Source organism: Chanodichthys erythropterus, chromosome 10, assembly GCF_024489055.1.
Source record: "Chanodichthys erythropterus isolate Z2021 chromosome 10, ASM2448905v1, whole genome shotgun sequence".
Taxonomy (NCBI): domain Eukaryota; kingdom Metazoa; phylum Chordata; class Actinopteri; order Cypriniformes; family Xenocyprididae; genus Chanodichthys; species Chanodichthys erythropterus.
In genome coordinates, this window is record NC_090230.1 from 58,998,032 (window position 1) to 59,123,781 (window position 125,750).

At 36.2% G+C, this 125,750-nt stretch overlaps 5 protein-coding genes across 17 annotated transcripts; 1 reads left to right on the top strand and 4 right to left on the bottom strand.

Moving 5' to 3' along the window:
• Positions 1–5,140: 5,140 nt before the first annotated feature.
• Positions 5,141–13,405, bottom strand: dcp2 (decapping mRNA 2). The gene is made up of 11 exons (XM_067398399.1): positions 13,062–13,405; positions 11,187–11,338; positions 9,712–9,839; positions 9,525–9,623; positions 9,274–9,426; positions 9,058–9,170; positions 8,873–8,968; positions 7,892–8,024; positions 6,810–6,890; positions 6,668–6,719; positions 5,141–6,256 (listed from the first exon to the last, which is right to left on the bottom strand). Exons 1-11 carry the CDS (start codon positions 13,112–13,114, stop codon positions 6,117–6,119), a joined length of 1,200 nt encoding a protein of 399 aa, XP_067254500.1. The 5' UTR covers positions 13,115–13,405; the 3' UTR covers positions 5,141–6,116.
• Positions 13,406–13,695: 290 nt separating this feature from the next.
• On the top strand, positions 13,696–19,435 carry reep5 (receptor accessory protein 5). The gene is made up of 5 exons (XM_067398400.1): positions 13,696–13,964; positions 14,147–14,240; positions 17,341–17,479; positions 18,546–18,714; positions 18,928–19,435. Exons 1-5 carry the CDS (start codon positions 13,847–13,849, stop codon positions 18,975–18,977), a joined length of 570 nt encoding a protein of 189 aa, XP_067254501.1. The 5' UTR covers positions 13,696–13,846; the 3' UTR covers positions 18,978–19,435.
• A 706-nt stretch (positions 19,436–20,141) lies between these two features.
• Positions 20,142–49,154, bottom strand: chd1 (chromodomain helicase DNA binding protein 1). The gene is made up of 37 exons (XM_067398401.1): positions 48,902–49,154; positions 47,366–47,491; positions 45,691–45,883; positions 44,791–44,910; positions 44,633–44,685; positions 44,401–44,535; positions 42,805–43,070; positions 42,330–42,555; positions 42,147–42,247; positions 41,879–42,057; positions 41,665–41,789; positions 41,348–41,564; positions 41,160–41,249; positions 40,048–40,238; positions 39,702–39,890; positions 39,351–39,513; positions 37,971–38,123; positions 37,801–37,872; positions 36,899–37,048; positions 35,967–36,115; positions 33,708–33,804; positions 32,378–32,473; positions 32,088–32,264; positions 31,713–31,873; positions 31,319–31,360; positions 31,110–31,243; positions 30,835–30,973; positions 30,115–30,265; positions 29,845–29,967; positions 29,141–29,284; positions 27,730–27,999; positions 26,559–26,684; positions 24,914–25,092; positions 24,221–24,320; positions 24,017–24,068; positions 23,446–23,686; positions 20,142–21,636 (listed from the first exon to the last, which is right to left on the bottom strand). Exons 2-37 carry the CDS (start codon positions 47,416–47,418, stop codon positions 21,315–21,317), a joined length of 5,379 nt encoding a protein of 1,792 aa, XP_067254502.1. The 5' UTR covers positions 47,419–47,491; positions 48,902–49,154; the 3' UTR covers positions 20,142–21,314.
• Positions 49,155–53,663: 4,509 nt separating this feature from the next.
• On the bottom strand, positions 53,664–62,123 carry macir (macrophage immunometabolism regulator). 2 transcript variants are annotated; one of them, XM_067395733.1, is made up of 3 exons: positions 62,001–62,123; positions 56,640–57,327; positions 53,664–55,081 (listed from the first exon to the last, which is right to left on the bottom strand). In XM_067395733.1, the coding sequence occupies exon 2, from the start codon at positions 57,318–57,320 to the stop codon at positions 56,688–56,690; it is 633 nt and encodes a 210-aa protein (XP_067251834.1). In that variant the 5' UTR covers positions 57,321–57,327; positions 62,001–62,123; the 3' UTR covers positions 53,664–55,081; positions 56,640–56,687. The 2 variants fall into 2 exon arrangements, with proteins under 2 accessions (XP_067251834.1, XP_067251833.1); XM_067395732.1 differs by having other exon boundaries at positions 53,664–57,327.
• Positions 62,124–66,152: 4,029 nt separating this feature from the next.
• On the bottom strand, positions 66,153–110,127 carry ppip5k2 (diphosphoinositol pentakisphosphate kinase 2). 12 transcript variants are annotated; one of them, XM_067398412.1, is made up of 34 exons: positions 109,881–110,120; positions 105,148–105,208; positions 104,126–104,403; positions 100,916–101,111; positions 100,065–100,155; positions 98,695–98,780; positions 97,982–98,136; positions 96,721–96,822; positions 95,304–95,465; positions 94,760–94,881; positions 94,405–94,506; positions 93,345–93,431; positions 93,127–93,202; positions 92,900–93,009; positions 92,451–92,536; positions 92,004–92,129; positions 91,801–91,922; positions 91,441–91,623; positions 90,563–90,704; positions 89,846–90,069; positions 89,603–89,730; positions 89,089–89,203; positions 88,836–88,943; positions 88,377–88,493; positions 88,001–88,171; positions 82,867–82,908; positions 82,587–82,760; positions 79,632–79,704; positions 75,243–75,362; positions 70,616–70,678; positions 69,661–69,681; positions 68,235–68,378; positions 68,028–68,141; positions 66,153–67,071 (listed from the first exon to the last, which is right to left on the bottom strand). In XM_067398412.1, the coding sequence occupies exons 3-34, from the start codon at positions 104,285–104,287 to the stop codon at positions 66,797–66,799; spliced, it is 3,999 nt and encodes a 1,332-aa protein (XP_067254513.1). In that variant the 5' UTR covers positions 104,288–104,403; positions 105,148–105,208; positions 109,881–110,120; the 3' UTR covers positions 66,153–66,796. The 12 variants fall into 12 exon arrangements, 11 of the variants coding, with proteins under 11 accessions (XP_067254513.1, XP_067254508.1, XP_067254506.1 ...); XM_067398407.1 differs by lacking the exons at positions 69,661–69,681; positions 70,616–70,678; XM_067398405.1 differs by lacking the exon at positions 75,243–75,362 and having other exon boundaries at positions 91,801–92,129.
• Between the last annotated feature and the right edge of the window lie 15,623 nt (positions 110,128–125,750).

Here is a 125,750-nt window from a genome sequence, read left to right on the forward strand (position 1 = left end):
TTTTATTATGTTAGAATCTCATGCTCACAGATGACGTAGTCGTTGAGCGCCCTCAGGCGACTGTTGATTGCATTTGAATGAATAAGCTAACTATAGATGATTAACGAATATTTTTAAGTTGCTGTTTTCATACTTCTATAATATTTTTCAGTCAATATTAGATTACAGAAAGAACTATGAGTTTCATTTTTGTAGGTTTCAAAGTAACTTGAACGTAAAGTAATTAGTAATCTGATTACTTTTTAAATTCAGTAATCAGTAATGTAATCAAATTACAATTTTAATGTAGTAATTTGTAATTTGTAGTGGATTACTTTTTTTGAGTAACTTACCCAACACTGGTAAGTAGCTTTTTCGGGTTTTTGTACTTTTTTGAGAACAAATTTTTTTAAATCTGTAATTGTACTTGTACGTAAGTACAAATTAAGCTAAGTAATCTACTTTGATACTAGTACAATCACATTCCAATACTGAGTACGGCAACAGTTTGAATAGTCAAACCTTTGATCGACATATCAGTTAGCCAATAAAGAAATCCGATCAAAAGGACCAATGAAAACCCTGTTATTTTACCAGAGGCGCGTTCTCTTCTCATTCCCTCATCTGACCGACCGACAGCTAGTTTGAAACACACACGCCTCCACCTGCTGTCACTCTCATGTTTCAGTTACAGAGCCTGAATGTCAGCGCGAGATTGCAGGTCAGTTTCATTACAATATAAATATATGTTTCAGAATTGGGCATTTGTATGGTTTGTCTGTCTAACTGCATCACTACATTGCACAGACATTACAGGTCAGTTCTTTTTATCTAAATAAACAACATATTATATGGCTCTTAAAGGGTTAGTTCAACCAAAAATGAAATTTCTGTCATTAATTACTCCCCCACACACGTAAGACCTTCATTCATCTACAGAACACAAATTAAGATATATTTGATGTATTGTATTAGAAGAAGTTAGAAATTCCAGTATTGTGACCACTAATTCTTGCACTTTGTAAATAAGGTCAAAATGCTTTGTTTAAAGTAGTTATTTTCTACTTCGATCTATGATTTGATTGAATATGTTTTGATAATTCATTAGACCTAAATACCGGCTAAAAAGTAATTTGTAATTTTAGTACTTTGAGTATTTTGAGAAGAGTAATTTGTACTTTTACTCAAGTACTTTTTTTGACACCAGTACTTTTACTTGTACTTGAGTATTATTTCATCAATGTAACAGTATTTGTACTTAAATACAAATTTTCAGTACTCTTTCCATCACTGGCCATCGAGCCCCTCAAAGTAGATATTCATGGTCCGATATTACAATAGCTTTATAATCACATGATTCCACTGACGGGATAAGTCTGTTATCTATTAAAAAACAATCAATGCGTGTAAATGTTTGAAAAGAAAGAAAATGCTTTACCACATGAATTTAAAAAACACCAAGGGTCAGAATCAGCCAGTTTCTCCATACAAGACTGAATCACACGAGCAGATTTTGAGGGAGAATTATGCTTGAGAGAAGACGATCAAGGTCAATAAACATCTAAATAACTTGTCGTCATCCAAATTAGGGACGTAATGTTAACCAACAGAAGTGCAGTATTACCAATTCTCCCTGAGACAAATCTATGAGGGGCCGTATTGGCCATAATTATTGACAAGCATTAGCCTGACTTCGTCATACTCATATTCTAGGCAGAATGTGAGTCTGATACTGCTCCATTGCATTTGAATTATGGGGTGTGTCTTAACCGAACCAGTAAAAAAAAAAAAAAACTCTGCACTCAATTGGATAGACCTACAACCAATCAGAGCAACGCAGTAAGTGACGTATGTTGAACTTGTACTTAAACTTTTGCCGAATCCCGTTGGAAGGACGGCAAACACATCTTTCCCATCGACAAATGCCTTGATTGCGGTTCTTTGTTCGTCTTTTAAAATTAATGCGCTGTCGATTTCTTTTATTACAGACGTGATAGCGGAATCTAAACATCTTACTTCTCCAGCTGCGGTCATCGTTGGTGAAAACCAATTCAACCCAAGTGCTCTTTGATGACGTGGGTGGTTACGTAATCTCAGATAGCCTGTCCATCATCGATTAAAGCCCGCCCTGGCAATTTGATTGGCTCGGCCTTCTGGGAGCCGAGCATAATTAAGGTGCGTTCACGTGGCCTCGTAATTCCTGTAGTTACGAGATTCTAGCTTGTAAAAAGCGTTCACGTCCTCGTAGAGCTCGTAATTACAGCTTGTAAGCTGGGAGTTTTCTGAAAGCTCCCAGATATACCACGTGGCCGCTGTACCACCTGACAGCTGTAGATTCATTTAGTCGTTGACAGTGCTGCCATGGAAACGCATAATTCCCAGTTCAAGGACCAAAAGGACGTGAACAGCTCCGAATATAACGTCACGTGTTGTCATTTCAAGATTCCGGTAAATACGAGGTGACGTGAACGCAGCTTTACTCCACAATGGATCGAGTCCAGACCGAACTTCCCGTCCAAAAAATTTTGTGGGCGGGGTTCGGGCTGGCACCCAGGCTAGACAAGCATCTTAAACACTAGTGAAACGAAAAACATTAATCCAAGAGACTCATCTTAAAACTAAAGAACATCAGTTATTAAAAAGAAGATGGGTTTACCAGTCCACATTTCAGGGCAAAACCAAAGGCACAACAATCCTTATACACAAATCAGTGCCCTTTGTATGTTCATATGTTAAAACGGATCCAAATGGCAGATTTGTATGAGTCAAGTCAAGTCAAGTCACCTTTATTTACAATGTAGATTGTGTCAAAGCAGCTGTACATTGATAACTTGTACATTATTTTGGATGCACAGCAGCTCTTAAAGAATAGTGTCAATGCAGGCAGATCAAAGCACATATCAAATGTCGACAGCGGCAAGGAACCCAAACTCCAACAGGTGACATCAGGTGGCAAACAAGTGGCAGATAGGTGTTCAAATGGAGAAAAAAACCTTGGGAGAAACCAGGCTTAGTCAGGGGGCCAGTTCTCCTCTGGTGAACAGTGCTTTGTTACGATTCAGGTAGCTATCATAAGTCCAATAGGATCGCAACATTCAAAGTATTTATTTCAGTTCCATCCAGTTGAGGATCATATTCATCACGCCGGTATGGACGGTTGTTGAGGAGCTGCGCCACTGGTTGTCGTGTTAATGAGACCTTCACAGTGGATGATCTAGTTGACTCAATCTCTGCTGATACTTCAGGGCTGTGTTGTGGTCGTGTCAAGGCGCAGGTCCTTGGTCTCACCTGGATACGGCCCGAATCCGGTTGACTACGGTAAACCTCGGGATAAACAGAAAGACTAATATTATGCCATTAATATATGCCATTCTTCTTCTGATGTAACGAGTACATCTGGTGTTATAGGAAGTGTTCTCGGTTCCGGCTGACCTAATTTATGCAGCCTAATAATCCTTTAACGGATTTGAAAATATAAATTGATAATGTGTTATGTGTATGCCAGGTTAAAGAAATGCGTTTTTAGTCTAGATTTAAACTGACAGAGTGTGTCTGCTTCCCGAACAATGCTAGGAAGATTGTTCCAAAGTTTAGGTGCCAAATAGGAGAAGGATCTACGGTTGATTTTGATATTCTAAGTATTATCAGCTGGCCTGAATTCTGAGATCGCAATAAACGTGAAGGACTATAATGCATTAAGAGCTCACTCAGGTACTGGGGAGCTAAACCATTTAGTGCTTTGTAAGTAATTAGCAAGATTTTAAAATCTATACAGTGTTTAACAGGAAGCCAATGCAGTGTTGACAGAACTGGGCTAATATGGTCATACTTCCTAGTTCTAGTAAGAACTCTAGCTGCTGCATTTTGTACATGAGGGGCCATATAGGCCATAATTATTGAAAAGCCTCTTACAAACACTAGTGAAACGAAAAACATTAATCAACCATAGTAAAATTCATTCATACACAATACTGAAAAAGACTAATAAACACTAGTGTAAACATTGATCAACCTTAGTAAAATTCATTCATACGCATTACTGAAAAAGCCTCTTACCAACACTTGTGAAAACATTCATCAACCTCAGTGAAATTCATTTATACACGTTACTGAAATGAGAAAAGTTTTCAATAGATGATGAGAGCTTATTTCACTTGAAAAGGAAACTGTGGCCTCACTTCCATTAAATTTGGCACGTCTCACAAACTCTTTTAGGCAAGGTGGATAGTCGTTACAGTTGTAAAGCCATTCACATCGAAAGTGGGATGAAACAGTGCACTGTTATAGAGCTTGCGCCGCCCGTTCAGTGGCGATACGTGATAGTGAACACTTTCTTTTTTCATCTTTTCTCATTTTAGTAATGCACATAAATGAATTTTACTAAGGTTGATGAATGTTTTCACTAGTGTTTATAAGTCTTTTTCAGTGATGCGTATGAATGAATTTCCCTATGGTTGATTGTTTTTCATTTCACTAGTGTTTATAAAAGGCTTTTCAATAATTATGTCCTATACGGCCTCTCATAGCAATGAGGTTCATTCTTGTGTGTTACGTAGCACGTCTGAGACTCCGCAAGAACAAATGGTCATTTGTTTTTGCACATCATGCATATACGGTTGAGCTTGTTTATGTTTGCTGATCTTTATTTATGTGAATAACTGCCTAATTTCAATCTGTTCATCATATAAAGCAATCATGTCACTTCAGAAAAGTTGGACTAATCCACTCAATCCATATGGTTGTAATTTCTTTATGAACATTTTGAAGCAACAAAGCGGTAATTGCATAGACTGTCAATGGAGGAACAGAAAGCTCTGATTTCATCAAAAAGATCGCCATTTGTGTTTCGAAGATGAACAAAAGTCTTACGGGTTTTGAGTGACATGGGTGAGAAAATGATGACATTTATTGGGAGAAGGGACTAACACTTTACTGTACTGACGTATGTATATATTTTATAACTCCTAATATTTCATGCGCCATAAACAATATACTATATAATGCATACTCACAGATGAGCCTACTTAAAAAAAAAATAAAAAATCTGATTATGGTAGAAATAAGTATTACTGACAAAAATAATCCTTGCTTCATTTGTTGAAAAAGGAATATTTTTCTGAATGTGGAAAGGCAAAACAGACCATCACTCTTTAAGAAAGTGTCTTTATTTACCAAAAAATGAGAAGGAAAAAAACTAAACAAAAAAAAACAATACAGACCATGGATATTGTGGTTAACAAATCATGTTGCATAATTGTAAAGCGACTTACCACAAATGTCAGTGCCATTTCATAGAGAAAATATTTATATTGTATTGTAAACATGGGGGGTGGGGAAAACCTGGGAAGTAGTTAAAGCATAATAAAAATACAAATGAACAGAAAACAAAAGGCTCCATGGCACAGAAAACAAAACAACAGAAGATATCATTTCAGGGAAACATGGACGAAATGTGATTTATCAAAAAGCAAAATCCAATACGTATCAATGTCAAGCCAAGCAGACATTTACTGACTGGACTTGATAAAGTATATAGTGCTTGAATGGTTTTTTTACTGCTTTTGCACAGGTAGAAACGTCAACCCTATCTGTACAGTACCAGTCATGTGACATTCTAAAAGCAAGTTTTCTGAGCAGCTTCTTATACTTGCAAGGTTGTAAGTTTAACACAGCAAAAACAGCAAACAACAAATACTGAGATGACTTCAGCCATAAAAATTCAACACACAGCTGGACCGATTATTATTGTAACATTTGTTCACAATGAAACAAGAGTACAATTTGGACTTCAGGGGCTCTGAACCAAAGTACTGATAAGTGTGTTTTAGACAAACCATTTTCTTAACAGATCACTTAGATCAAGTTTACCAAGAACAACTTCTTTATTGACAAGAAGTTTAATGCCCCCATGATTGGGCACAAGTTTTCGGATAAAATATTAAGTCTACAAAGAAATCAAGCTAACAGCATTCCAGATCCAGATAAATAGGAACTGACCATTTGTGTGTAAAAAGGAATATTTTGATTATTCTTTAATCTTGGTCCAACACACAATGCCTCTCCAATAACAGGTTTACAGGGCAGAAGATTCATTTGTAGATCCAAAGCAAATTCTTTTAAAAACCAGAGACAGAACTTCAGGACTCAAAGCAAGATTTCATGATGGCCTCTCTGTCGAATTTGAAGCTGAGAAAGGATCGTGAGGAAAGGATGTATTCATATTCTTCATAACACAATTCTTCCTGTCCATTATAGCCACAGACATCAACAGCTGCATCTGGGAAAACAATTGACGTTTGACAGTCAGATTAATGCAACTTTTTTGTACTATTTGATGAATAAACTAAAGGTGCATCACATTAGCAAAATTTCTTTGTCAAAGAGACCAAGTGTAGTGAAGTAGCTTTCTGTTGGACAACATGGTGAATCCATGTGACTAACTTGAACTCATTATGAAATCTGCATTGGGGAAATCATTCTACTGAAATGTTTGGATTTCACCCGCCGATGGTAAATGTGACCACCGCTTTACTCTCATGCATAACAAAATCTTCAAACATTCATAAGCTCTGATTACATATGGGATATTTTGCTTTTGATGAAATACAATTCATTTGATTTAGCAATATAACAACACCATAAACCTAATCCCTATTGCATCACTGTTTTTAAAAGCTTATTAAAATACCTGTGTCAAAGTTATCCTGTAGTCGTCTTGGCTGAAGTTTCTTGTCATCTTTCTGTAAGACAGTATATTGTTACACAACTATAACTGTTACTCTTATGTACAGAAATAGTAAGTGCAACCATAGCAACATGGAAAAACTCGCCTGCTGCTGACTGACACCATTAGCTTGTTTTTTCAGGGTTGGAGACTCTTGGTGTTTCTTGCCATTGCCTTTCACATGATTCTGCAATGAAATACCAGAATCAATCTCTGAATCAGCAATAAACAGACTGATGAGTCTGTCTGTGCTGCTGTCAGCATCTGATCACATCAGCTCACTGAGTCTGACACACAACAGACAGTATTAGGTCAACCATCTTAGAAGAAAATAAACTGTGAAACAGAGCAGCTTATCTGAGCTGTACATTTGTGCTGTGCTTTAGTGTGCTTTTACGGGAAGAGTGCATCCACAACAGTGTTACACCTTCATGACTAGCAAAGCAAAATTCTCTTGTACATTTACAGCCCTTTGTTTTATGCAATTGTAAGTTGTATAATTATGTTTATTTTGTGACCCTGGAGCACAAAACCAGAAATTGAGATTTATACAAGCTGAATAAATAAGCTTTCCATTTATGTATGGTTTGTTAGGGGTCCTTTAGTGGCTCTGCCCTCTCCCATCAGTAGTTTTATATTCCTCCATAATTTTTAATTTGATTAAGCTTTATGCAATGCTTCATGGGATTGTAGTTCTGTCCTTCACTAAAGCAGTTAAGTACACAGTCTTGTACCTTTGTATGTTTGTCCAATTTTCAAAATATTTTGCTTCAAATCAATTTGTAATGTTGTGATTGTCCTTGTAGCTGGCTGGCTTGGTTCATGGCTTATAACTCTTTAACGAAAACTTTTTTTAAATCTCTATGGGAAAAATGAAAAAAAAAAAAAAAGAACTTCCGGAACCAGAGCCGTAAATATATTTGTGCAGCTTTTAGTGGGCAGAAATGCTTGAAGTTAATTAGACATCAGAGTGATTAAAAAAAAAAAAAAAAAAAAAAAAAAAAACTATGAGAAAATTAAGAGAGTGATGTGTTATATTATATATATATATAATATATAATATATATATATATATATATATATATATATATATATATATATATATATATATATATATATTAAAGCTATTAAAAGTGCAATAGCATTTTTTATTTATGTACATGATTTTTTTATGAAGTGAACACCTACCTTGGGTTTAAGCATGTCTGCTAACTCACTCTGTAAGGTTTGTCCAAAGGTTTTCTGTTGTTTCTGCTTTGACCAGCTGTCACCTGACACTGGAGATGCTTCCACCAACATCTGAGATCTTCTTGGCTTTGAGCTGAGCAGAGGAGCAAAAACAAAAATTAGTCCATGTCATCATTTCAACAATCATCTGACTGCTCAATTTAACAGCATGCAGTAACATCAAGTCAAGTCACCTTTATTTCTATAGCACTTCATATAATACAGATTGTTTTTAAAGCAGCTTTACAGTGATAAGCAGGAAAATAATGATCAATGATGGAAACAGTTCAATTCTGCTGTAAAGCATCTCTAAAAAGATGATATTCAGTTGAAATCATTTTAGTGTTTATTCAGTTCTGTTCAATAACTGTGTTAAGAACATCAATTATGAAATGAGTTCAATTAATCTATAACGCAGCTCTGGAGAAAATCAATGATGTCATCGTCCAGCTCAATACTAATTACATCTTCAACAGTGTAACTGGATTACTAATTACTCATACAATACAAGGATAGACATGAAACTACTCTTAAAGCAGGACTCTTTTTAATTACAGTAATTACTTAGTAATGCATTATACCCAACGCAGATCATAATGCATATTGCATACATAGTTGATTATTTTCATATCAAGTCAGTAGGCTTTCTGAACGGCTATTCAGTCTTAAGGAACCCCACATAATAAGCCTTCAGTAGGTTATCTATTCAACAAATAAATAAGTAAAATTACAATAAATAGGCTGCTGTCTCGTATTTGATGATTGTGTGCCTCTTTAAATGCACAGCCACTAACATATTAAACTGATTAGTCGTTTTTGGACAACTAGTCGATCAGTCCACCCTACTATAGTGGGTAGGCAGCATAACTCTAATGCACTATTAGCTCTTCATGCAAAATATAAAATATTTGCAGACATTAAATATAGCAAGAATAATCGCACCGGAATGGTTTGCATGGTGTGCTGCCATTGGACGCAAAATCCTCATCACTGCTTGTTGACTCTCCTTTGTGTTTGGCAATCCACTCTCTAAGCTGCCTGTAGACGAGCACATCACACCTCAGTTATACACTTCAGTCAAACAAAAACACTTTAGATGTTCATTAATGATGTAATAGAAGATGTACCTCATAAACGGAATAGCCATAAAAAACTTGTTAGGAGCCAGTCCGAGCTTGGATTTAGGGGTCATATCGTTCCTGTGGCAAGGCAGTTTATCCACCGGGAACCATTCAATGTTCTATCAGGAATCAACAGAGCAGAGAAATTCAATGGATGCTTTGTACAATCAAACAAATGTGCTTGTATACAGGCAAAAGAAAAGCATCCAAATGTATATACACCCTTATTTCTTTTCTGGTCTTGGGGTTAAACTTGGTGTCTTTAGGAACTCCCGGTATAATGTACAATCGAGCCAGTTGATCTGAAATTCTCTGCTCAATATATGTCTTTTTGCAGATACGATCTCGGATATCAAAGCCCGTCTCCTCTAAAACCTGCATAGAAAACAGAACATTAACATAGTTTTCATTACACTGACTTCTAAATTTATCAAATCAACATTTTTATTTTCATAGTCAGGAAAACGGCATACTTCTCTCACAGCGCAGTCATGGAAAGCCTCATCTTCATTGACTTTCCCTTTAGGAAAACCCCAGCCAGACTTGGCCAGATAACCCTGGACCATCAACACCTTCAGGTACAAATACAGCTTCAATAAGCAACCGTCTTTCAAAGTCACATAGCATAGATCATGATGCTTCTAGCAGCTGTGTACTTACATTGTCAAGTGTTTCATCTAGAATAATGGCACCAAATGTAGGCACACCCATCTTATACTCTTTCCACTGCTCTAAAACCTTCTGAACATCCTCTCCATGGGGCAGCAGGAATGGACAGTGATTAAAAAGTGACCATAATGTTAAGGAGACACACAGAGAGAAACAAACCGTGTCATCTAAAAAACCTGTATGACATTCCCAAAATGTGGACTACTCAGTAAATACTCAATGACATTTAATATTTTGGATTTTTATCACTATTTATGTTTGTCTTTTTTCACTAATTATCTCTCTCTAATTGTTGTCTTATTTAGACACTTTTTTGGCATGGGAGATGAAAGGGAATTTTTTTATGACACTTTTTATTTCTTCGAGGTGGTTGTGCATTTTGTCTTGCCCTAAACTCAATTTTAGATACTTTAAAGACTTTCTTAATAAAATTAAAAGTCTTCTGATAAGTCCATTGAGGTACAGCAGGATTTGAATCCAGATAGCAGAGGACACATTTCTCACATATATACTCACTTATAAACAGGACAGACCTGAGGATCCTAGATTAAAAACTCCAGTCGACTTGACTTGGTAAGAGACTTAGACCAACAAGATCATGTGTTCTGTCAACTGTTTGCTTTGTTTTTCTGAATTGTGCAGCACTCTGGGTCCACTTCTATTGCTTTTACATGAGCTACAAATGTATTTGTGTGTTGGGATTTGTGGATCTCCAGTGTGATATTCTGCTCAAAGAAATGTGTAATACAGCCACTCTGTGTTCATTCATGAGGCAGCTTGTGCCGTTTGGTGCGAGCAATTATTTAATCACACAAGTTTGTTTAAACAACAAATCACCACCATTTATAATTATACTCAGACCATTTCAAGTTTTTCTGATGCCTGATAATACTATTTTGCCTTTGATCAAGGCGGCACCTGCTGAATAGTCTCATCAGTTCAAAAAGTCTTCAGAAAATTGTGCATTTAAGTCCGATTCACACATTAAGAACTTTAACTATAAAGAACTATAACAATTAATATATCTGTGTCCACACCAAATGCAAGAAAACAATCTGTTTATTAAGCCACAGTTTTCTCATCTGCCACCTTAAATGAGCCAATTCATTGGGTCCTGCAAGTTGATTCTGATTGGCTGTCAATGTTTTTTTTGTTCATCAATTATTTCACTGATATCACTCCTCTCTATCATTATCGTTATTGCAGTGGTGTGGACTTCCCTATTCTCGTGGTATTAGAACAACTGTTAAACTACTATTTAATTATTGTCTATGTTGTGAACAGGCCTAGTCTGGTTAATGATGGGGATTGTTCATTTAGTCTTTCTGCAGTGCCAAAAACCGGGCCTACCCCCTTTCCAAGGCTACTGACCACTCAAAACCAAAACTCAGTCAAACTCAGTACTCTCTCTGGCCCAAGTACACTTTCATTAGGAATATTAATTAAAAAAAATCTCTTTAGGATATCAGCCTTGGCAAAGTCTCTTATCCCACACTGAGGTAATCCTGGTGAATTCTGTAGGCAGAAGTCCAGGTAAAACCAATGGGCAAGCTCAATCTGGAAGCAAACTCTGATGGCATTGTCCCTCTCCTCGCTGGGGATGTGAAGAATGAAGCGACTACAAGACAGAAAACAACATCATACGCACAGAAAATACTGAAAACATGAAGCCCACATCATGAGTCAACAACAGCACATTTAATAACGATATATGTTCATTTCAATGGACTAATTGCACTAAGCTTTGTGACATACTTCCAATTTTAAATAATGAGGCATGCTACTTTTCTGAAGAACTCAAACATCTAACAGATCTAAGAAAAAGATTAAAAGTCACTATGAAATCAAAATGGACTTGTTTATGGAATACTGCAGCATTTATTATAAATGATTTATGTGCACACATTTTCTTTCATATGCTCATCTTGAATCTTAATAACTTTCCCTCCCTCTTGCAGCAAAATATTTTCTTATCTCTGATGATGTGTTTACTGGCACGAGGGCAGGACAACCTGTCGCTCACATGAGATCCACCAATGGCAAACCACAACCATCCAATCAATTGAGTATGAGGTCTCTGCAGAACAAAAGTGGGCGTTTTTGAATTTGTGGGTGTTTTCAAACTGGTGGATGTTTATATATCATGCAATGAAAATTATCCCATTCACCTCGTCCCCACCCCTAAAACCCTACCCACACTCTGACGTGGGCAAATCAGGTAACGCTCTCAAAACACCTCTCTGTTTATGGCCTCGCCCATCAATCATTAATGTCCTGCAGAGACCTGTACTTGAATCAATTCCTAATGGACAAAATCAAGCCCCGCTCTACATTTGTTCTTGTTCCAGAAGATATTTCACGCAGATATAACGTTATGTCACAATATAGGGAACAAAAGACTATGGCAACTTCTACGTCATGCCGACTTTAAAAAGTAATAATAATCTGCACTCTCATGATCTACCTTAGGGGGTAATAATTTGGCAGGGGTCAGAATTCAGCACAATATCAGCATATGATCAGCTAAGGACAATGGAAACAGATGGAAAACCTGATTTCCCATCATTCAATATGACTACACAATTAATAACAATAATAATCATAATAATTACTATTAATCAAATAGTAATTAATCAAATATTTAGTTTGTTTATAATGCTGTAACAGGTGTTGTGCCGAATTCCTAATCCCGACAAATTATTACCCCCCTAGTATAGGTAGGTTTAGGATTAGGTGTGGTGGAGGGTTTAGGATTAGGTGTGGTGGAGGGGTTAGGATTAGGTAATCAGGTAGCGACTTCAATGAGGGGGTAATAATTTGGCAGGGAGTCGAAATTCGGCACAATACCGGAAACGCGGTTGTACCAAGTAGAACACGGAAGTAGTTCTACGTAGTTAGTGAATTGACCATTTAGTTCAAAATGTTAGAAAATATCAGCAACAATAGCTATTAGCATCCTCTTCATCAGACGGTTGACTTTAGAATTTGATGTTGCTCCCCACCTTTGGAGTCAAAATACCACCGACTTGGCACGCGTCCAAAGCTGCAGCATCTGACTGGTAACGCGCATGTGAAACACAAATATGCTGCAGACTCAGAACGCGGCGCGCCAAAGATGGACAAAACTACAGCGGGCTCGGGAGGTGTCTACGACACCCCAAACGCTGCTTATGACAGCATTGTAATAGGTTTTGCAACACAGCCTTTATAAATACAACTAATCAGCTAAGTCCATTATCTAGATTTACGAATTAGTCGACCAAATAAATAAGTAAGTGCATATTAAACGTATAGGTGCTTTTAAACACACAGGCAGGTGTGAATATATGTTCTCGGTTTACCTGCAAAGGTCATCCAGTAAGCCGTTGGGAATCTCCCCTCTTTTTGTCTCCATGTTAAGGGTAAAAACATCCCGAACAAGCAAAACTAGTGCGTTAAAAAACAGCGCAAAGCTAGTACACTTGCGTGCTTCGCATTTATAATATGTGGCTAAATAGCATGGTTTTGTACTATTCAAACACTAACGATAAAAAGCAAGAAGTGTTGTGAATTTGTAACGACGACACTGATGCTAACATGCTAACTAGCTAAAAATATGAACAACACTCGAAATCAGGCGGGACCAGAAGCGCGTGAACTCTTCGCCGGAAACTCTTGACCAATCACAATCACTCTCTACATGATGAGCATCATCAAGAAGCCAATCACAGTGAAGTTTACAGAGCGATTAAGCAGTTTGTCTGATTGGTGGTCTGTTTGAAGAAGATTGTATTACAAAGATCATGCTATGTGGTTATAACATTAAACACCTTATCAAAATTGTAATAAAGGATAACTTCGATGTATTCGACCTTTCGTGCAGTCAGTGCCACCACGAATAGATATATACTACACGTATTTTTAGTGTAACGTTAATACTTAATTTTAAATGTTAAATAGTGAAAAGCCGTTCTTTCGCACTGCTGTCATTTTACACCGTTACGAAGGGTGTGGTCGCGGAAGTGCCGCCGTGACGTCACACCCTCAGCGTGCAAAGTCACACTGAACTGAGAGCAGCAGGAGTTAAGCTGCTGTTCATGATTTATATTTGATACTATAATTAAGCAGTCATAAATACAGACAAATCATGGCGTTCGCGCTAAAAGAACGTTTCGACAAGTTCCTTAACGAGAAGAATGTCATGACGGACGTGTTGGCGAAGATAGAGGCGAAGACTGGAGTGAGCAGGTCCTACATCGCGTATGGTGAGTAAACCAGAAACACATGTATGCTCGTAATGTCGGACACATTAGACCAGGGGAAAACAACCGCTTTACCAGTTTAATCTGTCGCTTTAATGCTGTTTAACCAATAACCTTTTCACATAAGGTAATAGATCAAAACATTGACAGATGATAGTAGGCTGATGTTGTCTTTTGTCTTGCAGCTCTCATCGCGTTCATTGCAGTTTATCTGGTGATCGGATACGGCGCTTCTCTTCTTTGTAATCTCATTGGATTCGTCTATCCTGCGTACATATCGTGAGTTAAAACAGTAATTGATCTTTCTGTTCATCCTGGCATCACACGGAAGGTGATTGCGTCATCAAAGCGGTTACGGGGCACTGACGTCATCACAGCAGTTGTCGTCGGCGCGCATCTAGTACGCAGCAGGAAGTGTACACCGAAAATCACATAACGTTAAACATTTTCAAAACCTTAATTTTTTCAAATGATTATTGTCGAATATCTGATTACATTGTTGTGATATATCTTTATGCACATCTTTACTCGATTAAATCAATGGGATGTGTGAATAAGTCTGTTCTACTCACTTTGGTCCATAAACTCAAAAAATATAACTATATTTGATTAACCAAATAATTTAAACAGACGTCTTACAGTGACCAAAAAGGAGTAAGCAGAAGCTATTGCTTATCAGGCCTATACTCACAATGTCAAGTTTTATATTAATTCAGTCTCTCATTAAGTATTTTAGTGTCTGTCCATCCAATAAACATCTCAACCAACAGAATATGGCTATTCAACAATGTATTATCACCAGCTCCTGTCATTCAACAAAATGTAAATTTAATATAATAACAAATGTAATATATTTCCATGTCTGATTCACTGATCAAATGTAGGCTAAACGTATGTAGGGGGAAAACAAATCATGTTAAGGAATGTATAAATGAGCTGAAATTTATGGTAGTTTATTTTCTCTTGCAACTTAATTTCTATTATATAAAAGCAATATCACACTCACAATATGTTGTTCTGAATATCAGCATGGCTGAAATTTTTAAGCTTATAAAGAGGTCATAAAACTAATCCATATGAATCAAGCAGCTTAATCAAAGTCTTCTAAAGAGACAAGATCATTATATGATGAACAGATTTAATTAGGCTTTTACTGAGATATAAACGTTGGTCAGCGGCAGCGCACATGCGTAAAGCACATCAAATATGGTCAAGGGAAGCTCCAGTGTGGTTTGTCCTGGTGTGTCAGGCATGCACGGTTTCTTTCACTGGTTATCTCACAAAACAAAATGCTTTTCAGGGTGATTCAAGAACGTAAACATTTCAAAGAATAGAACTTTCAATCCATTAAACATGCCGTTATGAATGTAATTGTAAACCGGATTATGAAAATGAGTTTGAATTCAGAATCTTGTATTATCATCAAGTGCAGATCGGCAGTTTAGGGTTGAGCATGCCAAACCACAGAAGCCCTCGTGACTCCTGTGTCTCGGTTCTGCTGCTCACTTGAACTCTTACTCAGTGAAGCCTACTGTATCATATTCGACACGCAAATCTCTCTAAATGATCAACATAAAACTTTGCTGGAAAACCTGTTTTACTTAATCTACTACATGCCTTCTGTTGTGTCATTGATAGTTTATCATTTTTTAGCAAGTAAAAGTCTTTTAGTAATTGTACAAATGCCCACCTTCATCTCGTTGTTCACGTGTCTTTTTGATGTGAAATCTTTACTGATTTTTATCAAGTAAACATAAGAATAACTTTTATATTTTTAGTGGTATTTCAAGATGAATATTTTCTGGGTCAAAGCAGCTTATGTTTACTTGATTATCATATATATTTTTTAGAAACATTGTGTTCAAATGTATCAAACATAATTCTTGCCTTTTTGAGGAAGGTTTATTTGTTCATCTCTCAGTCATTGTATTTAATTTGCATTATATGTTTTAAAAATACAGAGCCTTGATCATAAAACTAAGCATTTACATATCATCTTACAAAGATATTATTGGTGGATGTAGAGTGGCGACCGATATGTGCATTTTATGTAAGTAATTATACTGTTATAAAGATCTCATTGATTTACATTATAAACATCAGAAATTTATCTTTTTTCAATGCTTTTTCAAGCATTTTGCTTAGTTTGTTCCACTGAATATTTTCCCCTCCTCGAGTTTGAGCTCCTTATACTCACTATGTCATTCTACACTGCCACACACCATCAATTAGGGTTAGAAGAACTGTTGCCAAACATATATATTATGCTAGAAACATAATAATCACTGCAATTATGGTCCAATCATGGACTCTTAAAGGATTAGTTCACCCAAAAATGAAAATTCTGTCATTAATTACTCACCCTCATGTCGTTCCACAACCATGAGACCGTTGTTAATGTTCGGAACACAAATTAAGATATTTTTGATAAAATCCAGTGGCTCAGTGAGGCCTGCATTGCCATCAAGATAATTAATACTTTCAGATGCCCAGAAAGCTACTAAAGACCTATTTAAAACAGTTCATGTGACTACAGTGGTTCAACCTTAATGTTATGAAGCGATGAGAATACTTTTTGTGCGCCAAAAAAACAAAATAACGACTTTATTTTATGTCATAAGCGTTTTGAAATGTCAATAGTTCACCACTGGGGGGCGTGACTTTGCAGTTTGAAACACTACAAACCACTGATTCAAAACAAAAGATTTGTAAAGCTTCAAAGCTTCGTGGACTAGATATTGTTAAATAAAGTCGTTATTTTGTTTTCTTGGTGCATAAAAAGTATTGTCATCGCTTCATAACATTAAGGTTGAACCACTGTAGTCACATGAACTGTTTTAAATATGTCATTTGTAACTTTCTGGGCATCTGACAGGCCTCACTGAGCCATCGGATTTTATCAAAAAATATCTTAATTTGTGTTCTGAAGATGAACAAAGGTCTTACTGGTGTTGAACGACACGGGGGTGAGTAATTAATGACAGAATTTTCATTTTTGGGTGAACTAACCCTTTTGCCTATTTAAATCCAAACAGCGGCTTTTCTTTGTTGTGCTGCAGCGTACATTAGCTATAAAAGCATGTCACTTTATGATAAACTATTTTTTTGTCTAAAGGTTCTGTAAACTGTTCCATTTAAAACCAGATTATTATTTCATATGTCAGACTTTAATACAGGGTTAAAATATTAGTTATCAGTTTCACTGGTCTTCTCATAAAACTAAGACAGAGAAGCAACTATCTGAAGCTCTAAATGATCAAATTCTTTATCTTCTGTCTGTTATCTAATATTAGTAAATCTCAAATGAAAAGCAGCTTGTAGAGGAAGCACACTACATGTGCGCATGTCCGATTGTGTGTGACTCTTCATGTATTTGCAGAATCAAAGCCATCGAGAGTGCAACCAAAGACGACGACACCAAATGGCTGACCTACTGGGTGGTTTATGGTGTGTTCAGCGTCGCCGAGTTCTTCGCTGACATCTTCCTCTCCTGGTTCCCATTCTACTTTTTGGGAAAGGTATTGGACAGCACATGATGTTATTGTTAGCTACAATTCATTTATTTTTTTGTAATAAGAACATGTTGTAGTCCTGTCACATCAGTTGTTGATTTAGTTTGCTAATTATCATTTTGGGCAGATATCTGCTGGGCTTTTGTACAGTAACATACTGACAACACTGTTAAAGTTTGCATGAAATGGAAGATGGCGACCAACTTTACAGCCATATTTGATTTCATGCCAACTTTAATTTTAATAATTTAATACATTTCTGTGCTAGACGTGCACATTCATGAGACTCCAACTCATCTTAAAAAAGCATAAAGCAAAACTAAGAAACTAATTTTGACTGTCATCTGACAACCAGAGTTCCGGTCCGGTGATGTTCAACTCAATGAAAAGAAAGTACACGGATACTTTTTTGGGGGTTTTAGGCATTGTATTTCATGTCATGTTTTTATCAAGAGTCTCATGAGGTCGGTCAGCCCAGGGCCAGTATGAAAAGACACAAAGAGTGAAATGTTTGATTCATGTTAAAGGACACTGAATACAAGGAAAGCCTAAACAAAAGCACAACGCCTCCCAAAGTCTCCTTTAACTGGCTAAGGTGCTGTTTACACAGGACACACTCCTGCAGACCAAACGGCAAGATGGAGTCCAGTGGACACTGAAAGCAGGCGTTGCTGTAATTTTTACAAATCTAAAAATTAAAATTAAAATTACACTGAAGATACAAAAAAGTATTGTTTCTAGACCAAGTGGTGCAAAGCTTATAATAAGAGAATAAGTAATCATGAAGTTATAAGAGGAAAGGAAGTTTTTGAATTGGTTGTTGGTGTTGGACTGAGTTTATAGATTCCAGACTTGTCAAATTTGATCATTTCCCTATTAACAGTTCACAAACACTAAGATATCTTACTATGTAAGATAGATGTACAAACATAAAAACATCTGTGTGAATGGACAGTGGACAAAACCATGAATAAATATTTTTGTATTAAAGTCTTGTAATAGTGCTTAGTGTTTGATTTCTAATGTGGAATAGAACGTAATGGCGTTTTGTTTTTTTTGTGTGTGTCTCTAGTGTGCCTTCTTGGTTTGGTGCATGGCTCCCACTCCATCAAATGGTTCTGTTCTGCTCTACACAAGAATCATTCGCCCCTTCTTCTTAAAGAATGAAGCCAAGATTGACAATGTGATGAAAGACATCCAGGATAAAGCAACAGAGGCTGCAGATAAGTTTAAAGATGAAGGTGAAAACCAGTTGCATTTCATATCTTTGCCAGTTGTTTGCTTCTGATTTGAGGAATAGCAATCAGATGCTTTCAGATTACATCATAAATGATCTTCCCTAACGCATTTCATCAGTGATTTGATTAATATGTCCAAGAATGACTAGCAGGTTTTCGTTAGAAAGCAGTTATGCACGGATTGGTAATCCAGTCTTTTTTTCTTTTTTCTTGCAGCCAAGAAAGCTACTGCCAACCTTATATTTGAGGAGAAGAAGAACTACTAAAAACAGCCATTTCACCTGCTTCTTATCCTACAGGATGACACTTGCCTGAATAAATGTTGCCTTTATATGCTCTTATTTTTGAAAACTGGAAGTGGGCTGATTATTGTTACTGTCTTTATACTGTGGCAGCCATATTAGATGGTATCAGACAGCTCCAGAGCTGACAATCCCAAGTTGTTTATGCAGGTAAGGCATATATCATGTTAGAGAAATCGAGTGACGCTCACCCTGCAATGCTTCAGTCTCAGTAAACATCCTTATCTTTCCTGTAGATGTCCTTGGCTTCTATTAATAGGTCATCCAATAGGTTTCTTGCATCTTATGGTCATTTAATATATTCATTCTAAGATGTATTTATGTGATAAGATTTGTTGAAAATGCCTATTTTGAGAATATCAGTGGAACTGTAAGCATATGAATTATGCATTTGACATCAAATAAACTATTGAAATCCACAATTGATTGACGTGATTCTTAAATTCCTTTTCTTCCTCTTGAAAGCATGTAGTTTTTGGTTTGTGCGTGTAAATTGGTGTCATCAGAAACCTCACTGTGCACATACAGCATAACATCTGGAGGCATGCATCTAGTGTGAGGGCAGAAGACGCTACTCAAGTTTAAAAGCGAATAGTTGTTCAGAGCAGAGCCTGCAGATGTCACAACTCCATGCTGTTCACATGCATCAAACAGGTGGGTTCAGGGTCACCTGTATGACCTGCTTCTTCGGGGGAGATTCTGAAATGTGCACAACCATGGACAATTTACTATCCCATGAGGCCATGACAGGATTTGCGAATGATAGTGAAGCAACACAACTGAGGCTAGTAGGTCACATGACAGTGATAACATGGCAAATGTTACTTAATTTGCTGGCTTCTACTCAATTTCCTGGCATTACAAATGCATCATGCAACAAAAAACGTTTACTCTGAGCATTGTGGCATCAGCAGCAACTAAGTGAAAAAATCTGTTTAAAAAGGTTTGTTTTTGGAAAATCTTTGCAAAGTCTATTCATTGGCATAGACGAATACCAGCCCACCTCACTGTCAAACGCTTTTGAAGAATGATTCAACCACGTATCTTCCCAAAACTATTTTGAAAATGACTGCATAAGAACTAGTAGAAAGCACACTAAATTACATTAAAGCCAGATTACAGGTGAAAACAGTGATTTGAGTTTAATGACTTTATAAACAATTATATAAAACAATTACTTTAAAAATCCATGCATTTTCAGTGTAAATTTGGATTTGAAATATAGGAGATGATCTATATACATCAGTATGTCCTGTAACAGCATTCTGACTTACTCGGGCCAGTCACCAGAAAAACACTCGGGCTGCATAGAAAAGAGTACATTATTGCCAACATTTATAGAAAACAAGAGGAAAGATTATCATGGAAATGTTCTAATGAGAGCTCATAAGTGCCTCTAGCTATGATCGATCCTTTCATGTCCTTTTTTTAATACACCGTTTGTATTTTATGACATGATGCCATTATAAAGTGAGGCTACTTCACTTACAAATAGAGATAAACCAAAGAGATCAACAAACAAAACGTTCCTACAGAATGAATATACATGGAATATTTACCCCACTCCATTTTGATTCAATTTAAAAAGGTCAAAAAAAAAGGAAGAGAGAAAATAGCCTGAGTCAATGGGGAAATAGTTAAAAAAATACCAGCCTGAGAAAAGCCCATTTGATTTACTTTATACAATAATTTACAGTAGTACAATGTGAAAAAGTGACATTATCTGATGCGCACTAAAAATAGTCCAGATTATTTTACAGCCGAGACAGATTTAAATAATTCAAGCATGATGGAAAGAAAAATTACAGATAAAAATTGGCAAAATGGTCACAAAACACTGTAAACGAGGTACTTTGGAAGGTGAACCCCAGTCCTTCAGAACAGAAACCCTTGACATCCTCTAGCTGATAAAGACGACACGCGGATGTAGCGTCCTTTCACTCAACACTTCTTAAATAAGCTGCGTCGCATTCATTTACGGCTGTACGTCAGGATCCAGTGTCGCACGAGAGAGTGAAACATGGATTCGTCTGTTTCAAAGTAAAAAACAAAAACAAAAAAGGAAAGTAGTCAATTTATAAAAATAATAATTAAAAAAAATTACTCTGCAGCACCTACGAAAGAATGCAGCCAACTCTTAAATACAAAAATATGTGTAAATCTGTGTTTCCTCCAAGGTGAGTAGGAAAGGGTGGCACTCCCAGAGCCCCAGTGCAGCGGCCAACAGTCCCCTAAGGCATTTCCTGTGTGTCGTGTGTCTATGGCTAATCAGGAAAGAGTGGAGCGGAGGGAGAGAGGGCGTTATGTCTTGCGGCTGCTCCAGACCTGTTCGGGTGTGCTTTTGTGGTCGGACGAGTACTCAAAGGGCGAGCGGTGTCCGAGCGGCGAGCGCTGGTCTCGGGGCGAGCGCGGGCCGCTCCCTGACAGCCGGTGCTCCATCTGCCAGTCCGAATGGTAGCGGTAGTCCCGGGACGATTTGTGATGCGTATAGTCGGAGCCGGGCCGGTGCTCAGAGTGAAAGCGGTGTTCGGAGTGCGTTCGGTCCTTGGAGTTGCTTTCTGATCGGTGCTCTCTGCTGGAGCGGTGCTCGTCCAGCTTCCTGTGCTTGCTGTCACTGTAGTACCTGCAAAACGAGTCATTCAGACACATGTTATGACATGAAGATGATGATGATGATGATGATACAACCAAGCTGGACGCAAGACATTTTACTGATACAACAAAACCTGAAATTCTCACACTAATTTAAAGATGCTGAAATAAAATGTATATTTATTTTACTTCATATTTATTTACCAAGTTAGAAATAATTTTAAAATGACTATGAAAAATTGATAAAATCTAAAATAAACAGACATACTTTTGATGGAATCATCTTGATTCTGTAATCCTATTATAGTATTTTTCACAGATAAAAGACATTTTGGTACCACTTTACAAAAACATACATTCGTTAACATTATTTATCTACATTAGTTCACATACTAATAATGAACTGCACTTATACTTTATTATTCTTTGTTAATGTTAATTTCAACATTTACTAATACATTATTCATAAATCTTGTTAACATTAGTTAATGCACTGTGAACATGAATAAACAAACTACTGTATTTACTAATTTTCGTTAACGTTAATGTATTGCTCATGGTTAATTCAAGTTTAGTTAAACATCCGTTAATGTATGAACTAAGAATCTTATTGTAAAGTGTTACTGAAATTTTGAAAAACATGAATAAAAAGGAATTAAACAATGTGACCAAGAGGGCACTCAGTAATCTGGTAAGTTTGTGTGCACTTGGAAGATAAGGCAACATTCATTTTACATACAGTACACAATCAAAATGACATGAATATGGTGTAGCGGCCACCAGGATAAAGTGCTGCATAGTTTGAAATCAAGGGTTTAAAAAGGTGCGTTAATGCCATGTTGGAATTATCAGAATTAAATAGAACTCAATTACAAATTAAATTCTGAGCTCCGACTTGTACCACGTGACGGCTGCAGATTCATAATGCCGTTGTCATAGAAATGCATAATTCCGAGTCCAAGAACAGCTCAGAGTAGAATGTCACAAACAACGCTCATCTCGTAGTTACGGTAAATACGACATGGCATGAACACAGCAAAAGTTTGTGGATCATGCGTCTACAGTGGCAGCTGAACCATTCTGTCCGCATTCAATTCGCACAGACCTCACGTCACGCACAGGCTACAAATACACACTTGAGAAGATCTCACAGCTGAGTTCCACAAAGTCTGCAAGGTCTGTGCAATTAAATGATTATTAGATATTTAGGACTTGGTTAAATTAATTTGAGTGTGAGTGTTTGCTGAATACTGACAGTACACAAGAAAATATTATAGCATTTTCCTTTCTATAACTAATAATACTTTCGTATACCATATACTTTAACAGTTTAATTAATGTATTAGATAGGATTGTTTAATAGACAGTAAACTAAAGATGGCAGAGAATGGCCACGCTGTGTACTCGGGCATTCTCAGCACTGTCAAAAACGTCTCACTTCATCAGAAGAACTAACAAACAGAAAATCTAATCGGCCAATGCAGACGTCAAATTTAGGCAAGGCGATATATCGGTCAACCACCATTACCAACCATCTACAACAGAGGATCTCAAACTTTTTAACTTCAAGGCCTCATTTTTCATAGTTAAGTCAGTAGTCAAGTAAAGCGTGGCCATGTTGAACTAATTTGTTCCATTGCTTTAATTTGATTCAATTTTATGATTTACCTAAATGAGGAAACAAATTAAGTCATAGGAATGAATTCTTCATTTGTGGCCACTATTTACTTCCACATGTCATGTACAGGGCTCTCTTACAAATCACATTTGGAAAAAGATAGATCTGTAAACAATGACTGTAAGGGCAAAAAAATAAAAAATAAAATAAAAGTTTAATGACCTGCTGTCCTGTCGCTCTCCTCTTTCTCCGTACTGGTCTCTCTCTCTCTCTCGCTCTCGATGGTCTTTGCCGTTGCTGAAGGAGGAGTAGGGTCTCTTCCTGGAGTCTGAGCTCTTCCTGTACAGGTCGGCAGGGTGACGTTCTTTGCTGTGTTCATGGTAGCGAGATGAATGATGTCTGTCAGAGCTGTAGCTGTCTCTGCTGCTGTCATCCTGCTGTGACTCCTTTATCCGCTCAACATCTGAAAAAAACAACACCATTCAACTTTACATGGATTTACAGAAATGTGACATCATCCATATTCAATTCAAGTTATGTAACAGAAGTATTGACCGATCTTTTCTTCTGTATGACGACACATGATTTAAAACAGATTATCGATAAAGACAAAAATGTTGGGTGGGGTTTAGGTTATATCCATCGGTTGTTGATTAGAAGGCAGATCTGAACGCGAGCTAGCAGTCGATTATAAGAAAGAGGCGGGGTTTAAACAGACTAAACCATCTGACAGGTGTATAAATGCATAGATGTTAATTACCAATTAAATAGACACAACAGAGAGCAGACATACCTGCGTGTTTAAAGCTTTGTGTATTTACAGTGCTAGTGTTCTGCTCCATTGCCTGAAATGAAACGAGCATCATAAACCTCAAATTACAATATTTCAATAATAATAACAACATGAAGTAATTTATTCAAGCATTACAGCATACAAGACTAATTCAGCAAAATCATCCAAACATAACACGCTCTTAAAATATTAACGCGTTCATACCTGAGCATTTTCTTGTCTTTTCTTGATGGCGTGCTTATACAGTTTATGCAGTTTCCTTGCATCAAATTCAGTGAATTTCGAAACAAATATCCACAGATTTCTGGAATATGGGAACAATCAAGATGTTGATAAACTCAATATGACCTTCATTTATATACTGTGCATTAGAGCTGCACGATTTTTTAATGACTTTCTCTAAGACTTCACTTGTTTCATTACTGGATGAATTAGTGTTTTTTTTTTTATTAATATCTTGAATGAATGATTCAATGACAAATATATTTGAACAGTCTCTTGATGCCACCTACTGGTCGATACAATCTTTATTTGAAGTGCCAAGTTACTCTCAAATGGTGATTTGCTCTATTTTGATCACTGTAGATATTAGTGATTATATCTGGAATATCTGTGATAATCTGAATTATTGTAATACAAATGACGCTGTGTGGTTGAAAAGACTGTTTGTGAAGCTGTTTGATGCCTATATATGACAACAGCTATCTGGCTCAGCAGTAGCACCAACACAGATCTGAATGTTTGCGGTGATCATACTTGTCAAAGATTTAACTGCCAGCCGAATCTTTGTCATTTAAGAATAAGATCGAGTGGGTGTTTGAATAGAGATTGTGATCTTTTAATGATTAATCGTGCAGCTCTACTGTGCATGTTAGGCTCATGGTAAAATGACCGTACTTCCTCCACTGTTTGATCTGTTCGGGGTTGGTGTATTCTCTCAGACACTCAGTGATATGATCTCCTATTTTGATCAGGCATTGCCGCGTATGTTCCAGCTGCTCTCGCTCAGATAGCCCCTTCTCTGGACGATCCAACTGCTTCAGTGCTGCCTTCACAGGTCTCATGCGCTCCTTACACTGAAAAATACAGACACACATGCTTTATTACAGGACAATCATCTACATCAGTAGCATTTAGAAAATGGGACATCAGCTTCTGTTCTAAAAACTAGTGTTTCGCCTACTTGGATATACAAACTGCCCACCTTTAGGCAAAATCTGCCATTTGTTTGCCGTCTTATTAGGGTGTATTCACACTAATTTGGTTGGATTAAAATTAATTCTGGTGTGATTGCTCTGTTAGTGCGGTTTATTTGAAAATGTGCGAACGAGAGCGTGAAATGTGTATGAGAGTCCAAAGCAAAACATGGTCTTGCACTTTTACATACGATGAGTGGAAGGGAAATATTAGATACATTTATTACACTATATTCAACAATGGCTTGTTTCACACATCATACATTACGCCATTTCTATGACATTGCTCATGTATAGAAGGTTCTAGTTTCGGTTTTCAATCCGATCAAGTGTTTACATGTTCTATCGAACCGATTAGAAAAGCTTTCAGCCACACTTTACTATGCGAATGAAATTTCAATCAGATTTCACCAATTCATTCTGATTGACGTAGCTGAGCTGACTTTTTTTAAAGGAACACTCCACTTTTTTTGAAAATAGGCTAATTTTCCAACTCCCCTAGAGTTAAACAGTTGAGTTTTACAGTTTTCGAATCCATTCAGCCGATCTCCGGTTCTGGCGGTACCACTTCTAGCATAGCTTAGCATAGTTCATTGAATCTGATTAGACCGTTAGCATTGCGCTCTTCTGTAGTTACATCGTGTACTAAGACCGGCAGAAAATGAAAAGTTGCGATTTTCTAGGCTGATATGGCTAGGAACTATACTCTCATTCCAGCGTAATAATCAAGGAACTTTGCTGCTGTATCATGGCTGCAGCAGGCGCAATGATATTACGCAGCGTCTCTCACAAACGTCTCCATGGTTGCAAGGCACGTTCCCTGTGCAAGCAGGGGCTCACAGGCGCTGTGTAATATCATTGCACTGCTGCAGCCATGATACAGCAGCAAAGTTCCTTGATTATTACGCTGGAATGAGAGTATAGTTCCTAGCCATATCAGCCTAGAAAAATCACAACTTTTCATTTTCTGCCGGTCTTAGTACACGATTTAACTACAGAAGAGTCAAGGTTTAAATAGGAAAAATATCAAAACTCTTTGGTCATTTTTAAGCGCGATGCTAACGGTCTAATCAGATTCAATGAACTATGCTAAGCTATGCTAAAAGTGGTACCGCCAGAACCGGAGATGGGCTGAATGGATTCGAAAACGGTAAAACTCAACTGTTTAACTCTAGGGGAGTTGGAAAATTAGCCTATTTTCAAAAAAAGTGGAGTGTTCCTTTAAATTTCATTAGGGTCCATGTAAACGCAGCTAGTAGCTTTGGATTTCCTGAGGAAAGGTTTGGATCAGATGTAAATATGAGCATGGCTTCTCGGTTCTTCAGAATCCAGCCCATCAAACTCACCACGCTGAAGGTTTTCTGGTCCAGTTCTTCAGACTCCTCAGACAGAGGAATTGCATCTCCTCCTGTGGGCGTGTGCACAGGGGTGTCAGCCTTCTTTTCCCGCACTTCTGCTTTCACCTCTACAGCCTGAGAATAGAGTCAATGGCTGGTTGAATACATGCACATGTTGTATCCAACACTATAGCTGGATACAAAGATCTTAAAACATAGCAAGCTGCCTGGAAAAGCATTTTTGAACCTCGGATATTTGACTTCTGAAGGATTTTGGACTGTTTTTACTAAAATCTGTCAAAGGTCTGTAATACTTATCGATTCAGAATAGAAGAGGGTCTGACAGAAGTCTCCTCACCAATTGTCATGGGAAGTTTGCTGAAATACCACTGTGTCTATGTCTATACATATCTCTACTGCTATAAAACATTTACAGAGATATGATTATAAACCAGAATTGCCACAGAATAACACTAGGATTAAAGTTGTCAAAAGTACTGACTTCAGTACCAATCGGTACTGAAATTTAAAACATGACCGTTTGAGCGCTGTTGAGCGGATTCACAAACACCTCTGATTGGCCACTGTTTTCACGCACTCATTGGATGTCTGTGATTGGCTACAATGATCAACGCACAGGAGCGTTTGAAAGCACACAGAAGTGTGAGTTTGAAAGCATTTTGAAAGCGGGAGTGTTTGAAAGCAGCTGCCTTTTAGTGGACTGGTCCGTGATAGACACCTGCTTTCAAACGCTCCTGTGTATATCTGTGTAAGTGTAAGTAGTCATCAATGACACTCTTCACTGAGCAATGTTTTTGAAGCCAACACTGACATATCCGATGAGCACTTCAACACAATGGCCAATCAGAGGTGTTTATGAATCTTCTCAAAAGGGCTCAAAGTGTCACATTTTTAAAATTTCAGTACCGACTTGTTACCGAAGTACTTTTGACAACTCTAAATGAGCAACTAATGAGAGACCACATGTGTTTGATCTAGTGAGACAAAGAGCGTTGTAAATGTGGACATTCAATCAAAAAAATACAAATAGGCTATAACTGAACTTTGAATGGGCCTTTTATTTCCAAAAAAATTTCTCTAGATAGGCAGCTCACTAGGTTTCAAAATAAGGCTATAATTTAAGGGTGTGTTAGAGTTGTGTTATTATAAATATTGTGACCTCTGCAGGAGATTCTTCCTCTCGATGTACAGGCTCTGGCTTCAGCTCCTTCTCTTTGGGTTCCCTCTCTTTGCTGTCACGGCCCTCCTCTTTCTTCTCCTTCTTAATCTCTTTCTTAACCACTTTCTCTGGTACATCCTTCTCAACTGGCTCTTTATCCTCAAACTCATCCTCATCAGACTCTTCCTCGTCCTCCTCCTCTTCCTCCTCTTTTACTGCCCGCTCTGACACGCGTGCTCTTCTGTTGGGTGGCTTCACTGGAGGAGTTTCCTGCAAGACGACAGAAAACACATTAGTACTGGTAATGCATTTAACTTCCAGAATGTGATGCATTCCAAAAAGAAACAGAATACACTGTTGCAAATAATGATTTTCCAAGCTTGTTTATGTCATTAGGAAAGTTGTTTCAGAGACGGAGAAAGTCCTTGTGCACAACAGATCAGGTGACGTTAATTTATCCAAGTAAATATGGCCAATTTGGTTTTTATGTTGTTAAATCTTCAGAATAAGTAGCACACTATGAATTTGCTACATAGACTGTAGGAAAAAAGGCAGGAAGTAGAGATATGGGCATCATTTAGAATATCTCCACCACTTTTTGTGAAGGCTGTTTTTTTTCCTAAAGCTTATTGAAATGGTTTATAGTAGGATGTATCAGACCTCATTGACACAAGTGTGCATCATTCAGCCCAAAAATAAAAATAAAAATTTCTGCATTGGGAAATCATGCTGTAAAAGGCAGTACTGCCCTTCTCGACAGTGTCAATATATATATATATATATATATATATATATATATATAATATATATATATATATATATATATATATATATATATATTATATATATATATATAATATATAATATATAATATATAATATATAATATATAATATATAATATATAATATATATATATATATATATATATATATATATATATATATATATATATATATATATATATATATATATATATATATATATATAAATATAAAATAATATATAATATAATATAATATAATATATATAATATATAAATATAATATATATAATATATATAATATATATATATACATTCAAATGACATTTTAAAATCAAAATAATTACATTCCATAGTTTAAGAAGATTCAATAAATGAATGTTCTTTAAATGTTCATTATGGGATTATGGGATAAAGTTTTGGGTAAGGTCACCAATGTAATTTCTTAGCAATTCCTACTCAATTAAGAACAATTTACTATTTATAGACGTTTTCACGAGTTTAAGATTTATGAATGTCCATTACTTTTCCAGGTCTAGAAAACTCACTTTTAAAAATTCCTTAATATATATCCAGACTTTGCAAGACTGAGAATCCTAGTACCTAAGTGAAAATTCATCTCAATAGCAGGTATATCAGCTCACACAAACCTTCTCCTCTTCCTCTTTCTCATCCTCTTCTTCAGAGCTCTTATCCGATGGCGGTGCAGAGGACAGACTGTTTGTCACATCATCAATCTTCGGTTTTACAGCTTTATTCTTTTTGCCCCGTGGTTTTCTCTTGCGTGAATTTGCCTATAGAGCAGACGAAACATCAGTGTCTGTCTGAACAGCTCATACATTCCTTCATTTGCTCTTTAGTGCTTTATTACAATGTTATTGCATATTTCACTTGCTTTCTTAAAAAAAAAATTGTATGCTTTAGCTAAAAGGGGTGACAATGATTTCAAAAAGTTTGGGAACAACTGCAATAAACAAATATGAATGATTAACTGTGCTTGTGAGATCTTATGAATTTGTAATTAATCACTGAAAAGTCACAGTTAATGTACCGGATATAGACTGCACTGAACAAACTCAGTGATTTTCATCAATTGTGAACAAAGACTTTGACGCTTTTGTCACTTTGCAGAATACCGCCTGTCGTTTAAATTGCTTTAAGTGAACCAAATGATATATTGTCGTATGTGTGCAGACCTGCAAACTCCTCAGAGTAAAAAAGGTGACAGTGTCGCAGGGGGTGGGGGGTGCGATTCACATAAATGACCCAAATGACCAAGAAAAAGGTGATTGTCACCTAAAAGTGACAAGTTTGCAGGTCTGTGTGTGGATTGAATTTAATCTCTGCGACTCACCGTGCCAGCCTGTTTCTGTGCTTCCTTCTTAGCGAGGTCTTTGCTCAGTAATTTGATGAGGTAGTCAGCTCGTGTCTGCAGCTGTTTGGCCTGTGGTTTCTTGTCAGGATCATCTGGAAGGAGCTGCAACAAGTTTTGTAACAAGTTATCATTTAAATGCGTTATCATTTATATTGAAAGTTATTTAAATCACTAAAACAAAAAGAACCCAAAAATTTAACAGGGCATATTGGTCAAACACCACAATGGTTTCTCTATGTGTTTCTGTACCTTATGTGTGAGGTTGAGGTCTGGGTCCATCTTAATCATTTCCCAGCTTCCATATCCATACTCATAGATTCCAATAAGCAGGCTGGAGTCATCCTCTTTACCCCACTCAATGTCAAAATGAGCTGCCTTTGAGTGGCATGGGATTATATACCTTTACATATTAGAAAAAAAAGATTAACATCTTATCTAATAAGACATTTTTCTGTCTTCACATTCACTGTATTCATAATTTGTTCTAAAATGTATTCTAAATTATGCATCAGAGAGCATCATGTTTGTAAAGTGTGAAAGAAAAGTGTGCGGAATGCCCCCATATGGACATGGTTTGGGTGTGATTTATGTAAATTACTTGGGGCACGTAGTCGTTCATTTAGAATACTCAGAATTCATCAACATTAAGTGTTGTGAATTAGGTGAAAAGTTGTGGTCAGAAATTCAAATGTAAATATAACTGCGTACACTGTTCGTATTTTTTAGAGAATGAGACCCATTGTTTTTTTGCCTTTTCACAGAACCAAGATGTGCTGTTGTTGAATTACATGTGCGAGCTGTCTGATGTGCCAGCCGTTAGTCTGTGTTGCATAGCATGTTCATTATTTTGTGGGTGGAACAATGAAGGGAGGGGCTGTGTTTTTGGTTGTCAATGTCAAATATCAACAGTGTTTCCCAGAAATTGCTTACTGCATCTGTCATGACATACTGCATCTTTTTTTTTTTTACCTCTTCCTCTCCTCTGGGTCAGCAGGAATGGCCTTGTGTAATGGTGCCAGCTCCTCCTCATGAGAGATCACCAGCTTAGCATTGACTTGAACCCCAGAGATCCTGAAAGTGGGTCCCTTCACCTTCCCTCGCCTGCCTCCTGATATGAACCAGCAAAGAATATAATTAAGACAGGCCTTGGATTCCCCCCTCAGATGCTTCATATGGGGGCAAATTTAATCAATTTAGTTGGGACACTTGAGGGATCAGTGAATGTTGTTTTCTGATGCTCTTGCCTGAGGTTCTTTCAGGTCCACAGGGGTTCTCCCTTAGCGTTCTCAAACAGCCGTTGTGTACGGTCTCAGCCAGCCGCCGCAGATCATGCTCCGATTTATCCACCAATTCAGCATCACGAGCGATAGCATCCAGCCTGTGATACAGCGACAGTCACATCAATGATAGAGGCCCAACCAATAACATCTGAAGTGATGAAAAAGTTACTTACCTTTCTAAAGGCCCACCAAATTTTTTGTAACTTTTGATAAATCTGTGTGGGAAACAAAAAACATTGGTCACTCAAAAATTAATATACTTGAATTTAAGGACTTAAATTATAGCTGTATCATTTTCAGACTGTTTGGAATTTTCTTTGTAAAGAAAGAAAAAATTTATATTATATAATTATATATATATATTATATATATATATATATGTGAAGAAAAACAATTAAACTTCACAGCAAATTCTCACTGTATTTATTATTTAATACAAAAAAAAAAACTTTATTTCCACTGACTTCCCAAAAGTGACTATACTGTAATATACACTACCATTAACAAACAGCTTATATCGCCCACCCCTAGTGCTGAAATTAATAAACTGAGCATCAGCGGCTCTACCTGCGTATCTCAGCATCAGTGAAACCTTTAATGTTCTCTCTTGGAATAGTTCGAGGTCTTCCTCGTTTCTTGGGCCTCTTTCTGTCGGAGACCGAATCGCTGTCTGAACCAGAGTATCGTCTGTTCCGGCTGCGTCTGCCCTCATTCCCATTAAAGTTGATCTGTCATTACAAAACAAACAAGTAGATAGATAAAGTACAAAGAACTTAAGGTGTATGTTGCTATGGGAGTCATTTATCTTTAATCATTCATCAACACGGTTTACATTATGAGTTATATACATAAAATGAACAAAGCATTTAACAATCTTCCAAAGTAATTACACAAACAGACATTTGTTTACTGGCATCGTTAAACCGTGTATGATTGGCTAACCTGTTTAGCACATTTCCTCATGCGGGGCAGTAAATAGATCTCTGCAAGCTCTTTTTGTCGCTCCTCCTCCTCAAGTCTCCTCCGCTGTTCTTCTGGGATAATGTCATCCCAGTTCTTAACATTCCGCTCCGTGTCCATGTCAATTTCCTCATCCTCCATCATGGAGAAATTCGCCACCTGCATGATGGAGCAAGCATTTAATAGTGTGTTAATGGTGTGACTGACAGCCTCTAGAGAAGGTCCAGCATGCATGCGGAATAATTATTTGCAGTAAGTTTTAAAGTGCACACCTTAAATTGTGAGAGGAGCTCTTCTCCTACAGTCGATGGTCCAGGATCATTCTCTCTGGTCTCTGCTCTTTTCAGGATTTCATCAATATCCATCTCCTACCAAATCAACAAATATCATCACACACAAGTAGCTGCACAGAAGCCCACATTACTACTATAGATAGGAAACTTTAGGCACCTCACGATCCAATCCCAAAATAATTCAACTACATCTTATTAATTTATTGATTCATTAGTTTACCAACTTTCCCCCAGTTTCACAAACAAGGCTTAAGCAAGCCCTAGACTAAAATGCATGTTTGAGCCGTTTTATCTGAACGCAACTTGTACTGACAGATCTTAAAATATGTCAGAGCCATTGTTTTGTCTCAAGATGCACATATGTAATGTTTTTTTCTAGCATACGTTTATAAAAGCTGCTTAAATGCCCTAATTGAACTAAAAGCTTAATCCTGACATAGGCTAAGCCATATCTGTGAAACCGGGCCTTTAAATCTTAAATTTATGTGTGCATAATTATTTAATTATGTAAAATACTTTAATTACAAATTAAAAAAACTATGTTCACAATTGTCAGCTAGCTAAAGAGATTCAAAACATACAAGCAAAGAGTAAATAATAAAGATGAACAAAGAAACAAATAAGGAATAACTTTTCATGCTGTTTGATTACTGACAGCGGGAGATCCAATAGGCCGCGTTAACACAAATGCACATATCTATTTTGACAAATCAAATGTTTTGTCCTGTCTGTTTAATCCCTTAAGACATAACTGTTTGCATTAAGCTCACATCTTGAAAGCCCTTTGAGATGCAAGTGCATTAAACCGCTTACAAGGTGGAGTTGTATAATCGCTTTTCACTAGCACACATGAGCATTTGAAAGCAGCAGTCTGTCGGAAAGTGAGTTTTGTATTTAAATATATAGACCTACTACATTCCAAACAGCATAAATGATGCCTTTGAAGAACATTTTGAGGGGAAAATGCTGAAATACTGGCAGGCGAGAGACCTCACATAAGCGTAACATCAAGCAAAGCGCATTTCTCTCAGTACATATCCTGTGCAATGAAGCCTGCGATTGCCCTTGTAATTCGCTTTAACCTTTCAAACTTTATAGAAGATTATTTTATAGAAGGTTTGTATGTGTGTGTCTGTGTGAAAGCAAACAATACCGCTGTTTCTAGTGCACACAACAGCATTGTGTATGAGGTTAAAAACGAAATTTAGAATCATTGAAGACAGAATCACTGTGCATCAGACAACAGATTTTTTTTTCTCCCACCCCTAGTCCACATGCTGATGAGCATCTCTGCGTTAACCCCACAGACCTGAGGTTCCTGCTCCTCTCCTTCCTGCTCTTTGAAAAGTTCTTCAGCACCAAACTTCAGGATGGCTGACAGTTCCTCCTTGTTGAATGGAGTGGAACTGCAGAGGAATCAGACAACAATAATGATATTAATTATATGTATACACTACACACACACACACACATCAGAATTTCCACTAAGAAAATATATGGGCTGAATATAATGATTATTTTGATAAAACACTAATATAATGATTAAAACTATTGACTATGAGTGATTCTTTAATTTTGAGTTCTTAATCATATGGCATATTTAATAATAATATAAAAAAAATGTTTTACAGAACAATCAATACTAATTCAATGGCTGTCTTTTGTTCTTTGCTTTAAATAGTTAAACCATAGAGGAAAACTGCAGCAAGACCTAAATCTTCCGTTTTAAAGCTTGTAAAACACACAGAAGCTTAACATACCAGAGTTAATAAAATATAACATATGATATAGTAAAACATGACCAAGAGTGCCATTTTCCCTAATATCAGCATGATTGCAAATAAGACATTGATTTTATACAACTGTTCAATAAACAAGTGTGTAATATTAGGGGAAGTGGCATTAATTTTAGACACAATATTGACCATTTTAACCAACCAAAAGAGTTCCTAACAAAGCCACTGTTAGCCAATGAAACATTCATAAAGCCAGTGGTTGCGTCGAGAATCGCAGACTGAGTAGGTACTTATTTTGAATAATTAAATTATTAAAAAAGTTCTATTTAGTATGAATGTGTGTAGCATGAATGTAATCCAGATGTACTAAATTTACCATGTCACTGTCATGTGACCTTAACAGTATTAGCTTCTTCACTTCACTGCCATTCGCAAATCCTCTCCAGTGGTGGTCATCTGGGTACTTTTTGCCTACTCTCTTATGAGTACTGTGAATTCGGAAACAATACTCATATATTGTTTTTCACCTACTATATAGTAGGGAAACATGCTATTTCAGATGTAGCCAGTCACTGCATGAATCGGCACTTTTGAAAGAATTGGGTGAATGAATGACTCCATGAATCACTCATTAATATGCCACCACCTACTGGCGGTTTTGTTTCATATTTAAAAGTAAAACTGCGTTTCACTTCCGTTACCTCACACTGGGCCCATGCTTGGGACGGCCCTAAGCACATATCAAGGCTTAATGGTGAGCCCAGTGCGCATAAATATATTATATATTTATATATACATACATACACACATATATATATATTTGTTCAAACAGTCATTAGGCATAGTGAGGAGATGTTTGCTGTATGTGACAAACAATGTTTTGGCCTAAAAACAAGTGACATAACTTAGATCACCTTAAACTTCTTAAGATTTAGATTTCTCTGATCTACATGTGCATTTTAAGATGTTTGAAGGCCAAAAAAATTGGAGAATAACAGCTTTAAAATCTCTCCTTGTCATCTCCATCACTCTCTTTTTTCCCCCTCAGTCTCTATCTTTGTCTCTTCCCCTTATAAATCTGAGCTTTGACCAAGTCTTTTCACTTTCAGCTGTGTCAATATAAAAATATAGAAAGTAAACATAGGGTCAACTGATATTTGAATGTTTTATGTTTTATTAATCATTTTCTTAGACAAGTTAGCTTTCCTATAGCCTTCTGTAAATTAACTAATATTACTAAATTAATTCACAATATGTGCATTTATTATTAAATATATGATGAAAACAGCTTTGTTATTGTTTCTTGACCCCTCACTTTGACGGTTAGGCTATTACAAATTACACAAATCACGTAATTTCTAACTATTCAAAAAGGCGAAATCAGACTAAAGTTATCATTTTCCTTCCCTGATTATTTTTGTCGGTCGTTTAACATTTCAAGCATAAAACAGTTATCAAGAAATGGGTAGTTTAGCTACTTGCGTCTTATCTCGCATTTTATGACCACTAACTGAAGCTTTGTGCTGGAATTTGTGCTCAGCCGCTTCCGTGAACAAAGCCCACCTAGTTTGATCTGACTGGTCATCTCATTTTAATATTGACGACCGCTGACAGCTCAGACGAGAAGGTCGGTTATCTTGGTGCTGTGCAATATCCTTGCAGCACTAGACTAAATTATTAGGAAATTATTTAACAACCTTCATCAGCAACAAAATGTCAGATGACCTACATAGGTCTGGGTGTAAATAATATAATTAACACGTTAAATCGTCAGCCCTAATATTTACATTAAATTATTTTGCCATTTAGGTAAATTATATTGGCAGCTGTACCTTGAAGGAGCAGCACCCGTATGAAGGACTGTCTTTCCCGTGGTGTCCATCCTCTGAATCACCAAGTGATCCAACACCATTTTCTTCTTGGCTCTCTCAATAATGTCCTCCTCAACTGAGCCCTTTGTCACCAGACGGTATATATTCACCTGAAAGAGATTAAATAGCAGACATTACGGTAGAGGACTAGACTAAGTTATAAAGAATAAATGTAGAATAGGCATGTGACTATATCAAAGGTTTATCACCACAATTGCTAAAGGTTTTATAACAGCACACAATATTATCATGGCACCAATATTTTTTCATATTACAAAAAGAACTTTAAACATTTTGTTTTAAGCAAGCATACATGGAGTAAATTTATAATAAAATATCTAGAATTATTCAACGTATTACAATGTGTCCATGATGAACAACACTGTGCATGTTCATTACTGTGATATATATTGTATTATTAAATACCAGCACGTCTAGTGTAGACTAGAGGTGTAACAATACAGTCATGTCATGATTCAATACAAATCACGATGAACTCCCAATACTATACTATCATGATATTATAAGCCAAAATAAAGGTTTATTATTTTTATTATTATTATTATTATTACTACAATATTATTATTAAAATAATATTACACTATTATCAGGAACCAGAAATATTCCCCCATTGCATTATTATATATTATATTCAAATTTTATAGTAGTTTAATGTAGTAATGTCACTGAAACTGTTAAATAATTTTTTCACTGTGAAGGGTTAGTTGATCTATACATTTATTTAAATTCTGCATTTACACACATGTTGTTTTCGCGAATCATGCAAGCATTTAAACGTCCGTGTTTACTACAGTATGTGTGTATAAAGCCACCGCGTCTCTTCAGAAGACTAATGTACAGCATGTAATGTAATGTGTGGAGGCAATGTTGACCTGTTTTTTCTGACCAATCCTGTGAGCTCTGGCCTGGGCCTGCAGGTCATTCTGAGGGTTCCAGTCAGAGTCAAAAATGACCACCGTATCTGCAGAGGCCAGATTAATGCCTAGACCACCCGCTCGCGTGGACAACAAGAAGCAGAAATCCTGCAAAGTCATAAAGACAATGTCATACACATACAGAGACATATACAGGCATACAAACATAATAGAATTAAATTCTTAAAACATAGAACTAAAAAATGAATTATGAAGACTCATAGGCTATGTTCCACGAGTCTAAAAAAAACTAAATGCTATTTTTAAATTGCTTACTGGCTCGTCCGGTAAAGCATTTATGTACCAGTTCATGTCAGTTAATCAGTTTAATTTTAAAATCTGCATCCATAGTTTTAATTTAATCACAATTTCTGCAAAGATATTTGTGGTTTTTTTTAAATCACACTTTATTTATTAATGCATATTTGAAGAATAAATATATGAGCCTTTATGGCATTCATTTAAATGATATTACTTATAGGGCTGTCAATTTAACACGTTAATTTGGCGTGATTCACATACACATGTAATTAATTAACTATATTAAAAATTTTAAATCGATTGACAGCGCCAATTATTAATCACAAATGCATAAGAGTATATTTAACATGTTCGTATTAGTTTACCTAAATATCCTTTATTTATATACAAAATGTAATTTGACAGAATAAGTGTAATGCCTAATATATTATTTTACTAATTATAAATTGTTCCAGAAATCAAATTGTGACCCAATTTTTGTGACTTCACAACACATTGCAATCATAATGTAATACAAAGTCAAAATTTAAAAAAGTAAAGTAAAAATCAATGCCAGTACAAATATTTACACTGTTAATAACCAGTGATTTTACACATACCTCAGAGCCATCAGCATTAAAGTGATCCAATGCCTGCTTCCTCATCTCACCCTTTATGGAACCATCCAGTCGCTGCAAACACAAACGCTTTCATAAGTCACAACTGAGCCACAAACACTGCGGTTAACTCCGCATGACTCCAAATAGCAGTGAGTGAGATGTGCCATCACCTGGAATAAGAACTGCCGGTACTTTAGGTACTCCGCTAGGATGTCCAGCATCCGAACCATTTGGGAGAAGATGAGCACACGGTGCCCTCGTTCCTTTAGCCGAACCAGCAGTTTATCCAGAAGAACCAGCTTCCCACTATTGCGAATAAGGTGCTGCAGACAATATATCAGTTCAGTCTGTATGTAATCACTGCTGAAAGCCTCCTTGTTAGGAGCCACTGCCCTAATGCGGCATTCTTTCAAATGCACAAATAAATTTTACATGTCTACAGGAAAAACATACATGGTAACTTCTACGTATAGGAAGACATCTGCATACTCACCAGTTAACATTTCTGGTTTTAGCACAAAAAAAATTAATTTTACTCTGCAAATGTCACTTTGGGGGTTTCGAAAGTATATGAACTTGTTAAAGTTTTTGTAAAAAATTTAGACATTGTGCTCTCTTACTACACAAATCATCAAGGAATAAATCATCTCTTCTGCGTTGATGATATTTTATCTATGTCATTTGTGACCTTTAACAATGTCATGTCAAAATAGGGTTATATTTTTTTAAATATATAAAATGTTTATATTTATATAACCATGGACATTGTCTTGGACATTCTGTTGTACAATAGAGTACCCCAGGGATGACGTGTTTTTGTAGGCTAACCCGGACATTTTTCCCATAGACTTTTGGAAAATCGCAGAAAATAAGCTCTGTGTTTAACAAAGGGTTATGACACTTACACGTTTTGTCTATCAAGTTAATCTTTACAAGTTAACACAACATTTATAGATTATGAAGCCTAAATAAAGTCATCAGATATAAAAGGCTAACAGTAGGCTATAAACGGACTACAGCTCACCATGGTCGTGGATCAACGTCGTCACCACCAAGCTTCCTCAAACTTTATTTAGAAAACAACATTATTTATAAACATGTTCGCTGATTATGATCTGTGCTGTTATGAATACTTATCCACTTTTTCATAAAAAATGCTGTCCAAATGTCCCGTTTTTTATTATGACGTCTAAAGTCCCCGCCAAAGGAAGTAGTCCCTTTTAGCAATTTGTTAGCAACCGCCGATTTTAAGACACAGTAAAAGTTTAAAAAAAATCACAAGTGGGTTATAACTGGTGTGTTTTATGTCACAGATCAAAACGTGAAAGTATTTAGAGGCTTTGTTAACCACAGACCTTATTTCAGGTGATTTAGCAAAAACCCATTCAAAAAACCCATAGACTTTATGGCGTTGGAACCGGAAGTCCTAAAATGCTAACTCGCTTCCGGGTTTTGCCTACAAAAATGCGTCATCCCTGAGGCACTCGATTTCAACTAATGAATTATTGCTTCCCATGTGGAAGGTGGCAGCACTTCAGATGAAAACACACCTGTAGGCCTTCTTGTCTGTTGTAGAACTCGTTGTCATCAGGGGGTTTAATGAGGTAGCAGTGGTTACAGCATTTCTTCAACTCCATCATGATGTTGAGGAAGCCTGACGTGCTTCCTTTAGTGCCTTTACTCAGGGCTTTATAGTTTCTTGTCAATATCCACCTAAACAAAAAAATGTAATTGATTAATATATTTTACTTATCAGATATTTGGTGGATAAGTGAACAACAAATGAACAACAAGACCATGAATACAGTAAAATGTGGTTCCATGCCTTCTTTTAAAAGCTCATGTTTGTGCATCTATGCACGGTCTCTCTTCACTGTAGAGATTGCGTGTGGTTCTCTTACTTGTAGTATTGTTTCTGAACAGCGCTCATCTCTACCCTGAGGATCTGCTCCACCTTGGCAGGCAAAGATTTCTCCACATCTTTCTTCACTCTGCGCAGCAGGAAAGGCTCCAGCTCTTTATGAAGGCTGGTATAGCCTGAGTCTCTGCCCTTCCCATGTTCCTCTTCAAACAGCTCCCACGAGTGAAATCTACCAACATGCCAGTTTATATCAACCCTTCACATTCAGTGACATCTGACTATTACATTGCATTAAACCAATACAAGAATGTGGTCAGCTCAATAAAGCTACTGCTACAATTTTTAACAATAAAAAGAGCAGACTGATACAACAAGAGCACACCTACTTTTCAGGCATAATAAAGTGTAGAAGAGACCATAGCTCTTTGAGTGAGTTCTGGAGGGGTGTGCCAGTGATCAGGAGCCTGTGGTTGGACTTGAACTCCATCATAGTCTTGTAGAGAAGAGAGTCATCGTTCTTAAGCCGATGGGCCTCGTCGACACCAATGAACGCCCAGCTGACATTTCCTAAAAATGACTGCAAAAGAAAATACAGCAATGAGCATGCTGGTCTGCTAAAATACACAATCCTCTCTCGTTTACACACCTAACAAATGTCATATGTATTAAAGAATAGGGCTGGGTATTGCCCACAATATATTGTGTTATATATTATATTTTACATAATAGATGATGTGACCGCTCAAATCTAATAATTCTAATAAATCTAGTAATTCACTCATTTCAGATAAGTGTTTTCTGTTAATATTTTTTCCAAGTAAAAATTTAATGAAATGATAATTGAGAAAAAGCACAAGCCAGTTGTCAAGCGATTAAAATTTTATCTAATTACATGATGTGGCGATTAATTAATCACAATTTAATTACACATCAGTTTTGGCTGAGAAATTACTCCCAAAAGATAATTTGAAGTCATTTTTGTGTAAAACATGAAATATCAGATGACCTACATTGGTCCGGGGTGGAGCAAGTGTGTTAAATGTGTTAAATGTTAATGGCTATTTTTTACCTAGCACAGTGTGTTAACATTTAACTTATATCTGTTAATTTGAGGAAAAAATAAAGCCTTTAAATTTCAGGTGTAGCATAAATGTAATGAATTGTTTTTTGTTTTTGTTTTTAAATGAGAGAACAGTATTGTATTACACTAATAACTCTGCACTGCCTATTCAACGGTTTTCAACAAATATGCCTATATTATCTATATATTAATTCAGCAAAAAGTATGTCACAAATATAAGCACTATTTCTCAGCTCATTTAGCACTGGATGTGACTTTTGGAATAACAGATTGGGTATTTCAAATGGACTGAGCATATACACAATGTTTTCTGAGAGTTTCTTAGTTTAAGACTAGCCTTTATTACAAAATATGCATTTAAGTCGCTGTCCACATATACCCTTCCCCTGCAAATAGGGCTTTTGATTTGAACGGTACCTTATCCTTCAGCAGAATTTCATATGTAGTAAGCAGAATGTTGAACTTCAGTCGCTTGGTCTGCGGATGCATCCATTCATGTGTCCGGATCTGAAGAATGAACAGTAAAATCTTCAGATTCAATTACACTTCTTGTTTGCAAGAAATCTATGATTTGCTCACACCCTTGCATTTTTTAAACCCCATACCATATTTCTGCTGTTGATGTCTCCCAGGTACACCACAACATTCATCTGAGGAGCCCAGAGATGGATCTCCCTCTGCCAGGATGTGAGGGTAGACAGAGGCACCACCAGAAGAAAGGGCCCGTAAAGCTGGTGGTCATTGAACATGTAATTGAGGAAACTGATGGTCTGGATGGTTTTGCCCAGACCCATCTCATCTGCCAAAATACAACTGTTTCCCCTAGGAAAGCAGAAGAGCAGAAGTGATGAAGAAACTCAAAACATTCAGGACTCATTGAAACTGGGGTTATGTCTACTAGGAATAAACAAAACTAGCGTACTTGCACCAGGAATGGGCCATCCAGTTCAGACTGTCCAACTGATAATCTCGCAGTTCTAAGCCATCTCCACCAATGTAGAGAGGCTGCTTCTTCATGGGTACAAACCGTGGTCTCTGTTTTAAAACCTGAAGGAAATCAAACAGTTAACTGGTTGAATAGTTCCTGGTTTCATTGACTTTCTCAGATGACGGTTTACAGTGTAGACTGCGGTTACCTTGCAGTCTCTGAAGGGGATGGATTTGCTTTGGTTCCGGCACATGTATTCATCGATGCATTTTTGAAACTTTCTAGCAATAAGAGCACCGTCTTCCCAACTGCACTCAGAGTATGGCAGCCCCTGCCATTTACAAAGGTAATCTGGATAACCTGCGGCAGACTTTTGATTTGAATGCCCTGCAAGATTAAGGCAACATTGAAGGTAAATAAACAGTCACAAGTCAGAACAATCAAAAGCAAAGAAAATGGGGTCAGAATTCTCTTACCAATAATTCTTTCCACAATTTGATATTGAGAATGCAAGTCATCCATGAGTTCTTGCTGACAGTTGAAGTACTCCACATCCTCAGGTGAGGCTGCTTTGAGCCTGTGGATGGCAGCGCAAGAAAACAAAATTAACATCTAAAGCCACATTGCCAACAGGAAATAATTTCTGTAAGCGTTCATACCATTTCTTCTTCTCCTGCTCTTTTTTCTTGAAGTTGTCCAGTTTCTTCATGCCCTTGACATTCTGTTGTTTGAGCGTCTCCTCTGTCTCCCAGGTGTTGTGAATGTGGGACCAGTTCTTCCATTTGATCAAGTATTGCACCTCTCCTGGCTGTCTGTTGTGGTCAAAGTTGGCATTGGGGTCTCCATCTGCCTCTACGGCATACACTGTGGTTACAGCCCCCGTTGCTGTTAAGGAACAAAAAACATTTCAACAAAAGTAGTGGTGTTTTATATCCCTTCTAAACTTCCCCCCAATCTGATTTGCATTGTCATGTTTCACTTTGTGCCAAAAGAAACACACTAAACACGCAATAACTCTGAAACCTGTGTGGATATAGTTACACATCAAACAGACTGAACACTTGTCACATACAAAAGCTTGTACAATGCTAGTTTACAATACAGCATTTCAATTTTCAGCACCGCTATTCTCACCTCCTTTTCGACCTATTCTCATTTCCATGACTCTCTCCAGTGTCTCAAACTCGTCCTCCTCTGGTGGCGGGACGTCCTCTCCACACACCTCCACCAGGTCATCAGAATCAGTCTTCAGTTCCTCATCTTCTTTGTAGCTCACATTGACTGTGGCCTGCCGCCGAGGCCCCGCTAGTGCTTTTTTATAATCGTCCTCATCATCTGAGGAGGAGCGGGAGGGCTTCTTCTTGGGAGCTTTGTTATTTCTCCCATTCCTGGCATTGGCCCTGAGAGATGAAAAGAGATCTGATCAGTAATGGAATGTTTACTTAAAAGAAAATTAAACAACAAAATAGCCATAAGCACCAATCATTAGGGTCCAAGCATATGTCAAAAGAACACTACCAAAACAACAAATGTAGAAAACATGGATTTTCCCTTTTTTTATTATGATTATAGTTCCACACACAGGATTTTCTTCAGTTATAGTGCCATCTTGCATCAATAAAATTACATTTGGCTGGCATAAAATACTTTTTTTTAAAAGTTGAAGTCAAATCTCAGAAAAATATATTTGCTCTTATCTTCCAAATAACACCCTCAATATGCTTAGACACTAAATTAAACTGAGTTTGGCAAGTGTTAAAATCAATTACTCAGGGGCCATGCCCAAAAATTAAATTAGCTTATACCTTTGAAAAATGATCCCGCTGCTGTGCTGTCTGTGTTTTTAATGTTAACCACACAAAAAAAAAGTAAAAAAAAGTAAAAAAAAAAAAAAAAAAAAAAAAAAAACAGCTTTTGAGCAAGCTAGTTGTTAAGCAAGTTAGTGGATTTTTGGTATCAAAATTGGAATAGAGGATTGTGAATTTTCTCTAGTATCTAAAATATTGGTGTCATAACTGACTGTTTATGTTTCATGGCTGGTAAAAATTGTTTTGGTAGGTGTTAGTTTTATGCCCCGGGTATACGTATTATAACAATATTGAAATGAGTAAAAAAAAAAAAAAATTCTGGATTTTTTTTTTTTAATTATTTATCATTTTAAATTAGTTTTTTTTGTATTAAACTCAATTTAATCAATGATAATAAATGATAATCAATGAAGTCAATAAAAAAATAACCATATTATTGAAAGTAACTATATTATTCTTTATTCAGTTCTACGCAACAATCAGATTTAACATTTGTTTTTTGACCAATTATCCAAAAAATTTATAGTTCTACAAAGTTATTATTATCAGAGCATGTGTGCAAAGTGTAGTGGGGAGTGGATCATTGAAGGAGAGGGTTGCGTCATTTTACCAGCGCAGCTATACCTCACCATGTTACAGCAGCACAGGAGGGCTATTGCAAACAGAAACAATTTTACTACTAAATAGAAATTTCATGTTGGCGAGTTATTTGAGCGGACTTTGCTTTTGTGATGAGCGGTACATGAGTGGAGCATTTATATTTTTCTCTTTCAGCCAAACACCGAAAATGCTGTTTTCGGTGGCCGGAATTTCGGTGCATCCCTAAATAAAAAGTCACTGTTTTGGTCAATAGTTTCGACCCTTCAAAACCATTTTCAGGTAGCCTATATTTTGGTGCATCACTACAAGGTGAAAACTGTACTTGTTTGAAGGTTTTCTGCTCTTGACTTTGTGACTGGGCTCATAGTCTGACACCGACTCGTCACTGTTCTCCTCTGCTGAAGAGTCCGATGAGCCACTTCCTGAACCCGATCCCGAGTCAGAGTCCGATCCAGACCTACACACAGAACACAAGCATAAATGTTAACCAAATAACTTGTAAACTCATGTTTACTAATGCAGATGGCTTCCACACCAAACAGACATTGACTCACCCTTTACTCCTGCTCTTTGAGTCATCATCTGACTCATCACTACTGGAAGAGTCCTGCAGGTAATAACACAGAAGAACGAATTATAAACGAGAGGGATTTGGGATCTTGCAAATCTATGATGCTTTTTATGGAGTTCATTTTAAGTCAGCATGCAGTACCTCATCTGAGCCAGTGTTTGAAGAGCTCTGCGGTTGGATCTGCTGCTGTTGCTGTAGCTGTTGCTTCCTGATCATGGCTGACCTTTGTACTGTCAGGATACTAGGGTTGGACTTCCAAAACTACAGTATTGAAACAAGGATATTTTCAAACATTTGGAACGTTGTGTTCCAAAACCAAGACAGTGCCTACATTTTAAAGAATCACAGGTGCTCTAAATGCAAAAGCTGTGAATGATAATGAGGACAATATTGAGAAATGTTTATTCTAAAAGTACACTTAAGTAGAACTCAAAAACGTTTGTATTAAGATTACTGGACTACATCACAACACACTATCACAAAACTTTACTGAAATCAAATCACGAGTGGAGTCTGTGTACTTTGCGAGAGAAACACTATTTGTGCAAGCATGGGAATTAGGGCTTTAACAACTAATTGATCAAATCTATAAACTAATTAAAATAAGTGACAATGAATTTAATAAATTATTCAGGTTTGTGTGTAGTGCATGGAAAATCTTCGCCAGCTCCATTACTTTACAGTAGTGAAAACATTTGTAAACAGCAGAACAATCTTACAGGCAGAAATGGAAGTCTTTTAAACTAAAAACCATCATGACTCTATAAAACTATAACAAAAACGTAAAATGTCTCTTATTTTAACAGAACACAGAAATGACAGTAACATGCTACTATGTTCAGAGGAATTAATGTTTGTTCCTGCAGATAATTCAATTTACAAATCAGTTACCATTTAGTTTATAGTAAAGCCTTCATAAATTTAACATGCATGTCAATTTGCACTCTGTTTGGAGGATAGCATTGGCAGGATGTGGAATAAATGGATTTTAAAGCATCATTTAGCACTGACAACTTCACACAGAAGCTTTATGAAGCTTACCGCTGCTCCATCAATTTTGTTGTCTTGATCATTCTTTTCCTTGGATTTCTCGGAGTCCGAGTCTGATTGGCTTCCAGAATCCGAGCCACTTCCTGAGTCACTGCTCCCTGATTGGCTACTGCTAGAACTGCTACTGCTTGAACTTGAGCCTGAGGCAGAACCCGATCCTGACCCAGACTCATCATCTGAATTACTGAGACACAAACAAACGTGTACATGAGTTAATTCCTCTAATACACCATATGCTTTGCTTGATTCCAAACTATGATGTAATGAACTATATGTGACCATAAATAATAGTGAACAGATTAAGTGAAAGCATTTATTATTATTAGACAATATAATTATCATGAAACATTTCTAGGATTCATAATTCACCCAAAAATGTGAAGTCGGTCATCAATTATTCCTCCCCACAAAGTTCCAAACTTATGGTTTTTGCACAATTAAACATGTCGACATGTCAATAACACCTAAATTAGTAAATAGTATTAATATTTTTATGGCAGTTAATGCTCATCCAACAAAATAACACAGGCTTGTATAGTTTACAGGTGAAATCAGGACTAGGTACTAGAAATCCTAGTTGACTAATTGGGTAAATTTTTTGAACATTAAATATTTTGGTTACACTTTACAATAAGGTTCATTAGTTCACATTAGTTAACATGAACTAATAATGAACAGCACCTATACAGCATTTATTAATCTTTGTTAATTTCAACATTTACTAATACATTATTAAAATCTTGTTAACATTAGTTAATGCACTGTGAACGAACATGAACAAACCATGAACTGGAAATTCATTACCTAACGTTACCGAAGATTAGTAAATACAGTAACAAATGTATTGCTCATGGTTAGTTCATGTTAGTTAATACATTAATGTTTAACTAATGAACCTTATTGTAAAGTGTTACCTATATTTTTACAAAAGCTACGCTAAAATTACTGTCATGTTGAAAAATATATACTTACAGTAACAGAAGTTTTATCATGCCTTACATAACCTTAACCCTAACAGTCTTCGCACACAGGAAAATGTCATCTCATAAAGCAAACAAAGAATCATGCTTCATTATTCAGTGATAATTTAAGCCTATATAGCTTTTCAGATCTAGAAAAACAGACTACAGTTAAAAAACTGAAATCATGGACAACTGACAAGCACAAGTCTGGAGAAACAGGCGATGTGTTTATTAATTCAGAAAGAGTGGAGAAACATGCGTTACTGATAACTAACGATAATGGCGTTACCAGCCATTAGTCAGGCATGCCAATCAACTCCTGGTATGCAGATTAGTTACATGTAATGGTTCATTTTGATGCTATGTGACAACAAACAGTTTGGAATGCTGATGTAAATGTCTGCTGTCAAACACAGTGTCTGCATCGGATGTTAGCGGTACATTAAACGTAAATGGCTCAGATTACAATCAATGAAGCTGTCTTTACTGCAAGGGTGTCTTTTCTGAAGCCAGATAGCATGAATAAACATCCAGTTTAAACATCCACAGTACAGATAAAGAAGCTAAAATATTCTACCTAATATTCTACCTCGAAAATAAAATGGGCTGGAATACGAATGTGAGCAAATGACAATTTTCATTTACAGGCAAAACTATTCCTTTAATGTTTTTTTTAACATGGAAATGACATGTATTCTGATTACCTGGACTCTCCGCTGCTGTTGCTGACACTTTCATCCTCACTGCGTGCATCCATCTCAATCAAATATTAAAGATGAATCCCTGATGAGATCCGTGCAGTCTGCGTGCGCCACTTCAGAGCAGCTCACCTGAAAAGACATTAAGGATGTGATTAGAACACAAGCTCATACATGACAGGTTCCTATCAAAGTGACTTATCTTATGTTTGACAGAAAACAGAGACTAATCTAAATCAGTCTGAGAATCTGAGATGACCAAAACACTGCTGCTGAAACAATTTAAGAGCTGGTTTTCAGAAACGTTACAAATGTAACAAATAGAAATGTCTTTGTATCTTGTTTGCAAAAAAGTAAAAAAATTGGCAACATTTGTTTGCATATGATGTGAATTATTTGTTTATTCTTCAGTATTTTAGTCCTGATATTGCTGGAATAAACGATAACACCAAGTGCTTCTTAGAAAGGGTTACTTCACTTCCTCTCAACAAAACACTTAACTTTGTCTTTATAGTTAATTGGCATACACTAGTGACAAACCACATGTTTTGTCACCAATCAAAATCCACCGATTAGTCGTACAGAACTTTCTCTTTTATGTAAAGCAAAATCTTAAACATTACCTAATGAATGAAAGTGATAAGTGTGATGTTGACCGCAGAGGCCTCTAAGGGTCAGGCCTAAAAAGCCGCGGACTCTCCTGCGCTGTATGGCCATCTGAAGCAGCGCCATCCTCGGGCACAGGCGCGCATTACTGTCGGGTCACCTTTATGTTCAGCGCCGTTTACAAATATCTGTTGTCATGAAGTTTAGCCGGCTTTAAAATTCAGTTACCCCACATAAATACATATTTTGGGACTATGTTTTGATCGTTTGCCCCACTTGTCGCGCTGGATTGGCGCTACATTTCAAATCTTTCATCAGTGTCTTTCTGTTGTAGCAAGGCTAAATTAGCTTAGCATGCTAAAGCTAAGCGAGAAGCGCGTGTTAGCTATTTGGCTACCGGTCGCTAACACATTCACGCTATTGGAGCACAATGTATACATCTAATCTTAATAAGATCAATTATATACCAGTCTTCAGACCCTGTTTAGAAAGTATCTTCCCAGTTTAACATATTATTTGTTTGTTTAGCCAGTTATTCTCACGCGTGCTAAGCTAGATGAGCAGCTTCACTCAACTGGAGTTTGATTTTATGGGACATTCTGCTTTGAATTCAGCTGGCTTGTCTTAAGCCCTTAAAACAAACAGTTACGATAATGAACTCTTGTGCTCTGTCTCATGATCGGACGTGCGCGCTGAAATGCAGGTGTTTTCAGTGTAATATTGTCTGATCATCATGCTGTTGTTGATTCCCGCACTGCGTTTCTGTAGATCCGCCGCTCGGTTTGTTTTCATTAGCCCTCAAAACAGCATAATACAGCACCACGAACAGTATACAGACATATACCAATGAATACCCGACCACGATTGGTTTCTCAACTACGTCCATCACGTTCTGCACACAAGTGCAGTCATATTGAAGGTGTTTTGATCTGTTACCTGTCTGCCTGTGTGCGCGCTGCTCTCGGGGACTCTTTCGGATGATCGCCGCTGTCGCTCGAGAACTCCACAAAAACACTCTTATACTTTGTTCTGAGAAATGAGTTTCTGAGTTTTCCCCCTCCACGGTCAGGAGTGCCTTGGGATTAAATGCTAAACAGTTTTTGTGTATTCCATGTGCCGGGAAACAGATGGGATAGCAGGCATATTTCAGCTGTAAATCCTACACCAGCCGGTCTCCGCCATGACGCGCTCAAGCACACACAGAGAGAGAGAGAGAGAAACCCCGGGCTGTGACGTCACCCACAGGCGGCCGCTCTCTCCCGCGGAACAGCGGCATCAATGTGTTATATAAGAAAACATCTTTTGGGATACATACTTGGAAAATAAGTTTGGTTGTTCCCTTTTCTTTTTTGGATATCTATAAAAAATTCGAGAATTACATTTGAAACAAATTCATAGCATATTTGTCTGTAATACACTTTATCAACATTTATGGACATTTTGTTTAGATGAGACAGAAAATATAATACATCTTTTTGAAATAACATTTGGAAGGATTAATCATGTTTTTGTTTATATATATATATATATATATATATATATATATATATATATATATATATATATATATATATAATTATTATTATTATTATTATTATTATTATTATTATTATTATGTTTTTTTTTTAATGTATATGTTAATTTTATGGTGAATCTTATGATTTAGATGAAAGAAATAGAAGCAATTAAACCATGTTTTAAGGTCTTTATGGTTGAATTCTTTATGTTTGGGAGCCACCAACCACCTTTTGGTTTTTATTATGGTTTATCAGCACATTCTAAGGTACAAAGATTTTGGTAGTTCAAGTAGATATTGTATTACTTAATAAAATGTATATGTCGTAAAATATAGAGGCTTTGATATGCCATCCCTCCATATTATATACTTCTGTCAATCACAGCTGTCAGGTTTTTTTTTTTTTTTTACTGTGAATTTGACCTTTTTTTTTTTTTATTATTATGAACATTTCACATCTGATAAAATGTAGAGTATGTTTTTAATTATTTACATTAACATTTTAAAAACAGTGCACAATGGGCAAACATTGTCTTGTCCAGAAACGTTTCACAGTATTCACTGCATCATCTTGTATATTATTATATTGTATTGGTTAAACTCATTTTTTATACACATGCCATATATATATATTTTTTATATAGTTTAGTAATTTCTTCATTTTTTAATCATACAAATAAAAAATAACATAAAACACAAAAATAATAAAATTTAAAATCAATGTTTGTGTAACTGGAATGTTGCTAAACAAACATTACTTTGTGTTTTTGACTTTTAAGTTTAGCAAATTTTACAATGTAAAAAAAAGTTTTAAATTTTTAAGTACAATCAACTTGGCTGTATAAGCAATTTCATCTTAAATTAAACTGACTTAAGTTGAATCTTGTAAAACTTATAGAAAAAAGTTGAAAATTACTTATTTTGATGAGTTGAAATATTGTAAAAACATGCTGTCATGCTTTATTTAGCATATTTTTTAAGTTTGTAGTGATATTGTGGATTTGTCTTGCTGATATTGCAAGACGAATGCCATGTTTAAAATTGAGAGTAGTGTCTGTCACGCTTGTCAAACTTCATTTGCATCCTAACATAATAACAAAATCATGAAACAAAACAAAACAAAGCCCTGGAGACGCAGACAGAAGTGAGCATCACATTATCTCCGGGGTCTCTGCACACACTATTGTCATTCATATGAGTCAAATGGCTCATGATTTGACCTACATTTCATTTGGGCTGTGTCCGAAATAGCATACTCTCTTGAGTAGGTACTTATTTTGAGTAATTACTTCACCACCTCTAAAAAAGTAAGTTCTATAGCCTATGTATGTATGTATGTATGTGTTTGTAGTATGAAAGTAATCTGGACATACTACATTCGTCATGTTGTCATTATCATGTGACCTACCAGCATCAGTTGCGTTGCTTCATTGCCATTCACAAACCCTCTCCCGTGGCCTCATGGGAAGTGTCCAGACATACTTCTTTTCTCACATAGGCCCTCTATGTTTTTCACCCACTACATAGTAGGGAAGTATGCGATTTTGGATGCAGCCTTGTTCTTCGTATGGCTCAGAGTGATAGCATATTGCTATTGTTCCTTTGAGGAAGCTTTTATACTGTAACTACTCCAGCAGGTCATTTGAAATTATGAATAAATGTATGTATTGTCTAAGCTTCATTTCTCATATTCTGCACATGACCAATTGATAAATTATATTTTTTACCAAGTAGGTTACAACAGGAATCAGATGTACATCCAACAATAGAAAAGAATAGATAGCCTATATTGCAATGTTAAAGACTCCAATTTCTCCATTGTTCCTTTTTTTCCTCAAAGATTCCATTCGTTTCCAACAGAGCGTATCCACTCATGGAGAGAAATCCGCTCAAGCCATAACGTTTCATATTAAATAGTAAGCGCCCTCATCAATGCGATACCAATGATGACAACATGCCTGCTCACATTCATAAACTTTCTGTAGCTTTTTTTTTCGGAAGATGACAGCAAGGCATCATTCCACACAAATGAATGCGGAACCGCATACTACTCTTCTGATTTCTGCCGGTCAAAGTAGTAACTAGTAAGAGTAGTATACTAGTCTATAGGGTTCGTTTCCTCAGAAGAAGAGCGCGACTGTAAAGGTTGCATTCCATATCAGTAGAGCGACATCTAGCGGATGATATCATTTTCGAGTAAATCTTTTATTGTATTTACATTAGACAACATCTTATTTTTAGAAAAGCATGTACATAAAATATCCTCACACTCTTACTACTAATATATATATAAATTATCCTAGATATATATCTAGGACCAGCACTGTATTTGTATTTAAGTCCATATCATTCATTATCTGTGATGCAATCGGAAACTAGATTTAAAGCTGTCCAGCCAGGTAGGCTATCCATTTAAGCTAAGAATTTGTTCAGCAACATAATTCAATACGATTTCTTTGCCTCATGATAGTGGTGGTAGCGAACCAGAATTGCACTTAGGCTATGTTCTGTATGTGTTTATAATGAGGGGCTGTATAGGCAATAATTATTGAAAAGCTTCGAACAATCATTGTGAAATGAGAGCACAGATTGATTCATTTATACGCATTTATTTGAACGCTCTGTTTTAAGGTGCGTGTCCGCTGGGAGACTTCAGTGTAAAAGCCCACTGCTGTGATTGGCTGACATGTTTGCAATATGAAATAGCTAAGTCTCGAAAACTTTTAACACGTTTTTCATATTACAGCTCTCAAGGTTAACTAATTGTGAAAAGTTTTGATTAAAGCATTACATTTAAGTCTATGACATTATGCCCCGGTTTCACAGACAAGGCTCAAAGCTAGTTCTTGACTAAAATGCATGTTTGAGCTTTATTAACTGAAAATAACTTGCACTGATATATCTTAAAATATGTCAGAGCCAATGTTTGGTCTCAAGATTCACACCGGTAATGTTTTTTTCTTTTCTCGAGTACATTTATAAAAGCTACTTAAATACCCTAACTGAACTAAGGCCTAATCCTGGCTTAGTCTAAGCCCTGTCTGTGAAACCAGGCTTATATTTAGACTGTGGCATGAAAGGTTGCAGTTATGAACACTGTAGTCCTACTGTGACCGGATAACTACGAAGAGGCCAGAAGTAAATTTCAGATAACACTGTTCTCATTGATTAAGAACAAATTTATGCATTTGGCAGAAGCTTTTATCCCAAGTGACTTGCATTGCATTTATATATAAATATTTTTTTATATATATACTTTCCTTGGGAACACAATGCAGGAAATACACAATGCAAAGAACAGTGTTTTATTAATATCAAATGAAACTCAAACTTTGACAAAAACAAAAGTTAAACTTTGACAGAAACATTGCAGAGGGTAAAATAACATTAAGCATTAAACATGTTCAGAATAGAAGATAACGTAACAATATTACATGTGCATTCAAGTATTCTAAGACAAACTAAGACATGCCTTCTGGATAAATAATGTACTTTCTTATTGAAGGCACTGCAGCCAGTAGTGGTTTCTAACACATTTTTATTCATTATGATGATGTTAAAATCTACAAGTGCTAAAATCAATTACGTTGTATCCCTCTAGGCAGGAGAATTTCTTTAAATTATTATTAATAATATTACATTTTTGACAAAAAGAGAATACAACAGTTCAACATTTTCAGTGCATGACAGGTTTTCAAGCTTAAGTTTTTACCCTTATTGGCTCTGAAATATCACAGAGGGTGTATGAACATGTCTTGCTTAGAATTCCACTATTCCACAAAAAAATAAAATAAATAATAATAAAATAAAATCTATTCCTAAAAATGAGTTGCCAGCTTTTTCAAATGTTTTTCACTTATCAGTCTTCCATGGTAAAAGGCCGCAGCAGGACAGCCAATCACGAGCCTGCCTGCAGGAAAACAAACCGCTCACTTTTTGGTACTTTGGACATGACTGGGTCAGAGAGAAACTACTTCAGATGGAATGATGACAGCTGTCTGAAGGCTGACCAAAAGAAATGTAAATACAAAAGTGGAAAACAGAATTAGTGGTGTTTTAAAAAGCTGTTCACTTGAAAACTCACCTTATAAGTAGTAGGCCTATTATTGTTAAATATTATAAATAGACTGAAACAGGCTTGATCTTTCACTTTATGTTAAGCACTGTATATGCTTTGCTGTGTAGATAAAAAAAAAAAAAAAAAAAAAAAAAACGACACTGTTCCAAAAGTGTAATGTCACTAATTCATTTTTTCACAGTAGTCCAAAGAATTCATAGAACATGAAAACTATGCCATTAGGAAATGAAACAACAACAAAACTATTAATTAGGCTTGAATTAAAACCAATATTTAAAAAAAAAAAAAAAAAAAAAAAAAAACTTTTGGAAATACTGTAATAAAATATCACCAACACATCACAATTAATAAATATATAATGAATGAATCTAAGGTGCTTTTTAGAGCATATTCCATTGATGGTTAGCTGAATGTACAGTAACGGTAAAACATTAGGATAGATCAATTAGATTAAATGTCAGACAACCTAAAGACAAAAAAACAAACAAAAAAAAAACTATAAAATACAGTCTGAAATGTTTAGGGTGAAATCTAGCAATTCAGTTCAATGCATTCATTTAAAATCACAGGAAAAAGATAAAGAAAAAATATGAAGGAGGGTTAGAAAAAGGGAGTTCTGAAAAGTATCAAACAACTAGCAAAGATCTAGCAAAGATCCTAAAGAAACATGATCCCGACAGAAGGATTCAAATGTCTGGAACTAATATATCTTCCATCATGATAAAGATATAAAAAAACTCAAAAAAGCAAATGGATACATATTAAACATTGTGTTCAAAATGAAGAAATAAGATCCCATAAACTGTTACTAGTGCTTATTGGGTGATACGGTGAAAGATTGTCTGTTGTTCAAAAATTATTTATCAAGTTCCCCCTGGACTTTGGTTTTATAGCAATGTTATCTACTATGTGCTCCATGAAGGGGTCAGGCAAAAAAAGAAAGAGAAATAAAAAGTAAATGACAAGTGTCACAACCTTCATTAACAAACATTTTTCCTTTCAGATAATAATATAGTATTCAGTGTAAGACGGTCCAGTGAGTCTCCTGTAAAATATCGATTAAAGAAATGAAAAGGCAATTAATGGTTTCTATATGCTAATGTGAGCTTGGCTTCTCTAAAGACAAGCCTCTCCTTCACAAAGCCTATCAGAGTGTGTATTAAAGAACATCCGGACTGCGTAACAGTCAAGATCCTCACCTGACACGAGTTACTAATGTTAGCACAATAACACAAGCTTGTGACTTGATGTTGAGGGGGAACATATGACTAAATGCATTTTTGCAGTACAGCCATTTTCACACTTGATTTCCAATGGTATATTTTTTTTTACGCACACACACACACACACACACACACACACTAGGAATTAGGTAATTAAGACACAATTTATTGCTAATCTTAAAAAACCTCACCATGACAATGAATGTATGCCCTGTAACACACACTTTTACAATGATTCATTGCGGGGATAAAGGATTCATTCTCATGTCATTTTTTACTCACCCTCATGTCTTTCCAAACTGAAAAAGGAGGGAGAAAAAAAGGTTAATGCAGTTATTTTTCATACAAAGTCAGTTCATAGTGACAATGTCTGTCACTAGGGCTGGGGCAATACATCGATACAGGATACAAAGAATCTGGAGCGATTCTGATATTTTCAGATGTATCGCGATTCTCTCTCCAATCGATTCTGAGCTTAGTTTTTAACAGCAGACGTGCTTTAGAAACACATGTACTCTGATTGCTTCCAGTTTCTTTACACACACCACTTAAATTTAAAATAATCGTTCATAAAGTTTGAAAAAATTGAAGTGAATTACAAGGGTGTTTGCAGTGGGCTGTTTAATCTAACGTCAAAAGCATTCTGAGCCAAGGTGCAAGTGTATTATTTAGCCACTTACAACACAGTTCTCTTCTTCGTGAGCATTTGAGTGTGCGGTTAAAAACTAGCATAGAGCGCCATCTGCTGTTATAACTAAGCTCAGAACTGATTAGAGAAAAAAAAACATCAGAATCATTGTACTGGGAATCGAGAATTGATGTATTGCCCCAGTCCTCTGTCTCTATGACACTAGTTCCATAAACATAATAGGGCTGCACAATTCCATGAAAAATGTAATTGCGATTCTTCTAATAACTGAGATTGCGATTTAAAATGTGATTTATAAAAACATGTCCAGGTTTGACGTACTTGTTTGTAGGGCTGCATATTTTAGCCATAAATTACAAAATTATAATGTTTATGGCTGTCTTAATTCCGTTTCAAAAATTAAACCATCAAGTTTTCTTTGGGCAGAAAACTACAGGGAGCCCTCAAAATTACTCTTTTGTTGACAACAGCTTCTCATTACAAGTTTGTGAAGATGGTTGGCTCATGTTGTTGTTCCCAAACGCATGTTAAAGTGACTCAAACTCAGAGCAGATGCAGAAAACATAAGATCATGATCTGCTCCTGTGTAAATAAACGCAGTGCCACGCTTCACTCTGAAACACACATATACAGATATTTATTTAATTAAATCGCAGCCTTTGTGATTTGACAATCGCACTAAGTCATATCGCGATTTTGGTTTTATTTCGATTAGTCGTGCAGCCATATAAGTAGTCTGACTACGCTACAACTCTATATCGATACTACAACTTTAATTTCAAGTCTTCCAAATATCTTGATAGTTTTGTGTGACAGACTGAAATCGATGTCTTTTTTTTGCTGGACACATATGAAATTTCAGAGCTTTAGCATCAATAACAAATTTTGGCCTTTTCCCCACACAAAGCTACGTCTTTAGCACACTTTGAATATAGCACACGATCCATATGGATGTGACAGCCGTGGTCACCACTAACTGTTCTTGTATAAAATGAGCTTTTTTTTGTTACATAGAAACAAAAAATAACAGTGTGAAAGAGCATGAGGATGAGTACATAAGGACAGAATTAGTCTTTTTGGATGAACTATTTCTTTAAATTTTCCCCTAACTGGGCCTCGCGGTGTTTCCTCACACTTCTGGTTAACAAAGAAGATTAGTGGTCTATTTATGGCGTAGTGGGGAAGAGTGGTAAAAATCAAGGCCCTACGTTGCAGCCGGGCGGATGAGCGTTGAAGTGCTGGGCATCTGAGGGGACTCATGTCTTGTTGCGGGTGAACACGCGCTCGCCCCGTAAATTCAGATGCTGCAGCTGGTACTGCAGTACTTCAGTGTCCGCCGGCTCCCTGAGGCTCATCTTGTCTAGGTTGAGGTAGTCCAGGGACTTGGAGTGCACCCGTTTGCCCTTCAACAGGCAGAGGGGCAGTGGGCCATGTAAAGCCTTTCCGGGCTCCCCGCTCACTAGAGATTTCAAGCAGCCGTCGCCTGAGCTGGGCATGCGCCGCCTCCTACGTCCGTTGATGGCCGGGATGTCATATGGTTGATAGTAGCGGCTTTTGGCTTTGCAAATCCGTGAGGCTCGGTGCAGACTTACATCCACAGGCTTTTTGATGGGGCTGGGCAAGGCCTCTGTGTTGCTGTTGTCAGGACTAGACCACTTCTGGGCTAATTTAAGAAGCTCCTCACCAGTGGTGAAGCCCACTAGATAGTTGGAGTTCATGTGAAGGATTTGGTATCCTGAGACAGTACTTTTAATTGGGGAGCAGGGAGTACTGGAGCATCGGGGTTTGTCGGGTTCAGGCTTCAGGGTGGTTTTGACCTCAGCGGCAGACAGAACGGATATGGGTGCCCTGGACGTTCCACTGGCATCCATTTCCATCTTTAGTGACATGACCTGGCTGAAACAGAGAGGAATAAATAATATACATTATGTAACAAATTATGTTAGTACTTTTAGTACTAACACTGCTCCGGGTGTGTGTTCACGGTGTGTGTATGTTCACTGCTGTGTGTTTGCACTTGGATGGGTTAAATGCAGAGCACAAATTCCAAGTATGGGTCACTATACTTGGCCACATGTCACTTCACTTCACTTCACTTCACTTTACTTTTTAGTACTTTTAACAATACATATCCTTTCATGCAGCTTTACAGAAAGTTGTACTCTTTTGTAGATGATGCCTTAGTGCTTTTAACCAAAGAGCAAGTTTTAGGACTGGACAATATGACCAATTATAACATCGTAAAATGATACGAGATGAGTGATCCTCTGTATTTAGATCTAGCTATATTGTATTTTTAATGTTGTCTAGCACACATATCAGTGCAGCAGTGACTCGAATATTCAAAAGCAATTAAGAGATTTAAATGTTTGTTGGTTTTGTTCAAAGTGAAAGTAAACAATTCTCACAAAGTATTAATAAAAATATAATGAGTGAAAAGTCTGATGCTCAAATATAAGCTGGGAGAAAGTAATTAAAGGATTAGTTGACTTTAAAATGATTATTACCCCAAGCTTTACTTACCCTCAAGCCATCCTAGGTATATAGGACTTTCTACCGCCCTCCGTATTCTACTTACAAAGAAAGTGTAAAACTCTCACAGTTCAAAACGCTTATGCTACGTCCTATGCCTTCCGTATTCAAATTACGAAAAAATACGTTGAATACGGAAGACGGTCTGGCGGAAGCTAGATATTTTACTTTATAACTTGATAAATATGGATATTATTCTTACACAAATGCATCGCTTCACTTCAGAAGGCCTTTATTAACCACTAGGAGTCGTGTGGAGTATATTTTGTTTTGGATGGATGCACTTTCTTGAGCTTTATACTCGTTGGACCCATTCACTGCCATTATAAAGCTTGGATGCATCAGGATATTTATTAATATTTTTCTGATTGTGTTCATCAGAAAGAAGATAGTCCTATACACCTAGGATGGCTTGAGGGTGAGTAAAGCTTGGGGTAATTTTCATTTTAAAGTGGACTAATCCTTTAAGGGATTTAGATAATGGTCCATTCAAGTTGTAAGCGAGAGTAAACAATTCTCACCATCAATGAAGATACAATTCGGTTGTCTTAAGAGAAAAGTAGCTGGTTGTCAAAGAGTCTGATGTGAATTCAACATTCCCCAAATAATAATTTGAATTACAATATGATAAACATTTAAACCTAGGGCTGGGTGATAATACATTGTAGCGACAATACAAAATGTCAATTTATCTGGTGCTAGGGCTGGGCAATATGGGCAAAAAATTATTATTTTTAGGCTAACCATCGATATACATACATATACATATATATAAATAAATATACATATATATATATAAATATATATATATACATATATATATATATATATATATATATATATATATATATATATATATATATATATATGTATTTTCTACTTTTTCTATTTGGATAAAAAAGCTCATTTTTTTCTGTATTTATTTATTTTAAAAAATCATTTGACATCCTGCCCAATGCAGTCATACAAGCAATGTTTTTGGTGCTACTCTTCCGTAGTTATGATTGATAAAAATGTCTTTGAACTAGAGTTGCGTATATCTCTTAACCTCCTCACACTAGAGCTTTATTTAGGGCGACTATTGTGTTGTTGTGTCTACACTACAGTAGTTTGTTGTTGTTCCATCTCAGCTGTTTCTTTTTCGGGCCAGGACAGTGTCGCCACCTTGTGTACAACCTATTTAGTACAAAAAAAATTCACGCGTTCTGTGCGTACAGAGTATGAAAGAGTAAGAAAAAAAACTGACAGTGCTGTGCTTATGGTGAAATTTACATCACATGCACAGTGCACATACACTAGCATACATGTAAAAGCCAAAGTCAGCTGATAGCTGACACTGCAGGCAAATGAATGGGGCTGGGGCTCAAACTGAGTTTAAATGAATGTTTGCGAAACGTCCACAGAAGCTGACTGTGATAGTCATAGGCAAATGCTGATCAAGAAAATCCAAAAATCTACAAATTACAAATCATATGGAGCTGGGAAGTTAAACAATGTTTAGATATTAACGCAGTTAATTTGAGTGGTTGCATCTGTCCCCTGATTCAGTAGTGACAAACCACGCACAAATATGAAATCTATAGATAGCTAAGACTGGGTCTTGATATTAAAACATTGAAGGATAATTCCAAATGCTGACTGTCATTATGACAGAAAGAAAACCATATAGGAGGAATGAAGCCTGGTTTATACTCGCCAGGTCCGCATGAGTGTGACATCATCGCGGTGTGGGTGGTCGTCCTTGTAAAGTACACAAAACCCCATTTCACGGGGTGGTGTGCACAGCATTTTTTGTAACTTTGCGAGTGGCTCTGCTTCTGAAGATGCACGATTTTGAGGAGATTCTGGCTGAGCAGGTACGAATGTACCAGCATCTTACCAGCACCCAGTTTGCGCTTGTCTAAGTTCCTTACTTACATTCACAAAATGATCCTACACTATCAGAAATAAGCCCTTTTATTGCAAATAAAGATCCATGTTTAATAAAAATGTTCATGAAATTAAATGAAAATGTTTAATTAAATTAGAAAATATTTAAGAAATTGTTGTTTGAAATGTAGTTTTATACATGTTTTCATATCCATATATTTTGTTCTAATATCACAAGTAATAATCTCAAGGTTTACTTGGTTTTACACAATTCTTTAATTCTTTTGTAGTGTGGGTTTGGTGAAGTGTAATAATAATAAAAAAAAAAAAACATCACGTGTGTACCTTTATTTCTCACTGCTGCTTCCTGATGGTTTAAAGGACAATTACTCCTAGTCGCCATATAATAATACAACGACGATTGTGTCAAGTATAAATGCCTCATCCGTTTGGAGACATGCCAGTGACATGGCAAAAGATATCTAACAGGACTTTGGCAAGCATAAAGATTAAACAAATTTGAAGGGGACTTTGTGTCTCTGCAGATGTCGATGCGGGAAGGATGGAGGCTGCGGTGGGTCAGGTACAAAAACACAAGGCCCACTTCGGCTTTCTTCAGGTGACACTGGCAGTCCTGCAGCGGACAAATTAAGCCCTTATTACAGCTCTAAAGTCTGCCAGATATTTGAGAGATCATGCATATTAGGCATATGTTTTACACCAGATACATTTTATTCTGAACTATACTCTACAAAATAAAATAAATATTATGCAAACTGAACAAATTTAATTGCAGCAACTTGTGTTCTTAACTATCTTTAAATTGGGCTGAATAGTGCAACATTCCTATTTTTACTACAATAATAAAAAAAACAAAACAACAACAACAACCAAACACTTTAGAACAGGTAGTCTACACATTCACTATTCACTTATTAACATGCATATTACTAGCATATTGGCTGTTTATTACTACTCCTAAAACACAAATGAATGCCTTATTCTGCATGACCCTATTCTAGATCCCTTAACCCTACCCCATACCTAAACTTAACCACAACTACTTTACTTTCTATCAAAAAGTAATTATTAAGGGTTTATTGAGGGAAAACTCCTAGTTAATAGCAAATATGTGTCCCTAATCTAAAGTGTGACCAAAAAATCGAATAAAAAAGAACACATTTAAGATCATATTTACATACTAATCATCAATACATTAACACAGTAATTACAGAATCATTTTCACAATCAAAATGATTATGCCATCACTGAATAGTAGTTAGGCCTAACTGCTAGAATTACATTATCTTATTGCCAACACCAGTCCAGTTCATTAGAATGACAGAATGTCCAATCAAAATCTTCCTCTGCAGGAGAGTGTTTGGAGTGTCAGTTTGTGAAAAATTCTGCAAAAACATTTATTAGATAATACTAACATACATGTAAAGCATCAGTCCTAGCTTAGTCCACCACTCTGGGCTTATTCACCTTGACATTCCTAAATCTTAAAGGGGATCTAAGTTAAATAAAAAAGGGGAGTATACATCCATTATTCAGTTATTTAAAAAAAACGGACTTGAGCTCCACCTGAGCTCAAACAGAACAGAGGTGGTTTATACAGTATAGAAATGGAAATGTGTTTTAATGCCAGACATGATCAAGTATAAACCCCGAGAAACCAGGCCAACGCTTTACTGTAAAAAATGAATCCAATATCAATGTAACATTTCGGCAAAAATCATACGCCCAATTTAACACATTGTACATTATGGTTGATGTAAAAGAAGGAATAATGATGATGATAATAACCAGCAATTCTGAAGGTTTAATAAGAGCTATGTGAGGAATCAGCCAGTTTCATCCTGTTTCTCCTCCTGCTGACGATGATGCTCGACATCTATCTGGGACTCAGATACTGCGCTGAGTAACGTTACCATATGTACCATAAAATCGCGTTCATCGACGAAAATCCGAGTAATAGCAATATACACTAAAGCAGACACCCGTCCTCCGTACACTATCTTTATTCTGGGCTGTGTCACTGCCACCATTTCGCGATTTTCAACAGCAACACGGGGATTTAACATTACAACAGCGGCGAGCTCACATGCAACGCTCTATTCATAGCTGTGAAGAAATATAATGAAGAAAATAGTGTAAAATCAAACCTGTTCAGAAAGACCGCACACCTGGGCTTGCGTGAACCATAGACGAGATCCCTGTCAGAGGAGTGGAGAGGCTCCAGCGTCTGCTGTCGACACCAGTCACGTGACGTGAGCCACTAATGCTCCGGGATCCAGTCACGTGATGTATTGAGGGTCGGACGCTCTTATATAAAGCAGTGGTTCTCGAACAGGGTGCCGGGGCCCAGTAGGGGGACTCAGCGACTTTCCAATGATGCTATGAAAAGGTTTATTCAAAATAAGATAAAACAGGCTTTAAAATGTTTAAATAGCCTTTTCTTTTAAGAATCAGAAAAAAACTGGAATGATTTTAAGTGTTATATTTAAAAGGCATTTAATTATAATTATTTATTATTTATATATAATTACTGCACTCATTTTCATTTTTCTAGAACCATTTTTCTGCTGTAAATACAGAATTGAATCCAGGTATTCAAGCATGCAGGCCTAGTTCGACGTTTAAGTTAACGTCTCTGAGCCACATTCAGCAGAACTGCCACGACTCTACATCCACTTTCCATCACTGAAGGTTGTTATCCAGGTTGCACTCATTGTGCTTGTTAGGGGTTGTGCCAGTCAAATTTTCTGTTTGCACCTGGTATTAAGATGGGATCACAAGTAGACAAGGCAGGCACTATATTTACACCTGGTGTTTTAATTTGTCTCTTTTGTCCACTTTCAACCACTTCTGTCCTGATTTCTTCGAGGGGAGGGTAAATGTATGGGCTTTTTCAGATCTTTTGATCTAATGGACAAAATGAGCTTGCACAATTAACAAATGAACGCACTCTGAGATAATGGAAAAACATACGGAGAGCATCAGCTTTTGTTTCTGCTCTGATAGCCGCTAGACCATGCAGAATGCTTTGAGAGCATGTTAGAAATCACTGCAGGAATGGTAAGAGAACATTGTGCTTGGCACGTTTTTCATCTTCAAACCAAACTTGGGTCTTCAGCCAACAAAGTTTAAATCCCGTCTGGCTAGCACATTTCCCATAATGTTTTGCTTTAAGTAAGTAAGTAGAGAGTAGGCAGTCTTTTGTGGCTGTTCTAACACATTAGAGCAAATGAGCTTCTACACTACGAAAGCAATCCGGTCTAATGCATTTTCGACTACCTGTGGAAGTGGTTGAAAGTGGACAAGACGTTTTAGGCTCCATTTTCACCTGTATTTAGCGTCGTCCACTTGTGTTCTGATCGACCAAAATCTTCTATGGGAATGCTCGCCGTGAGCCAGTGTCTGAAGCATGTGTGCTACACGGCAATCTTGATTGGCTACCGCAGTCAAGTGACATCACAGGAGAGCCAGCAGAGTATATAAGGGTGCCATAGAAAGAACGTCATCAGCTTCTTTGTCTTCAGGTAGCTGTTTGTTTGTCTGTGCATGTGATCTGTGTGTTGTGGCTAGGAGTGAAAAAAACTCAGCACGGAGAATGCCCACTTTGTAGGGATTGTATGAGAGTGCTGTGGCACTCAGTTCTCTCAGTAGCCCCTCCGGTTCATAATGGAGGTAATAGTCGGACGATTGTACATCGACTAATTCCCTAGGAGACCTGTTATTAGGCAGAGCGTTTCTCTAGAGGTTCAGGGCGAAGTTTTTTTTAGTCCTCAAAAGAGGTGTTACGCCCCCGTGATGATCAGTGATAGAAAGCATGGGGGTGTGGAGCTGATGTTGCACTCCATCCCGATGCTCTCTTGCCAGGTCTTCTGGAAAACCAGAAGGTCCATTCAAAATTTTTGTAGGTAGACCAGGCAGTTGAGAGAATGGGGTTCTCTCATGAGGCCTAGGATGGGATGCTACATTTTTAAGCTCCTTTTGGTGAGGTTGTCCCTTAGAGCTGATGGCCAAGGGTTTGGATGGTCAGGAGAGCAGGCCATGGTCTGCCCCCTCCCTTTTTTGAGAGTTTTGGGCGGTCACACAACTGCGGCCTCTCTAATTATTTCTGCCATGGGTTAAGGATATTAATCTGTGGACCTCATACCACAGGCATCAAAGGTCTTTGTCACTAGGTGCACAGTATGGCACATTTTTGGCTACAGCTTAGCTCACTGTTCAGGCACGCCTTTATGTCTTCCTTCAGATATTGAAGTTGATGATGTTCTTTCTAGGTGCCCTTACACAGCAAACCTGTGACATCACCTGACTACAGTAGCCAATCAAGATTGGTGTGTAGCAAACATGCTTCAGACACCAGCTTCTCAGGGTTCAAGAGTTACCTACGTAACCTAGACATTATGTCATCCTCAAGGAATGAAGAAAGTTGTTGCTCCCATGGAAAAGAAAAAAAAGTTCCAGTAAACAAAACTGTGCCAAAGTCTTTTACAAAAGGTGAAGGATGCACTATGTGTGGGACCAATGATACATTCTGCTGATCTCCCTCTACCTTTTATTTTGCAGATGGACGCATCAGACAGGTTTTGTCTCAGATTGAGTTTTTGTGATTGGTTAGATGGTCACTCAGCACAGTAATGGAGGCCAGCTGTTTCCAGACCAGGATGGCATACTGAATCATAACTTCTTGAGAAGACTGAGAGATAAAGAGGTTTGTGCCAGGATGAACTCAATGCATAACTTCATAATCTGGCCCTGGAGATTTCAGGCCCTGCCCAAGACTAGAAAACATACAACCAGGATTAGTTTAAAAGTGTATGCTGTCAAATGGACAAAACCTGAAAAAGGAGAAAGGAAATAAGCTTAGCACAGACCTGTCTGAACCTACGGCCCTTGTAAAGAAACTGGCAAGCAACCAGATCACCCTCAGCACATTCCGCTATAGATCAGAGGTCTTCAACACTGTTCCTGGAGACCCACTGTCTGGCAATATTTATGTCCAAGCTGCTACAGCTCACCTGGCCTGTGATTTTTCAAGCAGTCCTGAAGAGATTGATTTGCTGGTTCAGGTGTGTTTGATTAGAGCAGTAGCTAAACTCTGCAGAACTGAAGACCTATGCTATAAAGCAGTGGTCTCAAACTCAATTGACCCTTCGCCGGGAGTTTGATTGACAAGCAATATAACCAATCATAACGTCGAATACGCATTATTTTGTCGACAAAGCAGTCAGGAGTTAGAAGATTAACCTCGGTGGACTTGAACTTGGACTTGAAAATGGTGTGTATTTACGTCTTTCTGCATTTCAAACAACATTCATTCTCATGTTCATTCATGTTTATTTGATGCTATAAATGAACTAGTACGAAGAGATGATCGGTTGAGCTGAGGCGCTATAGCAATCTGTCATGACACATTAAAGAGCCACAAAATGGTTTTTATTGTTCGAATTTCTTTAAAAAAAAAATCTACAGTTTGAAAGCTGGGACTTTGTTTAATATCATAAGTAACCTGCTCTGTCTTGTCTGTCGACGTGTTGTCAGTATCCTCTTTGCTCCGCGATGTATTTTACACTGCATGTGGCGTGACATCGCCATGGCTTGTCAGACAAAGCAACAGTAACTAAGGGGGGCGGGTCTTTGCGAAGGGTCAATTCCTGGAGGGCCAAAGCTCTACAGTTTTCCTCCAACCCTAATCAAACACACATGATCCAGCTAATTAAGGTCTTCACGATTACTAGACACTTCCAAGCAGGTGTGAATTGGAGCTGGTTGGAGCTAAACTCCGCAGGGCTGTAGCCCTCCAGGAACTGAGTTTGAGACCACTGTTATAAATGATGTTATCCAAACATATCTTTTGCCAAGCTGATTTATTTTTAACTTGTGTTGTTAGTAGATTACCCTAACCTTATTATCATTGGCTCTGCTAGTTTGTGACACTACACTAATATGCACTGCTTTTGGTACATTGCGTTGGTCATTATGGAAATGATCTGGCTGTGTCTGTGTTCTATAATTTGCACATCATCAGTAGATCAGCCACAGAACTTTTCACTCCCATCTACGCTTTTATGGGATTGCGGTCTCACGCTAATTTGCCCCGTTTAGTAAATCTGGTCAAAAATGTGCTTGAACTTCAGAATTACTATAAAATTATAGGAGTATTGTAGAAGCTTGGCGCTAAACTCTGCAGGAAAGCAGAGAATACAAATTATGTTGGGGACAGAGAATTCAATTGGTGGCTACCATTGCTAGGATTTAAATGTAGTTTTGATTTAATGATGAACTTAAAAATACCTTCCCAATATACACAACATTCAGTTTAATTTCAATTTGATGGAAAAGTACTTGTTAACATAAGGCAGATTTCCGTTACAGTGGAGGGAAAGTGCACATTCTGATTGTAATGAAATATATGCATTAAAAATATGTTTCTAAACAAGAAATATCACTTAGGACCTTGTTTGATGAGGCCCCAATATGCTATATTCATTAAATATTAAAACCAGCTGCAGTAACGTCATCATACTATGACAGTAAATTCTATGCAAGCTTTTACATTTCAACATTCAAATATACAAGATAAATGTAACACATTCTTCCGAACCATTCAAGGTGAATGGAAGAGCTAAATAAGCCTACGATATGATTGTAATTACAACAATGTGATATCTTTTGGTGGACTGTGTTTTGGTAACAAACATTCAGTGAGATGTTCCTTTAAATGCAAATAAAGGTACTGCTAATTATGACAAATTCTTGTCACTAAAGGTAATAAAGTCAGGCCTGTAACATGCTCTAAGAATTGATCTAATCTGTCTGAACAAAAATCCTGTGTTGGTTCACTGGGTCCATGGCATGTGGTCATCTGCTTTAGTTTTGCCGTGATTTAGGGTGTGCTATGATTTTAGTTTATTTTTACATTTCCCAGGCGGTGGTTTGCAGATTGATGTCATGTGTAAAAGCCTGGCATGTTTTTTGTAGCACTCTTATTTTGTAGAGCAGGGACTTCAAGTGCTGGTGTGCCACTGGATGAGACACTGGATAGTTGTTGGGTTTTAATAGAGGAATCATGACATTCAGGTGGCAGAGGGATGGAGATGATTGGAGCAGGGTTGTGCTGCTTGGTCGCTGAGCTTGGGTGTGAAGTTTTGCCACAACTTGCACCATGCTCCGGAACATCTGCTGAAACTGCTCTGGGCTTTCTGGCTGGAAAGTCATCCTGATCTGGAAGGGAAAATAATATATATACAGAGGTGAAAAACAGAAAGAAAGGGGCACAATGGATTGTGGGAGTCTTGAGAGAGTTTTTCCAAATCTGAATAACAGATTTCCCACACTTTTTGAACAGTGAATTTGGTGACTTCTCCATGAACTTTCTATGTGTTTAAGATTACTGGATAAGACCTTTTTTTCTTTCAGATTTATTCACTATATTCAAAGTCCCTTTAAGACAAGTCATTTCACTCAGTGGCCATCTTTGATACACCTCTCGGGCATCCTGGGCATCATGCAGCTCCAAAGCTTTTTGCCAAGCTTTCAATTAAATTTCATATTTTAAATCTAATTTTCACCAATGAAATCTGACAACAACCGTCTCAAATTTTTTTTTTTCAAACGCTCGAATCAAAAACCTGTATTTTTATGCTGGCTCAAGCTAATGCGCAGACCTAAATGCGCGTCTCTTGTGCCTCATTTCGGAGGCGCGCGTCTGACTGTTTCTATAGAAACTGATGCTTCTAACGGCCACTGCAGTGATGACTTTACCAGTCGGCGATTGGCTCTTATTTAGAAGGCAGGACTTATTCCGCCATATTGCGTTACACTTTCTCCCATTCAAAACAATACGAGTGACACGATTGATTTTTGTACCACTTTGACTAACAAATCGAAAAGACCCAAATCAAGTTTCAGTTTACACAAGCATAATACCTAGCCAATTAAATATACATATATATATAAAAAAAATACTTTTCCAGGCACAAAAAAAATGTATTGAGATATTTTCAGGTTTCCATGACCGTGTAAACCCTGGAATAATCTATAATCAGAAGTGAACTGATTCATTTTCAAAACACTTTGCATTAAATACTGTATATGAGGCATTTGTAAATGCAAAGCAAAGTTCTACTAGTTTTGTGTAGTTATTTATTTTTAATGGTGCTTCTATATATGCAACATACCTGATGCACTCTTCTCTGGTGAGCACGTCTTCTTGGCAAGGGATTGGGTGAATGGACAGGGCAAAACTTTTGCTGGAGTATAAGTGTTCAAAGGAGCCTTCTTTGTGGGCACAGCTGAGGGTTAAAACAAATTAAAAAAAACAGGTTAGAACAAATGTACGGTAAATGTGACACAGTGGCAGTCAGTGCATATTGTTTTGACAGTACCTGGCGAGGATGCCGATATTTCCAGTACTGAATCATGGGATATGGCTATGGAAGCGAGGAAGTCATCCACTTGTTTGAGAGACAGGGAATTATGGAGGGTCTCCAAGGGACAGATTGAAGGAACCATGGAATACAACTCAAAACCTTCAATGAAATATACAACATCAGAATCTGAAAAAATGGCTAGAAAACATCTTCAAGTAAAATTATCATATAGCAAGAACTATAACTTAAGATCTTGGAGAGATGGCAGAGATATGGCGTTCCATTTCCTCTGAAAATGACAAGCAACAACACCATCAAACATGAGTTTGAGGTGGGCAAGATGGAGGCAGATGGGTCACACAAAGAACAGCTCACAATACCTTCAATCTACCAAAAAACATCACTTGGCCAAGATGGTTTTATGAAGCGAAAATGATAAATCGACCTACCTTTTACAAATATTTTTATTTCTCACATGAAACTAGTGGAACAACATGATTATGATTTGATTTATTCAAGTCATGCAATTTGGCACAAAATGCCAGAATATAATCTTCAGGTGTCTTTTAATAAAAGCATTAAGCCACAAGAGGTCAAGCATTACGGTTATTATACCACAGATAAACGGTGTTATTAATCATGGTAAAATCACTGTAACACAGTCTCTCATGGTTTATATTGCTTTTATCCAACACCAGCAACAATTATAGAATATAAAAGACACCAATGTTCAATAAATAAATAGTTACATTTATCAAAATTAAAATATCAGAATAACCAATTCTTCTGTCAAGTTATATATTTCATTAGACTGTTTGCGGTTGCCAAGCAACATAACAGTCGGCCACATTCATATAGAATGTGCCTCACAAGTGTGCTGTGGCTTCAAATGGGACTCATTCCATTCGAATTTAAAGATGGAACTGAACACCCAGATTGATTTACTGTTTAAAAAAAATGATCAATACCAATTAACAATAAAAGAAGAGCCATCTTAAGAAGAGAATGAGTGAAGAAGCCAATCACACATTAGTATAAGGAAACAATTATTAGGCAATGTTCAATTGATTAGGTTTGGGGATTTACCTAGAATAGGACTAAAATGCAAGATGCAATTGTCTCGTCAATTATTTAAAAAAATTAAAAATACAAAGGAGCATATGCAATGCTACTTTTCCTTCTGCGAATGCAAAGAATAAACCAAAAACTTATTTTCTTGTAGGTACATAAAGAAAGATCAGAACAGAATTATGAGGGTTTTTTTCTGTTTCATCATTATAGGACAGATCTAAGTGAGACAAAAAAGGAGGGTCAAAAAACTAAGGTCTACAGACTAGATCTGAGTACTTGCTACACAAGATTGGGAACCAGAGCCAAAATAAAACAACAAACACTAATTAGACAGGATAGAATGTGTATATTAAGTATGATTAACACTTACCACTGAACATACTGGAAAACACTGACCCATTTAGAAAAGCAGATTAAAAGAAAAAACAAACAATAAAAATGATATGCTAAAAATGGGCAATTTTGGACATCATTTTGGATGTTATCAATTTATAAAACACTGCAATGCATTAAATAATGCTTTACATTTTAGCTATTCACTGATATATATATATATTTTATTAATGTGACTCTGTTAGATGTTAATGTTTTATTGATGCTATAGAACAGGGATGGACAACTCCGGTCCTGGAGGGCCAGTGTCCTGTAGAGTTTATCTCCATCCCTGATAAAAACTCACTTGCCTATAACTTTCCACTAATCCTAAAGACCTTGATTAGCTGGTTCAGGTGTGTTTGATTAGGGTTGGAGCTAAACTCTGCTGGACACTGGAGTTGTCCACCCCTGCTATAGAATTTGGAATTGGAAAAAAACACAGAAAACATGAAAACGTTAGCTAAGCTAAAATATGCAGATAAATTTAAACAGGTTAAAATAAAGTGTCATATTAAATAAATATTCTTCAAATAGGCCAAAGAGCAGCAAATTCTGTTCACCTGAAAACTCAACATATTTCATCAGTTTCTAAGAACTAGTTCATTCATACACAAATAAAAAACCACAAATAACTTAAAATTAGTAACAACAAAATATTTCAAATTCCATTTTTAACCTTATTGTACTTTCGTGTAGATGATGGAACAAAAACGATTTTTGAAATCCATGTAATGAGATCACCGTGCAGAGGAGACTAAATTGTTGATCAAATATATACATGATGTCTGGTGTGTTGAATGAGTATTTTTAGTCCTCTAAAATAGCTGTCACATTCCCTATGCCCCATACAAGGGTTGATGGAGGAACTCTATATCCAGAAGAACAAATAATAAATCAAAAACTGAATGTGAGGGGAAAACGTGACTAGGAATTAACAAAAGCAAACATACCATTGGTTGGGTGTCGCGCAAATGAGATAGAAAATCTTTTTACAGCAGAACCACGTGTAGCCTCTGAGAAAGAGAAAAACAGGTACCTGAAATGTATAACAGCTAAAAGAAAGAGGGTTAAAGAAAGACTAAAGAAGGCAAGAGTCATGCAGGAAAGACGCAGAAGAAAAGCATAGGGATGCTTGTGTTTAGTGTTTGGACAGCCATAGGGATAGGGATTAAAAAAAACACGTTCCACATTTCAAAATTAAACCTTCGGTTCCCTTCTGTTTAAGCAAGCACCCCATATTAACCCTAGAATGCATACTGGGGGTTAAATCGACACGACAGAACAGTAGTTTTCAATTCTAGCCCCAGGGGGACCCACAGCACTGAACATTTTTGTATCTCACACCCAATTGACCCTTCGCCAGGAGTTTGATTGACAAGCGATCTAATCAGAACGCCGCATCCGCCATTTTGTCCGACAAAGCAGCCAGTAGTTAGAAGATTAAACTCGGTGGAGTTAAACTTGAAAAATTGTGTATACTGACGTCTCTACGCGTTTGAAACAACATTCATACTCATGTTCATTCATGTTTATTTGATGCTATAAATGGACTAGTAGGAAGAGATGATCAGTTAATGAGCCTCTTGAGCTGAGGCATTACAGCAATCTGTCACGACCATGGTCACGACACATTAAAGAGCCACAAAACGGTTTTTATTGTTTGAATTTCTTTAATAACTACACAGTTTGAAAGCTGGGACTTTGTTTAATATCATAAGTAACCTGCTCTGTCTTGTCTGTCGACGTGTTGTCAGTATCCTCTTCGCTCCGCAATGTATTTTTCACTGTGTGAGGCATGACAGCGCCACGGCTTGTCGGACAAAGCAACAGTAACTAAGGGGGGCGGGTCTTTGCAAAGGGTCAATTCAGATAATCAACAAGCCAGAAGATAGATCCATCACTTGACTGTATCAGATAAGTGAGACATTCAAAAATGTACAATGCTGTTCCAAGAGACTCACCACTTTTTTGGATTTTTTTTTTTCTATCACTACCCCCAAGCCTTTGTAAAGGGTCTCAAAATTACACATAGACTTTTCATATGGAATTTTGACTCACTATAGTATTTTTTGGTCAGAAATTTATCTTTGATTGGATCTTGGACTAACAAAAATAAACACACAGTGGCATCAGATAAGGCTGCTAGCACAGCTCTTACAAGGCAACATTACGATCCCAGTACCAGGACTTCTCATTTGTCCAAAGCTTATTTCTTATGAACTAACTCCATTTCACAGATCTTGACTCTCAATGTTCACCACAGTCATTTGCTGGCTATGCAGTGAATCTCTACACAACTTCTTACACTAAACAGAGACAAGACTACAACATATCAACTGCGCACTTATTCAGATTGACAGTTACACACATTTACCTGTTCTTCACCTTAGTTTCAGAAAAACAACAGTCTATCTTTCCATAAGACAACTTATCTGCAAGCATCAGTGAAATAATCTGCATATGTTGCTAGTAAATTAAAATCTCATAATTATAAGAGTAATTATATTGAACTGAATTTGGTTATGGTATACGATGTGAACAACTGAACATTGCTGAAACATTTAAACTGGACGTATAATCAAATTCTTCAATGATTTAATTACACTGAATGATAAAACCAGGATGCCATCTCTTTGTACGGGTCATTTTGCTTCCTTTATGCATTCATGTAGGGTCACGTTTTGGGTCATGCATTCTAGGGTTAATTCTATTATTGACGCTATACTTTCTTTACCGATGCTCAACAGCACTCCTGCTTCATGAACACATCTACAAAGGTCTTGCTTCACAACACAAATTAGCCATGGAATCCTGGATTTCCACAAAATCATTTGTAGGTACCAAATATCAAAACAAACAACAGGACATAAAAACACATCCTACCCTAAAACATTTGTTGAGTTATATATCTCCTCAAATAATACCTACGAATTCAGAAGTCACTTGCTGCATTATAACAGATGGCCTTAAAAACTTCAGTTGAACAGTTATATTATTCCAGTACAGACACTACAACTAGAATGGACACGATAACAGAACCATTAACAGAAACTAGCCTCTTGGATATCAGCACATCCACGAAGATGACTTCCTTGTGCTTGTTTGTTCAATATTTCTTTAGAAGTCAACAAAATATCTGTTCATAAATGTGTGTTCAAAACCACATTATTGCCTTACTCCAACTCACTATATGGTAAGTATGCAAAAATTATTTTAATTCAGAGCTGTGGGGTTCAGTTTGCTCTAGCTTCCAAGATTTGTCCTAGAATTTTTTTTAGTCATGTCTGTATACAAAGAAAAAAGGTTTGGCAACAGGTGTGTGTGTGCAGGATAAAGAGAAATACCAAAAACCTAAAATACTACAGTGTACTTTAAAGGGGTCATGACATGAGTCTTTGTACCATTAAAACATCCTGCAAGTTTCATAGCTTAAAACATCCTCCTCATAAACTTAGCATTTATTTAATCAAGCTCCAAAGATTGCTAGTTTGGATATTGCAGGATCTGTGATGTCACACGGGCAAATACAATTACCAATTGTAAAAGCGCTATATAAATAAAACATTTGAATAGATGCCTCCAGAGCAAGACATCAAATTTTTTTTTACATCATCGCACCATAGGCCCCGCCTATGGATTTGAGAGTTGTGTCAAAAGCAAATAGAAGCCATTATAATCACTGAAACTGTCTACACTGGATACAGTATACAGATGCACGTTCAGTTTCTGATAATACTCCACGTACTTGAGGATAAATAAAAGAGTGAATGAATTTTTTAACCGCTCATTTGCATCTCTGTACAGACTACGGAAAGATCCCAGCATCGGAAAAAAGTGGATGGTTTACTTTAATGGCCTGGGAGGATTATGTTTGTTCGGAGCATTTTGTTTGCAAGAGTTTGCAAAGAAACTTTTGACAGATGAAGCAGTCAGTTGTATTGTATCTGACAGCTGCTGCATCATAAACCGTAAGTAAATGATTTCATAATCAACTGTAAATTACGGTTTTATATGGATAATGTTTTCAAAACACTTACTTAAAAACAGGTTATTCCAGACAGAGAATCAGAATGAAGGTTGAAAATACTAATTTTACCACATATATTTATTTTTTGTGTGTGCGCGCATTATCAGTGAACCTCAAGGATCATATTAACATTAAAAAAAAAATCCATGTCATGACCCCTTTTAAGGATATAAAAAAAAAGAAATTGGCCACTAGTTTCTGCTGCAGATCTTTAGTTTTATCCAGTTATTTTTTATTTTTATTCATATTGTTATAAAAATACAAAAATAAAGAAAATATATTCTAATCTTTATCAACAACATGAAGTGTATTAAACATCAGAACTGCAAGGGTTTTGTGAGTTTAATGAAAAGCTATTAGGTAATTAAATATAATTTAAACTTAAAATAAATAATTTTACAATAAAAACAAAAATAAAACACTTGCTGAAAAAGATAAAAATATTGTTTACCTGCATGTCATGTGACCATTAAGCAACATCAGAGAACTGTGAACTTATTATTATTATTATTATTGACCTAATTTAAATATTGACCTTATAATTATTTTAACTTATTAATTTTTAAATGATCAGGGGGCATTTCGAGTAAATGATAATAATAATAATTGTGTTCCTTAGATATGCAATGTTGCAATGTTAAGAAAACACTTCTTAAAAGTAAAATGATTTCTGTAAATCCAGTGATCAAATGCTGTGTGGATATCAGTTTTCAGTGTCAGTCACATGACTAGTGGCTGGTCTGCGTGTGCAATTCCACAAACCTGGAAGAGCTTATGAATGCATATAAGCAGTAGGCTTTATTAGAAAGGAAAATATTAAAAGATAAAAAAAAAAAAAAAGTTGTAGCAAAAATCAATGAATATTGTGAGATTAACATGAAATCATGTAATAAATAAAGTAACTGTAGTCCAATTAGGAGTATTTTTAAAATTCATTAAATATTAAATTAAATAACTAATTACAAGTACTTAATATTTGAAATCTGATTACTGAATCCAGATTACATGTAATCAGTTACTACCCAGCACTGACAGTCTTACAGAGGTAATGAGTTACATTAAGGTAAATGAATAAATAAATAACATTATTTTGCTAACAGCGCATAATATTCTGATGAGACGGACTCTTAAGATGAATTCAACATATAGCTTGTGTTACACAGGACGAGACATAGGCTACACATAGAATTACCCCCCCCCCAAAAAAAGTTTTTTTACAGGTATTATAGATAATTTATTAAACCTGTTTTTTTTCATGAAACATACACTATGTACAGATCATAGCATACATTTCTTGTAAAAGCAGGATTGTAGGATCCCAATTTTTTTTTTTTTTTTGGTAAACAAAAAAGATTTGCATCATAAATAATTGGGGCAGATGGGCATGAGTACCACAACAAAGCAACAAAAGGACGACTTATTCCAATGCAACCAGTTGAGAACAACCCTCTGGTAGTTTCCCACTGAAAACACAGATAAGACTCCAGGATTCCTTAAAAGTAGGGACGGGGATTCACCATTAGAAGGTGTGTGTGCGTGTTTGCACATACCATCTAAGAAGCCAGAGGAGGTCAGCTTTTTACGGTGTGCGTGAGCGTAATCTTGTAGGTTAGGTGCACTGGAGGAGCCGCCCAGCACCATGGTGCTAAACAAGCCAGCACAATGAGACCCTGATGGGAGTTAGAGAAGATACATACAGCAATCGGGTGTTCCAAGAGACACACCTCGCAATGCATGCAGCATGCATATCTAGAAGATTCTTGCCACAGAATGAGTAGTGCAGCCTCACTGAAAGCATCCCATAATGACAGTAATGTCTTTTGTTATTGTAACCAAGTAAGGTAAACCAATCACCAAAGGACCTCACTTTCAGGAGAAAAAATCTGACCAAAAGACATAAGCTTTAAGGTCACATGAAGTGACATATCAAGCAATTACTGACAAAATTAAATTTGTAATACACTTACACCATCTTTACTACAATTGCTGTAACTATTACAGTATTATCACCCACTGTGGACCACTATGATAATCGTTAATATTTTCCACCACTCCAATACAGAGGCTGGATTCACAAAAAACTTCTTTAAAAAAGTTAAGAAATTTCTAAGAAGTTTGTAAGAAGTGTAATTCTAGAAGTTATCAAACATTTCCAGACTTGTTATAACTTGGTGTTATCTGATTGTATGATGTTTTTTCCAGAAGATTCAATCAACTCTTTTTTTTTTTCCTTTTTTTTGCAGGCCAAAAAGGTCAAACGTCAGTTGTCTTTAGTGTAGCAATGTGTAAAGCACTGCTCCCACAGAAATCACTTTCAATTCAAGCAGTTTTCTGCTGATCAGTGCAGCAAATTTGAGTGGCCAACTGATGTGAAATCTGCGGGGTAAATCTTTCACCCTCTTTCACCTATTAAAGTCATTTCATAGAGCTGTTACTGAATTTAAAATTCAGCAAAAAGTAAAGTCACCAATTATTGTTTACATTGTCGAACCATAGTGTCACTTTAGAGAACTCTTGCACATCCCTAATGATTGTAATATGTGTAACACTCACGGGCCACTTTATTAGGTACACCTTGCTAGTACTGGGTTGGACCCACTTTTGCCTTCAGAACTGCCTTAATTCTTTGTAGCATAGAATCAGACAAGGTGCTGGAAACATTCCTCAGAGATCTGGTCATTACCGACATGATAGCATCACACAGTTGCTGCAGATTTGTCGGCTGCACATCCATGGTGTGAATCTCCGGTTCCAACACATCCCAACAGTGCTCTATTGGATTGGTGACTCTGGAGGCCATTTGAGTATAGTGAACTCATTAGCCACTTTTCCACTGTCAGGCCAAACCGCTCTCATTGCTTAACCATTCCATACCGTGTCAATCCGGCTCAGCCGGTAGAGATATGGTTTCATTTTCTTCTGTGGGGCTGATAACGGCCGCTCTTTCTAATGTCATACAAATGTGTCAGTCGTTGCCTTGGTAACGCAACGGTTTACAGACGATAAGAGATGTAGATAGCTACCGTGTTATGGAGGATGATCAGATATTTCTTTCAATTTTATTATTAACAAGTTAAATTCACTCCAGATAGAGAGAAACTGGCAGCCAGGCAACAGACAAGTGACCAATCAGGAGTGGCCACGTCACTACATGCATTCTAGCCGACCGGATTGTAATTGTGCCGTACAGAACCAATCTCAAGTGTAAATATGATCTGAACTGCTCCTTACCATTCTTAGAAATGTTCGGCCTGACGGTGGAAAAGCGGCTATTGTCATGTTCAAGAAACCAGTTTGAAATGATATGAGCTTTTTGACGTCAGGTTTTCCTGCTGGAAGTAGCAATTGAAAGATGTGGTCATTAAGGGATGGACATGGTCAGCAACAATACTCAGGTAGGCTGTGGCATTTAAACACTCCATTGGTACTAAGGCGCCCAAAGTGTGCCAAGAAAATATCCCTCATACCATCACAGCACCAGCCTGAACCACTGATATGGATCCATGCTTTCATGCTGTTTACAGAAATAAATGTGACCCTACCATCTGAATGACACAGCAGAAATTGAGACTCATCAGACCAGGCAATGTTTTTCCAATCTTCCATTGTCCAATTTTGGTGAGCCTGCGTGAATTGTAGCCACAGTTTCCTGTTCTTAGCTGACAGGAGTGGCACCCGCTGTGGCCTTCTGCTGCTTTCGCCCATCTGCTACAAGGTTGGACGTGTTGTGCATTCAGAGATGCTTTTCTGCAGACCTCGGTTATAACAAGTACTTATTAGAGTTACTGTTGCCTTTTCTAGCAGCTTGAACCAGTCTGGCCATTCTCCTCTGACCTCTGGCATCAACAAGGCATTTTCACCCACAGAGCTGCCGCTCACTGGATATTTTCTCTTTTTCAGACTATTCTCTGTAAACCCTAGAGATGATTGTGTGTGAAAATCCCAGTAGATCAGCAGTTTCTGAAATACTCAAACCAGCCCATCTGGCACCAACAACAACCTTGCCACATTCAAAGTTACTTAAATCACCTTTCTTCCCCATTCTGATGCTCAGTTTGAACTTCAGAAGATCATCCTACCTTGTGATTGGCTGATGAGATATTTGCATTAATGAGCAGTTTAATAGATGTACCTAATAAAGTGGCCGGTGAGTGTTGCTATTCTAATGTAATGTTTAATATTTGAAACAACCCAATAGATTCATTAAACATCTTACCTTTGAAATTAAGAAAAGTTGGAGGTCATCCTGCCTTTAAATGGTTGCTTACAATGATTTTTACGAACACTCTTTTCATGAATTCAAATTTTGTCTTTGTAACAATCTTAAGAAAAAAAAGACAAGAACATTCTTAAATGTTTTTGAGAATATAGAATTCTTAACTTAATGCTTTGTGAATGCGGCCCCAGGAGTGTAAGCTCATATCAGTTACTTTTTAACAATTCATAGTTTTTTTGCATTATGGCAAATCCATCTGTATTGATGGAACACAATTTGCTGTGACCAGAATGCATTTTGCTTTAGTTTGGTGGCACTAATTTTTAACAGCTGACCAAAAACCCTTGAGGTGTCAATCTTTATAGTTTTATAGTATAAATCTGTGCCACTTCATTGTCACTTCACAAATCATAATGCCATTAATGTGTCACATCGCAAAGTTTCAAACTAAATCACAAAAGCTCTTAGTTGTTTGAAAAAATCAGTTTCCACTAAATTTTTGAGGGCTGACACATAAAAACACATTCTTTCTTGGTAACATGTCCATGAGTTACTTTTTTCCCCAAACCAACATCAAATTTAAGTTTAAAATATATATGAAAGAAAGCAAAGTGCACATTGTTAGTCCTGTAACTGGTCACCATTTTTTAAACACCTTTTGTCTTCACTATAGTTTTAAACTGTCCTGCAGTATGACCATTTTTTATTTTTTTTTACGGTAATACAAAGTTAAATTAATCTCAATTATGGGCTCAAAGAAAAAAATATACTGGGGGTAGTTGCATAAACATAGATGCTAAGTTAAGACTGTCTCTTAAGAACTAATCTGACCAACTAGCAATTAGTTAAGGCTAATCAGCCTTACTTTATAGAATTCAAATTAGACCAATCTACGTTTTTATGTCACTGACTGACTGAAATTATGACCAGTCTTGAAGAAAAAAATTAGATGACTAACTTGTAAGACTATTCTAAGCAGTTTATGAAACTGGCCACTGGTTAAAACGGTTTTAAATCACTCTTCGAAGAAAAGGTTCTCATTAACACATCACAAGAAAAAAACTGAAATATCCATTAAACATGAAAGTACTATGCAATCATTTAAGATTTTCTCCTTATATATAACCTTTTATGGCATTCTTTGAAATTAAATCAAGAACTCTAGGGTTCTATATAGAACCTATTCTTCTAAGAGTGAAGAGTATTGAATGTCACACTGCAGGACATCCAAAACCATTTCATGTCTCCTACCCATCTACAATTAATTACTAAAGAGCTATAATTACACAGTAAGACAAAAGTATATGCTTCCACATAAACCATGGAGGTTTGTGTATAAACGGCCTACAAACACACAAAGGACATTACAAGCATATATGAGAGTCAGCACTGTATTAGTCAGCTGTGTGGCAAAAATCTTAGAACAGTGTGTTTCAGAGTAAAGCTCACTGACAGTATTACACATTCACTTCCAATTCAGACCCAAATTAATTGGTCGTTAAGTTTAAAGAATCAAGAGAGAGCAGCCACAATAACATCACACACAACAGAGATTAGAAATGGAACGGCAAAACATTATATTGGGACACAGAAAACCAGGACAGTATGTCAGAGTTCCTCCATAATGAACATCCAACAACAACATTCAGGATATTACAAGATATGTCTGCTGACTTTATAATATTAAGATGTGCGCTACGAGATCCGTGAGTGCTCATCTTACCGATTCCAGTGGTGAGCTTGTGATCGGCGTGCAGTCTGCCCGGTCTGCTGTGGCTGTTGTTCTCTGACAGAACCTGAATAGGCACAAGCAGAAAACAATAACTGCTCAACAAAAACTCAACCTTCATCCTTCTTTGTTCATAAAGGCAATTTACAGATAGACAGATGTTAATAAGCAGCACTGTATATGTGAGTTCACAGGTCTATACAAAAAGAAAAAGAAAAAACCCAGCATGAAAAAAAAGAAATGGATCATGCGTTAAGCATAGCCACACAGACTCCATTCCATATCAGAAACAGGAAATGAGATCAGGAATGCAGAAGGTATGAGGACAAACATGGCAACAGTTTATAGAGTATAACTGAACAATCCACAATTTCAAACAAATTGCATTTGCATCCATGTAAAACCCAACAGAGCAGGGAACAAAACGGTCACAGCCCAGTTATTTTTCTCTGTTAAAAATTTCCGTTTCATGCAAAACCAAAGGAAACTTCAAAATTAGGAATCTACTTTGAGGTGAAAGGAGGTTATCCTGGGCATAGGAAGAGGGTTATTGGACACTAAACAGCACAGAGTTCTCTAAGTCTGAACAGGCTTTACATGAGGCCTAGATCAAGCCACAGATTCAGCCAAGTCCTCAACTACAAGGATTTTCAATGGAGACAGTGGCCCCAAAAATACACTTAAGACACACAGAAAATCTATGCATTTATATCAAACCAATTTCAATTTACCTATGAGACTTTGATTACATTATAACACACTATATCTGCTATACCTTGACATATTTCCAAGGAAAATTGAAAACTGCTTCGATATTTTTCTCATCTAACATTAAGGCATTCAGACATTTTTAATCGTGACTAAAGTGTCCAAATTCTTTTTTGGGGTCACTGTATTTAGTTGAAGACTTTGGCTAATCTGTGCCACCATCTTCAAAACATTTTACTGTGTTAAGAACTTGACCGAGGTTCCCACTTTGTTATAATGTTGTGTAAAAAAAAATGACAGGAAAACTGACATAATGAAGCAATAATATCTTGTAAAACAAAGACACAAGCATAATTATAACACATGAGTTATAATTATTATTGTAAAACATAAAAAAAAAAAAATGTGATGTTCACTAAATGGTTAACCACCATAAACAAATATCATTGATTATGTTGATAGATACTCTTGCTAAGAGCTTCCCACTGAACCGCAAGAACAAGAAATGTCGATTTAACAGTGATCAATGAATATTAAAAGGTGCCAAAGCAGAGGCAAATTCTGTCTGAGGTGAGTGACAAGCAAAATCCACCCCATACATGTATGACATCAGTGACACATATCCCGTAGCAACCCAGAGGTCAACTTTTTATTGGACACTGAAATGGAGCAAGATGCAAAGGACAGCTAATAGCAGAGCAGATGAATGAAAAGAGCTGAGACTCTCTAGGCTAAACATGGATAAAGAGAGTAGATTGGTGCAGAGAGAAAAATAAAAAACACTGAAGGGTTGTAATGAGATTTTTAGTTTATGGTCTGAAGCAGCAGCAAAAGGCCAAAAGTAGCTTTTTTCATAGCCAAAAAGTAACTGACATATACAAATCGGTAACACTTTACAATAAAGTTCATTAGTTAACATGAACTAATAACGAACGGCACTTATACAGCATGTATTAATCATTGTTAATTTCAACATTTACTAATACATTATTCAAATCTTTTTAACATTAGTTAATGCAATACCAACATAAACAATGAACAACTGTATTTTCATTAACTAACGTTAATGAAGATTAGTAAATAGTAACAAATGTATTGCTCATGGTTAGTTAATGTTAGTCAAAACATTAACTAATGTTTAACTAATGAACCTTATTGTAAAGAGTTACCAACAAATAAATATTTTTTCCTCTACATGGAATGACATTCAGGTTTGATTCAATCAGTATCCAAGTCACAATAAATAAATAAATACAACAGTAATATACAAAACTAATTGACAAATTTTGTAAAAAACAAAAACAAAAACAAAAAAACATTTAAAACAATTTAAAGTCAACCTGAAGTGGCATTTGCAACCCATTTTACTTCCTTAAGATTATGCATTTTTGAGAATATTCAAACAGGAAAAATGTGTGGGGCAAGACTTGAGTTTATCCATCAGGAATTGACTGGATGTTAAAACAGCTGTTTAACCCCGAAAAGGTAGAGTTGCTGAAAACATACCTAAAAAAGTTGATCTTGGAGAGCATCTCGACAAAGAAAAAAGGTAATATTTAATCTTCTTTTGCTATTATTACCGTAAACTTTACTTACACTAACATTAAACTACATTAACTATTTATTAACAAGAATCCTTTGTGAGCTACCTATAAAAATGACTAGACTATTTGGCTGCATGGCTTATGTGATTTTTTTTAACATGCACAGATGAATCATAAACAATAAGATCAGTAAAAAATTTTAAAAAAATAAAACTTTTTGATTTCATGTTGACTTTAAACCAACACTGAGAAACCAGTGGTCTATAAAAAAAAAGACGACTGGGTTATAGGTGTTATTACACAAATGGATATTTTTGTGTAAAGAATTACAGAATTTAGTACCAATTAAAGTCAATGGAGAAATATTAAACAAGTTAGTTTTCATATGTTTAGAACAAAAAAAAAAAAAACATTCATTAAGATGCAATGTTTTAAAAAAAATTTGTTAAGACTAAGGTAAAGACTAAAACTATCAAGACTAAGATTCTTGACACAAATTGAAAAGTAAAAAGCTGATATTACAGAACACAAACCAGTGTATTAAAAATCAACAAAAAACATGACGGATGAAGTAATAGTGCTCTCTTTTAATTCATCTGCTTTATTAGGTGTCCTTGCTGATCGCCACCAAGATTTTGAGTGTGAATGAACAGTACGTTAGTGGTTGGTGTGAAGAATGAATTAAATTGGTAAAAACCTGTTGCCATGAGCCAAAAATACTGGATGTGAAAGCCAGTGATTTGGGGGAGACTGGGGAGGAAGTTATTTGGTCCCCTGATCTGCGTCTTCGACGCCCAGTACCAACACCACAGGTGTAATGAATCCAGGTACCTATAGAGTCAGGGCTAGACACACTCAGGGGGCTCTCTTCCTGGAAGTGAGACAGGGGGCAGAAACAGCACAGTCATGCAACGTTAACAACAGTCCGGCTACGTGTCCACCAACATTCACTATAGGAAGACAAACAGTGCTCATACTTTGCCAGCAGGCGTCTTGAAAAAGTCTGCCTGCAATGGGGACTAAAAAAGAAAACAAATAAGAGACCGTGGCAATTTCCAAAATAACATACATTTTGAACTGAAACATGAAAAAAATCATGATGCTGTTGAGCATGCTTTTGCACCCAAGGTATTATATACACGCTCACAAGGCTGCTAGCTGGTTTTGGTTGACTGAAACCTGAATGCTTGAAACAATATTGTGTGACATTAGTATGGCAAGATGGAATAATTTGCATCACATTGTACAATAAATACAACAAGCAACAGTACAATAGCGACACGAGGGTGAGGGAATGGCAATTTTCAGTTTTGGTTAGACTATTCCTTTTATTGATATCCTTTCCTTCTTTTGAAAAAAGACATTTTCAAAATCTTTTGTGTTTCATAGAAGGAAACAATTCATAGGGTTTGCAATGACATGAGGGTGAGAGTTGTTACATATACCGTGTGCAGAATTATTAGGCATTTTCTGATCATATTTTTTTTCCAGGCAAATTTTACCAATTCCAAACCACATCAATCTTAATAACTACTATTAATTTTGTTTTTAATCATTTGTAATTGATCTATAATTGTTCAGGAAGGCTGTAAATGAAAAACACCTTGTTTTCAGGTGTGCATAATTATTAGGCAGGTTTTCTTTTACAGGCAAAATGAGCCAAAAAAGAGATTTAACTCAAACTCAAAAATTATTAAATGCCCCAAAAAGGATGCAACACTAATGCAATACTATTACAAAGTTACAGCATGAGTTACACAGTTACTGCTAGATTCTGGAAGATAAATTCTTCACACAGTGGTACAAGTGGATGTAGTGCTGGTCCTTCAAGAGTCACTTTAAATCTGTCTATATAATGAATATAAGGCGTTTTTCCATTTCCAGTCTTCATAAACAATTATATATCCACTTATAAATGATTAAATACAAAATTAATAGAAGTTATTAAGATTGATGTGGTTTGGAATTGGTAAAATGTGCCTGAAAAAAAAAAAATATGATTAGAAAATCAACTGGCCTAATAATTCTGCACATGGTGTATTTCTTTAAAAGTTTGTTTTTTCTGTATAGGCATGGGAATGTGCAATACAACTATGTGTCATGTCTTTTTGTCTAATTTTTTTCACAACATTATCACTTGTCGCCATATCAACAAATCATATCTTTAATAGGGACTTTTAAGCTAAAATTTCCTAAAATTATGTGATAAACACAAACCACCATCGTACTAAAACCCCAAATCTAGAAAAGTTGGGACATTTTGTAAAATGCAATAAAATCAAGAATCTGTGATTTGTTAATTCTCTTTAACCTTTATTTAACTGACAAAAGGCCAAAGAAAAGATTTTCAAAGTTTTCACTTGTAAATATAAATAAATTATGATGGCTGTACAAATGATACACACAAAACGCTGGCGAGTATTCACGTAAATACAGTCAGTTATGTTTTAAGTGAATGTGAACAGTTGAGAGAGAAAAAGCATGTGTAACAGTGAAATGGATCCATGCATTAGGTTTTAAAGTGACAGCAGCCTAATATACCTGCTGCCAAATTATGAGATCATATTAAAAATATCTATATGCACTCCACTAGCCACAGTGGCTTGTGAGCAAAAAAAGTTGATGTCAAGCCCTGAGCGTAATATACAGCCTATTCCATGCTCAAGCACAGGCATAAAGCTTGCTGTAAAGCACTGGCAAAAGTAATGATTATGAATTTTCCTGAGTCAGGAAAAAAAAAAATAGCAAGGAGACATTTTAATTATTTATTAATACACTAGTGTTTTTTGAGTCAGTGTCGGCAGCAAAGATAAAGATTAGGTTGCTGCCTCACAATCTCCGCAGTATAGTGAATGCGCCTATAGGGCATTGCACCTTTCATACAGATTAAATAAGCAGAGAGTATTTCTTTTTGATTTGAATTGGTTCATTTAAAAGTAGACATTTCAAGCTTTTCAAGATATTTCTAAGGTCTGTGAGGCAAGTAGCCTATATTCATTTTTGTGACATACTACAGTTCACAGAGACGAGGCGGCAGAAAGGGTATCATGTTTGTTTTCTTTATTTTACAAAAGGCACAATATTTTCTTGTTATTGTGAGTTTACACAAATAAGAGTAGACACTTTACAGATGTATTACTCTTATCTGTATGACCAAAAATGCCATAGTATTTTAAGTTGCTTCTGCTGTTATCAGAAACAAATGCGATTGTGGCAGCGCCTCCATGTCATGCAGTAAATGCGCTATACTGTAGCTTCCACACTCCACACAACCACTTGGATATGTGCCTAATAATAGCGAACATTTATCCAAGTTAATGTGAGAGCGAGTAGCCAGGTAAAGTTACTACTACTTATATGTTTCCAATGATAAGCCATGCTTGAGGTCGACAGATAATAGGCGAACGTTTGGATTTCCTGGCCGACATACTATAATTACCACAAGGAACTGCCATTAACAATCTGTCCCTCGTGGTTTTTTTTCTGCGACTAACTGACTAATACAATTCTAGTTGACGAAGCCTCTTCTGGTTGACTAACGATTAATCAACTATTAGGGGGCAGCCCTAGATGTATTGATTGATTTTTAAAATTTTGTTCATTTTGAAAAAATAAAAAAAAAAATAAAAAAATCTTACATAGTGTACGTTTGACATGAAGTTGTACAACACTCCCAGAATAACAACATCGACAATTTCACTCCCATTTTTAGCCTGTTTATATGCTTTAAAATGACATAAAAGAAACTAAAGAAAAACAAACAAACAAACAAACAAAAAACATCATCCTGTTTCCTAAAAATGAAATACATTCAGGAAAAATATTCAGGAAAGAAACTGAAATTGAAAAGGCTTTGAGCCAATTCATTAAAAATTAAGGACACATAAAGGCATATCGACATGTAGAGAGATGGATTTGAAATTGATGAAAATTGCAAGCACTTTTTCCTCACTGATGCATGATGTGACAGCAATGGAAAAAAAATGTAAGGGAAAAATAATTCAATATGCACAGTACGTACACTACCAGACAAAAGTTTGGAAACAATGAATTTGTTTCTTGAGATCTTAAAAACCTAAAAATAAATGCTTATGCTTTAAAATGTTTGAATCTGTATAAAAACAAATTTGTTTACAACAAGGTCTCATTTGTTAATAAAAGTTAACTACACAATTAATACCGTACTTCTACATACTTCAACAGAATGTAATGAATATTAATTTCAATAATTGCTAAATATACATTTAAAATCAAATGTTCTATCTGTTAAGATTAGTTAATACACCTGTATTTTTTAAACTAACATTAACAAAGATTTATTGTATATTGGTGTAAAAATATACTGCTCATTGTTAGTTAGCTAATGCATTAACTAATGTTAACAAATGAAACATTATTGTAAAGTTAATACATTTCTTAAAAGTAATAATTTAATTAGTATTTTAATTTAAAGTGCCCCTATTATGCTTTTTTCAAATATTACCTTTCATATACCTTTCATGCCTGAAACGAGTCATCATTAATTCCAGTTTTACTTTCTGCTCAAACATATGTAATTTTGTAAAAAAAAATCTGCATAATGACAGTCTATGATCTTCATTGGCTGCCTGCAAACAACATCTGCTTTGACCTTCAAACACTGGAGTTGTAGCTCAGACTGGAAGTTTTCTTTGTGTTGTTCATGTCAAGAAGATGCTGTTTTCTGCATTTGCCCTTCCAAAGAATGTTAGTATCACTATTTATCAAGTGCTGAGGAAGAGCTGAAATTCAGATATGCCAATGACAATTTGATTTCTGACACGCGCAGTAAGCGGTCGACCAGTCATAACAGACTGGGCCATCTGACCAATTAGAGCAGAGTAGACCAATCACAACAGACTGGGGCCGACTGACCAATCACAGCAGACTGGGTCATCTGACCAATCAGAGCAGAGTAGACCAATCACAGCAGACTGGGCTGTCTGACCAATCAGAGAAGAGTTGACCAATCAAAAACAGACTGGGCCATCTGACCAATCCGAGCAGAGTAGACCAGTCAAAACAGACTGGGCCATCTGACCAATCAGAGCAGAGTAGACCAATCACAGCAGACTGGGCTATCTCAGGCTCTTGGAAAGGAAGGGTTTAAAGAGACAGAATCCTTTATCAAATTGTTTCAGACACTGTGAGAAATGAAGTGATGCTGCAATATAAATTATGAGAAAGTTAAGGTGTTTTTTTGACCTTGGATCCATGTAAACCTATTGTAAGAGACTCTAAAACAAAATTAGGAACCTTTAAAATAGCATAATAGGGGCACTTTAAAATAGCTGAGTCCAGTATACTTGGCAATTGAGTCTGTGCAGCATCTCACTAGTGAAACTATGAGTTTAATTCAAAAATAGTGAAATCACCACCTAGTTGCTGAGAAATAAAATGTAGCAAAGTTATTTCATTGATAAAAGTTGCAGGGAAGTGTTGACTAGTTTCTGTGCTCCTTAAACCTTCTTGGGCATTTGAGTGACTATATGTATGTGCGTACATTTGCTGCAACGAAGGCAGCACATTAATTTAGGACGTTGATTAAAGGGTCATGAAACGCTAAACATTTCTGAGATGATTTTTGTGTTGCACTTTAATTTTAGGAGAAAAATAGTTAATTGTCTTCTGGGTTTAAAATCTACATTATCTTAACCTCAGGATGTACTTTTTACAACGCTATAGTACATTGAAGACACATAATTATGAATGAATTGTGGCCTTGACTTTGTATATATATATATATATATATATATATATATATATATACACAGTATACAGTATATATATATATATATATATAGAACCAAATATAAAAAAAACAACTAAAAAAAAAAAAAACACTTTTAAAAAAAAAAGTGCTTTGTCACACTACACACAGATGGATTGTTTCACTTAAATTTGATGTAAAGGTTTGAGCTTTGTGTAAATAAACCTTAACTCCTCAATTCATGACTGCCTCTATCTAAGCTAAGCTTCTATATATGAACAATATACATATGTATGGAAGAATAGTCATAAATTGGAAATGACTTGATTACTTAAAGGAAAGTTTTTAGAGAACCTTTATAGTGACAACATCTAATAACTTACTTCCACAGAGCCAATCTTTTTGGAGCGGGGAAGAGGGGACTTCCGGTGGATGTAGATGGGATCTGACACCATGGGGCGGAACATCATAAGGGCTCGATCCGGCTCGTCTCGTTTGGCACCACTGGCCTCCTCGTCACTGTCATTATGGGATTTCTTCTTGGAGCCCTCATTCTTAAGAGACATTCAACATTTAAAAACATTTGAGATCAAAGGACAGAGATTAAGAAACACTGTAAATGAAAACATTTAACAGTACATCAATAGCAACTCTCAAATGAGATGGATTGTTTCTTTTATGACCAAGTCCTTCCCAAACTCAGCAAGAGGAAATAAGCAGAATAAAAAAAAGCAGTCATAGTCATCAGTCACAGCTAACCTCTCTAGATGCTGGTCTATATCCAAATCCAGATGGCAGGTTTTTATCTTCTTCACAGCCTTTAGCTCCTGGACTGAAATGAAGTTCCACATGGAAACGGTCCTCTGACGAAGGATCCTACAAATTCAAACCCCTCATTAACACAGTATTAAAAGGGTCACATGTCTGTACTCATACATCATACACGCCTTAATATAGATAGGATGCAAAACTTTATATTTTATCCATTCTTAAATATAAGCACATTGATTTTAGTTAGAGAGTTTAAAAAGTACTGCATAACGTAGTTTTGTGTGCTAAAAATATGATCTTGCATGCGCAGAATTATGACAAAAATGATTCTATTATTCTATGCATTTCTTGGGTATCAAAACACAGATAAACAAAAGCTGTTTATAAGTATTTTACTTATGATTTCTGCCATTTAAAAGTATTGCATGTGTGCTGACATCCTGGTACCTTGTTTGGGTCTTCATAGAGCATAATGACTATCTGTGTCATGTAGTTCAGCTCACTGACTATTTTAAGGTAATCCATGGCTCTCCTCCATTGGTCATCTTTGGCCTCCTGAGGATACAGTGAAAAAAATTCCTTTGAGCAGAAATACATTTTGCTTGGCATAGCAAAAATAAACAGCTAGAATATTACTATGTACTTATTATTACATTTACATTACATGTTTATATAAAAGATTATATAAATAAAGACATACATCACAGAGGGCTCCGTAACGCAAGATAGACAGCAGTGAGTGTACGTGACTCTCACTGGTGAAGTAAAGTCTGGTCCGCACATGGCGTTCTGGAGACATGACTCCGCTGGAATACCTGTGGACAGAAAAATCAACTACACTTACAATTCAGGTCCACAATTCACCCAAAAAGTGAAAGATTAACAGTCAAATATGAATACAATGTTTCACAGTTTATATGTAAGTTTTGAGGACGTTCAACAGATGAAAAAATGATGAGAGAATATAAAAAAGAATCCAAAGATGAACTTAACTTTAATGAGTTTGGAAAAACATGAGAATTATTAAATGACAGAATTGATTTTTTGGGTGAACTATCCCTTTAAGTTTTTACATGTGCAATGAATGTCATAAGATCAAGGACAATTTTATTCCTCATATCGTAACCCCTTCAGTTCTTGAACTGTTGACTAGTTCTTAATTTGTCAAGATAAGATCTCTGTTATGAATGTTATTTTCTCTGACTAGGTCTTACACTGGGTGCAGTTTATTAACAGTGTCATCGTCTTGTGTCCTCTGTAGGTCAGAGCGGATCTTGCGAATAAGAGGTGTACAGTAACCTTTGGCTATGTCCAGTTTCTCAGGTTGAGAAATACCATATTCCTGACAATAGCAAATAAAGACAATTACCAAAAATTGTTCAAGAAAATGTACCAGCTCTCATAATTCATTACATTGATCTTTGATTAAAAGCAAAATTTAAAAAAAAAATAGTCACCTGTGGGATGACAATGTCAGCCAGTGCTTTGGATAACCGGTAAATTTCCATGGTGTTGTCAAGCTTTAATGAACTGTTGTGCTGCACGTCATATTTGATGCAATCATAGATATCAGGTATCTTGCTGATGTTGTATCGGCCATTCTTCATCTTGAAATCCTTTTCGAGTTTAGACCACCGACGCAGCATCAGCTCAAGAGTCTCACTGTGGTATAACTGGATATCTGATTTAAAAAAAAAAACATATGCCACTGAATTAGATGCCCTCAACCACACACACTCTCTTCAAAACCCTGTCCACTAAAGAAAACTAAAAAAAATAAATAAAATAGCTTTTAACATCAAGACTAATTGCAAATACAAAAAATTAACAAAATGTAAACTAATCTGCATATTTATAAATATCTCACAATAAAAATAGACATAAAAAGAGACTGAGAGACAATTATACTACTTACTAAATAAAAATAGTTGCACTTTAATAGGGTCAATAACACGTGAGGATGAAATGCATGTGCCATTTTTTAAGAAATCTAAAAGAGTCTAAAATAGTCTCAATGTAACCATCAAGAAATAACAGATCAATTATTAAAAGTTAAAAAAGCTATAAACAAAATTAATTTTTGAATCAGGTATATGAATTATACTTAACATGTCTACAAAATATGCACCACTAAATATTTGTAAGAGTCCATCAACACCATTTTACACTTGTACCTGCTGATTTGGGGTCTTCCATTCTTTGGCGGATCTGCAGCGTTAGGCTTTGAATGAGGGAGTACACCTTATCACATGTCTTCACAGGGTTTTTAATCATCTGCATCGACTTCACAAGAGATGTGCTAGAGGTGGGCGCCAGCTGGTCCAAAAATAAAACAAATCATCACTCACAGATGCTATCTATATTTAGTGCAAAGAGTGGCAGATACAATTTGCACCTCAGTGTATTGTAGTACATTATAAAATGATAAAACAATATGCAATAACAACATATTCAGTGAATATGACATTTATTAAAATCATAAATAGATGCTGCCTTATTGGGACATTACTTGTCCCTGACCATAAAGCCCTCCCTCCCTAACCCTATATGATAAACACTTTATTTCCACAATTAAATACCTGTTAGGAACCGGTTATATCCACTTTTTAAATATTTTCTTCATTTTTATTTAAAATAAACACCTCTCTGAATGAGAAGAATGAGCTTAGAAAAAGGTGGATTCAAACTCTGGTTGGTTGCGTCAAAAGCTAACGCCACCCGCCTTACTCGCCACAACACTGATCCTGTTAACAGATGGGTTTCTCTTGTAATTTTGTCTAGCTCAAACAGACATTCGTGGGTGGAGTTAGTAAATAGCCTCTGCCAATATGGCTTGGTGTAAAAAGAAAAATTAAGATAAATTGGGGGGTCAATTCCTTTTCATTAATTAAATGGTCTAATGATGACTACTACTTAAATTATAGTTCCCGAGATTAACAACAAAATACAATTCTTCACAAACCAATTCTTTTAGAAATGTCCTACTAAAAGTATCTGCCATCTCTAATCTTTTAAGCAACCTTAAATACGATTGTCCTAGATTGGCCCTGACCTTCTCAAAGTCTTCTGGCGTGAAGTCTCTGTCCTTCTGCAGAATCTCATGAAGTCGTGCTTTGACTTTCTGCTGGCAGCTGCTTAAGGAGTCACTGTCACTGTCCAGAAGGCCATTCATATTGGCACTTTTTACCATCTGAACCAGGATGGGCGTCAGCTCTCCCTCTAATGCCAGCAGGCCCTGCGAACACCAGACACACTCTTGCTCTGACTCATATCTCAGTTGTTTATATGAGAAATTAGTATGAATAAACATGATTCAAAATAAACATTAAAGCATGCGATTAAAAATATTTAAAACTGTTTATACTTTTAACAACATTAACATATTCATTTGAATTTTGAATTTTAATGCTACTTTTGCGAATGCTGCAGCAGTCATCTGAACACGTCCTTCATCAGAGGCGTATATCTTCAGGTCATGCCTATATGTGCTGTGCAGACGGAGAAGGCCACAGCCGGGAAAGCCAGCATAGTCGCCTAAAACGCAGGAGAAGAACAATAAGCAACAAGGGCCAGACATAATAACAACAGTATTGAACACAGTGGGTGTAAAAGTACCTTGTCCTCCAGGGTACATACACCTAAAGGCCCGACCAAGCTCTTCAGCCTGCACCCTGCCTGCTGGAGTCAACTCGCCACCCCACTTCAAAACCAGCAACAGCGACGGATCATCCCTCCGCACGTCTGAAACACACACATAATCAATATCAAAGGCACAAAAGTGCACTATCAGCCTTTGTTAAAATAGGAAGGAGAGAAAAGGTGTTCATGACCATTTAAGTGGAAAGGATTTTGATAGAAAGTTCTGCAATGTGGACCAAAACATCAGAATTTGGTCTACATAAGACTGCACTAAAAGAAGTCCCTTTAATTACATAATGTATACCCTTTAATTTTTAATAAAATGTACCTGATCTTATACATACATAAAACTATGAAAACAGATTGAAGTTCTAAGAAACAGCATAAAAATCAGCCAAAAGATACATGGAAGACCATCATTACCTTCCTCTTCACTGGATGTTTTAGGGCAACCATGTGGCAGATATGTTAACTGAACCTTGCGATTAATGCCAGAAAAATGACCGTACCTGAACAAACAAAATGAGATATTAGAAAAAAAAACTGAAATATAGCTGTATATTTAAATATAACGGGGCCAAGCATGACAAAGTCATAAGTGGCATAAAATTGGGCTGGATATAGTTTCCCCAGAAGAAAACTAAAGGTGATGATACACAGAGCAACTTTCTGAGCAATGTTTGAGCATTGAGAATGGCAACAAATTTCGATCTAAAGTATCCAGATAGTAATTTGTTTGCCATTCTCAATGGGGAAGTACCCAAGTAACATCGCTTGACAACATTGCTCAAAAAGTTGGCCCGGTTATCATCACCTTAACAGACACTTACATGTTGCTTGGCCCCTAGTAATAATCTTAGCAGAACACTTACATTTCAAGGACAGTTTTCAGCTGCTCGAGCTTTGCTTTACTCTCCTCGATTTCGGAATCGTTATTTTGGCCGAGCTCTACCAACAGCTGCCTGGCAATGTCCAACACTTCCTGTTCAATTCAATCAAATATAACAAACAATTGTGCAAATTAGATCATCTTGAAATTAATGCTTTAGATAAGTGTGGTGAATACTATTTGTTATTTATTGCTAAAACAAAATTTTACTTGGAGTTGCTTTGGCTTTTTCAATTTCAGTTTTCCACTTTTGTAGCCTTCACATTTTTCAAAGAGGTCAAAAAACCTGAAAGACACAACATGAGAAATTAATAAAGGATAGTCTTTAGCTGAGCATACGGTTACATTGAACTTCATATTCTTTTGGAGTTAGTGACAGTTTATAATGAAGATTGCTTGGTGACAGAGTAGACCTAAAATGTCCGTACCTCTGATGTCGAACTTCCATTTTCATCTTCTGTTTGGGAGTTCTGTCACCATGTCGAATCACAGCAATTACGCACCTCAACTCCATCCTGAAAGTCACACAGCAGCACTTGAAAGGATATTTGTTTTGAGCTTATGCAGAAATAAAAAGATATAAATCAATACTTCATTATTAATATATACACTTCCCAGACAAAAAAGGGCACAGTTTGGATTTAAATAGGCAAATGCTAAAGAGTCTATGACTGGATCATTATTGATTGTGATTATTATGTTTCTAGTATGTTATATGTTTGGCAACAGCTAGCTTTTCAATTCTTAAACAACCATGTATGAAAACACATCATGGCCATATTCCAGGATGACAAAGCCAAGATTCATCAGACTCAAATTGTGAAAGAATGGTTGGGAGGGAGCATGAAGAATAATTTTCACACATGAATTTCGTTCTTTGAAATCAACTTTGAAATTGTACATATTTTAATGAAATCTGAGAGATTTGTGTCCCTCCATTTAAAAAGTCCATAATTACTTTGATGATTCAAAAAGTTCAATAAAAACATAGTAAACAAATCCATATGAATTAAGTGGTTTAATCTAAGACACAAATGCATTATATGATGAACAGACTTAATTTAGACCTTTAATTCAACATAAACATTGATCAATGCTCATACACAGAGAACATCAAATAACAGATGCTTCAGAAGACCTGGATTAAACCACTCAATCCATATGGATTACTTTTACAATGTCTTTTTAACTTTTAACTGAAGTGTCAACGTTTTGGTGAATGGATTTTCAAATGGAGAGACATGTCTCTCAGAACAAATCTTCTTTTGTGTTTCAAAGACGCACATAAGTCTTATGGTTTGGAATGACATGAGGGTGATTAAATGTGAATTTACAATTTTCATTTTAGTTTAATTTTTGTCAGAACAATTCCTTAAAGAACTTCAAAGAAAAAGATTGCACTAGCTAAGATACTAATAGCATTGTTCATGTAATTAACACAAGAAATTTGGAAGATTGTGATGTTCGTATTTGCTCGTAAGGACATACATCGTTCCAGAGGTTGTGGGAACTATGGGAATATCCTCTGCTTCTAAAGGTATAGACCACGGGATCTGAAACTGTGGAGCCAATTCTCTCATGATGATATTCCTGTTGAGCAAAAGGAAAATAATAATCAATTGACTCAACTGTGTTTAAACAAATACACTAACATAAATACATTATACGAGTTGATAATTTATGAATAGCATAAATCATTCATTACCATAAATTCTCATAGTGTATTCATCTGATTATAATAAAATTGTAGCAGTTTGTATCTGTGTATCTGTGTATCTAATCACAGATAAGAGAATAGATCTGGTAAATTATTGTACATTTTGGATTTGTATGATATACTGACCCCAGGATTTTTGCACAGTCATCGTAGTACTTCATGGAGTTCTTGACAAAGCTGAAGCCATTGACGTCACAGACGTATGACTGGCCATTGGCACGGAGCAGGTCGAAGCCACACACGGTTTGCTATGAATGAGAAAATGCTAACACATTTTGCTGTGGCGCCCGGGGAGCGATTGGGGGGTTAGGTGCCTTGCTCAAGGACACCGCAGTCATTTCCTGCCGGTATACAGAATCGAATTCGCAACCTTCGAGTTACCAGTCTGACTCTCGAATCATTAGGCCATGACTGCCCCCTTATCTCTTACATATTTGTGATACATACACATAAAATCTGAGTTTGGGCCTTTTTGCCACTTTTAGTAAATAAAGGAATATTATATAGGAGGACAGAAAATGACAAGGAACATATTTCCTGATGATGCACATGAGGAACAGAATTTGTAAATTTAGTCAGTCATGATGACCAACTTTCAGATATTAGGCTCTAATGATTAAAATGAGTGGCATCATGACTCAATTACGTGTTTTGCAAGATCTTCAAATACCTTGAAAGCCAAACAGACTTTCCATGCGATGAGTTTCTCTCTGGCATTGAGAATGACTGGATAACGGACCTCTTTCCCCTCACTGTCCCGTTCCACCTTCCCATCCAGAGCAGGAGATTTCCGGGCCTCTGCATGGGCATAGTCAGGACCTACAGTATACACCTGATGCGAACGCAAACAAAGCAGATAAAGTAGTGCCGTTTCATTCATCAATAAATCAGTGTCTATGAACACATCTTTTAAGTGTCACAATAATTTTCATTAACGTCCATGTAGTGACTTACCTTTCAGTTATTAAAGTATATTAAATATACTTTAATACCTTTGTTTATTAAAGTATATTTCCTTTATATTTTAAAGATTCATTTTCAGCATTTTTGACTGTTTACAGAGGTCAGTATGGAGAGCAGACACGAAGTGGGGGAGAAGGGAAGCCGAACTCAAACTCAGGTCTCATGTAGCACAACCACCTACTGGATCTGAATGATTGATCTTTATGAAAGTCGAATTTTCAAATGTTTTTAACATTGATAATAATCAAAAATGTTTCTTGAGTAGCAATTCACCATATTAGAATGATTTCTGAAGGATCATGTGACAATGAAGACTTAAGTAATGATCACAGGAATAAATTAATTTTAAAATATATTTCACCAAGTTATTTTAAATTGGAAGAATATTTAGCTGTTTTTACTATATTTTTGATCAAATAAATGCAGCCTTGGTGAGCACTTTCAAAAACATTAAAAAAATCTGAATTATTCCAAACCTTTTAATTATTAAAAACCTTTAACTAGTAGTATATGCTCCAGGCAAACACAACCAAAGACTATAGATATAGAAAGACAATTCACTCCTATTACTTATGAATGGGACAAACTGCAACACGCAATATGACGGAATTCATCCCGCCTAAAAGAACCAGTCAGAAGTTGGTAAAGTCATTGTGTCACTGCAATTGCCGTTAGAAGCTTTGGTTCCCATAGAAACCTGAGACTTGCACTTATGACTTCACATGCGCATTAGGAACATTTATGGGACAGTTCATGTCAGATTTTGTTGTGGATTTGAAATATGTTATTTAATTGTGAGTTCAGCAAGCCGTTTTTGAGATTTCAGGATTCCCCCATTCAAATAGATAGGACATGGTCTTGGATGCCCGAAATAGCTGGCCGGAGGCATTGCAAATATGGCCGCTGAGTGAACAGACTTTCCTTGAAAGGGACTTTTCACACCTCACATTTCATGTTTTGTAGAAAAAAAACACTTTCACCTTATTATGGAAATCAAACCATTTTAGTCACTTCAATAAATCAGAGTTGCCACAGCAATATGAAAATACATGAAAAGTATGTGTATTAGTCTGAGCTGCGTATGAGCTCCTTTAACCTATTGAAGAAAAGACAGATTGAGATACCTTCACATCAGTTCCATCTGTAGGCATGAACTCCTCATAGATGTAGGATCCAGTCTTTCTGACGTTACTCTCGGGAGAATAGACGCTACTTCTGCTACCAATCTGAAATAGATGTACAGATATGAGAAATGTGTCGAAGCACACCAAAAGACACAAACATAGTAGTTAGGATGAGTTCGGATGGAGTTTTATTTATTATTGTTATTGATATATGTAAACGCAACAATAGTGTTCCAGAAGTAAAATTGTTTATATATTTTTAGTGATAAGTAAACTTTATTTTACAGTGCAGTTATACAATTATTGTAATATATTACTGCTTAGAGATAATATAAAAAAATTATTATAATTATTATTATTATATTCTTATTCTTTTCTTTATAAAACAGCAGTGTGAACGTAGACTGAGAGTGTGTTCACACTTAGTTCAGTTCTCTTGGTTCTTTTGGTCTGGTCCAAAAAGAAAATGATATATTTAGTCCTGGTTCTCTTAGCATTTTTAACATGATCAGACCTAAATATACACAAAAAGAAAAGACGAAACTTACCAAACAACTAAAAAAAATGTGTGTGTGTTGGCCTAAACGCATTTGCTTTGTCCGTGAAGAGCTTATAAAATTTGTAAAGGAGTCAAAATAGCAACAGGAATTCTTCCATTGCAGTGAAGATCTGCTGCAAAGGGGATGAGTTTCAGACACATGTACCGAAATGTAATGGGCGACATCAAGACTATGACGAGAAAACCAGGTACACTTGAGCATTCGGTCCTTTTCAGGGTCGCATCTTGTGACATCATGTCCAGTTTTTGCTTAATTTTCATTTTCTGAGTGTACCAGATCAATGCAACTTTAAATGTACAAAAACATTTTTTAGGAGAGAGGCATAACCCTGGACCCCCTACAGCAGGGGTTTCCAATCCTGGACCAGAGTTCAGATCCCACCCTGACCAAACACACCTGTTTGTAATTATCAAGTTTTCCTGAAGATCTTAATTTAGCTGGTTCAGATGTGTTTGATCAGGATTGGAGCTGAACTTTGCAGGAAGGTAGATCTCCAGGAGCAGGATTGGGCAGCCAGGACCCCAGGAACCGGGGTCTGCCTCTGCCCCCCACCCATAGTCTCATAAAATCCTGTGGGAAACACTGTACATTCATAAAAAACATTACATACATACTTTTATTTTCCAGCTGATTTTAAAATACTTTTGCAAATAATCAGATGTTGTAATGTGGTGTGTATTTGGGTGCACAAGTTCACACACCTTGCGGAAGAGCCGCTGACTGCCCCCTCCTGCAGATGTGGGGTAGTAGATGTAGACATTGTGGTCCTCAGCACTAACTGGTTTCTCCACGAAAGGCTTCTGGAAAATCTCCCCATTCACCTCCACATGGTCCTCTCCCTCCACCAGATTACATTCTATAGAAACATCATACAGCATATCTTATGAAGAACTGGTGAAATGGTTTGATGAATCCAACTTTCTGACACAGGTCTTTTTGAAACAGGAAACTGGGGCAGGACATATTTTGAGAGTCCAAATGTGCATGGTCATGATCTCACTGGCAGATTGGCAGGGCAATCAGCAAGTCACATCAAAGTGGATGCACTACCTCCTCTCACATGAATTTCCATTTGTATGTTGCTGTTACCACCTCACATTCACAGTACACGAGTAGCTCAAAGAGAACACATTAAGATCAAGGGACAATTCAGTACATTTAACTAAATATTGCTTTAAAAAATAAGACTTAAGGAAAAATGAATTAACATTGTCTTGATTTGATTAGAAATCGTTTGGAAAATTATTTTTCTCCCACTGTAGTTTATATATATATATACACACATCAAATTTATTCCTGAGAAAACACCGCTGTGATGTAGCTTATCCGAACACATTATCTGTTCACTGGAGCCACAGGCTTATTTTATGTAGTCCAAACTAGGTCAGTGTAAGATTTATGGGAGTTAACAAACCTTCTGGTCTGGCAGGATCTCTGTTCAGAACCGCAAAGCGAGGCAGTTGTATTCCCTCGGCCTTTAAGATCCGATACACCTCTCTCCTAAACAAGAACAAATAACATATGAATTTTTATTTTTTGTGGGAAAAAGATTAATTGTTTGAAAAACAAATCACCTGTTTTCGTACACCACCAATGCACAATTTTCATTAAACATCTTTAAAATATGCTTCAAGAAAATCAGTGTTTAAGAAGTCAATAAATCACTTTAATCTTCTGTCGTTTCAGCTACATATTTGACAGCAACACAAAGTGTTATCAAAAAAATGTCAGCCTCTGAAAACTAAATTTGTCATTTAAAGGGATAGTTCACTCAAATGAAAATTGTGTCATCATTTACTCACTCGCATTACTCACTGTTATTCTAAACCCATTAGACTTTCATCTTCGAAAGCAATGAGGTTTGTTCAATCAAACATGGTTGAGCTTCCATTTACCATATTTGATGTGCTCTATGTATGTGCGTTGATCAATATTTATATGTGAGCAAAGGCCTACGTTCATATGAATTAGTTTCATGAACTTTTTGGTGCATCAAAGTTTTGAGTTAATACACTTTCAATGGCAGGACAGAAATCTCTCGGGTTTCATTAAAAATATCTTTATTTGTGTTTAGAAGGAATAAAAGTCTTATGGGTTTGGAATGAGAAGTTTGAGAGTAAATGACACAATTTTCATTTTTGGGTGAACTAACCCTTTAAGCAATAGTCACACCACCAAGAGTGCTGTTGTTCCAAACATTAGAAAAGCAGCTATTTTGCCGTAGGCAAGAGACTGCAGTGATATTTTGTATTAAACAAATAAAATCCAATAGGAGGCAATTTGTCGAGGAGATTGCTCAGGAAATGCAAGACATTTCTAAAACAAAATCAGATGAATGCATACATCACTGCTGTTTGCAATGATGACCTCAATGTGGGTGAATGCTGTCATGCACACTGTAGGTTGCCATGCTGACCTAGTTAAAATGCTAATATTCAAGGAGTTAATAACATGCTGAAAGAGTTAACACAAGACAAAACAGTGTCACATCGAGACTAAATGGTGTCATTAAAAAAATACCTCACTCACTACCTATCAACTATCATATATAGAGAGTGAAAGTTTTTCCAGTTTTAAAACCATGAAGGCTGGCAATATCTTTTTGGTGGCACACATGTGCTCAAACAATGCTATATACTCAAATGAACATTTTCCCTATTGTTATTTCAGTGGAATTGCCCCTAATCATGTCAGAAATAACAACAACTGCATGATGTTTTCCCCTAGACACGGTTCACTATACATCACCATCACAGATGTTCTGATGGTGGTCATGAAGCACACCTGTCCTGAATAAAGTACTGAAGATCCAGGTCATTGATGACAAATGGATTCCTCAGCTTCTCATAAGCCACAGCCTTATCCAGAGGGAATCCTTTAAAATCAGACAATAAACAATGAACAAATCTATGGGGTCACTCTTCTGATGTGTAAAGAGATCATAACAAGAGGAATTATCATTTTTCCACATGTTCTTGCTCTCAATATGGTAACTGACCGGAACTACCTGCGCATTCAATGGCTTTAACACACAACGTCCAGCCAATCACAATAGTGTTTTCAGACTGACCATGATATAAATGAACATAATTCACATTCTACATAAACTTAATTTAGTTTATTTTGCAACTATGTGCACACCTGAAAGTTATTAACTGTAAGCTGATAAAAGGAATTTAAAATGTAATCCAGATACAGTATTTCCAAAATGTAAGTCATGTTTTTTTTATCATCTGAAATGTGCTGTGACTTATTATTCCACTGTGACTTAAATAACGCAAAACAGGCACAAAGCGTGCTTGTTTAGATTTGTCAAATGAGAGAGGTACGTGAGCCGAGGTTTATTTGTATAGCACATTTCCCACACTTTGGTAGTTTCAGTTTTGCTTTAAATAAATTTGTTTACACTTGATGTTTATAATACATTTTGTTTATAATGAACTGTAATAACTTATGTTTGTTTTATAATTTATACAGTTTTATACTTACAATTTGCATTCTTGTTCTGTTCTGAACAGTGTTAAATTTAAAGGATTTGTTGTAGAGTGAGGGTCAGATGTCAGATGTGAATTATTAAATGGAAAATACAACTTTTTTTAATCTGTTACACAAAAAACAGACATGATGCCACAAACCTTTGGAATGGAAAGAGATGAGACAATCACAGAGTGGCCAGTTTTCCACTGGCTCATTCAGAATGACTTCCTCTTCAAATGTAACCACAGTGATGTATTTGAACAAACACAGTCTCTCCAGGATCTCCTTCATAGGCTTGGACTTTGACTTCTTAGACATGGCACAGATGCCCACTACGATTTGTCTCTCTGGGGGCTGCAGATAAGAACACATGCATCTCAAATTTATGCTTAAAATAGAAGATCAATTTTGGCATACTTACTGAAACTCATGCTAGAAATATTAAAGGGATCTTATTCTAGAAAATGTTGTTCTTTACCCTTTTGTAATTGAAGTTTTCAATACAACTACTAGAAGAAAATTTAAATCACCACCCAGGATGTTCACCCACTTTGTAACAAACAAATCACAGATATGACCCAAAAAATATTAATGGCTGAACATTCTAGCTTCATGAAACATAACTCAAACTAACTAAATAATTATAATTTATGACATTGTTTTATAGATCAAATAGACGAGAAAAAAAATTACACAATCAAAATTACAATTCAAAATTAGTACTTGAATTATTAAAACCTGAATTATTTGTCTACTTCAACAGCAGATCAGCTTTGCAGGATGGCATCATTTTTGTGTTACAAATATTCATATTATCACACAAGTACTGGGATAAAAGTTTGTAGTTCAAATATAAACAATGATGACTACGGAAGCGATCAAAATTGAAAGTAACACAACAAATATTTGTATCATCTCACACTGTTACACCAGTAGGTGGCAACAAGTGACTGTTAAAAAATGTGTCATTGAATCATTCATTCAAGAGATTCTTTTATAAATGTTGATTCATCCAGTAATGAAACGAGTCAAATCTTTGAGTGAGTAACTGAATCATTCATTCAAACCGATTTTTTAAAATTATTCATTCAAATTAATTTGATATTTTTAAATAGGCTGCAGCAATTAACATTTGTCAGAACCTCTAGTAAATTACGTTATTTTTTTTAAGCTGTCTGTTCAGAATCGTGGGAGAATCATGACCTCCATTTTAAACAAACAAAAAACACAAATCATGATCCTCCAGAATTTATCCAGAATTGTGCAGCTCTCTACTCAGGCCTATCTGGTGCAAGGGAATCATCAATATGCTGATTGAGGACTTTTGGGACAATCCAGGCACAGGATGGTTCTGTCTCTACTATAACCTCTAATGTACATATCTGTACCATTTTCACAGGACAAATGTGCATCCCACTACATATTATTTATCTACTTGTGTGTTCTAACATGCAACTAAAGTTTGGTCTCATCTAACAGCTTATAGTAATAGAATTGTGATGAGCTTAATAGAGAAATTAAAGTATCCTAATGTACAATGTAGGAACTATTGCTTAAACGCCTCTTCCCCTCTAGATCAGCACCCATTTGCCTTCAGGTTTATGTCAGTTGGCATTTACTATTGTGTTTTCCTAGGTTTTCCTATCAGTTCTAAGAAAGACTGTTACCTTTAAAGAATAAGAAGTTAAAGAATAACAACAATTTTAAAAGAAGTCAGATTAATTATACTGGAGTAAGATAAATAATTGATTGTGCACGTTTAAAAATAGCAGTGTAAGCCTCAAACCTTACAGTACACTTGCTCCCAACCACACTTAAAGGGATAGTTCACCCAAAAATGAAAATTCTGTCATCATTTACTTACCCATTAGTTGTTCCAAACCTATATACATTTTTTTTGTTCTGCTGAACACAAATGAAGATATTTTGAAGAATATGGGTAACCAAAGAGTTGTGGGGCACCATTTACTTCCATAGTATTTTTTTCCATACTATGGTAGTCAATGGCGCTTCACAACTGTTTGGTCACAAAAATTCTTCCAAAATATCTTCCTTTGTGTTCAGCAGAACAAAGAAATTCATACAGATTTGGAACAACTGGAGAGTGAGTAAATGATGACAGAATTTTCATTTTTGGGTGAACTATCCCTTTAATAGTTAGTAAAACATCAGAACATTTTGCATATTGCATATGGCCAAATCTATTTTGCATTTATGCAAAATACTTTAGTCAAACCTGAGAAGAAAGAAGAAGCCACAGCATTCCTGTACATGTAATTCAAGCAGTTGTAATTCATGCGTGGGGACAATGCTAACGTGAATGAGCAACGCACCCTAGTGACTAATTTTCAAATTGTTTGCGAATCTGGAGGATTTTTCGGGAAGATCTACTTTATGTGCAAGTTACTCAGAATTTAGTCACATATTTTATAAGTTTCAACTATACCTGTATGATTCCTTTTTGTGTACTTGCTCCAAAGTTTATACAGAGCTGACTGAGAAGAACCACCTTATTTTTCAAGGCAGAAATAAGGTGTTTTCTGTGATACCGGAAACCAAACACATTCAAATTAGAAATGTCCGTGCCTGCACTTACCTGAAAAATAAGGTGGATAGCTTTGTCGCAATTCAGAGGCTGCATCCTTCGAATGACTTGGACATAAAATGTCTAAATATGTTCACCTTGGTCCATTTATGTACATAATAAAGAGTATAAACTTTCTGTAAAATTGCATATTGATAAGATGTCAACTTTTAAACACCTTTAAAGTGTTTTTTTTTTTAAAAAAAACATTGTTAGATATTTGAGTAAGGTGAAACCCAAAGATAATTACATTTAAAAGTGTAATCCAGCAATTTCTCTCAAAAAAAAATCCAGTCATCACTGGCACGCAATGAATCTTGGGATTGGCTAGGCTATAAAAGACGCATTTGTAGACCGCATTCGAAGGAGCCTTCAAATTGGTCCAGCCTTTGTCAGGCTCCTGTGACACATTCATCCTTTGAATATGCAGCCACAGAATTGGGACGCAGCTACTGTGTTACATTTCCTTCATGATGGAGTTTTATAATCAATTGACTCTCTTGTTGGGGCAATATTTTCTTTCAATTAGCCAAGCCCAACAGATCATTAAGGCCTGGCAATGTTCTCTTTTAACTGCAGACTAATCAGCATTTTGTAGACTAAGTGCTGGTATTTGTTTTAGAAATGCAAATTACAAGGTGATACAACTTTTTTTTTCTTTACTTGATCTGGAAACTAATTCTTTCTATTAATCATCCAGTGGGCCAAGAATCTGAAGACCAAATAAGCATAATTTAAGAGCCCTCTGGGCAAGCAAGGCAAAAGGCTTTAGGATCTCACATACCGAATCATATTCTGCATCATCTCGGTCCTCATCCTCTTCTTCCACATTTTCGTACAGGCAATCATAGCCAAGCACTCTGCCTGGATCGAGCAGTTCGTCTCCCTCCCCATCATCAGCTCCCACAAAGAAGCGAGGGTGATCTAAGTCCTCGTGCACAGACATGTTCACTAGAGACAGCTGTCAGTTGCTTACAGCAGAGGTTAAAATGAAGGTTAGAGCTGGTAACGTCTAGCCTCATAGCCCCCTTCCTGCTCCTCACAGCCACTCATCTTCACTGCCTGCAAAAAAAAAAAAACCAAACAAACAAACAAAAAAAAAAACAGCTTTTTCAGGGTCAGTTTTTAATGTTTCTCAAAGAAGCCTCTTGTGCTCAGCAAGGCTGCATTTACTTGATCATAATTACAGTAAAAATATTGTAAAAAATTTATAATTTAAAATAATTGATTTCTGAATGAATGTATTTAAAAAAAAAAAAATAGTATTTTTTTTCACATTACTTGCATACTTTTGGCTATGTACTATATTTAGTTATTAAAATATGAGCGTCAATGACAAATTTAGTGTCCAATGTCCACTATGAAGTACATTTTTTGTGTGTTTTTTTTTTGTGTTTTTTTTTAAATGTCATTTTTAGGAAAGGTTTAAATTGAATGACCATCATGTGGTGTAACCATCAAGTAAAAATAAATATATGTGAGTGTGCACATCCTATTCATTTGCAAAAAAGGGTTAATCACAAATTAATATATAAATATTATTACATGTTTAGGGAGTCAGACCATGTGACATTTTGCAACCTAAACTACCCTTGCCTTGTCATAAAAGTCAAATTCTGATAAACTATCTGACAGTTTCTTTTGCATTCTACAAAAAAATGGTAATTTTCTATTTTGCTAAACTTCAGCCAAATTTATTGACCTTGACACACAGTCATTTGGCAATGTTTATTACAGAAACATTGTATTCAAGTTATTGCACTTTTAAAGTATTATTAGAAACTATTGTCTGTTCAATGGACTCACCTCTCAGATGTGTCAAAACAATCCCCAGATGACCACAAGTTCAGAATTTGTATCTATTATCCTGCAAAAAATAATAAATCAAATTTTTAGTTATTTGTTTCTCAATTAATTTGAAAAAAAAATTCTCTCGTCAATAACTCCCAGATGTGCATGGTTTTATTTCTTCTACAGAAAAAGATAAGATTTTTCATGAAAAATATTTCAATATTTCAGTAAATGGTGACTAAAAAGGAATAATATGACTTACTTTTGCACTGCCTATGTGATATTTTTTTCTAAAACTTTTGCTGATCTGTAGAAGAAATTCATACACATCCGGGATGGCATGAGGGTGAGTAAATTAGAGAATTTTCTTTTCTTTTTTCCATATTCAAATCATATGTGCATACTATGCTTACAGAGTACAAACAGTTGAAAAAAAAAGGGTCATCTCTCACAGTGCTCTCGTACCCTGCTGTTGAATAAATTTGTAATGTGTACTCTACACATATGCTACCGTATGTGTAAAAGCAAAATATACTTCAGGTTTTGGGGCTTCTTTCAACTTCTGAGTTTAAATACACAAGGCTTGTGAAACCAGATAAAATGCTGCTTATATGCTGTAGACTTTCTCAGAAATGACAGAACTGGATTATTTCACACAGTTTCCTCCTTTTTTCAAAAGTGATCACACTTCTCTAAAGAAACACACTAATGATTATGAACAGAATGCTGCATGCTGAATCATATCATGAACTCAACAAGATAAGGCAAATATTTGACCTTCTTTACTTTTCTTCACCCAAACAAAATGTCACGATAAAAGCAAATCAAGGTGAAGTCAGTTTTAAGGATCTTTCATGCCAAACGAAAAAGCAAAGCGAGTAGCAGATGAATGGTCCCTTCACACCAAAATCAAATAAACATCAGGCTGAAGGAAAAGCTAAACCATGGCAGTACAAACACATGCGCCGGCTCAAGTTTGGATCCTGGCTTTGCAATGTTAAGGCGACGCCGACAATTTGGAAGATTTCTGATGACCCAACTTTGGATCAACACGCAAAACTTTCAAATATTTTCCTAATATTGTAAAATTATTCTTATATTATAATGATTACGAACACCGTTCGTAATTGCTTCTGAACACTTTCACTGCATTAGCTTAACTCAAAACATTACGTTAACTAAGCACATAACACATATCATATTATCTGTGTATTACTGCCATATGGACATCATGGCTTTGACATACTCATCTCTGAATGATAACAGAATACTTCCTGGTTAGTAACATTGAAACAAGCATTTTCTGTAAAGCTGCTTTGAAAGAATATAGGTAGTGAAAAGCGCTATATAAATAAACTTGATGAACTGATTCTTTCAGGTGCGCTGAAAACACAAAAACTTTTCAGAAATCCTACTCTTACACACCGTTTTCTTATCTTAAATGTAATACATTATCATAAAAGTAAAACATTAAATTGATCACACTCATTTTAAAAATTTTGGCAGCCCTTGCTATTTTATAAAGGAAATTTAATACAAAGAGAATGTGAACTGTAAAACTGTGGCAAAAAATTAAACTGATTGGTAAATGTGGATATGAATAGATTAGAAACAAATAAAAAGCAGTATTGAGGGGGATAAATTGTATGGGCAAAAGGACAAAAGTGTCAGCGTTTAAGGAATATTCTGAAGAAATTTAACTCGCTAATCAGGTTATGCCAGTTTTTCAAGGTACATGTATAAACATGTGTACATATATAACATTGCACATTCTTGTTCCCTATTCTTTGAATTTAAGACAAAATGTAATGACCAAGGTCATTCAAAGTAATGACCAAGGTCATCCATTTTTAGAGTCATAAATTATAATGGGAAGGGTTTGTCTTAGTGCTGAATCTTTTTGTTTTACATAATAGTACTCATACTGATTATTATTTTTTTTTTAAATGGGGGCAAGAAAGTGCTCTTTTTATATATAAATATATAATTTCCCTAACTTGCAGGTTAAATGTTAAATATGTGTGGTGAGGGACCAGATGGAAGAAATACAGATACAAGTCCTCTATGGCAACACACTGTAATTCTGAGTTTGAGATTCTGACGTTACAGAGATAGGAGTTGTAGAAACATGAGGGAAAGCCTCATTTATTCATGCATTTGGAGAAATGAAGAGATGTAAAATAAGCATAATTAATAAACATGAACAGTATTTTATAGTAATTATGTTTATGATTGACATACAACAGTTTATGCTTGTGGTTTTCAACAATCTTCAAAATATCTTCTTTTGTAGTCCACAGAAGAAAGAAAATCATACATTTGGAATGACATTATGAGGGTGAGTAAATGACACAAATTTCCCTATACAAAGAAAAAATGCCTATAAGTCTTAAAAATATTACTTTATAGATTATTTTTACCAAGGAGCTCAGGCCATCCTGACCTGAGATTTTCTAAGGCTGCACAAGTAATCGTATTTCAATCGCGGTAATGATTTCGGCTTCTCTCGATTAATTTAAAATAATCTTTGCAATATTGGCCCTCTGGTTATTGGCCCACTGGTAACATTTCTATAATCTTGCATTGGTAGCACCTTTTAAAACAGTGTTTACAAAGTGCTTTACAGAAGTGAAATTCACAGAAAAAAAAAAAAAACATACATACACACATAGAAATAATAAAATGAAATTCAATAAAAAATATATAATCATTAAAATATACATGTGTACATTCACAGAAAAGAAAAATGTTTGTCCTTTTTAACTAATAGCAAAAGTATAATGCATGGAAGTGCATTGGTAACAAGCCTCCACTATCTTTTCTTGCTTGGGGTTGCCAAATGTCAAGAGCATAAAACACCCAAATGGAACTTTTCTCTTAAAAATATACGTTTTCTGTCCAGTGTTTTACTTATGCTGCCTTCATGTGCTCTTGGAATTATCGTAAATACAAGTTTCCTAGGTAAAAAATTGCACAAGAAAGCCCTACAATTTCATTGAATGCGATGAGCTCGTAATCACAACTTCAGAAGTGGGAATTACCAAATTTCCGATAGCATGTGAAGGCACCATTAATCTTCCCAACCTGGCAACCACGAGCACGCACTCTTTGGGTTGCAAAAAAATTGTAATGATCTGAAAACACAGACAAACATGTATGTGTGGGGAAAGTTATTTTTAAAAGTAATGCATTAAAATATTGCGTTACTCCCCAAAAGTAACTAATTGTGTTACTTAGTTACTTTTTATGAAAAGTCATTTAAGAAAAAGCTTTCTTGTTTGTTTTTTAATAACAACAAAAAAAGTTCTATTTTTGGCAAATGTTAAGACCCTTTCACACCAAACGTGTAATGAATAAGCCTCATGCTGAAGGAAATACATATTTACACCTGTACAGTAGAGGGCGCAACTCAAACCTTTCAGCTGTGCTGAATTCTGGATTAAAGAAGAACAGGATAAAGAAGTAAGTTTAACACTCTTATTTCTAAATCTAAAGTAATTTTTGCTTATTAGTATGGTTGAATTACATCACTGAAGGTCAGCAACAAAGATATTGGTTATTAAAAGTGAGATTAAATAAAGTATATTTGTGTAATTTAATATAGTTAAATATTACATAATTATATAAATATAATTATTGTGATTGCGTTTCACTGTTTTTATTCGTTTTGAGGAATACTGAATATTTTCGTGCAAGTGAGATGCATATTCACATTTAGTCTAGAACTACAATAACCATCATGTTCACACAATGCACACAACACCTCTGCACTTTATTTCTCTCAACTTGGGGACAGGAGAGCTGTCAGTCAATAAATATGAAAAAGTAACTTAGATATTTTGTTGTAAATTGAAAAAGTAATGTGTTACATTACTAGTTGTTTGAAAAAGTAACTCAAGTTACTTGTAATGCGTTACCCCCAACAATGATGTTGGAGTTTAGCGATGTCCATTGTGTCATGCAGGCAGTTCCTTCACGAGGGCCCGTGTGTGATTTGCTGCTACTAAATCTGCAAATGAACCTATGACGAACTGTAAATCCACACATAAATCTAAACCATATTGTTTGCAATCATGGACTCTATGATATAGCCATCATGTTGAATAAAAAAAAATAAATAATATATATATATATATATAATTAATTATTTAATTAATAACGTCCATATTATTTTGTAACCATCCAAAAGAAATGCTGAAATCCCTGCCAGTGATCTGAGACACAAACAGAGAACTGCCATAATCCTGGGACATCTGTCACTGACACCACCTGTCTGACAATACACAACATACACAACACAACTCAACGGAGCTGAAGCCTTTTTAGACTAGAGTCTAAACCTCACACAGCAGGGCAATTCAATTCACCACAAAACAAATAACATCATGCATGTGTCAAACAAAAGCGCTAAAGTCAGATATGCACCATAACGGTTTTGATGTTAAATCATTGTAAAAGGAAGATATTAAACTTTGTTAAATGAGATATCTGCTGGCTCAAAGTCAAATCAATATTTTAAAAGCCAGTGTCATGTGACTGACAGCATATATCTGTAATAACATTAAGTACAGCGTGATTTCTGTTCAAACGCTTTAGTACGGCAGTAAAAGGCATGACAGGAGGTCAGTCATGTGCAGTTAGATGTCTCACTTCAAGCAGCTAATGACTCTTCCTGCAGAAATGTTCTGTCAGACACAACACATGCATGATGTTAGAGGTGATGAACAGCAAGGAATTTATGTGCTTACCTCCTCTAAAAGAGATCGAAGTGAAATCGAAGACTGTGAGCTGCTATGTTAGCTATTCACACACATAGAAACACTGAATGAAGAGAGCTAACATTAGCATACATGCTAAAAGAACCAGTAGCAAACATCAACATCCTTCAGCTAACGGGCACACACAAATGATCTCATTCTGGTCTTCTGCAGGCTTCTAACATTCTCCAGCAAAGATGTATTACAATCATCTGTGTAAATGCTGTCTTAATTTACTCCAGCATAAGCTTTAAAAGTAAAAAAAAAAAAAAAGCCAGTCGAGGCGGCGTGGCGTCAGCAGTGAGGTCACCGTAAAGGGGAAGCTACTGTGACTTACCCAATCAGCGGCCGCTTTCAAACTGTAATGCGACTTATGGTTTATGAAGTCAAAAACATAACTAAATGGTTTGGAGTACAGAGGGACACACAGCGAATGTTACTGCTGTCACATTTTAAACAACGACCTTAAATGTATTCTTATCATAGCCTAGAGTTTATCATAAACTATAACAATATAATTTCGCAAGAACGCCATGACCGCGTTGATATTTTATGAGAAATAGCTTATATTGTAATGCGTATAGATTCGTCACATTATATATGTACTTTATTCATTAATTTGACACTCTGTATTGTGCATACAGTTTATGTGGATATGATTTTTTTTTTTTAAAAAAAAAAAAAAAAAAAGGGTTCGAAACAGCGGAGAAGATCTCACGGTGCCATATTCAGTCCCACGAGTTTTTCTTTTTCTACTATTTTTTCAATTATTATTATTATTATTATTTTAATTTGAGGTATTTATTTATGTTTTAAATGTACAAATGGATAACAATGGGATTTGAAGATCAAAAGGTCATTTGCTGGTCGTCATCACACGCAACCACCTTAGTGATTACACTCATAATAAAAACATTTTTTATTATAATTTTTTTTTAACTGAAATTTGACTGGAGAAAGTGCATAATAAAATACTTTTTGATTGTTTTGGAAAACGTGTGTGGATAACTTACCCATAACATACCCTACTTACCAAAAACATACCCATAAGGGTTTCTAAAACACGTTGCCTTGCCTAGCATGATTCAACAATGAAATTCACAGAAGTATACTAAAGTTTTGGACAAATGTCTCAGAGTACTGTACTCTGAGACATTTGTCCAAAACTTTAGTATACTTCTGATGGAAAACTAGAATAGGCTACAGTTCTTCAATAAATTTAAAAGTAAATATTCCAATAGAAAATAATCAGCTCAAGAGACCCATTGCCTGCAGGAAACTTAACCTGTCCATTGAGGTAAAGTAACTCTGGTGAGTGCCAGATTAAAAACTCAAAAAGATAAAGGAAAAACGCAGAGTTGAGTAACTTTTCAAGCATTTCTGTTTTTTTTATTGTACAACCTCTTAATTTGTCATTCATTACAATCGCAACTGTTTTGATATTGCAAGAGGAAAAGCTAAAACTCTGATGAATGCCAGATTAAAAATAAAAAGCTCAGGTGAGTAGGCTAACATTTTATGAAAACATCTGGGCCCCGTTTCAATAAGGAGGTTCAACCAACTCTGAGTTAAAACTTGAACTCTGTGTTGACTTACCCTGAAATGGGAAACCCAGAGTTTCCCTCATTTCAGAGTTAAAGGTGCTAAAGAGGATGTTTTGTTTTATACATTTTTGCAATATTACTTGAAACTGTCTTTACTAACTGATAAAAGACTATTTATTAGGTGCACTGAAAGGAATAATATTAATATACATCATCTGTGCACAAGGTACGGCCTTAAAAACATCAGCCAATCGTTTACGCGATCATCACGTAAACGATTGGCCCTCTGGCTTGTCAATCACTGCAGTGACGTTCCTTGTGAGAAACGTGTGGTTGCGCGCTCCAGTAACTTTCCACACTGTACAGGCGCCGCATGCAATGTTTTTGTCAGGAGACAGGAGTAACAACTGCAGATTATGAGTTACCTGCGGTGAGTCCGACATAATGAATCCACTAACATGACACAGCGAATGCCGGTGGTAAACACTCGTGTTCCAATACTTGTGCACGAGTTTTGGGAGGCGTTCCCTCAAAATGAGCTGTAACGGAGGGGGGTTGTTCTTACGCATGCGCTCATTTCAAAAACTCACTAACAGTCTTTGGTATCTCGAAAAGATCCTCTTTAGCACCTTTAACACAGGGGCGGTTTCTTCATTAGGACAATAGGGCAACGCACCACCAAATTGAGAAAGGGACGGAATTTTTCAACCAGTGTTACGCTAGCTGTCACTGATAGGCTGTTTTGTTCTGCCTCTGAATATAGGCTATAGTCCAATCAGCGTCAATCACGTTCTGTGGAGTACCGCCTCTTTTTGTTCGATTTCACTCTGGCCGAGCTCCCAGTGGCAAAAAATAATATCTTTAAAAGTTACAGATATTTCTTGTTGGATATTAAATATAGTTGTTCAGTATAGAAACATGACCAAAATAGATGATAGACAGTTTCTGTGTTCACCTGGCAGAATGAGCATCTTGTATCAATATTGGTTTTATATTTAATCATAAAATATTTAGCAGGGTAAAATGTATTTATTACTTTGAAAGACACTTCTTTTACTTTATTCGTAAGAAAATATTTTTGTTATAAAGACTATAAAATATAAAATATAATAAATTATTCCAGTAAAAGATTGCAGGAGATATCGAGATAATATCTTCAAGAAACAGGTATCTAACTTTCTTGTTTCTATCTTTTTTTCCTGAAAAACATATTTTACCTATGGGAGCGTCTATTGGCTCAGGGAAAGTAGTAGTAAAAAGCATACAGATTCCTGTTGGTATCGCTCCCATAACTATGGCAAATTCTTTAGGAGTTACTGGTACATTGTATTCTGAAAGAAATTCAGCGTAAGACATTAGTAAACCTTTGTTGTTAAATAGCTGACAAACTAAAAGTAATCCGTTATTAAACCACTAATCAAAAAATAAAAGTTTTGTTTTTGTATAAAATATTTTGATTGTTCCAAATAAAAAAAAAAATGGGGAGTGAAATTATGTTTATATATTAACGCCCATGCCAAAAGTACCTGTTGGTGGAAATTTGAAAGTTTGATAGGAATTTTTGGTTATAGTCTGCACATCAATAAAAATCGTATACCTCCAGTATATGAAAAAGCTTGTTGAGGGAAGATATTCCAGATGGAATCTTGATTTTTCAACTATCGATGAAGCCAATTTATTTTTAAAGTGTAATTTAAAGAGCTAAAATCAATAAAAATTTACCGGTATGGCACTTTTCAATCTCTATGGGTTCCGGGAGGGCTAGCACTTACGTGCCTTCGTCATCATACGTAACCTTAACTTGTGCAGCGATTGGTGGAAACGTCTCTATTTATAATCTTTAAGCTAAAGTGACATCCAATATTTTCCTCAGTGCATAGCTTACATTTCACAGACATTTTCTCCATCTGTAAATGTTAGAAAGTCGAGAAAATATTTCCATTTTGCTGTCCAGGAAACAGGTGTTACAATATATCCGGTTCCTGAAATATTCTGTTCCACTGGGTGGCGCTTACGCGAATATTCATGATATCCTCCTTCTGTGGGCGTGTCCTTGAGACAACGCGCAAACGAATGGAACTGAAAATATTAGTAGTAGGGTGACCAGACGTCCCGTTTTTCCCGGGACAGTCCCGTATTTCAGCTCTATTTTTAGTGTCCCGACTTATTAAGAAAAAAATAATGTTTTGTCCCGTATTTCATCTTTCAACTGGGTTAATGGAGTTCTGTCACACAAGAACAGCCTAATCAATTCGTCATAGAACAAAGTTACCATTCAATCACAATTCGTTATCGATTAGTGAAGGCGGGATAGGCGGAATCACGCTGAATAACACAGACCAGAAGCCTCTCTCTCACGCACTCTCTCTCTCTCTTTCGCGCGATCAGTTCTCCTCGCGCCTGAATGGTCAAATGCACACATAGTTTTTCAAAATGTCCATCGTGTGGAGTATCTCACGTAAATACAGTCGGTTAAGTGGACGTAAACAGGTGGGTAAAAACAGGAAATGTGTCAGTAGCCTATATTACATCCATGGATTCGGTCTTAAAGGGACAGTAGCCTAATTAAATATTTGTCAGTATATTCAAATGTGAAAAAACAAGTTTAATCTCTGTCGTATTTGTTGTATTGTTTGTAACTTGTTTGTAAATTTCTTTTTATATAACAATATATAACAAATATTTATATCTACACTGCCCTCCAAAAGTTTGGAAACGCCCTAGAAAAGTGGGGTTTTGGACAATGAATCCTTTTTAATTTGTGATAATTTTGCACTGGTAAGGGACAACACAAATTATAAAAACACATTTTATTACATAAACAGTTTATACATAGAAAAAAACTTAAATTTTTGATTCATCAAAATATCCAGCATTAGCAGCTATCTGACCTAAACTGGGTTCTAATTATTTCATTGTATTCTAAACTTAATTGGCAATCAATTGTTGAAGCTATTAAGGTGTGCTGACCCAAAAATCTTTTACAAACCTGGGCCAAGTTTAAACCAGTAACCAGGCATCACAGCTGGCAAAGGGGCATGTCTGACTTTGACATGTATATACTGCCATTATTATGTAATGAAATGAAATGAACACATGAAAATTATTATTGCTGGATAATGTCAAGTTACTGTAATGTATTTGCACCAAAAAATTATAAGGATTTATGCTGATATCGTCCAAAACCAGACTTTTCCAGGGGTGTTTTCAAACTCTTGGAGGGCAGTGTATATATATATATATATATATATATATATATATATATATATATATATATATATATATATAGTGAAATAAAATTTCTTATATCATGGTCACATTGCCCACTCGTCCCGTATTCCACCATGAGAAATCTGGTCACCCTAATTAGTAGACGTTTCTCAAATCGCATCGGTTTAATGGGTTATTTCGAAAAGGTAATAATGGTGCTTGAGCACCTGCCCCTTGGTGCTCAAAGTGCCCTTTTGCCAAAGCAAAATTTCCTCTATTTTTTTGTAATAACATGACCTTTTGTGAATGTCTAAATATTAGTAAAATTTATTAATAATAATTTAGCCGTAAATAAAATGACCCACATGATGACCTTTTACCTGACGATGACGACCTCATCCGACCGGGACGATTCCCCACGCCGCACGCGCATTTTTAATTGCCAGGGGATATTTTCAACACCGCGGCAGCTGGTAAGTGGTGTTTCATTCTCAGCGAAGTGATTTTGAAGTTTATTTACTTATTATTATTTTACAAGAACGATGTGATGTGAGAACATTCAGATGTGTTGTTTATATTGCTGTGTGTAGTCATAGTGTAGAAGTAACGTGCTGTTTGAGGGAGAAAAGTTTCACAGGCAGGCATCGAGGGGTCTGTTCTTTTTTATGTTATTTGACTAAACTATTATTATATTACAATATATATATATATTTTTTTTAAACGTAGAGTGCCTTAAAAATAATTATCACAACACTGGTAAGACTTATTCAAATTTTCTCATTCTCTGAATTATCATTATAAAAATAAAAACAATTCAGAAATGAATTAAAATATAATTATATTTTAAATGTGACACACATTCTTTTTTCCTACAATAGCAACATTGTTTACAACAGCAAGACCACTTTAGCCTGTAAACTCAATAATATCTCTCTGGAAATAAATGTAAAAATATCAATGTCAATATAAAATGAATAATATACCTGACCTGACATCAAAGTGCAGTGTGAAGGATATGTGACCCTAGTGACAATGATGTCATTAACATTTTTAGGGACATGTCCAACGGGAAACTTCTGTTATAAGTGCCTACAACCACTCATCCTCCACTTATAAGATTAATGCTACACTGTGATTTTTAGTGGGTGCCATCAGAATGAACACACACACACACACACACATTTTAGTTTCTTTATTTATATTTTTGATGATTTCTCACTCTTACCCCTTACATGGCCACCATCATCCTATCCCCCAATTAATGTTTTTTTTTTTTTTTTTTTTTTTTTTATCAGATCTATAGTTTTTACTATAACAGCTGTTCTTAATTATTCTGTAAAACAGAGAAGAAAAAGCCATCAGGTTGGGACAACTTAAGACAACTTTCTAATCCCAGAGTTATTATTAGGTGGAAAGAAAATATTTTTTTAACTTTTAAACTTTCCCATTCTGTTTCCTTTTCAAAACTGCATCACAGCATTTGCTGCTGTATCAATACATAATCATCCATATCGATACGCGAATCAGCAAGGAATGCATCACAATATATTGCTGCATTGATATTTTGAGCAGCGCTAAAGCCTTGTTCCATGTGCCCCTTTTATACTTTGAGCACCTGCCCCTCCAAAGGTCTCTGCACGGCCCTGGTGCACGTCATTGCGTCATTACCCCCCGGTAAACAGCTGCTTGTTTTCTACCTTTACAGTCTATGTTTTCTACACGGAGACGTATGAACGCCTCCGTTTGTTCCTTGGTCCCTGTTAAAAAATACGAGAAAGCTATGAATAACGCTGTGAATGGTATAAATTGTATAATATTAACGTTAAATTACTTTAGACAACTTAACTAGTTATTTATAAAGGATGCCGGTGATGGCAAACAAGCTAACAACGGTCCGGTTCAGTTAGCCATCAATAACGTAATTTGTATTTGTATAATTTATAATATCAATACTGTAGTAATTTGTACTGGCATTTAAACGTTAAACTTTATTTATCTGACATATTTACTACTGTTATAACAAATGTTTGGAAACGTAAATATACTTACATTTGAAGGCATATTGCCCGCTAACGTCCAACATTTTTTAAAAACATTTTTTGAACAAGATTGCAAAGCTGCACGCATAGGATTGTGGGTGATTTGAGAGCGCGAAGGATACACATATGCATCCTTTCCTGTGTATGGGATATTTTTCGAACGAAGGACTCAGTCCTTGTTTGAAATTCCGAGGATCCTCGACATTGGAACAGTCCTTTGACGGATGTCGATGACGTAGCATCCTCGAAATTCTGGCTTCCGAGGATCCTTCCTTGACATTGAGAAACGCCTATTGTAACACCGGAGTGGAAGCACAAACTTCCGTGAACGAGCGCCGCCGTGCGCGTGCGCGCCTAATTTTGACTAAAATATACATTTTTAGCTAAAATATTTGTTGTTGATTATTTGTTTTTGTTTGCGAACATAAATGTGCCATACTGTATTTTTATGATAGCAAGAAACTGTAAAGTGATATATTGTAAGGTATAATAAACTAATAATTAGTCTGTGCTTTTTTATTTTCAGTGTTATTTTAGTGAATGTAACTACTGCTTTAAAAAGCATTTTGTTTTTAGATTGTAGTGTCACAATGTTAGAATGTAGCAGGCCTCATGTAATTTGACCCCTTTTTTGCGCATAATATAACCAACATAGACATTCATGTTTGTTTTCATAGCCTTCAATAGAAACATTGTTTGTAGGAAAATATTGGGCAAAATGAAATGTGAAATAATAATAAAAAAATTAATTAAATACAGATTTTTTTTTTCAAATAGAAAAATGTACAAAATACCGAGATTATACATTATGCATTCAGCCCCCCAAAAAAGATATGATTTTTTGGCCATATCGCCCAGCCCTGTGGCATGCTGAATTTTCCATGTTTAAATAAGGAGTAGGCCTAGTGGTACATCACATTATTTAACAATTAGCCCATTCTGCATCTCTAAATCTTTTTTTTTTTTTTTTTTTTTTTGCCCCCCACAAAAAAATTTAGCACCAGCCGCCACTGGGTTAACATACTCAGAGTTCTCATTTAACCTCCTTTCTGAAACGGGCCCCTGTTCTCTGTTGTGCAACCTGTTGTTTGTGTGGAGACATCCCGTCCGACCGCGACGCCTGTGGGACTTCATTTTGCCCCGAAGCCAGCCAGCTCCGCCTAGACCACAAGCCATGTGGTAACTTTTCACCCAAAAGAGAAGACTCTCCCGACAACAACCGAGTCAGACTGACATTGCTGAAGTTCGTCATTCTTTTATTATTATTATTATATTATTCATACTTCCCTTTGAGTTAATTTGCAATATGGGCCCTCAGTTTCCTTAGTTCTTTGTCAGGTATTGTCTTTGTGTATTTTGTCAAAGCTGTCATGTTTTTCTCCTACTTTGCATCGTTTTTGTGTTAAATAAACTATGATACATTTGGATCTATCTCTCCTCTTTCTTGCCTGTCAAGCTGTAACAATTCTATACTGTACCGCTTATAGTTAGATTTTTTAGTGTGCAATATATCCTTGTGAAAAATAATAGGCACAAGTGAGTAATATCTTTCATATGTCTATTTTTTACATTGTGCATCCTTAAAGCTGCAGTCCATATGTTTTGTCTCTTTGTCGCCATCTCTGTTTGAAACCAGCAATTGCAGATATTTGCAGAATTATCATCTTTACGTGGGTTGTGTATCAGCACGGCTCCTCAGCACAGATGAATGTAATGTTTTGAGAATGTTTGCTGTCAGTCACCGCACCGGATTGTACTGTACTTTGGAATTACAGGTTGTAGTCTTGGAAGTATGACCAAAATAAGAATTTTCAGCGTAAAAATGTAATCCGAACAAGTAAGTAACAAATCTTCTGCTTTTGGTCTGACCAACTGAAAAAAAAAAACAAAACATTACAATAAATCATGCTACCAATGGTGGTTAAATCTAATGATCAGCTTACATAACATCAACCCATGCCGCTTATTATGATTGTTATACTTTGTTCTCAAATTGTTAAAGTCCCCATAAACTGGAAGTTGCAAATGACTTTTCTCCAATGTTGTGATGCATTTCCAAGTGAAACGGAATATTGAATAGAAGGCAGGGTTTTACTTTAGAGCTCCTCCTCTCCATCTTTCACTCATAGCAGACTAAAGGTTGGAGGAAAGTGGTTTAAGCGTTTTTAACTCAAGCCAATCAAACTAAACGCCATTCCAGACTGGAAGTAACTTTTCAGATTTTGATGAAAGATTACCACAACAATTTTTTCCTGTGTATTAACTTGCATGGATTAATTGTTCACCACAAGACATTTATGCGCTAACAAACTAAATATGGTCAATTTTGACTTCATGATGACCTTAATGTTAACCACATCAGCATTGTGTGACTACGTGTATTTAGTGTGCATTAGATTTCGATTTCTGTACAGTCTAATCTCTAACGTTAATTTGTCATACCCTACAATCCGCCATCAAAACAATAAGCTTAATTGTTCCAGCTGCTGTGAGAAAAATCTATGATCCGTCACCTGCAGCATCCTCACATGTGATTTAGCCTACTAGCTGGGACTCCTTCTCTATGTAAACAAATGTGACGTAATGACACAAAGACGAACAGCTGCATGCTCCAATTTCCCGCGGAAACCCACCAGTACCATTAGGATTATTACAAGCTAACCTTTGTGAATCGGGATAGGAGATAGTTTTGAATACTGGCTGGTTATGTACATACTCAAAAATTGATTTTGGATCATTTTTAACCAAAAAAAGTTACGGACTGCAGTTTAAAGTTTCAAATATATTGAAAATATATTGAAACAACCGCAACAACGATCCAGCAGCTTTTCTGATGAACACTGGTCTGGTAGGAACTTTGCATTTTTGTTGTTAGAGCTCAAGCGGGACTCATGGTAAGATCCAAATGCAGCGCTTTATTAAATGTAAGCGTGGTCGTACAGGCAGGGTAAATCAGGAGCAAACAGGTACAGCAGAGGGTTAGGCAGAATCGTAGTCAGGGCACAGGCAGTAGATCGAGGCAGGCGGATATCATTCACAGAACAGCATACAAGGCAAGAGTCAGGACAGGCAGCAACGGGTCAATAAATGGGAACAGGCAAGATCAATCACAGGCAGACAGGATACAAGGAAACGCTCAGAATTGTCACAAGGAATCAAGACTTCGCCGTGAGGTGGTGTGTGTGTGAGTCCTTTATAGTCCAGGTAATGCGTATCAGCTGGGTGTTAGTGATTAGTGTGGAGTGTGCATGGCTGTATGTGGCAACAGGTGATTGGTGGAGTGAGTGCATGTGATTGGCAGGGAGGACTGTGGGAAGCGTAGTCCAGAAACTGACAGGAGCCGACTGTGATCGTGACAATTGATGTATCTCGGATGTTGCATGTGGAAACATCCTGTCCGTTGAGATAAAAAAAATGTTAATCTACTGAAGTTTGGTTTGTGTTTATATCTTTTTTTTTTTTTTAAAGGAAAACTAACACCGGTAAGAATATATTTTTTAAGCATCTTTTTCTTTATTGTAGTATAGTAATTTTGTTGGATGATTTGCTACAAACAAAGTTAAGGTATCACTTCTCCTGGTAGTGAAAATTTATATGAAAGTGAAAGTGGTCAGATAAATATGCTCTGGATGCAAGTGGGTTGGCCTGAAAGTTTCTTCAGAGTGAGCTGCATATGGAGAGATGCAGTCCTGGCCACCCTGTGAGTTTAAGTGTGTCGGGAACAACTTCGTAGTTCTGAATGAGAGACAAAGATAAACTGAGTCATTCTGTTGTTGTTCAATGTGATCGTGTCTCTTATATACCTGCCTGGACTTGGGTGCGCATCCATTAACTAAATCCAAGTTTTTAAAAGGTGGTATGGGGAATGGTTTGGATTATTAGGTTGAATTTAAATGTAGCCAGTGACAGGCCAAATGTGAGAGCCTGAAAATGGAATGCCTTAATTTTGAAGACAAACTTCAGCAAACATCTGTGGGGAATTCGGGATGTGAAAGTGTATGTCTTTCAAATCCACATTTCTATTTTAAAGAAATTACTGTTTATACTTTCCATTTTTAGGTGGCACTTCTGCACCAAAATGGATTAAAGATGCCTGTAACACTGTGCTGAAGCATTTAGCAGGCACATGTTTTTAACATTAAAGTTGATCCATCTTTTAAATGGTCATGAGATGAATCTTGACATTTCTTGACATTTATGACAAAACATAACATGAATATTTGCATGGGAGAATAATGTTCCTTTATTGATTATTTAGATCCAGTCCCTTTACCCTATCACCATTAGATATCCAACATAAAATCAGTCAACACTGAGTTTTGCCTGACTCTGATATCCAAAACCAGCAAACTCCAAGAAGGGCAGGCAGAGCAGGAGACAAAATGATGGTAAAAATGAGCAGAGCTTATTGAATGTCTTTCAAATTCAACAAGTTTTTACTAAAGCAAAGGTAATGGAAAATTTCTGCTTCACTACTTCCGTCTTCCTGATTGTGCTGGTCTAGCTGGTGGACCTTGCAGTCGTGCTGTTTTCAAGCTAAACAAATATGGTGAAGCTGTTTACTTATACCAGCATAGTTTGTTCAGATGTAGGTGGTTGACCACCATGGTCTTGCTTGGTTGAGTGTAGACCAGTGGTCAGTATGCAAGCAATTGGGGACAAGCATTATTTTTGCTTGTCTATTTCTACATTTAGCACATTAAGGAACAATATAGGATTTTAAATTATAACATGATAAGTTTGTAATTTCTTTTGCTCCCTCTGTTAAATGTACAACTGGCAATTTTGATTCTGTTAGTTTAGTTAGTCGTTTTATTATTAATCAATGTCATCTGAAGTTTTGAATAACAACAACAAAAAACTTAAAATGGGCAAAATGTTTATTCATGTTTATTCATGTCATGTTCTATGTTGTTTTTAGTTCCTGTGCTCTCAATTTGTATGTTCCTGTTTGCTGTTTAGTTCCTGTTTAATTCATTCCCATAGCTTGTTTATATTATTCCTAATTATCACCACCCCTTTCTTGTTTAGTTTACCTTTTGTATTTAATGCCCTCAGTTCATTGTTGGGTATTGTCTTTACATTTGGGTGCAAAAAGCTGTTACATTTGTTTTCTCCTTTGGATCTTTTTGATTTCTATAAATAAAAGTAAAGAGCTGCATCCAGATCCTCTTCTCCCCTCCTTGCCTGACAAGTGTCCATTACATACAGTAATCCATTTTACATGCACATAGCGCAATGTTTTGCACAAAGAAATGTAAAAATTATTCAAAGGACCTGTACACAAATCAAGAGCATGTATACTTTGCAAACCTAAAACACTTAGGCCTGGTTTCACAGACAGGGCTTAGGCTAAGCCAGGATTAGGCCTTAGTTCAATTACATTTACTGTAAGTAGCTTTTATAAATGTACCCTCGAAAAAAACATTACTGGTGTGCATCTTGAGACAAAATATATATTTTAATATATATGTCATAAGTTGCTTTCAGTTAAAACAGCTCAAACATGCATTTAAGCGTTATCTGTGAAACTGGGGGTTAGAGAAAAACAAAAAAACAAAACAAAGGGAAACACATAACAATAAGCAGTTTATACCATAACACTGATTATTAGAACAGCTCTTTCAATGTTACTCTTACTTTATAACAACTATATAATAAGTCACTGACTCCAAAAATATGCACATACTAAAAGGTGTGTCATTGCAGTCAGGAGCATGTATTGTAGACAATATTGAAAGCATGCACATTGTAGCGAGTTAGCTACAAAGGGAAAATATTAATAATTATTCATAACCTGTTATGATTAATTATGATTATTTTGATCATTTAATCGTATTAACTTGATGTAGCTACATTAACATTACAATCAATTAATCAGTTCGCCCTGTGAACACTCATTATTGATTATTAATTAATTCTAAGAAGAGGATATTTTTCATGGCCACAGGAAAAAAAATAATTCTTAGCATTTACAATGCTTAAGCTTGTAACAACATTGAGTTAATTTAAGTGACAATTTATTTGCAGGCAGGGAGTCACAACCAAATATGTATTGTCCACAAGTTTTATTAACTAAATCACGAACACATAACTAAACTAACAAACACATACACACACACACTAATTACACGTACATAGGTAAAATTAAAAATAACACAATGAAACCGGAAGTGGGAACAGGGAATGAAGCTATGAAAATGAGTCATTAAAACAGGAAAGAACCACAAGTCTCTGATTTCAAAACACCTTGTTCTACTGCTTATCCTAAACCTCTGGTTAGTTAAAATATTCAATACTTGCATGCCTTTGCAGTGGAAGCAGTCTGTTGTTTTGAACAAGTTCTTGGTGATTCCTAGAATCAGTGGTGTTGAAGTTGCAATCGATTGCTTCTGCGTTGAATGAAGAAATTATGACACACTTGCGTGTTTAGTTTGACTCTTGTAGTGGGGAAAAAGTTCTCTCTCTCTTCTAGGTAAGCACTTTGCTGGAGTGCAGGTCGAGGCCTCCGGCCCTGACCAGAGAGGCCACAGAGCAGCCAGGAGCTACAGAGAATCAGTCCAGAGCAAGAGAAGGCGGTCACACTTGACAGTGCCTTTTAAAGTCTGGGAGAAGTCACACCTCTTAGGGTTGACATGACCAATGAGAGCGGGAAATTCCTCTGCGGTGGTTTTTTTTACGGCTCTTTGTATTTGAGCCTGATTAAAATGGGCCTGGTGGGTTTGTGTCCATTTATACTCTGATTAATACAACAAATGCACACTGCATTCTATGAGGAGGTGACATACATGAAAGTGTGAATCATTAAATGAGCATTAGTTCGATAGGAGACACGATATATGTAGGGTTACCTTAACTAGTAGTTCCTCATAAGATATGCATAAAATGAAAATATAATGCAAGTGACACTTTACAAGACAGTTATAATCATACGCACATTGTCCTGGGATGCATGTTCATTTATAAATCAGTTTGACTATAAATGAATGCAGGAACGTCTGTTTTGAGGGCTATGGGTTTTTCGGCCTCTGCTTCGTAAACCATGGCAATCCAAGGGCATTTGTTGCAATTTTTGGGGGATGGTTCACAGACCTTTGTTGGGAGAGTGAATTTGCTGGTTTATTTGTTAACTATAATGAATAATTTGAGTGTCTGATTGGTCTATATCAGGGATGGGCAACCTCGGTCCTGGAGGGCCACTGTCCTGCAGAGTTTAGCTGCAACCCTGATAAAACTCATCTGCGTGTAATCCTGAAGACCTTGATTAGCAGGTTCAGGTGTGTTTGATAGGGTTGGAGCTAAACCACATTCAATAACTGTTGAAACAGAATTTAGTTAACAAAAGTCAAGGGCCAAGTGTCTAGTTAAAGGGAACGATAATCACCATAAGGACTTCAACAGAGAGATAGGTATTTCATCCAACTTTTGTACACATACTGTACAAAAGAAATTATGCCAAACTGAAATCAAAAGTAATGAACTTCTCAAATGTTCGAATGATTAAGGATTGAAATGCAGTTATAAATGGGTTAATCCAAATACATACTCAAAGGCCAGGCAAAGGTCAAAAAACAGAGGAGCAGTCCAAACAAAGATAATGTCCAGGGCTAAGGCAAAAACAAGGAAATCCTGGGAACATAGAAATAAAAAAAAATGGAAAACAAGGAACAACGCTCAGCAAAATGCACTTGTACTTACAAGATCTATCAAAGAGTGACTTTTTAATTTATTGGCAGGTGGCAGACCAGCTTTTGGTGCATTACCGCCACCAACTGAACTAGTGGAGCATTGATGGGAAATGGAAGAAAAAAATAAACTATTGCTGCGTTCCAATTCGCCTACTTATACTACGCCCTAAAAGTATGTACTCTTTCTGTGAACAAAAAGTAGGCTACTTACTTTTGAGTGTGTAGCAAAAGAGTAGACAAGCTTTGGGACATACTATCACGTCATACAATCGCGTCTTTTCTCTCTGTCGCATCCTGTCACCGTAAACTGGCCTGTCAATCATCTTACATCCTCCACATTTCATTTAGTTAATTTACTGTATCGGAGAGAAATACAGCAACGTTGATCTGCAGTCGCAGGTCTTTCATGTGGAGAACTGTCCTCATATTAATGCATAATGATGCATTTAAAAGTTAATGGCCATTCGGATCTTTATAAAAGTCCACATTGGTATTTACAGATGAAAAATAACATGGGTAACATTAAATATATATTTTCTATCAGGTTAAAATGATTATTAGTCACTCAAATCTCTCAGCGTCGATCGCGTATATCCGCCATGTTTTGTAGTTTTTTAACACTTTTTACTCGTGCTTGTAGTTCTGAACTGAATCCTCGTCCAATGCGCAATGGGTTGTGGGCAATATTAGCCTTTATAGTGTGCACGGATCCACACTTCGAAAATATACCGGAAATAGTAGACCATCCGGGGACTTTTGGCATACTCTTTTCAACATACTATGCTTTGGGACACACTTATTTTAATCTCACATACTATTTAGGATGGATAGTATGGACATTGGAACGCAGGGATAATTCTGTTTCCTTCATAAATCTCAAAATTGCATATTGCATAGGAATTCTTCCACATGTTTTAGCCAGAAGATTTTCTAATGATTTTTTAATTATACTAAATTCTTATACTTGCACTAGCATATAGTAGAATTTAGTTCAAACTTTGACCTGTGGAGGGCAGTAATACATTTAGCAGTGCCTACACTGCCGGAATTCTGCAAGAAGAAGAAGAGGGCTAGGGCAAGATGAGCATTTGTGGTTAATAAGTAAATAAATGTTCTTTTAGAAAATGGCCAATCATTTTGCTAGATAAGACGCTTATTCCTCATCTGGGATAGTGTAGAGCCCTTTGAAGCTACACTGAAACTGTAATTTGGACCTTCAACCCAGTAGTAACTGTTGAAGTCCACTATATGGACAAAAAAACCTGGCATGTTTTCTTCTTTTCAACTGAAGAAAGAAAGACATGAACATCTTGGATGACACGGGGATGAGTAAATAAGGAAAATTTAATTTGAATGTGAACAAATCTTAAATTTCTCTTT

Coding starts and splice junctions, on each gene's coding strand:
- dcp2 (XM_067398399.1), bottom strand. CDS start 13,114: ATGGAGACAAAAAGAGGGGAGATTCCCAACGGCTTACTGGATGACCTT. Junction 9,840..11,186: donor AAGAGACTTTGCCAAGGCTG/ATATCCTAAAGA, acceptor CATTATGGTCAC/TTTTTAATCACTGTCCATTC. Junction 8,969..9,057: donor ATGGCTATTCCGTTTATGAG/GTACATCTTCTA, acceptor GCTCGTCTACAG/GCAGCTTAGAGAGTGGATTG.
- reep5 (XM_067398400.1), top strand. CDS start 13,847: ATGGCGTTCGCGCTAAAAGAACGTTTCGACAAGTTCCTTAACGAGAAG. Junction 14,241..17,340: donor GTCTATCCTGCGTACATATC/GTGAGTTAAAAC, acceptor ATGTATTTGCAG/AATCAAAGCCATCGAGAGTG. Junction 17,480..18,545: donor CATTCTACTTTTTGGGAAAG/GTATTGGACAGC, acceptor GTGTGTCTCTAG/TGTGCCTTCTTGGTTTGGTG.
- chd1 (XM_067398401.1), bottom strand. CDS start 47,418: ATGGATGCACGCAGTGAGGATGAAAGTGTCAGCAACAGCAGCGGAGAG. Junction 44,911..45,690: donor ACAAAATTGATGGAGCAGCG/GTAAGCTTCATA, acceptor TCAATACTGTAG/TTTTGGAAGTCCAACCCTAG. Junction 33,805..35,966: donor ACGGGTGCTGCTCCTTCAAG/GTACAGCTGCCA, acceptor ATTCCTCTGCAG/TTCCACTCCATTCAACAAGG.
- macir (XM_067395733.1), bottom strand. CDS start 57,320: ATGTCACTAAAGATGGAAATGGATGCCAGTGGAACGTCCAGGGCACCC.
- ppip5k2 (XM_067398412.1), bottom strand. CDS start 104,287: ATGTCTGTGCACGAGGACTTAGATCACCCTCGCTTCTTTGTGGGAGCT. Junction 93,432..94,404: donor CCCACAACCTCTGGAACGAT/GTATGTCCTTAC, acceptor TGTGACTTTCAG/GATGGAGTTGAGGTGCGTAA. Junction 68,379..69,660: donor GTTTTCCAGTATGTTCAGTG/GTAAGTGTTAAT, acceptor ATTTCATTGAAG/GTTTTGAGTTGTATTCCATG.